Source organism: Diadema setosum, chromosome 15 (assembly GCF_964275005.1).
Source record: "Diadema setosum chromosome 15, eeDiaSeto1, whole genome shotgun sequence".
NCBI lineage: Eukaryota > Metazoa > Echinodermata > Echinoidea > Diadematoida > Diadematidae > Diadema > Diadema setosum.
The window spans coordinates 12,517,700-12,636,100 of NC_092699.1; the positions used below are offsets into that span (position 1 = coordinate 12,517,700).

At 38.7% G+C, this 118,401-nt stretch overlaps 5 protein-coding genes across 5 annotated transcripts; 4 read left to right on the forward strand and 1 right to left on the reverse strand.

Annotated features, from left to right (window-relative positions):
* Window positions 1-485: 485 nt before the first annotated feature.
* Window positions 486-2,948, forward strand: LOC140239355 (uncharacterized). Its single transcript, XM_072319230.1, has 2 exons — window positions 486-2,037; window positions 2,846-2,948. The coding sequence occupies exons 1-2, from the start codon at window positions 486-488 to the stop codon at window positions 2,917-2,919; spliced, it is 1,626 nt and encodes a 541-aa protein (XP_072175331.1). The 3' UTR covers window positions 2,920-2,948.
* A 51-nt stretch (window positions 2,949-2,999) lies between these two features.
* LOC140239356 (TELO2-interacting protein 1 homolog) lies at window positions 3,000-33,101 on the forward strand. The gene is made up of 27 exons (XM_072319231.1): window positions 3,000-3,135; window positions 3,718-3,938; window positions 4,147-4,286; window positions 5,321-5,396; window positions 6,599-6,738; window positions 8,534-8,652; window positions 9,240-9,251; window positions 10,294-10,577; window positions 10,981-11,189; window positions 15,270-15,326; window positions 16,197-16,322; window positions 17,373-17,504; window positions 18,724-18,973; window positions 19,256-19,472; window positions 20,159-20,244; window positions 21,105-21,155; window positions 22,762-22,884; window positions 23,571-23,613; window positions 24,252-24,385; window positions 24,811-25,015; window positions 25,611-25,716; window positions 27,485-27,567; window positions 28,450-28,565; window positions 29,345-29,432; window positions 29,991-30,077; window positions 30,681-30,803; window positions 32,401-33,101. The coding sequence occupies exons 2-27, from the start codon at window positions 3,751-3,753 to the stop codon at window positions 32,461-32,463; spliced, it is 3,258 nt and encodes a 1,085-aa protein (XP_072175332.1). The 5' UTR covers window positions 3,000-3,135; window positions 3,718-3,750; the 3' UTR covers window positions 32,464-33,101.
* Window positions 33,102-36,022: 2,921 nt separating this feature from the next.
* Window positions 36,023-48,274, reverse strand: LOC140238477 (protein RER1-like). The gene is made up of 7 exons (XM_072318379.1): window positions 48,124-48,274; window positions 45,810-45,905; window positions 44,901-45,005; window positions 43,745-43,844; window positions 42,448-42,529; window positions 41,338-41,473; window positions 36,023-39,693 (listed from the first exon to the last, which is right to left on the reverse strand). Exons 2-7 carry the CDS (start codon window positions 45,891-45,893, stop codon window positions 39,601-39,603), a joined length of 600 nt encoding a protein of 199 aa, XP_072174480.1. The 5' UTR covers window positions 45,894-45,905; window positions 48,124-48,274; the 3' UTR covers window positions 36,023-39,600.
* A 2,451-nt stretch (window positions 48,275-50,725) lies between these two features.
* LOC140239275 (alpha-enolase-like) lies at window positions 50,726-71,020 on the forward strand. The gene is made up of 14 exons (XM_072319147.1): window positions 50,726-50,841; window positions 52,651-52,756; window positions 56,457-56,552; window positions 57,529-57,587; window positions 57,945-58,014; window positions 58,430-58,563; window positions 59,062-59,137; window positions 59,679-59,768; window positions 60,548-60,604; window positions 62,145-62,290; window positions 62,878-62,932; window positions 66,556-66,757; window positions 67,607-67,774; window positions 69,843-71,020. The coding sequence occupies exons 2-14, from the start codon at window positions 52,669-52,671 to the stop codon at window positions 69,910-69,912; spliced, it is 1,311 nt and encodes a 436-aa protein (XP_072175248.1). The 5' UTR covers window positions 50,726-50,841; window positions 52,651-52,668; the 3' UTR covers window positions 69,913-71,020.
* Window positions 71,021-88,949: 17,929 nt separating this feature from the next.
* On the forward strand, window positions 88,950-108,737 carry LOC140238535 (mesenchyme-specific cell surface glycoprotein-like). Its single transcript, XM_072318438.1, has 13 exons — window positions 88,950-89,151; window positions 95,129-95,347; window positions 95,873-96,013; window positions 96,603-96,830; window positions 97,583-97,754; window positions 98,822-98,966; window positions 100,232-100,346; window positions 101,279-101,479; window positions 102,270-102,332; window positions 102,998-103,263; window positions 105,433-105,650; window positions 107,876-108,000; window positions 108,631-108,737. Exons 1-13 carry the CDS (start codon window positions 88,950-88,952, stop codon window positions 108,735-108,737), a joined length of 2,202 nt encoding a protein of 733 aa, XP_072174539.1.
* Window positions 108,738-118,401: the final 9,664 nt, after the last annotated feature.

A 118,401-nucleotide genomic window follows, 5' to 3' on the forward strand; every position in this document is an offset into this window, starting at 1 on the left:
TACATGGTTAACTGTTTGAATCTAGACTTAATATCACTTAACAGCAGGCAACAAGGGCTAGGCCAAGCGAGGGCATAATTGATGGTTAATAACTTTGAAAGAAAAGAAAAAAAAAGGATTAGAAATACCTTCTGAGTGCAGTACGGTACTAATTTAGTACTGGTTGTAAATGGTCAATACAAGAATAAGACGTTTGCTTCATGCAGTCAGCCAGTAACTTGTAGCCTTTTCGTGACTTACACTTTGCAAACTGTTGATCATGCCATGCTCATAAAACATACATGTATGTCATCAAACAAGACTACATTTTCTTTTCCCTTTTGTTTAATCAAATTTAGCAGGAGCTTGTACACAAGTTGTACTTAACTAGTACAAACTACTTCGTACCTGATGAGAATCAAAAGTTCTTGCACTCGCAGATGTTTGCTGGAAAGTTCCCATAACGCTGGCACTCAAGTAGCAGAGTGAACATCAACCGATCAAGTATGGAGGATAGTGACGAAGAAGTAGCTATATATGATGTTGTTGATGTGGACAACATTGGACCTTGTGTTACGAGTGCAGTAAGAGCTTTCCGACAATATTGCGGAGCAATCGGCGCAGACTTCATATCGGCCGAGACGGATATGACAGAGGAAGATCTTTGCAACATTCTGGTGGTATTTTACCGCGATGTGCGCAGGAAGAATGGAGAACTCTATGCAAAGGGCTCGTTATTGACTCTGCGTCAGAGCTTGAAGAGACATTTTGAAAGAGTCCGTGGCATGAATATCATCGCAGATGAACAGTTTAGAAGGGCAAATGAATCTTTTCAAGCAGCAGTGCAGGATCTTGAGGCTGCAAGTAGCGGCACTCCAGTTCTGAAGCGTCCCATACCTCTGGAGGATGTTGAAAAGCTTCAGAAGTTCTTGACCCAAGATATGGACAACCCTAAGGGCTTACAGAGTAAGGTGTTTTTTGATGTACTGCTCCACCTGTCTTTGGGTGCGCAAGGGAGGGAAAACCTGCGATTCATCACCAAGACAGACTTTGCTGTTGGTGTACATCCAGTGAGTGGCCGGATATTTGTCTATTACGTGAATTCTCGTCGCGAAATTCTTCGTGCAGGCAAGACAAAGATGTATCAGACACACCGCCCTGATTGTCCAGTAGCCTCGTACCTTGCGTACACATCACATTTGCACCCAGGCACCGATGCGTTCTTCCAGCGTCCAAAGGCGGTCATCTCCAGCGATGAAATGGTGTGGTACGAAACTGCCACCGTGGGCCGGACTGCTCTAGCGATGAAAATGCAAACCATTTCCAGCGCGGCTGGGATCTCGAGGACCTACTCCAATCACAACCTGCGCGCCACGTGCATCAGTGACTACCAAGAGCCTGACTGTGACGGAGAAGACACTGGCGTTGTTGGACAGAAAGCTGAGCATGCATTCAGAAGTACAATACGTCCTGCTGACAATAGCAACACTTCCAGGCAGATGGCTGGAGGAAAGAGAAGGAAAAGTGCCTCTCTGCACCAAGTCTCACTGTGTGACACGCAAAATCCTACACTTTGCCATGATGAGCTATCTCCACCGCAAACAGTGTCAGAATCCAGTGAAGAATACGTAAAAGGTACTTCTGGACGTGGCGCTAGTGAGAGCCCTGCCAGTAGCAGAGGAGGGCATGCGTGTGAAACCAGCTTGTGCTCTCCTAGTCCTAGTGGAGCGATCAGCACTGTGATCCCCGCGGATATATCCAGCAGGCAGAGGATATCGGATGCAGTGGCCATGAATGAAGCTTCTAGTTCGGTTTGTACAACCAATAGCTCCATAGTGTGGCAATCGGCCGACATCTCTGTTCAGAGTGGTGCAACTGACTTCAAAGCAAGAATGGCCAATCCTGTACCTCAAACCAGCTCGGGCATCACAAAAGGCTGTACCAATCAGTTTGTTTGCCCGTCCATTCACCTCGTAGATGATGTATTGCCCGTTGCACCCGGTGCTGCGGGGGTGAAGGACCCGGCCCATGCAACTCCAGAAAATGCAAACAACATCAGTGAGCCTGCTGCTGCCACATACAGAATGCCACAGAACAATGCTCATGATTCCACAACAGACCCAAACAAATCATTTTATGTTGTTTCTAACAAGCATGGAGCTCGAGGAACTGTTATAAATGAGTTCCACTTCCACAATTGCACTGTTCACATTTACAATAATTCAAAGTCAGAGCAAGTGTAATTTAGCTAAAGTACAAGGTATTAACTGTCTTGGGGAGGTACACATGTATCAATGCATTCATTCTGATTTTAAGGGGTATAACTGTAATGCTATAAATGTTAGTCTTCAACTACGAATTAGCTCATCTTACGAGATGCATACACGCTCATACACACACATACACACACAAAAGACTCAGCAATTAAACTCTGCATGAAGCTTGTGTGCTAATGTCCCATATAATACTAAGTAGTGTTGAGGACTGTTTTCACTGAAGTGACTCCAAAAGAAAACTTCCTATCTCCATTTATTTATACACCTAATACTTTTTTTTCTTTAGTAATGCAGATTCCAAAAGTATCTACAAGTAATTCCACCCACTGTACCATATACCATATTCTTGTGCTAAAGGTGAATGGCATGGCAGATGTACATAGACTGTTGTTTCATGATTTAAAGCAATTTTCTATGATTGTATTGATGAGATAAAGATAAAGCTTGTTCGACTGTACAGGGGCTTAAGAGGGTGCAAGGGTGTTGGCAGTGTGTACACATAACTTTTTTTTTTTTCCCCTGGAGTGCAAGAAAGTTCATGGTTGTTTGCACTATAGCTGGATATCAATAGCTGGAAATCATGTGTACAGGTTTTTCTTCTTGGTCAGAGTACTTTACATGTACAATGTACCTGTGGAGTGTAGCATGGCAGTTTGTAAAGTGAGCGACATGTTCAGGCGTCTTTAAATCGCGTTTGGAGTTCTCTCGCTTGTCTGCAACTTTTCTGCATCTGACTGTAAATGACGAAAGGCGCAATGGCCGGTTAAAATACAAAGACACTCGTATGTGAAGAATTTGCTCGGAGTGCCGATGGTCAAATGTTGTCTCTGCTTGACGTTTCCTGTTATTCACAGATCCACACAGATTCTAGGAGGTACAGGTGAGCTTCCTTTACCCTTGCAGTTTCGTGCTTTTTTCTCTGCATTTTTGTTTTATATTCTATGTCTGTGTCACTGATTGCATGGTGGCAGAATGGGATACAGTTTTTTTAAAGTTATCTACATGTTATACAGTATCGTCAATTTAAGCATTAGGTGTGAATGATATTATACATGGTATTTTCATGTTTTTACAGTGATTTTGCATGTTTGCTGTGTGAACTATGTTTCCCTTGTTTGATAACTTCTTCTTTTGTTCAAGCTTGTAATGATTGACTATATAATTAATTCGTATTAAATCTATGGTTTACCCAACATTTCCCTGAAAAAAAAAAGAAAAAGAAAATTAACAGCCTCACAGATGTAGAGTTACAGCTGAAAATGTAAGCTTTCCTGATTTGAGGTGTTTATTTTGCCTGTTGAATTCTGTATTTAATGCATGTACAATGTATATCTCCCAGATTGCTCTTTGGAGTCTTGATGTGTGAATATTTGCAACCCTGCAATTGAGTTTATCTTGTGATGACCATGTTGAAATGAAATGCTGTATTTTTGTATGCCGAAACAATTCTTGTTAAAGGCAGGTCGTTTGATTGGCAGTCTGCCCCCGTTCCACCATGGACCGGAACAAGGAGGCCTTCGAGGCTATGAAGCCCCTGTGTGTCGTGTTGTTGAAGGAGCATACCTTGGAACGAGTTATGGCAGTAGCAAGGACTGTGGCAGACCTGGACCCGGACGCACTGCAGTCGCTGCAGCAGTACATCCTGTTCCCCCTGAGGGTGATGCTGAAGGACCCGACCAAGCTGTGAGATCCCTTTCCCGTTCTTTTCAGCCATTTCAAAACCGATGTTCATCAAATAAACTTTTAATTCGTCCTAGAATTGCATCCTCTTTGATATTTCATTAAAATAGTTTCTATTTATTGCAAAAAGTTAAGAGTCTGGATCCCCATCTCAACCAAAATTATACCATCCCTTTAATCGGACAGAGATTTGTGCCCTTTTGCTCCAAAGTGCTGCAGGGGTGGGCGAGGCCGGTGTAAGGTGCATGCAGCTGGTCCTGAGCAGAACGACGGTTGGCAACTGGGAGATGTTCTCTGACCTCTTCACCGCATTGTGTGTCATGATCAGCTCCAAGGAGATGTGTGGAAGAGGTTCGTATGCCGTTATCATTTATTCATCAACCAAGTGTTAGTGGTATCTCTCCCCACCCCTCCCACAAACACACCCTAGTAATAAAAAGAATAAAAACAAAGGAAAAGAAAATTAGAATGGAAGACTTCACATAACTTTTGCAGAAATGGAGCTCTACAGAAGAGTAAAATGAACCAAATACCAAAAAAGCTATTGAAGCATTCCAGCATTATATCCAGATAAAAAAAAAAAAATTCAATACCATGGTCTCTTTCCTCTCACCCCCAAAAAAGATAATGAATAAGAAAGACACCCCCCCCCCCCAAATAAAAGAAATATGATGAAAAAATAAAACGGTGAAAATCAAAGACAAGTACAAATTTTCTTGTCAGAAATTTGTACTTGATCCAGTGTCATGTAAGATGTGAGTTGTACTTTCCTTTGTCTTATTTTGTTGTAATGAGAAGGGAATGTGAACTGCCGCTTTTAGGAGGATATCATATTTGTTTGCATTGCAGGTGCAAGTATATAGTAAGTGTAAATATGATGTGCATATGTTTGTAAGTTACCTCAGATTTGAAGAGTCATAACTCCTTGGAATAAGAGCACTGTGAAGTCTTGCCCTTGGCTTGTACAATACTTGTGCCCGTGTGTTGCTAATTCAAATGTATATATATATTTTTTTTTTCTTTATTATTTCTAATGGGCAAGCATTAAAATTTACCCAAGTAAGCATCAGAATGTATTTTTTTAAATCTATCACTGTACACTGTAGATACTTTGATGTTTTGTGAACAGTGCATTCCAATCATAGCAAACATGGTTAATACCAGTTTTCGTATACAATGAAATAAAAATTCAGACTCCAACATTATCCACTGTATGTTTTTTTATTGTTTATTTGTTCGGTTAAAACAAAATTTTGATATAACGAAAGAAAACTGCTGTTCCCCGAGGACTTGGCCATAACAGGAGTCGACTGCAATTTCATAAACTGAGGTTTGCAGTTTGTAGATGACATGCTGTCTTCTGTCTGAATTAATACCCAACACAGCATCTGATGCATCGGAAGAGCTGAAATTGGCCGTTGTACAGACACTGACAGCCCTGCTAATTTCTGCGGATGCAGAGTGAGTATATAACTCCCTCAGCTCCTGTGTTCTCCCTCTAGCAAATGAAAAAGTATCTGAAGACATTCTGACTCTAGTTTTATTTCTCTCTCTGTTTGAATAATAGTTTTATGCAGTGGTTCTCTGGGACTGTGCTGTTTCCAGAGGTTTTTTAGATGACAGTGTAAATGTGTGTAAGGGAGTTATTCTGTTCAAGTTTTGCAGTTTATACAGAAATTCCTTGGAATATTAAAGCACTATTCAAGTCTGTTTTCTCGTCAAGATCATATGATTATGAAACAGACAGATGCAATTTACCAGGGATGGATGATCAATGTACATTTACCCTGCGTTCACGCTGGGTCCCGCATTGCAGCAGGACTTTCCCCTCCAAAACCATAGTAACAGGACCATAAACAGGACTTAAAGGGATCATCTTTGGTTGAGACCTAATTTCAGGTTTCTAGCATTTTTGGTGAGATAATAAGAAACCTCTTATGAAATATGAAAGAGCATGTAATTCCATGAGGAATTCAACAATTATTTGATGAAAATTGGTTTTGAAATGGCTGAGATATCCAAAACAGAGGGATTCTAATAAAGTGGGGACCCACCTTTTATTACGATTGCTTTGTTTTACTTTGTTTTTGGATGTTTCGGTCATTCCAAACCCAATTTTCATCAAATAAACTTTGAATTCCTCTTAAAATGGTATTCTCTGTACTATTTCATAAGCCTTTGTTTGGTATCTCGCAAAAAGTTAAAGCCCAATTCTCATCTCCACCAGTACTAAACTATCCCTTTAAAGCCCCATTCCCATAAAGCAAGTTGTGTCTGGGGACAAAGTTTGAAGGAGAGTGTGACCTTGGGTTGTAATTGATAGCAGCCAGCTGTGTAACATCAAGCATGTGCATGACTGTGCTCAACCTGGCGTCAAATGGCAGGGCTCACCTCAAACCCCCATTGCCCCTGAGTCAAGATAGTATTGTGGACGATCAGTTGTAAAAATGTTCATATGTCTTCTGATTGTCCCCGCGAGGCAGGACTTCATGTGTAAGAGCATTACAGAGTCTGCAAATTTAACCCATTCCGTACGATTTTCTAAAATTTGCGTGGATTTTCCATGTTTATGTGGGCAGGTTTCCATGATCAATGCATTAACCAGTGATGCAAGTGCTTTGTAATGCTGATGTTTTGTTTTGCCTTCTCTTTGTTCCCCATAGCCTGTTGATTCAGCTGTACTCACCCAAGTCCATCGCCATGCTTGGACACTGTGTGTCGCTCCTCTTGAGCCTGGCAGAACATGAAAGAATGAGGGCACTTCAGGTTACTTCCATTGAATGCCTGAACAGATTTGTACCTGGTAAGCTAGGTTTCATTTACGTAAGACTGGTTGAGTTGTCTGGTAATATTGTGATAAAATTTGTGCAGATAGAAATACAGGGCATTCAGACGCAAAAAAATTATACTAGAACGGTATAGCTATACCAAAACGGTATAATTATATGATGAATTTATGCATCTGAACGCTGATTAACGATACGACGTATAATGAAACGACGTATAGCGAAACGACGGTCAGAGCATCGTTTCGAACTAGAACTCGATAACGAATCAGCATTTCATGTGCGACTGAACGTATGGCGACCATAGAACGGTATAACTGGGCGGGGCTTAATGGGAGCATGCACGAAAGGTGACCCCACACCTGTCACTCAGGACTATAACAGCATGCGCAGTGGGAAACTGCACATCTATACGACGTTTCCCAGAATGGTCGAAATTAGTGTCTGAACGGTGTGTCGGCTATACGATAATTCTTTATACGTCGTTTCGTCATCAAGTTTTGGTATAAAATGGCATGTGTCTGAATAGGGGTATGTGAAGTGGATGGTACCATTCTGTATGTACTTGCCATTGCTACTCAAAGCTATTATGTAGTATCGTAGATCGTGACAGGTGTGCCAGTCTCTTTTGAAACAAAAGTTGAAATCCAAGTTCAATTTTTTGGAGGTTATTCAGGCATCTTCTCCCATCATTCTGTGAAGTTTGCTCATCAAGACTCAAATCAGTACTTCATTGTTTTGTTAATTTTGCAAGTAACTTCAACATTCAAATCATTGAAATAAATACTCTTTGTTTTGTTGTTGTTTTTTGCTGTTTTTACTGATATTACTGTATTTCAGTGTTCTGCATGATGAAGCAGGTTTCAAGTGCACAAATAGTTGCTAAAGTAGTGTTGAGTTTCTACTTAAGCTCGCTGCACAGCGTCTACATTGCACAGAGTTCAAGTGCTGTGCACCTCTGGGTATTTATAAGTGCATTAATTTCATCCTGGGTGTGTTGCCTTTAGTCTGTGTGTTACGGCATGCATCATGCATCGCACACACCGTCAAAGACTCCCAGTGGTGACTGCTACGTTTTTGTTTGTTTGTTTTTTCCCCGAATGTCTTCATAGATATTTTATGATTGTTGTGGTAATGGCTTGATATGAAATTTGATTTGGCACTGTGAGAGGCACCTACTTAATCCTGCCTTTGGGGCACATCCTGTGAGGATTTCCTCTGGAAAATAATCCCTTGTGCAATATTCTGCTTCAGAAACCTGTCACATGTTAAGGATTTGCTATTTTTAGTTAAAAGAGAGCTGAATGATTAAATGCAAAGTTTGATGGTGTTCAAACTGCACTACCTATTAAAAAAAAACATGAAAAAACAAACAATAAACCAATAAGTTTGTACTTGTTGGACTCTTTCCATAACGCTTAGTTCATCTAATGTTATCTGACTGTAAATATGTACAATATGTACACCACGGAGTACTACGGATCCGGCCAAAAATGAAATAACTTACCATTCCAAGACTTATACCTCTAAAATTCAGAGCATATCGTTTGAGTTACCACTTTACATGCTCCAGAGAATGGGTACTTCAGTTTACACAGTTTACACCTCTGCTACCAGAATATGCATTATAATGATCCCCTTGCCGGCCAGAATGTTTTTAAGGACACAAATATTGATGTTATTGTATCAACCACTCCAAAAATTTTAAGGGTCTTTCTACATTGTGCCATTGTACCGGAAAAAAAAAAAAAAATTGCTAGTGTTACATGGGTAAGTTCAGTGTAAATGGTGTTTTTGTCCTCTTTATTTCAGCTGATGAACAGTCACACGCTGTGGTCTACCGAGCTGCGTCCCGGGCCTTTGCCTCGTTTCTTCCCGGTCTGTCCGTAGCCCTCAGCCGAGTCATTACAGGGGACCAAAAGCAAGGACAGGTACCCAAAGACAAAAACTGAAAACCATGGTTTCATTTGTGTGGCAGCCCACTGTAGCTCTCTTCACATACTGAACATAAACTCAATAGAAGCTCTATGAATGAAACAACCATTTCTGCTCCTAAGAATTTAAATGAGTTTTAGTACTCAATTTACTTTCAGTGCATTCACTTGAAGCAGAATGCTGTGATATTATTTTTCTGTATATTTTATTCTATTATACCATTTTCTTCCCTCATTTCACAGTCAACCAGTGTGTGCTCAAGATCATGTGTACAAGTGTTAATTCTCTTATTTTATGTTTTGTGGAAGAAAAAAATTGAAATGAAAGTGAACTGAATTGGATTGAATTGAATTTTGTATTCTATTTGTAGTGTGTGTTTTTTTTTATTAACTCTAAATATTTGATTCTTAGAGTGCATAACATGTATATTCAATAACTCATCATTTTCAGTAGCTTCCCTGTCAATCTAGATTGTTCTTTGATTTTCTATTTTTCCTTGTAACTTTGAATTTAAAACCTTGCCTAATCTTTTGTTGTTGTTTTTTTTCTCTGTATCATTGTCTCTCCCTCTCTCAAATTTTAGGCAGTTACTGTGGTGAGTATGCTTTTCCACTGCAATAGATGAATATAAAGATGTATTACAGAGGAAAATGGAAACTAGGTATACATGACGAATTGTAAACAATAGAATCTTTACCAAGTATATTCCACCTTATATTCTTTGTGTGTCATTGCAAATGAAGCTGAAAAACCTCTTTACTTCACATGGCTATGTGGTTTGTCTTTGATTACTGAAAGTGTCCGACGTATCTGTATATACATATCTGATAAAATTTCAAATTTCTTCGCACAAGTTTCTGATAGTCTACGTTTGAAAGCTCATTGAGAGGCGTGAGAAGATTATTTAATGTAGCAGTACATAGTTTAGCCTTGCTAATTACAATGCGTCCTCTTTAAAATGGTTTTTGTGATGGACAAGTCTCTTGCAAAAGGGCAGTGATTTGGCTTAGTTGGTAGCATGTCTCTTTTCAGATCCAAAGGGCCTGGGTTGGATTCACAAGTCTAACTAAGCAGTGTTGTGTCTAATTGTAATGTCCCCTCTAGTTTAAAGAGATAAAACACTCTGTCCCTCGGATAGAACATAAAATTTAGGTCCCGTGTGTTAGAGAGTCACAACTTGTGCATGTAAAAGATCCCGCCTCATTCATTCATCGCAAAGAGCAGGTTGTTAACCTGGGAAGTTGCCCACCCACCCACCTACCCACACAATAACTGTGTAATCTTCAAACATGAGGCTGCACTCGCGGAAGCAAAAGAAGAAGAAGTAGATGACTTGCTTTTAATACAAGTAGAAAATTGCACACTGGTATTTTGCTAGACCCATTGTGGTATTAGTAATAGCTTTGTGCATTTAACACTTTCTCCGTTGAGCTGTGATTACTGCCTTCCTTCACTCAGAAGCAGCTTATTATATTACAGATTTATTTAGCTGAATCTTGATGCAGGTACTATGAAAGTAGTCCAAAGATTTTCCCTCTATCTGTCATGAAAAATTTCTTTTCCTGTGATGCCTTGTATGGCTTTTCAAAATAAGATTATGGGAGTGGTTATCTATGATTATCCATCCTGTATGCCAGAGTGCCATTGAGTGTTGGGCGAGGCATGTCGCCATGGTGATGGATGATGGGCTCCTTGCTCCCACCAAGGAGGCTGCCCAGCAGAGAGATGCTGCTACCAAGCCAGCATCTGACAAGGGCCCCCAGTCCCTCCTAGCGGAGAAGACGGAAACGTGGGTGAGAGACAGCGCGGCGAAACTAGACATGCTCATCGGCAAAATTGTCGCCATGGTTACCAGCCGGAGCTGGAAAGTGAGGATGGCACTGGTCTCTTTTGCCAATCGACTCATCACGACAACAAAAAGGTATTAAAAAAAGAAAGTTTATTAGCCTTCATTTTCAGTACAAGGAAAACATCTCTTTGTGTGTGTGTGTGTGATGTGAGGCAAGAGGGTTGCCTAGATGTGACTTCCTAAATCTGAAATGAAACTCATTGCCATGATTTGTTTCAGGACAAAAATCAAACAAGTTATTTGCTTCCACATACTGGTCATGTAATGCAAATGTAGAAATGTTTCATGTTCTCTTGATAATGAAAGGTGGTTATGTTTTGACTACAAATGTCAAATTACATAGTACATAATGTCAACATTTTTTTGTTTGTGCATGATAAATTAACACGGTGTAAACTCTTCCTACAAGTTTGACATCATCAGTACGGCTATGCTTCTTGTATTGCATGATCCCTGCTTTGATTTCTCACTCTAGCTCCATGGCTTGCAGCATGAGCAAGCTCCTGGAAGTACTGGTAAGCCTCTCTCAGGACAGCTATGACCAGATTGCGAGCAAGAGTCTGACCGTCCTGAGATCGCTGGCCAAGCAGCCGCTGACCGCTGAGAGCCGTCTGTTGAGCGAGCTCCTGGAGGACGGCATGCACAGACTGGTCACCACCCTACCTCGGATCATCAGGACGGCAGGTGCTGTGTAGCTTGTTCACTGATGTCACATTCTTGTCGGTCCTTGTTTTCAAACGAGGCAATCAAATGTTCAAAAAGGTTTAGAGCGAGCACTTTAATAATTCTTTGTGTGCCACATTATACTGAGATGGCAACATACGAGCACTTTTGGAAAACATACCATTTTTTCAAAGCCATGTAACTTTTCATGAAAGCATTTTATGCTATAGATGCAAGTACAGCAAAGTTGTAACAAAGTTGCAAGCTTTGCCGTGGTATGAATTTTGTGACAAAGCTGTACTGTGGCATGATCACGATTTACCAGTTGGTTTGTTCGTTGGTCGAGCGTTTGAGCATACTATGTGAAACTGGCAAGCCATCTACTGAGTGGGATGTGGGAACATGGCAAGCAAAAAGATGATAGGTCAGGAGTGTCATTTTACTTTAGCACCAACTCTCTGTTTGAGAAGAGTACCTACCCAGGTGGCAAAACAATGATGTCGCAACATTCATTGACTTCATGGGGGGGGGGGGCAATTTTATTGGCAATTGAAGATGCTGGTAGCATTTCTGAGCATTCAAGCTTCTCTTTTTTTCTTTTTTTCTTTTTTTTCTCAAAGGCACTTTGGAGGACTGTGGACAGAATTGGGTGTCTGTTCCAAAGAACTAATAACAATTGAGTGGGATGTGGGAACATGGCAAGCAAAATGATGATAGGTCAGGAGTGCCATTTTGCTGTAGCACCAACTCTGTGTTTGAGAAGAGGACCTACCCAGGTGGCAAAACAATGATGTTACAACATTCATTGACTTCATGGAGGGGAGGGGCAATTTTACTGGCACTTGAAGATGCTGGTAGCATTTCTGAGCATTCAAGCTTCTCTTCTTTTTTTCTTCTTTTTTCTTTTTTTCTCAAGAGCACTTTGTGAAAACTGTGGACAGAATTAGGTGTCTGTTCCAAAGAACTAATGACAATTGAGCCAAAGTACTCTTTACAGACAGTAGTTCATATGAATACTATCTCCTTTTAGGACCATTTATGAACCTTACTGAATGTACTGTGGCATGATTATGATTTACCAGTTGGTTTGTTCATGGTCGAGCGTTTGAGCATGCTATGTGAAACTGGCAAGCCATCTACTGAGAGGGATGTAGGAACATGGCAAGCAAAATGATGATAGGTCAGGAGTGCCATTTTGTTTTAGCACCAACGCTGTTTGAGAAGAGGACCTACCCAGGTGGCAAAACAATGATGTTACAACATTCATTGACTTCATGGAGGGGAGGGGCAATTTTACTGGCAATTGAAGATGCTGGTAGCATTTCTGAGCATTCAAGCTTCTCTTCTTTTTTTCTTCTTTTTTCTTTTTTTCTCAAGAGCACTTTGTGAAAACTGTGGACAGAATTAGGTGTCTGTTCCAAAGAACTAATGACAATTGAGCCAAAGTACTCTTTACAGACAGTAGTTTATATGAATACTATCTCCTTTTAGGACCATTTAGGTGCTTAAAGGGACTGTACAGTACTGGTTGAGGTGGGGATTCATGTTTTGAACAATCCTAAGTGAGATAATGAGAAACCTCTTATAAAATATGAAAGAACATGTAATTTTAAGAAGGATTCAATGTTTATTTGATGAAAATTGGTTTTCAAATGGCTGAGATATCAAAAAAAAGTGATAATAATAACAGGCGACAGGCCAAGCCTTTTATTAGGATCTCTGTTTCTCCTTGTTTTTGGATATCTCAGCTATTTCAAAACCGATTTTCATCAAATAAACTTTTGATACCCCTTAGAATTGCATGCTCTTTGACATCTCATAGAGTGGTTTCTGAATATCTCGCAAAACGTTAAAAGATAAATCCTCACCTCAACCAGAACTGTACACACCCTTTAACCAGTGAACCTTACTGAATTTACTGTGGCATGATAACAATTTACCAGTTGGTTTGTTCGTGGTCGAGCGTTTGAGCATACTATGTGAAACTGGCAAGCCGTCTACTGAGTGGGATGTGGGAACATGGCAAGCCAAAAAATGATAGCTCAGGAGTGCCATCTTGCTGTAGCACCAACTCTCTGTTTGAGAAGAGTACCTACCCAGGTGGCAAAACAATGATGTCGCAACATTCATTGACTTCATGGGGGGAGGGGCAATTTTACTGGCACTTGAAGATGCTGGTAGCATTTCTGAGCATTCAAGCTTCTCTTCTTTTTCCTCTTTTTTTTTTTCCCTCAAAAGCACTTTGGGGGACTGTGGACAGAATTGGGTGTCTGTTCCACAGAACTAATAACAATTGAGTGGGATGTGGGAACATGGCAAGCAAAAAGATGATAGGTCAGGAGTGCCATTTTGCTTTAGCACCAACTCTCTGTTTGAGAAGAGGACCTACCCAGGTGGCAAAACAATGATGTTACAACATTCATTGACTTCATGGGGGGAGGGGCAATTTTACTGGCAATTGAAGATGCAGGTAGCATTTCTGAGCATTCAAGCTTCTCTTCTTTTTTTTTTTCTTTTTTTCTTTTTTTCTCAAAGGCACTTTGGAGGACTGTGGACAAATTGGGTGTCTGTTCCAAAGAACTACCAAATTGAGTGGGATGTGGGACTGTGGCATGCAAAAAGATGATAGCTCAGGAGTGCCATTTTGCTTTAGCACCAACTCTCTGTTTGAGAAGAGGACCTACCCAGGTGGCAAAACAATGATGTTACAACATTCATTGACTTCATGGGGGGGGGGGGGGGGGGCAATTTTATTGGCAATTGAAGATGCTGGTAGCATTTCTGAGCATTCAAGCTTCTCTTCTTTTTTTTTTCTTTTTTTCTCAAAGGCACTTTGGAGGACTGTGGACAGAATTAGGTGTCTGTTCCATAGAACCTATAACAATTGAGCGAAAGTACAATGTACTCTTTACAGACAGTAGTTTATATGAATACTATCTCCTTTTAGGACCATTTAGGTGCTTAAAGGGACTGTACAGTACAGGTTGAGGTGGGGATTCATGTTTTGAACAATCCTAAGTGAGATAATGAGAAACCTCTATAAAATATGAAAGAACATGTAATTTTAAGAAGGATTCAATGTTTATTTGATGAAAATTGGTTTTCAAATGGCTGAGATATCAAAAAAAGTGATAATAATAACAAGCGACAGGCCAAGCCTTTTATTAGGATCTCTGTTTCTCCTTGTTTTTGGATATCTCAGCTATTTCAAAACCGATTTTCATCAAATAACTTTTGATACCCCTTAGAATTGCATGCTCTTTGACATCTCATAGAGTGGTTTCTGAATATCTCGCAAAACGTTAAAAGCTAAATCCTCACCTCAAACAGAACTGTACACACCCTTTAACCAGTGAACCTTACTGAATGTACTGTGGCATGATTACAATTTACCAGTTGGTTTGTTCGTGGTCGAGCGTTTTAGCATACTATGTGAAACTGGCAAGCCGTCTACTGAGTGGGATGTGGGAACATGGCAAGCCAAAAAATGATAGCTCAGGAGTGCCATTTTGCTTTAGCACCAACTCTCTGTTTGAGAAGAGGACCTACCCAGGTGGCAAAACAATGATGTTGCAACATTCTGAGCATTCAAGCTTCTCTTCTTTTTTTTTTTTTCTTTTTTTTCCCTCTAAAGCACTTTGGAGGACTCTGGACAAAATTGGGTGTCTGTTCCACAGAACTAATGACAATTGAGCAAAAGTACTCTTTACAGACAGTAGTTTATATGAATAGTATCTCCTTTTAGGACCATTTAGGTGCTTAACCAGTGGGCCGCAATAATGGCCTACAAATAAATAAGAAATATTTGTTCTCTGTCTACGGACCTCAAAAAAAAAGTGAAACAAATAAAAAACTGATAGGAGCCAAAGTGGGCCTTGGGTTTCAGTTGAAGAAAAAAAAAAAGGTTGCATTTATTTACGTCACTTTATACTTAATTAAAGTAGGGAATAGTGTGAGAGCTCTGTTGTGTTGGTATATTATGTATGCAGCAATGGCACATGGCGTGTGGCAAGCTACATGTGATGTTATGTTGTTTTCTGTTTTTTACTCTAATAGCGAAGCATTTTACATGTTGTCATTTTTTTTTTTTTTTTGTCACAGATGATGAGACGAAATTTTCAACCATAAACGTGATGACTGGATACATCAAACTGCTTGGTAAGAATTTTTTTCTCATTGCAGCGTACTTTCATTTTTTCTTTCTTTTTCACATTAAAAAAACAAAACAAAACAAACAACGCCCCCTTTTCTTGTCTGTGATATGCTCTGTGGCCTGTGATTATTCAGTTTTTCTTTGTGTCTCTGTAAGAGAAAAGAGTGATCCATTCCGTGGTATTCTAGAAAACATGTATTCCCCATCGGAATAGCACAGATTAATGTAGAATCTCATGTTGTTCTGAATACTTAGATGGGTATATCAGTAAATATATATCTAATTTGTGTAAAACATGACATATTTGCGGCATGAAATTTTAGCGAATTGGAGCCGATGGCCTTTTTTGCGGCGTTAAATTTTCGTGAATTACCACTGCCATTTAATGCTTGTAGTGTAGACAAGAACTTCCTTGTGCATTGTAATTTCATGAATCTTGGCTCTCGTGAAATTCACAAAATTAAAATGCATGCGAACATTCCTCGTTTTACAATAGAATATGGCTTTATGAACAGATGTAAGTTCATTGCAGAAGGCAAACATGGCTAAGTCATGTCTGCTTGTGTCATGGTAGTTGTAAAAAGAAAAAAAAAATATCTCTGAAGCAAAGGAACAGTTCCGATAAATTATTCAAACATTGGACAACACTCTAGGATTATTGCAACTGATTGACAAATCGCCCTACATCGACGTAGGATTACCAAGAAAAATGCATGTGAAACCGAATGTAAAACGAATGCCAAACGGTTATTGTGAATGAAAAGACAACAATAATAATAATTTGATATTTCTGTACAAATGTTTACAATTTGAAACAGACAAATTCTTCATCCTGCCATCAAAAGGAAGACTTTTTTTATTTCTTAAATTTCCAGGTCACAGACTGAACTGCCTGTTGTACTCTGCACCGCACCTGAAGAGATTGTCAGTAGCCTTGATACAAGTCTTAGAGCTTGATATACGGGATGTCTCTATTCTGGAAACTAGATCTTTGCCAGCAGGTAATAGGGACTGTTGTGATATGCATTGACTATGATTGATACTTCAGAGAACATTTTCACAATTCTTTATTTTCTGATAATACTTTATAAAATATTTTCACAATTCTTTCTTTTCTGATAATACTTCACAGAATATTTTCACAATTCTTTTTTTTTTTGTGACAATTTATTTATACTTTAAGTTTTTTGAAGTTAAAGCTTTGATCATGTTTTCTTCATTATTACAACATGTCATGTATTTTGTTTTCCTCTATTCCCAGTGTGTATCATATATATTGTAGCATATGTTTTTGAATATTTTGCTTTGATGGTGTTACAGCTTTAGCTGTGTGTCATCATGATCCCATTGCTCCTGTAGTGTACATATTGATGGACTTTATATGAATTGAATACTCCTGATAGGTTGAGATTATTATGACATGAAAAGAATTATAATATTGATGTGATAATAGGGAGCTTTAGATTTTAGACGTGCGGACGTTCAGAGGGAAAAAAAAAACATGTTCTGAGCGTGCGCAGAAGTGCGCGTCAAGTCAATCTATTTTTAGCTTGCGTCGCCTGAGTTTTTCACACGCGCACTGGGCTATTTTTACATCCGCACAATTTGCAACGTAGAGAACTACTTCATGCAGTGATCATATGGGGGCGCGATTTTATTTTTTATGTGTCTCAGCTTAATTTAAAGCTATTTTTCAACACGACGCAGGGGAGAGGAGAACGTCCAGCGCACTCGTCTCAAACGTCCGCGCGTCAAAATCTAAAGCTCCCTATTATGATCCCTTTATAGGGCATTGACGTCAGATTGACCTGAAGTTATATTTGTCATTGCATAGTGCATTGTACACTGATGAGTGTTTTGTTTATTATCTGATTGAAATCTATTCTATATTGTGCATATTCAAGCAAGGATGTGTGTTACATATTTCTGTCTGATTATTGCCTTGAATGTCAAATTCATTGTGTGAAAATTGTGATGATGTGAGATTTGTTTGCTGATACTTCACCCTGATACCACATATTGTTTATTGTTTCATATTTTCATTCCTGCAGTGTCAGACAGTGCTGATTTGTCAATTCCTGATGGAGGATTTAACAATCACTTGCTAAGAACATTCAAACATTTCTCCGACTTCAGAATCTACCAGCAAATAACCCATCTGTGCCAGCTAATGGGACAGTATGGTGAGTGGAATTGTAGCTCTCATTTCATCCAATGTGTCAAACTGTTCCATATCCCAGCTGTTAATGCTCTAAAAATGTTACAAAGAAGTTCATATCTTTGCTCTATGCTACGTTTACAGCATGTTCCTGGCAGCCACGACAGTCACGTTTCAGGTGACTGTGGACAAATTATGATTTCTTGTCATGTGTGAGGAGGACTAGTCTGCATTCAGTAGCTATGGACTCAAGTGTAAACTCATGAGGTGAAGCCAAGTGGGTTTAACATTCCATAGTTACCATATGCACGGAATTCCTGCTGTTGCACTCAGACCTGTGCATCATACGGAAAATGCCTGTAGATCGAGGGGCCTGTGTACAGTATAACTGTTATTAAAGTAGGGCATGTTCTATTGATGCACCAGTACTGGACTATAGAACTCCAAATACTAAATTATCCCTCGTGCAGTTCTATTCACCTCGGCCGACAGTCTCGAGGAAACAAAACAGCACTCGGGATAATTTAGTATTTGTCGTTGTACAATCCAGCATAGTGCATCATAGAGCATGCACTATTTGTATAATATTGTATTGTCATTTCCTGTAATTTCCTGTAATCGGAGTTTACTATCATGCTTCTTATCATCATACTTTCTCTAAAGGGCATTGTTGTTAAAGGGATGGTATAGTATTGGTTGGGATGAGGATTCAGCTTTTAATTTTTTACAAGAGACTCAGAAACCACTTTATGAAATGTGAAAGAGCCTACAATCTTATGAGGAATTCAAATTTTATTTGATGATAATTGGTTTTGAAATTACTGGGATATCCAAAAACAAAGTAAAACAAGGCAATCCTAATAAAAGGTGGTTCTCACATTTTATTAGGACCCGTGCATTTTGCATACTTTCTATGAGGATCCCTTCATTTTGGATGTTTCAGCCATTTCAAAACCAGTTTTCATCAAATAAACTTTGAATTCCTCGTGGAACTGTGTGTTCTTTCATATTCCATGTTAAAGAGTTATCTCATTATCTAAAAAAATGAGAATAAAAAAAAACATCAAAAACCTGAAGTCCCATCCCGTCCAAAACAATACCATCCTTTTAACCCTTACTGTGCTTTGTTCACTTATTGGCACAGATTTGTAGAAAGTAATTGTCAATGAAGGGAGATTACCCAATCTTCCTAATCCGTGTTGCACTACCATGACTTTGTTTGGATGTCCCCTTCCTGCATGCAGGCAATGTCTCCCTTCTGGTGGACAACTTCCTGTCCTACTTCCAGGAGTCCCCCTCTCACGCCCACCAGGCTGTCATGATCATCAGCGAGATCATGCGGGGCACGCTGCTGAGTGCCGCAGAGGATCATGGGAATATCTCCATCTGGGATGGGGACAAGGGAGCGACAGAAGAGGAGGAGGTGAAGGAGGAGAAAGAGAAGGAGGAGGTAGACATTGGGAGGAACGTGGCAGAATTGCAGTGCATATGCAGGCAAGTACTGTCTTCTTTTGACTTTCAGTTTTTCATTTGCAAAACTAAAACCATCAGCAATGTTGATATCCAAAACTCATAGAAACTGTCTACAACTACACATGAAGAGGAATGGCTTAACTTTTTCATTTGTTTCTTTTTGTCGTAATGCATGGAATGTCTTTGCTTCATATTCTTTGTGAGGTTTGCATATTTTGATTACTGTGGAATGTCTGGCTCTAGACAAATTGTCCAATTATCTGAAGAGATATGTGTCTGTGTTTCCTTATGCCTTACCCCCAGGATGCTTCTTGATGAGTATCAGTCACCGTCATACTGGGATCTGCCTACAAGTGTCGGCCTATCACATCCGCAGACATCATTGCCAAGGCAATGTTTTGATCCCACCCACCTGATGATGATGCCTTTGACTTCCTCGGATTCGCTGACGGTGGCCGAGATGAACAGGAACACAGTGCTCAAGTGCCTGCTACTAGAAGGGATTGCTGTGCTAGCACAGGTATGCATCTTTTTTCTTCTGCTTAACAGCAGATGCTACCATATGCCATATGTAAGGCTGTAAGTCACACAGTAAGTGCAGTGAGTTGGCTCAGGGAGTGGTATGTCTCCAAAGTCAATGTCTGCAAAGGCAAAGTCCATGTGTTCCTATGATAGGACCTGAACTTGAGATACCAAATGTGAGAGAATGATAACTAAACTTAGTACTGGGTGAGTCAAATATGCAAAAAGTACTTGTGTGATTTTCTTACTTCAAGTGCAGTCAAAATTTCTTAACATAGACACATATGGTGAAAAATAGGATATGTCCTTTTGTAAATAATCTTGATTCTTAGTGTTTGGAAAGGGCATCACAGTAAATCTTCTTTATTGACAGGACTATTGCCTTTTAGAGTACATGAAAATGATCATGATGGATACATAGGTTGTTAAACTTTTCAGTTTGTTTTTCTTTTATTTTTAGTTTAACAGGCATGATATTCTGTAGATTTAAATCTGATTTCAGTTTTTTTTTCCTCAAGTCTATACACATTTTGCTTTTTCCATGTATCAAAATCACCTGAAAATTTTGATTTCCAATTTTTTCAACAAACCTCAGTATCATCCCTGGTTTAAGCCTTGAATAATTTATGACAGTGCTTATTTCATGCTTATTTATGATCATATACACATGTTCTCCCATAATAGGTGCTTGGTCCACAATTCAACTTAATGCTTATGCATTGTCTTTATCCGGTGCTGGAGAGATTGGCCGATGACAGAAGCGTGATCTGGTAAACCCCTTTCACATACAAAATTTCAACCCTCTAACTGATAGACAGGTTGTCAAGTACAGACGAGGTTCCAATAACATCATCAAACCATAGCTCAACTTGTTGAGGGGCAAAAACTGCTAATGAGAGGCAAGCATGTATGTGTGTTGCATCCCTCGGCCAGCCAGACAGGCAGGTGTGCGGAACGTGTACTGTGCGCTAGAACTACTAGTATGCGCTTAATACACACATGATTTGTTTTTGCCCCTCCGGCAACACGTTTTTACGTCAAGGAACCTCGTCTGTAGCAGTGATCTTTGGGTGAAAATCAAGTCATCTTTACAGAGTAATTGATCTTTCACTTGAACATGATAAGCCTCACAATGTTGACGATATTTGACATCACAAATATTGATACAAGTAATTGATTATTTGTCCACCAGTTTCATTGTTTGAATGAACTTGAAAAATATTATTCTTTTGTTTATGAGCTTGTTTATTTATGATAATCATATTTTACTTTGATTTCTGAGAGTCACACAGAAAATTGTTCTCACATGCATTGCGAGGGTTGGATTTTTCTTTTTCTTTATTGGGGATGGGGGCTTTATTTAGGCAATGTTTTCCTTGACATTGTGTCCTACGAAATCAGTTTATTTAAAAGAAAATGCAACGTCACCACACAAGTATACATCTGAACCATCTGAAATCATTGAAATGGAGTTCTTTCTTCTCATGTGATATCAGACTCATATAATTATTCTTTCATTTGCTGATTGTACACTGTAGTTGCAGGCAAGAATGTATCTAATAGCCTATTACTGTTGAATATTGATTGGTTTTTTTCCCCTATCTCTTTGCTTTTTGTTTCCACCATACAGTCAGTCTGCCCACAGTACTCTCTTGAGTCTCTCCCAGTCATGTGGCTACAGGTATCACAAGTCCTGTTTGTTTTCTTGTTTTAGCTCTTTATTTTTTTCTTTTCATCACCACATTTAGTACTGTAGTCTAAAGTTGCGTACACAAGTGTTTTTTAAAAAGAGAGAAGCAAAGTAACAACTTGATTCATGTGTGCTCACCAGGCTGGTGTTTTGTTACACAAATTACTTTTAATGCCGATGAGATGAAGTGGTATACTCGGGCAGGGGTCTATGGGAAATGCGTGTTGTAGCAAAATCAGTCCGTCCTCAATGGGTTAAAAGAGTGATATGACAGTGGTAGGTGGAACAGCATGGAGTGAAGCTACAAGGTGAAGAACTATGTAAGGGCCAGAGTTTTATTTGATCTTTAACTATAGTAGAATCTTTGTCAGGCAAAACGATAAACAGGCCGGGAAAGCAAACACATACATGTTAAAGGACTACACACAAAAGCCACTGTTAGAGGAGGGCTAGGGATATAGAACAAAGAAAACAAAAGGGATGGGTTAGAAGTCAAGGGCAGGGAGCTCAAGGAGTAAGGGAGGGGGATTAAAGCAAGAGGGTGGACAGACAAAAGGCAGACAGAGGTAGGTCAGTAATGATCCCAAGGATCATAGGGGGCAACCTGTAAACAGCCCCCTCCCCCTTCACTCATGCTGTTGCTATTTTCTCAATGTTGTTCCTTGTTTGATGTTGCCTCCCCATTTATCTTTTATCCTTCACAGGTTGCCCCTAATATCCGTTGGGATCATCACTGACCCACCTCTACCTTTTGTCTGCCCACCCTCTTGCTTTAATCCCCCTCCCTTTCCCTGTTGGGCTCCCTGCCCTTCTCGCCCATCCCTTTTGTTTTCTTTGTTCTTTGTCCCTTGCCCTCCCCTGACTGTGCCTATTACGTGTATATAATTATGTGATTGCTTTCACTGCCCGTTTGTCATTTTGTCATGAAGATTTTGCTTGGATTGAAAGCTCAAGCCCCTTTTGTCGGTTTTATTTTACTCCACTGGCTCACCACTATTGGATGAGCAGTTTTCAGCAGCTTTCTTTGCTACACTCGGTAGATGTAGAACTAACAAGTCAGTTATAGTTGGTTTAGAAAAATAAAGGTGTTAATGCCATATGATTAGTGGCACCTTAACGCCCATATCTTTCTCAACTGACAATTTAGTAATGTTGCTGCTGTTCATCCAAAGAGTTAAATGACCAAAGTGGAGGACATTCAAATGTTAAGTGGAGGAATTATAAACTAAAAGCAGTTATACTATGTTGCATTAGCATTTTGACACTGCTGTTCTGAATTAAGCCACTGCTCGGTGGACGCGGGACTGGTGTGGGATATATGAATTCAATGAGGAATTACGTTATGGATGTCAGTGGGCTGATGACACATGATCAAGAGCTGATTTCATGTACATGTACATTACTATGAGAGAGAAAGACACATGTACACACAAGTTGGCATTGTCAGGTATAAAAGTGAGGAATAGATAATACACATCCTTAGATATTCCAGCATAATTTTATCACATATTGGACATGTTTTCACATTGTTAATCATCATAATTATGCTATGTATTTTGTACTGTGAATGATGTGTTTTCTTTCTCTCGCTTGATAGATGTATAGCAGAGCTCCTGTATGAAAATGTGGACTACCTAACAGACTCGGTGTCCTCTCGGCTCAGACACTACGAGTGGAATCTTAAAGCTCCTCTGGTTCTCAAGGTCACTCTACGTTACAGGTAAATTCAGAGTGGAATACAGGAAGAAATGAAATCGAGATACACTCTGTGTTCCATCATACATAATTTTGTTGGTTCCAGATTAAACTCTGATAACGTCACATCATACATGCACTAATCTAAACGTCTTTGATGTTGATAATGGTTTTGGTAATTATTGTGTGGTATACTACCATAGAAACTACGTGATTTATCTTCTGTATCTATTAATCATCCATCCACCTATCTATTTGTCTATCCATTGATCTCTCTATCTAATAATGTATCTGTCTATTCATCCATCTATCTCTATACTATCTATTCTCTGTATCTTAATGATTCTTCCTATCAGTCTGTCTGTCTGTCTGTCTCTTTCTATCTGTCTGTTGTATCTATCTGTCCCTTTATCTTTCCATGCATCTATCCACCCACCTAACCATGCATCCATCCATCTATCTGTGATGCACTATTCAATAGTATTGATAGTGATATATTTGTGGAAAAATTTATGTTCACTTTCTCATATTCGCTTCCATAATGTTATGTGTATAGATTTAAGAGCAGTCACTGTTTGTGGATAGGTTCGATGTAACAGGCTATTCCATTGAAGATTATTTCTGAAACACTGAATAACTTATGTTTTTATCAGATTAGTTATTGATGATTAACTTCCTCCTTTTTGGATCCCCTTTTTTTCTTCTGACCAGCAATCCAGACATACTGCCACTTCTTCAAGACACAATAGATGAGGTAAGTTTTCATGTTTGCATATTTTAACTTACATTCTGCCTGTAGCTGCAGCCACACTGGCAAAACTTCACAAAGTTTCAGTTCTTCAAGTTAAGCTCTCAAAGTCTTGCTAGGGTGACCGCGAACTTCTCCAAAACTTTTTGCCAAGCTTCCCTCTAAAACTAGGGAAATTTCCCGAACCCCCACAAATCTTCTCGATGAAGTTTATGTAGTGTGAACGCTTGCAGATGAAACTTTGCAAAGTTTGTCACATGGCCAATCTTCTTCCTGTTTGCAGTGCAATGCCTCTGAAGTGTGAGCTCATTGGGATGCACGTGTGTGTGCATTGTTAACATTACAGTCATTAGCCGTTAGACAGCATGCACTTTCTTCTTACTGACCCAAACTTTTAAGATGTTTAATATTGAGAACTGAAACCTCAAGAAGTTTGGCCACCAGCATGAGCAAAGCTCACAAAGAGTTCTCAAAGTTAAACTTTGAGAAGTTTTGCCTGTATGACAGTGGCTTCTGTATCTTTCTGCCCCTGAATTATCTTCATCCGAAAATAAAGACGTGTTGCAGATGCACAGTACCTAATATGTGAGCTGTGCTTTGATTGAGAATGTTTTCCTGTTGTGATGTCTCTGATTGTGATGCAGGTGTTACACATCCTGGATAGTTACCATGGCGACCATGCTTCATCCCTGATGAGTGTCCTCCAGGCTTTGGTTCAAGCCATCAGGAGATGGTTCCCAGTAGAGAATAGCATCGAGGAACTGCAGACCGTGGAGAGGTAAATGTTCACTCAAGAGATAGCCCCTGTGAACGTCATCATGAATCATAGATGTCTTGATATTTGTGCATTTTAATCATGGTGAATGCTAGAAATGTATCTTTTTTTTTTCTTTTTTTTTAAATCTCCATAAGAAAATTTCTGAGCATTCACACACTCCCAAAGTGCATGCTATGAGATATCTGACAAAGTTTTTCTGTAAGAACCTCTCTGTCCAATGTTCATACACGATTACAAGGTATTGCATGGTAATGCTCATACTTTGTAGCAATGAAGCATGTGTACGCACAGCTTTTGTATCGAAATAAAACTTATCTACCCAGCATCGATAGCGGTAATGCCAATGTAGCTGTGTTCTTTGAGTACATTGGTATGTGAGCAGTTATGTCGCTCTTCCCTTTCTCCGCTTTCCTCGTGTTGTCTAGCTCTCATGCAGACCCTGTGGATGACATCAGGGCTTTTTTGCAAGATTACGTGGAGAAGCTGAACATCGCTGATGGTGAGGTGACGGACTGCGACGTTGACCTGGACCAGTGGGACGTGGAAGGGGATGGGGAGAGGCAAGAAACCAGTCCAGATAACTTTGAGGAACCAAAGGAACTACCACTGCATATCAGTAACACCAAGAAGGTAACTTGGAAGATATACCTTAGTTATGGGTAAATTCTGCCTCGCAGGTAAACTCGGCCACTTGTAATGAGGCCGCTAGTGGCCGAGTTTACCTGCTAAGCCGAGTTTACCCATAAATATGGTATTGTGTATTTGTGAAAAATAAAAAGAATAAAAAAATGATATGAATAAAGGATAAATCCATAAAAAATGTAAGAATGCAAACAGACCTATTTGACCATATCCCAAGTCCTTCCAATTTCCATCAAATTTTGTGTGAAGAAAGCATTGTGCCAAATAATGATATGTGATGTATGATGCTATGGAATATGTATTTATTGTGCTAACCGTAGTTTTATTGATTTACATGATTTTTCTCATATACCGGTATATATTTTTCTCTGGAACTCTTAGTGGTTGTAATTGTGTATTTATGGGGGAAAAATTCAGAGACACGCCAAAGGAATATGAAATGTTCTGCAGTAGAGCAATGTGTGGGGCTTCTGATGGCAAAATAAAACTCCTACCATCTAAAAACACAGTAACAGTAATATATTCCCAGGATGGCTTTATGATAACCGACAATCTTTACATCATGGATCTCCTCCTGTGGCAGGTTTTGGAGCGCTGCGTGCACCTTCTCTCGTCATCCAACCCTCGCCTGAGACTCTCTGTTCTCTCTACTGTCAGGTCTGCAGTGGAGGTGCTGGCAGCTAACCAAGGTACAGTGTGACATTACTTTACTGAGCTCCATCATTGAGGAGCAAAGATAAGTGTGTACAACATGTCAGATGAACCCACAAGAAACACTGTTTTAGACTGCATGTACAGGCAAAACCCATTCCATTCTAACAAAGATGGATACAATGCGATTTCTTTAGTGTAATACTAGAGAGGACTTTATTTGTAGAATTGTCATTATTTTCCTTTATCTTAATTGTGTCCTTTTAACCCTAACTAGGCCGGGCTATTCAGGTAGATGATAGAGCCGGGGGGGGGCCTCCCAGGCCCCCCCTCCGGATCTCGGCCGTCGACCGCGCGATCGCGACGAAAATTGGCACACGCATTGCCTATGATGTAATCTAAAGTACCATGAAGTTAATTTTTTCAAAAATTATCATTTACACTAAATTATGCTAATATATGCATAATGATGCATGAAATCAGACAATTTGGTATAAATCACTAAATAAAGCTCAAAACAGGCACATTTCTTGTGTAAATATTCTTTTTAGTGTCCTTAGCAAATGTAAGAGAAAAAAATTGCGCAATCAGAAAAAATTTCTTAAGTATTTTATTGTTTTTTGAATTTCTTATGTATTTCCTTGTTTTTTCGACTTTATGTTTTTCACTGTTTTTTCGATGAAATTTGTCCGCGACATTGTTCCGAACAAGAAAATGCGTTATTTATTGATTTTAATCCGTAAAACCCCAAAATAATCAGGCTTTTATGAAATTTGCCTGTTAAACACAGTTTGCATTGAAATTGTACACAAATTCACGTTTTTGAGCAATTTTTGGTCTGACATGTACATGCATATTTATGCGCAACTTCGGAACTGCACACCCGGGCACCGCAAATTTGGTGTCAAAAGATGCGGGAGACTCGAAAGAAAAAAGTCATGAAACGTTGCGGCGATAGCTTCTCGCGATAGCGATACATCGCGCGAAACGTCGAGGGGGGGGGGCCTCGGAGGCCCCCCCCCGGCCTAGTTAGGGTTAAATGTTCATGATGTTATGTTTATGATGTTATGAGTTTATGATAATGAGAAATTCTTGCTGTGCTAACCATCTCATTATAGCAGGGTTCGCCTGTACATGCTTTTGCTTTTCATGGTTTGGTATGGTATTCTTGATGTGATATGCGGTGATACCCAGTAGAGACACGTGCATGATGGTAGGGGTAAATGGCTGTCATAACTAGAAGACCCAGGAAATCTTTAGTTGGCACTTTGTAAATACAAGTAATTGTTGCTGTTTCACTACTGAAACTCTTTTGGTACAGTAATCCAGTACTCTGTGTGATTGTTAAAGATAAGAGGTAAAAGCTGGTTTGTAAAACTGACTATAAACTTAATTAACTCGTTGAGGATGGGCTGATTTTGCCACAGCACACATCTCCCATAGACACTTGCCTGTGTATACTGTGGACTCTTCCTCAACAGGTTAAAAAGGTGGTTTTAAAGACATGCTGGCATACATTTGCATGTGTTAAAGTTGTTTACTCTGTTAATAAGTGAAGATCTGGCTGCAAGATAGATGTCATTTTCTACAGCAAGGTGAGAAAAAGCAGCATTCATGCTTGCAGTCACATAAAAAATAGTCATGAAACCATACCGTGGCATCTGCCTACAGTGATATTTCAGAAGGTGGTTGTCTTCCCCAAACGTGATCAGATTGTATTCTTAGCTTTTACTCTTAGCTGTTATAACATGTGAAGACTGTGACCCTATGCCTATGTTTGTCTTTCTTGTTGATTTCCTCACTCAGACGTGTTGCTGCCACTTGTGCACAAGTTATGGCCGGCCTTCGTGAGGAGGTTCTCCGATCCTGAAGTCCTAGTTATCAATAAGGTAGGCCTTTAGCTTGGAAAATAGACTGCCACTCCTGGGCCCTGTTTTATGGAGAGTTATAATTGATTAAATAGTTGATTTCTATGGTAAGTCTATGGCAGCCTGTGTGGTAAGGAAATTTGTAATCAATCATATCTTTTGATAAAACGGGGCCTAGATGCCTTTTTGGGTACTGTCTTTATTACAGTGCTGCATTGAATTATCACACAGAATTGAATGTGTCATATGCACAGCTATTCATATATCCACCACAAAGTCAGGAATACAATTGTAATATCAATACTTCTGTGAATTACATTTGTTCTAGTTGTAATTTCATGAGATTTTGCAAAACCTTATATAAATCATATGTGTTCCTGTGAAGTAGATGCATATTATGCTGTCCCGCTGAATTCGTATTTTCAGAAGAAAAAGATGCTGTAACATGCATCTTATTTCTGAATGCTCTGAAAGAAGTTTGAAAAAAAAAAAATGATAGCATGAGGACCAAAAGGTTACAAATCAGCGAACAGATGCAGATATCTGAGCCTGTGGAAAATATTGTACGTTGCAAATTGTTGACACTTCCGTAGTGATTGTTCGTGAATGTTGCAGAAGAATGCTGATACCTCATATTATGATATTTTTAACAAATATATGTGGTATCCTACAAATCAAAACACGGACATTTTGTATTTGTACTGCTTCATTCCAAAACCATGCAAAATTGAGATTTTAGGACATTAAACTGTAAGGACCTGCAGATTTTGCAGCACCAATAGGTAAGCTCGGCCGGCCAATTCCAAATTCTCTTCGGGGTCATTTTGCTACTGTAACAGTAACTTTATGGACACATACAGCCTATAAGATTGATGGTCTGGCTTGATCTGGTCCATCCTTCAGGCTTTTGAGACACTGCTGACCCTGGCAGAGACATCCAGGGATTTCATCAGGCGGAGGACAGTCAAAGATGTCTGGCCCAAACTCATCAAACTCCTGGAGGCACATGCTGAAACCAGGTACGGCACTAACACACTGACATCATACAACACCCGAAAAGGTTCTAGCTACCCAATTGATCAACTGCTCATCATGTGACATGCAGTTAAAAGACAGTGTTATTGCACGCTGTTGTTTTGGTGCTAGAAATTTTTGTTGATCAATTTTGGACATTTTCTTCTTTCACAATCACGAAAATTATTTTGTAACTTTTGAGTACTTTCGCCTCCTACTGGTGGCTTCTTCAGACTGCGTCATAGATAGTGATATGACACTGGACATGAGAGAATGGGATCATGATTATACAGTGGGAGAATATATTGGCCCGAGTCTCTGTTCATTGTGTTGGCTGTTTTCCTGATGTGAATTGCCTCCCTTATCCATCTTGATGGGCGATGATCTTGTCTGGCAAGAATGCGGCTCTCGTTCCATTGGATGGAATGGATGTTGATGATCCATTGATGATGTTGTCTGCCGATTGTTTTCTAGATCGAGTGAAAGGGATTTGGCTGATGTTTCTAACTTCTTCCCTATGCTCTCGTCTCTTCTTATGCCAAATTGTCTGCCTGTCTCCCTAATGTATGTATGAACAAACAGACTAGAACACAGAGGGGAAAAAAGAGGAAAATATACCACCTACCCACAGTGCACTATGTTTTGGGCAAACAGGGATGCTGTGACCACCGGGAACATTGGTGTTAACGTAGCATTAGCCTTCAAATCCTTCTCTGGGACCATCCTTTCTGACATTGTTTGAATATTACTATTTTTTTAATCCCATAAATGATTTCATATCTAGTTCTAAAGCTGGGTCCAGCTACCACCATACAGCTTACTACAAGTTGCAGCATTCCATACTGAGTGGCATCGGTCAGCTCTGCATACAGGTAAACCTTGTGCTTACTCTCTTTTGTATGCATAACTTGCCCCAACATTTAATGAAATAAAACATGGAATATTAAACCACAGATAAGTGTTTTTGATTTAATTCTTTTTTCTTTTTTTAACACACACGAATGCAAACTCGTGCCATCTTTATAACGGCACTATTATTCAAATGTCACGTTTGAAAAAATGTGCAGTGCATGTAAGATATGGAAAACATTGATCAGCAAAAAACAAAACAAAACAACAACTACAAAGAAGAAAAAAAAGGCAGTAGAAATCTGATGATGACTGGAGTTTTTATACTCCACTTTACGTCATAGATAATATTGTTGCATGAACCATTCAGAAACAGTTTCCTAGCATAGCAGTAATTATTTGTCCGGATCTTGATAGTAAAAGTATAATATTCACAAGTGTTGTTTGCTGGAGTGTATTTCCATTCAGGCTAACATCATTATCATGCTCAATTTAAACTGACCAGCCACAATTTTTTTTTACTATTGAAACTTGTAGTTGCATCAGAGCTATGTTTGCTGATGGTTTTGCTTTTCCTACAGGTTGATATTGCAGAGAATGAGCTGCTGTCCATGGTCCAAGCCTGTGTCCCGTACCTCCACACCGGTCAGCCTCAGGGATTACAGGAGGTCAGTTTGGGCTTTTATCAATGAGAATGATGGTCACTTATGGGAAAAGAAAGTGAAGAATGTATCCCTTCTAATCAGTACCTCGTCATCATGTAGGAAGGGATTTAACCCTATTAAAACAAGGCTGGGCTATTTAGGAAAATGATAGAGCCTTAGGGGCCTTGGAGGCCCCTGCCCTCCAGATCTTGGCTGTCGACTCTGCAATCACAACAACGATTGGCGCACACATTGCCTGCGACGTAATCTGCAATACTGTGGGGCAAATATTTTGAAATATTATTGTTAATGCTAATTTGTGTTAATTTACATGTATGCATGATGTATGCATAAAATCATACTTTTGATATAAATCACTGTCAAAGCTCCAAAAGATGCGGGAGACTGGAAAGAAAAAAAAAATCGTAAAACATCGCAGCATTAACAATTTGCTATGGCGACCTATCATATGTAGTGTCGAGGGGTTCCTCCTAAGCCAGATCATATCGAGTAGACTTTTATTACCTATAAAGTTGGCTTTGATTTTCTACAGTAGGGTGCTTGAGTAGCATTTAGGTTGCTGTAATGATTTTCTGGCATGTGGACGTCCTGTTCTTAATCCTGCAGGCATGCCTGGCATCATTTGAATGCTTCATCCAGGCTGATCCAGACGCTGTGTGGTTCACCCTACAAGAGATTTACTGTCCATCACCATTGCAGCCTCCCCACGCTTGCTTCCCTGAAATTAAGGTAAGGCATTCTTAGTTCCAACACAATTTTTGTGTGTCTTTCATGTCAACCAGTTTTTCAGCTCTTCATCAATCACAGTTATGACTTATACCAGTTACGAAGCATACTATGTAGTTGACAATGCAAATACTGTCAGAAGTGATATGATAAGGTGTAACGGGAATATATAGCGAATATCTGAGAATAGTTTTTCTGACAACTTTGTGTGTCAAACTTGCAAACAAGGCACAACAGCAAGAATTAGAAAGGCATTGTTTTATGGTGTTTCTAGTGTGAAAATCTTGAGTTGCATGATCCTACCAACATATTTCCAATGGTCTCTGATATGATGTGGAAATGAAATTGGGGGGGGGGGGGATGCTGTTGAAAATGACTGCTTAGTTTTCCCCAAACAGCAGAAAGCTATTTAGTGACCATGTAACATTGTGAAGTTTTCCCCTAGTCAGTGATATTTCAGTGATGTTTACCTGGTCATAGGTTTTTATCATGGTAATGTCATGGTCATAGATGCATCAATAGTGACAGTATTATTTTCAAACACACTGTCTGCATGAGTGTTTTTCCAAGAATATGAACATAACTTTACTGCTCAGTCATCAGAGGTCAATTATTATTTTAGTGTAGGCACTATAATGTTGAACAGTGTCTTTAAGAGGCACAGAGGGTCATCCATGCTGGACCAGACAGATGGGTGATTGGTACACCACGACAGTACTTGAGCACAGCAGTACATACATTACTGACCCTGCCCTTTTCCTAGAGGTGGTAGCACATTGCGATCTGCATGAAGGACACAGTGCTAAAGTGAGATTGAATGAAGTTACTGTAAAAGTGGAATTTTGCTAATCGTAGTCCTCCACCAAGCAGCTCATTACCACCCACAAATGTATGCTGAAAATTGCCCAATTTCCCAATATAGAAGCCTTTTGTTACGACACACGCTTCTAGCTCTTTGGCTCCTAGCCTGAGCAGATGACGCGCTTTGGAGCATGTATGCAAACCTCTAATATGCGCAGCTTGAACTCCCAAGTTCATTGATCCTATCTGCCAAAAGATCAAAAATCCTTTAAAAATCCGTAAAAATTCCTGTATCACTACCAACAGTTAATCATCTGTTCCTTGTGTCATTTTCAACTTTTCTTGCGAGTTTCATCCAAAAACGTTTAAAACTTTTTGAGTTATTTTGCAAACAGACAAAGTAATACCGATGATAATTTAACCTCCTCCTTCCATGGTGGAGGAAAAATGTGCACATTTTTTTTTTCTCTTCTGATAAGTTCTTATCATTTTATTTACAGTTTTCTTCACATTAACAAGTCCAACATGTGTACTGTTTGTATACTTGCTGTCATAATGTGGATCAGCTTTATGTACCTTTCCCCATGTATGTGCTACCAAAGCACTTTGATAATCTCCATGGCAGTGGTTAGCTGCTCAGAGTGTGCACCCAATTGTTGTGACCATCCTGAAATTTAAAAACATGAAATTCATCTTACCCGGTTGATCTTGAAGAATTTCTTTAGCAAAAAATGTCTATACTTTTACTGTATTTGACCTTTAACCTTTTATACTAAATTGTGTCTGTGCTTCACTGCAGTTTGCTGGTGAATCCGTGCAAAAGAAAGAAGAGTGGGTCAATGTCCAGAAGCTTCTCAGGTGACAGTGACCACAGGACCCCAGCAACATCCAGTCCAGCCAAGTCGACCGGTCAGCAGACCAGAAGAGAGACAGACGTGCAGCCAGTTGCAACAATCGTCTTGATACAGAACGATGCAACCCGGCAGAAAATTTGCCGTTACTGTCGATGTCCCAAGCATGCACATGTGCTGAATGTATAATATATATTGCAGCGGGCACGAGTTGGTCGCAGTTTAGGCCCTACTGTAAAACCAGAAATGTTAATGTGTATTTTAATTTTACAAATTTTGCGAGTGCAAGATTCTCGAAATTGAAGTGCAAGCCAAAGTTCTCATCTACATTACATGCATTATACTGTTAGCCAGTGACAATTTGCAAAAATTTCATGCAGCAAAAATATCGTGCCTTACAGCATGCTGGGATGCATTCCCGTATGTGTGCATAAATAGGACACCAGAGTAATGACGGATTTTGCTGCCGGGTTGGATCGGTCTATAAGATGCTGGAGCATGATGAAGAATAGATATTTGATAACACATTCAAATTTTATGTGTGCCTGAAAGGTATGCATAGTATTGGTTGAGATGAGGATTCAGCTCTTAACTTTTTTGTGAGATACTTAGAAACCCCTATATGAAATATTACATAGCATACAATTCTAGAAGGAATTCAAAGTTTACTTGTTGAAAATCGGTTTGAAATGGCTAAGATATCCAAAAATAAAGTAAAATAGAGCAATCCTAATAAAAGGCGGGTCCAACCCTTTTATTGGAATTGCTTTGTTTTGGATATCTCAGCCATTTTCAAAACCAATTTTCATCAAATAAACTTTGAATTCTTCTTGGAATGATATGCTCTTTATTGTATCATGAGATGTTTCTCATTATCTCCAAAAAACAAAAAAAACAACAACTCATTGTCAAAAAATGTTAAAAACCTGAAGCCCCGTCCAACCGACACTATGCCAACTTAGCAGCGCTTACAACTAAAAAGCTTACAGGGTTTTACTTGATCTGATAATGACTGATGTATGCAAATCAGATGCTACATGTAAGTACAGGGTACTGAAATGCAGCATGTACTGGTATCTCATTTACTGGTAGATGAAACAGCCCTTTGCTACAATGTAGGTCATCAAAGGAAAAGTTGAGATACACAGTATAAGTACACTGGCCTATTTGATTGCATTTTGAGAATACTGCCTGAAATGTAAAGGAAACCAAAACTCACATATAAACTTGGATTTAGTTCAAGCAGCAATGTTAATAGGATACATCAGAGAAAATTTGAGGAAAAACGATCATCTTCTGAAAAGAATTCAGAAGAATTCCACAAAATTTGATTCTTCATGAAAAGTACACATTCTATTGACTTGTTACTGACATATGTGGGGTCATTATTATTCTCCGTGCTTTCTAAAAGTTGTTATTAGTCAAGTGCTCTTTCATAATGCTTGAAAATGTGTTGTATTTTCTTTATATTTTCTTCTTGTCCATACAAATGTACATGATGTCATGAACCGTAGTAGTCTTCTTATCCAGCGATGATGGTACTGAGAGTCTAAATATTCATGACATTTCAATCAATTTTCATATTTTCCTTAAACTTTCACTGATATATTCTACTGATATTGCTGCTTTCACTCAATACACATTTATATTTGAATTTTGGTTTCCTTTATTAAACATGGATATAGATTCCCTAGTAACTGGAAGCGTACCAGTACCTAGGTTACAATGTGTGCATGCGTTTATTGTAATGTTCTTTCACCTTTGAAAGTGTAAATTTTCGTTCGAGTAATTTTTGTTTTTTAAATTTCTTTACTCGACTGGGTAAGAGGAATTCAGTGATTGTTATTCTGCGAAGTCAAAGATATGAAATAATATTACATGTACTTATGACAAGGAAAAAATTTGCATGCTCTTATTTTTGTGCTGGTTTTGTGTTGTGCCATATGCAAGAAAATGTCTGCTTTTAACAGTATATTCGTTGTGGGGTAGCCACTGCTCCTCACAACAATAGACCGTCTCTGTGATTTATGGAAATTCTATACATTCTTTGTTCACTGAAGATTGCCATGACAACCACAAAGATTGCCAGAGGCTTGCCCTACCTAGCAACAACTGATGAATGCCGAGTGCTGAATTCCTGTATAATAAACATAATTGGAGGAAATGGGTGAATAAAATGTTCCTTTACTGTGCATTACAAGGCTGTAGAAAAAGAAACAATATGAATTTTAATACATTACAGAAACGGTCTAATGTACAGATCTCATACAGTTCAATTTTCTCTTGCCTCTTCCGATTTTTACCCGATACATTTGTATGTTTATATGTGTTTGAGCCTCCTACTCCTTTGCTAAGGCACAAAGTTCAATTAAACTACGAATTTGATCAGTTATGTTTAATGCTGCATTTGTGTCCATGATGGGGAATCATTGTGTGTCCCGTGAATCATTTTTTTTTTTCAGTACTTGATAGATTATGATCTGTGTGAGGTTACTACAGTGGACTCTAATTACAGAATACATATGTAGATTACAGACAGAACAAAATGGCAAGCTTTTAAAGGGGATGGCTAGTAACCGAACAGTGGGAATGCTGAGGGATGATTGTTCCAATCCTTGTGGGATTCATTTAAGAGTACATTATATATCTACTGTTGTGTGAAAATTATTTGCTTCAGAACGGTCTCATATTCAAGTAATGTGCAGATTAATGGCCCGTCACTGACCAGGCATACTAACTTGAAAACATTAAACTGCACATTACTTGAATACTAGACCGTTCTGAAGCAAATAATTTTCTAACAACAATAGATATATAATGTACTCTTAAATGAATCCCACAAGGATTGGAACAATCATCCTCCAGCATTCCCACCGATTCCCACTGATCAGTTACAAGCCATCCCCTTTAAGCTGATTTTTTTTTTTCTTTCCCCCAAAGTTCCAGATTCTTTTTTTTTTAATAATTATTTTGGAGACCCTGATATAACCCAAATTGAGATGAAGGAAAATCTGCTTGTGACTACAGTTTGTAGCTCACTTTACATGCGGTACCAATTTTGACGAGGTGAATTCAGCAGTCGTGATTTTCCACACCTTTATCTAAGCTAATCAATTTTTAGTACATTTACAAAGAGGTACTGGTTATTAAAAGGTACACGTACATCGGCAGTCCTGGCAACCTCATCATAAGAGGTTTTTCTGTGAAGCGAGTTAACTTTACTGATTTTTTCATGTTACAGCATTTTGAGATTGTGAAAGACAAAGATTGCTGGAAAGATCTTGTGCATGGATCTCGGGAGTTCTACTTGACTTGATTTGATTGATGGATGGATGGCTGGATGGATGGATGGATGGATGGATGGATGGACAATTGGATTGATTGACATCAGTGTAACTTCACTGGAAATGTTCACTGTGTGTTACGATGTACCCACGTACTTCAAATTGAAGTCCATGCACCAGGTTAATGCTTGTGACAGCAAAGTATAAACGGAGACAAACCATGAAGAACAAAAAAAAAAAAAAATAATAATAATAATAATAATGGACTACAGTGTCAACTGCAAACTTTAGAAGAACTGGTAAACTTTTAATACACATGTTTCTATCCATGGAATTTTCATTAACATTATGGTACAAATTATCATACACTTTCCTAATCTAAGAAATCTTGTGAGCAACTTGTTGCAGATGTCTCCTTCCCCCAGCCATGCAAAAGAACAAAACAAAACAAAGCGAGAAACAAAGTGGATTTGTCAACACATTAGTAGAATCAGTGATCAAAATTTCACAACATTTTTTGGACACTCGAAATAATTATGGTTACTGATGGTGTACATCAAGGCCACATTACATTTATATTCTGAGCTATGTGCTTATAAACTCTACAAATTGTGGCCACGAATGCTGATCGTAATGTCTTCCAATTTCTCAATCACAAACTGATTTAACAGGTGAGCATAAATATGTTCTTTCTGGCAAACAAGCAGGTTACACGTAATATATTGTACACCTCTTGAAAACATCTCAATAAATATGGTACATGTATGCAGATACTCCTTCACTAATACTAAAATCACTGAGCTTTTCATGAGAAACATACATGTACTTTCAATCTGATGTGACAGAGACTTGAATACTCGGAGACATCCTATAAAAATGCGAGGGGAAAAAATACAAATAAAAATACCTTAAGATCTACCTGATGGAAATATCAATTGTAGTTATGATACAAATATACTTCATTTCAGTGTTGCAGCAGTGTAACTTGTACACAACAATTCATGGAACATATGAAATTCATAAATTATGGTTGATTTGATATGATAGGGTTCAAGTTGCGCGAGCATGCCCAAATGAGAATGGGTCCATGATAAGAATTCAAAATTTGAGTCCAGGGGAACCTTGTTATAACGGGACATAAAAACCAACCATGTCAAATACTTTGATATAAATGTGTATCAAGTTTTGTAACTACCAGGGTACATCAGGGTAGAAAAAAACAATGAAATATATAAAGAGTTGGGACCTGTAAAAATCACCTAGTTACATAATACTGTACATGTACAAGAGGGTTTTGTTACACCCAACTTCTCTTTAAGATACCCCTGTATAACAACATCCTTTCCCTACTACTATTTCCCATTTTCAAGGGGTGTGTGTGTGAGTGTGTGTAAGGGGGATCTCACTGTAAAGTGTAGAGTAATTTTGCGATTGAAATGAATATATATGTAGTACGACTGTATGACTTGCAGCATGGCACACATTAATGTACAAATCAACAACCCAAATCATGGCTAAACTGGATTTATTTTAATAGCTTTACGGCCACAAAACAATCTGCTACATGTTAACTGTGTCTCGCAATGAATACACCTTTCGTGGCTGAATTTGAATTTTCACAGGACAAAATTTATTATCATACTTGATTTCTTGCCGTAGTACCCTAGAAATGTAAATTATGTCTTGTACGAAGTATGGTCTGTTGTATACAAATGGTATAAAAAAAATATATCAGTACCCTACTAAAGCGAATGCTTGTATTAACTACAATGAAAAGAAATTCTGTACAACTATGAAGGTAACTTGCTCAATTCCTCCCAGGAAAAAGAATAATAAGTCTTGCATGTTCAACTCAAATATGCAAACATCTCATGGTAATGTATTTCTGTCTCTGCCGACTGCAAATTTAATATTCACATGCTTGTGGTATCCTTGATCTCGAGTCTCTTTCTGCATTTCTTTGGAGACATTTTGTGCTTATGATTCAACAAAAGTTCCTTATGTCCAGTGCAGGCCTTGGCACCTAAATGTGAATCATATCTAATTTGTTGTCCTGCTGAGAAAGGTGCTAAAATAGGGACTGCATTGATAAGACTGCTTAACCCTAAAAAGACTGGGCTATTTTGATGCCTCGCAGGACTGGGGGGCCTCATTGACGGCATGATCGCGAGGGCGTCACAAATTTGGTATCAAAAGTTGCGCAAGACTTGGAAGAAAAAAGTCATGAGATGTCGCAGCGCGAGATTTTTACGATACAGATTTATTGTGAAAAATGTCGGGGGGGGGGGGGGGGGCAAAAAGCGCTAAAAGATCTGGGTATGCACACAATTATTGAATCTGTCAGGAATTATTCTATTGCGGAGGGACCAAGCAAATCCCAGTCTTGTGTCAGAAAAAAAAAAAATAGTTGTGGGACGCATTTTGGTCAATTCTCCCTAGACTCGTCTTTTGAACAACACATTTCGATGCAATGCATGGATACCAACATTTTTACATTAAAATCATGAAGCCTCCAGAGAGCGGGGAGGGAGACACATGGTTTCTGTGCACTACATGCAATTGATCTGAACACCCTAATCAGAATGACTTCAGTATTCTATTGTCTGGAATTGAACAGAAAAATTTCAGTCAACATTGAGTCCCAGCAGAGTCAGGGAAATTCTGCAGCTTTGTTAATGCTGGAAAAAATACAGACATAATTCCATTCTCGTTACTAGTCAAAGACACCACGGCTCCTACAAATCCTGAGCAATGCCACAGTTAAAGTGCATTTGAAAAGATAGTTGTTGTTGTTTTTTTTTATCATCAAAGACACAATAGGGGAAGAAAAGTATCAGCAGCTATACCTAAAAAAGAAAAAAAAAATATGCTTCAATTTGTGGCAGGCAGCTGAAATAAGTCACTGCAACTACAAAAGTACATACAAAATTAATGGCAAACTAGCCAGTTCCTTCCACTTATTTAAACGTACATATAAGATTACACTACATATTGAAAAATACATAAAATAATATTCAAAGGAATATGTCCTCCCAATAGTAGCCATGAGATAATTCATCTCTTTCCCCCCTTTGGACTGGCATTGGGCCAGAGTTACAAAGCTAACCTGTCAACCAATCAGTCTGCAGGCAGGGAGAGGAAATTTACAGACACATCACTATCAAATGTGTGCAACATATACAAAATGATACAGTATATGTTTCAGGTCATGGTAAGCTGTACAACCAGTTGACCAACAAGAAGCCCAATTTTCTTATCGCCAGTGAGCGGGAACACTTCCTGCACTTTTCCTCTGAACTACAATCATTGACCAAATTCATGAATTCGCACTGGGTAATCATTTCACACTATCTACAGAAATGCCATCTATGTACTTAAACACAGGCACAAGTTATGTTTTTTAAGTCAACTTTTAAGTTAACTTTAGTCACACAAAGACATTTCCTTTGATGACAACCAAATGATTCTAGATAGCATTGCATTTGCTTATTACATGCAGCTACATGTGATGAATAATAGACCAGCTCAGTGTAAAACTTAAAAAGAGGGGTAAGGACATTCTTCCCTGCTATTTCCTGCACGCTTTCCAGTATTGTCTCTGACCCTGAACCAAGACTAACCCATTGCACACTAACAACATAGTGCCTCAACAGCAATTTCATCATTCTTTACCACGCCCCTCTCTCAGTTTTCGTCTCGAACTACAGCTATAATCCTGCAAGAAATATAATGTGGCACAATTTTGGAAAGATCACAACGTGTGGGTGCGGCTTCCTGTTGGTCAAGCAAAGTGGACAAATGCCCAACCCCCTAGATCTGCGTGGGCGGATTAGGCGTTGTCACGGTTGCACTGCTTGCATCCTGTCATTGCCCACCAATCACATCTCCTGTGTCCTCCTTCCCCTTGTACTTTGTCTTCCCACGAGTCCACGGCAGATACCTATACTTTATCATGTGCTGCAAGCAGGAAGGGGGGGGGGGGGAATAAAAAAAAAAAAGACATAGAATTCATACCTAGGACCAATTGTGACCCTGCACCACAAAACCAACAAAAAGTCGCCAGACATGAATTTCAGTTAAGGGCAGATTCTGAAAGAGCAGACTCTAAGTTTTAAAATGATGTATAACTCAATTCAAATGGACTTCCCTAACCTACCTAAATATTGGAAAGAAAGCACAAACTCTGGAAAAGTGTGAACGAAGAAAAGAGGCTCTGAAGTACACAGTCTATTCAAGCACTTGATCTTTACCAAGCTGTGCTAGCTGTGCCATGAAAGGGACAAAACACAGGATGTAAACCACAGGAGCAACAAAAAGCAGTAGCGTCATCCTTTCAAAAGTTATTAGACTTGAAAGTGAAGAGTGTTTAAAGGATTTCAAGACATGAAAAGTGGCCTGTAAGACATACATGATCATTCTAATCTTCCCCCAAAAAAGGGTTGTAGAAAAACTGTTAAAAACACACTTTCCCATTCATGTTAAGATCCCAAACTGAAGAAAAATGTAGAAGGACAGCTCTTTCAGAAAATATGAAAAACTCAAGATTGACTTGGTTGAACCATTTCACTTTTGAGTCCTCACGTAATATCAAGGGGTGCGACTTTTTGTTTGTTTTGTGATGCACAGTCACAATTAGTAAAGACAGCATCTACAAGTCAACCTTGCCTACAATGTACATGCTATGTAGGTTGAATCTAAAGGGACCAGAGAAAACTGTTTGCAAATTTTTCTCTACACGATAAGATGAACACTTGCTTATATCCATCGGGTAGAATTGTTCTGCAACTTTAATAGCCAATTTTTCAACTTTCGAGGTCGACTTGTATGTGAGGTTGAATGTATAACCACGTCAAATAGACTTGTAGGCACTGGCAAAGCTACTACATAAACTGCAAATACCAGTTAACTTTGGTTGATTCATGAAACCCTAAACATCACATATATGTAGCCAAATGAATATCTAAATACTACATGCCGTATATGTTATCTTAATTTTTCCACTACTTTTCTTCAGATTACTTAGATATGCCCCCCCCCCAAAAAAAAAACAAACAAACAAACAAACAAAAAAAAAACCCTTCCAAATCAAGATTCGGCCAGTGACATCATCCATCAATCATTGCTAAAGTGCTTATATTATTACCAAAAGACATTGGAAGGTACCTTTTCCTAGACTGAGCACAACTTGCAATTACTAAAAAGATTATAACAAAAGATATTAAAGGGAAACATGAAAATAAAATACTCTCCAGGGATGCATTAAAGTGCACGGCAACTTTGGGTTTGATTCAAATGACCAAGACAATGAATATGCACAAGGCCTCCCAAAGTACCCAAGTGAGGTGGAAAGGCACTACTGTACACACCAACCACTTTCGTAATCATCATTATTGGGGAACCTCATTATAATGTGGGCCTAGAAGCTATGATAATTACCTTGTTATCAGGTTTCTTACCATATCAATGTACAAAAATGAAGAAATACTAATTGGTTTAAAGAGTTGAGTACTGTAAATTAACCATGTTATGAGAGAGTTTTGATATATCCGACCTTTTTAAAACCCAGGTTCAAATGTATTATCATCATCATTATCCTCTTACCTGTATTTGTCTCCTCATCGTTAAAAAGAAGAGCAGGAAGAAGTACATGACTAGGATTGGCCAGAAGACGGGCACATTGAAGACTTCAAAGAATGTACACGTCATGGCTATTACAACTGCCTTGGTTGCCGAGTGCCTGCATCAAGAAAAGCAGCCATCACTTACAATCAAACACCTTCCCATTTATCATCTACCGTACTCAGCACATCATTGGTGAGGGTAGTTTTTGAAAAGTATGCTCCACAGACACAGCAATATAAAGTTCTGGAGCACGAATACTAATTAAACATGCTATTTTTATGTGTTGTTTGAAGGTTTGCATGGCGAAGTAAATGAAGGAGAAAGGTTTGCGGTGACACTACACACACACGGTGTCACTTGAACCTCTCTCCTTCATGCTATTTTTACAACATTTTTACACCCTACAACATAAAACAGGATTAAATTGATGCTTTTAGCTGATGACAAAAAGGAAAAGAAGACATAATAAGTCCACAGGAAAGGGAGAATCCATAAAGGCAGGTAGTGATGTAAAGCTATCAGGTAGAGTGCACCAAATTTGTTATCTGCTTTGAGCAAACACAAACACTATACAATTCTGTCATTTATGGCATGTTCTGCTGACAAACTGCACAGAGTTCAGAATGATACATACATGAAGAACTGATAACCATAGTTTAATCCATACTTGTGGCAGTGTTGCGTAATGAACAACACTGTGATTAATATCAAGAGATTGTGGCAAGCATCCAAGTATCCACGGCATGAAAACACACAAACAGTGAAAAGTAAAAACCATTACAGTGGACTCCCGTTATAGCGAAGTCCTCAAGACCAGCAAATTTCTTTCGTTATATCGAAATTTCGATAAAACCGAATGACTAAACAATAAAAATATATACAGTGTAGAGTCGATACTGTTGCAGCCCTAAATTTTACTTTGTTGTAAGCAGAATTTCGTTAAGACTGTGTTCGTTATAATGGGAGTGCACTGTACAAACATATCATACATATCAGTCAAACCAGCATCAGATGCAACATTTCAAACTTTTCATTGCTTTTTTTTAATCCCTTGCACATTGAAGTTAATAATCTCATGGTAATGCTCACCAAAATTTAAACTCCGGTAACCTCCTGATAAATGGCTTGAATTCTTGGCCCGATTTTGTCGGCAATGCAGGACCATCTTCTTCTGCAAAACAGAGCACAATGTAAATTTGACAAATTAGGACAAATGTCATTTTTGCCACTACATATGCCAGAGGGAAGAGTTCAATGACATTTATACTGATGGGCAATGTATAGACCTGTGACAATCTAAAAGAGGCCATTCAATCTAGTAAGAGGCCATTAAGTTCGCCAAAATATCACTTACAATGCCAGTAGGGAGAGTGTAGCATGAATTAACTTGAACAACAGCACAGAAATATTCTAATCCTGAACTCATCTCGACTTTTTCACTGTGATACCACTTAATTGGGACAACTTCACTTTTGAAAATACATAGCATACTAATAAATGTTGTCATGATGAGTTCTTTCCATCCATGACTGTTGGGAGTTCTAACCCATTTAGGTGATAGATAGACATACTATTGACAGTGCGATTAGCAAAGAAACATTGGTCAACAAAGCCGAGTATGGTAAGTAGCAGACATTCCCTTCATTAAAAGAAAATTTAAAGTAACAGCAGGATTAAGAAATATCTTTAATCAATGATTAAGAAGTTCTTGAATGGAGTTGTTCTTATTGCAACTGATTGACGAATTGCACAACAGCAAAATAAATAAGCACCAAATAAATCAATGTTCTAGAAGAAACCATGATTTTAAAAAAAATCATGGGCATACACACTCTGGCTGGATTCAAACCTACAACCTCCCGATCTCTGGACAGGCATCTTATCCACTAGACCACTGAGCTCCTGCCCAACAGCCAGTGCTGGTTCTAATCCTTGTAGCATGCAGTGGGTACTGCATGTTTACTCAAATTAACAAAATTCTTGCATCAAGCACTTTTTATTGTAACTGATTCATTGACAAATTGCCCTCCACTGAGGTCCAGTGATCAGCGGGTCATTGCTTTGAATCCAGCCCCAGTATGTATTCCCATGTTTGTTTGTTTGTTTTTTTTTTTGTCATGGCTACTATCAAAACACTGATTAGTCTACGTGCATGTAGGGTAATTTGTCAATCAGTTGCAAAAAATAAATATCTTTCCACCATCTTGCACATGCAGCTAGAGGTAAAATGCTAAGATATGGCACTTGGAATTTAACAGGCCTGCCATAGAGGGCATCTATCTATAAAAGTGTTTTCATTCCAGGCAACATAAGCAATATGCTACAAAGAGGAAAATAACTTGTACAGAATGCACATTATATGGCAACGATGTACACAAAACTCTACCTTGATCATCTGTGACAGATGGGTCTATTTTTGGAGACAGGAAGGCTATGAACAAGTTGAGGTGATAGATACCCAAGGCATAGGTCACAATGTACCATCCCTGCAAGAGAAACAAAAATACCATGAAAACGTGTTCTACAACACTCCCTACTACATTGATAAGAGGATATGAAGGATACGGTATAAGCTCTTATTTTCGCAAGGGTTTAATTTTTGCACATTTCGCAAATCGCTGTTGGACCGCAAATTTAACAACATGCAAAATTGTTGCCCATGAGTGGTGTAATAGTGCACTTATGACAGCTTCCGTGTCGATTCGCATAACCAGCATCTCGTGAAAATGTCTATGACCTCCTCATTCGCAAAAATATCTGTACGCAAAAATAACAGCTTATTCAGTACATTAAAGAGAAGCAGCAGTCATCACAACTATTTCAGTATCTACATGTAGGAACTATCTACAAAGTACTTACAAGTTTACCCACCTCATCTCATCATTGCCTTGCACAGAATAATGATAATCATAATGCTGTGGCTGTTTGGGAAAAAAAAAACCCACAAAAAACAAAAAACCTAAGAAAACCCCCCAAATATGTATGTACCAATTTGCCTGCAGAAACACTTGGCAATTAGAGGGTAAAATTGACAAGAATTACACCAGCTGAATGGGTAAAGTAGAGATCGCTATGTTCTGTAAGAAACAATGGCCCAAGTATCGCTACAAAGTGAATATGGACATCATATCACCTGTGCCAACATTACGAAGAAAGCATCCAAGTTCATATACACTCATAACATTCTTCGCTTTGCTTATAATAGGCCAGACATCTTGTTAACTTTCCTTTGCCATTCTTTTCTCTCTTCTGTTTTTAACTGATAATTAAGACATACAATCAAACAGATGAGATCAGCATTACTGTGAAGCACATTGTACCCAACAATGTCAATTCATTCCTTTTCTATTTTTTTTCAATCTTCATTATTATCATTATTATTATTACTATAATAATAATAACAATAATAATAATAATTATTATTATTATTATTATTTCTATTTATTTATTTATTTATTTATTTATTTATTTATTTATCTTTTTTTTTTTTTTTTGGGGGGGGGGGGGGGTTACTGCAATCTAAAACAAGAGAACACTCTCACCTTGAGAAGGAATATTCTAAGTAGATATAAGATGCACAGGACAACAAAACCAACCCATCTTGGCACTGCATAAGGGACAGACCGGTCCAGCAGGGTTTGGTATCTCTGCAATACATAAAATGGGGATAGAAAGAAAGAAAGAAAAAAAAGAAAAAAATAAGACATCATAATCATTTCTTGTATAAAAAGTATGTGCCCTGCAAGTGTAAGCCATAGGAAGGAAAATATGATAACTGTGACTTTGTACAAAGGCACTAAAAGACAATATTATAAAGAAGGCATCACAGCAGTTATGACCTTTGCCTCAGATTACTTTCACATGGAAACACATAAATGGATTATTTACTGTAAATTTGATAGTGATATCATTTAATCCATGATGATCAAAGGATTTGCATTTATTTTCTGCACAACACCAGCAGTAAGAAGATGCTGCAGTAGAGTTGAGTTGAGTCAGCTCAGCTAGCTTGAGAAACATGGCCTGAAAATTTAATGTTACATGGCGATATCATTCATACCACAATAGGTGGAAAAACCCAACAAAATTAGAACAGCCCTATGTCTGCCATCATGCACTACAGTACATCCTTGAGCCTTGAACTAATTGTACTGCACAGCAATGCACTGCAACGCAATGCACTGCACCGTCCCTTATATGACCTTACTACCTAAATTTACTTGACAAGTACTGACATTGTATTATCACTAGAAGTAGAACCCACTCTATGGCTGATTTTCTGCACCTCGCAAAATTCACATCTTTATGAACTGGTGAGAAAATAATCTTCAATAGCAGAATTCATGTTATATCCATATGACCATTCACTGCTCACTACATGTGCACATCAAAACTCTGTGGAGTTCATTTAGTCTACCGTGGGTATATTGAGTATGGAATTCTCATCAAACCTGTGATACATTTGTGCAGAATCTTGAGATAAAACCAGGTTGTGAAAGATTTTCACTGGTGCTGTTTGTACTTGTGTCATTCATGGCGGCACAGCTCTGGAGAAGGAGATGGAGAGAAGGGCATAAAGAATTCAATTTCTGCACAAAACTTGGTCAACATTTTCTTGAAAATCAGATGAAATACTGGTATGGTGCACTGTCTAGTTTATTCCGACAATCCCAGACCAGTGCAGCCGAACATCTGGTGCAGCCCAGCAGGGCAATCAATCCATCATAGAACAGCGCTAACTGAACTTAAACCCACTACCTGTTGGCTTTTTATCAGGGCAATTGTGCTATAAATCAAGACAAGAAGTTATACTGAATACGAATACCTATATCTTTTTAGTCTAACATTGATGAAAAATTGTTCTAAAAGGGCTGCAAAATGGGTCACACGGCATCTAGTCGGACTAGCACTGGTCTAGCATCAGTCAAGGCTAAAAAGGCTTCACACTGCGCTTAATGTCTCGCACAAGTCGCGCACCATCAGCGTGTTTTATGTGTTCACATTGAAGCAGATTAACACTGCACAAAAGCATATCGTCGCTGGGGCGACAAGACCTCGTATCTCAAAAATGTCAAATGTTCAGGAGAGCCAAAAAACATGGCGGCCAAAGCACTACACTGAATGGGATAGCCGTTCCTTTGACATGCCGTGGTGGCTTCATTTTTGGGGTAAGACAGCTGGGATTTGGACAGGAAATCACTTAACCGATTATTTGACCACTAATGCAAAAAAGTCATTTTCACCAAAATTTGAGATACAAGGTCTTGTCACCCCAGCGACGATATGTGAGGGCAGCATTAAAGCAGATAGTTCTGTTTATTTACTTTGCGTGTGTGTGCACAGCTGCTGTGTTGATGTGAATATTTTACCTAGAATAAATAAATCGTCTTTTATGAAAATATAATTTAACTTTAAATCAAAGAGAATACATACGATTAAAAGTATGGATAACATCAATAAACATATAAAAGAAATCATTTTCATCTTTTTTAATTCAGAACTCTGCTTTGATTTTCATTTATAAATTGGCAGTTTTCGCAATTTGACCTCTCCAAGACTGGAGTCCTTTCTTGTGCACCTCTGGTGCGTGCAGACACGTTCACAGTGCGTGGCAGCCGTCTTGTATCAGCACTGCACCGAGTCAAGCCTCATCAGCTAGAGGATTAAATTCTACTAGTTTTACTTTAGACAATGCTGATGCAGTGCGGTGTGCGAGTCTTCACAATCTTGAATCAAAGTCATCTGATTGCCACTGTATTGACATTGGTGCCGCACCAGTCGCACGGCCAAGATACACTGGCACTGCATTCAGAGACTCCAACCCAAAGCACCTTCTGATCTGGAGATTCTCCCACCTGAAACCCCTAGCAAACGGGAGACTCCAACTTGATGTGTGCGAAGCGCGAAGTTCCTAGGGTTCTAGATGCTCTCTTGTGCTATCTAAGGCTTATTTTTTCAGCACACGATAGAAATAAGTAAGAAATCCTTTCCAACGGGAGACAAAGAGCCAGGGCGGGAGAAATTAAATCTCAAACGGGAGAACGGGAGATTTTGCAAAAATGGGTTTTCGGCGGGAGATCTCCCGTCGAAAACTGGAGAGTTGGAGTCTCTGCTGCATTGCAGAGTTGCATGGCCAATTAACCCGGGAGGGGGCCTTGTGCTGTAGGCGCCCTACACAGTTTACAGCGACCAGCCCCAACCAACGCTACGCTTTCGGGCTGGTCGCATCTAAATTTAATGGCCAAGCAACATCAACAATGGCCAATGAGCAATATGAGAATGCAGCCTGCGGTAGACTCTATACACACACATCCATCCCACACAACACACTACATCAGTACATGGTCATGGTACAGCCTTCTGGAGTTTGGGCTACGTAATCTTCATGAACCATACAGATTGATAAACCACTTGATCATCATCACAAGCAACAATGACCCTGTGAGTGTGACAGTGTTTATTGAAATTTTTACTGGCTTAAAATTAATTTCAAATTGTCGAAGACTACCGACGCCTCTTATCATGCTTATCATGCTTATAGTCCCGTTTTGAACGTATTTTTATTTATTTATTTTTTTTTTTACACGGAACTTTGAACCCAGAGAATGTCACCTGGCACTAGACGACAGTCGGTTCCTTTCTTAATACAAGTGGTTGGGAAAGAATTCAAAGATAAACTGCCGTCCTTGCTTAACCTCTCCTGTAAAGTGTTAACGTCGTTACGCTGATCGTATGAACTTGCAAGTTGAAGATGAGACTACTTACCGCTCAAAAAGCTTTCTTCGATATCTCACAAATCTGGTACATTGGTTTCTGTGTCTTACAAAGTATGTGATGACTACTGAAAAAATCTAAATCACCAATAAAGTCATACTAAGTAGTAAATTGACTCGGCTCAGTCAATCCAAATGCAAGGTCTTGACGACTCAACTAGGCCCCATGTACAGTGTGTACACGTATAATACTGCAGGGGGGCATGGGGGTACGCGCGCTAGTTCTATAACACAGTATGTACCTAGTCGAGTCATACGAGAGCGTGACAAATGGAGGCGGAACAAGTTCGACTACAAAAACTCGGCCATTAGTGTTTCATGAGGACTCCACGTTTATTAAGGAAACAGCGATCTAGGCTAAAAGTATTTTTTTCTCATGGGACTCAGCTAAAAAAAAAAATCCAAATAATTTTTCATGTTGCCTTATTATATTCATTTCTGTTTGCTTTATTTTGTGAATAAATGCCAATAACAATTATATCAGTAGTAATAGTAAAAGCAGCGGGTAGTAGTAATAGTAGTAGTAGTAGGCCTAGTAGTAGTACAAAGTAGTAGCAGTAGTAGTAGTAGTAGTAGTAGTAGCAGTAGCAGTAGTAGTAGTAGTAGTAGTAGTAGTAGTAGTAGCAGTAGTAGTAGTAGCAGTAGTAGCAGTAGTAGTAGTAGCAGTAGTAGTAGTAGCAGTAGTAGTAGTAGCAGTAGTAGCAGTAGTAGTAGTAGTAGTAGTAGTAGTAGTAGTAGTAGTAGAAGCAGTAGTAGTAATAGCCGTTATACACTTGTAGTTGTAGTAGAAGTAATGACAATAATCAGTGGCGGATCCAGGTGGGGCGCATCGGGCGCATCGGGACCAGAAGTACCACCAGAAATATTTTATGTGCCCCGCCCCCCCCCCCCCCTTTACAGAATAAGCCAGTTCACAGTTCCAATCAGAGCATGTGCAGATAAATTTAGGTCATTGCAGACCTTTTCTTGAAATGGTTTACAACTGAGGTATTCAAAACCTAGATAGGGCTTCGTGAAAACTGTTATTAATGAACCAGGTGAAGATTGGTATTTACAGGTGATGCATTCTATTCAGCAACATTAACAAAAGCCATTCATGCAGCACTGACATAGTAAATCACCACTTCCTGCATGGCTGTTTTCAACTGCTCTTCTTGAAGACTATTCCATGTTTTGCAAAGTCTGTGGTTGGAGAGGTCATTGCAGACTAGTGCTAACTGTGAACTGGCTTATTCCTGGATCCGCCCCTGTTTCTAGCTTTGGGAAGAAGTGAAACCTCTTTCTGTTTTTATTTATTTATTTTTTTGCCATTAATTTACCATTTGCAGATGAAACAAAAACCCAGCATTAGTGCTTTAAAATAGACGGTTCTAAAATGTTAGGGATAGAAACAACCACTGTAAAAACTTTTAATCTGCATTATCAATATCTAATACATGAGTTATAATAGAAATGTTTCCAGACTAAACCTTCTACAGTCATGGTTTATTAAGAAATGTACTGATATCTCCTAATGATTTTAGGCTTTATCTCAAAAATTTTATATGGTGTAGGATATTTTGTGATACAACAAACATGACAAACCTACACAATATAAACATCAAATGTGATGCTACGTAAAATTTTTAAATCACTGCTCCCAATTAAAGGTAAACTGGACCTTCAATATTGTTCTTTCTTTCGAGTGTTCAGGCATTGCCTGTCTATGCGTTTGCTGAGAGGGGGTGGGGCATTTGAACTCCTTAGTTATTGGCCCCAGGCATAGGCCCAACAAACATGTATTACAGGCCTATAGGTAACGGGCATTGGCTTTTGCATTTTGTTTTGGAGTCATTTGATTGTTTCTCAATTGCCAGCATTTTGATGAATCTTATTTGCAATTAATCGCCATGTAATGACTGATTTGGGCTGTTTGGGAAGGTATCTAAATATAGGTTCTGATAATTTAGCGAAACACAACGGGGGGGGGGGATCATAATTATATAGGGAATTCATCAATTATTATCCAATTTTATTTTGGACCTATTCATGTATGCACCAGGAATTATGTCCATCTTGTAGAGGTGTAACTGAAATTTACGAAACCAGGAATGAGAAGGATGTCACTAAAATAATACAAAAAGATAATGAATTACAAATAAACAATATTGAATCATCAAAATAATGTCCGCACGAGAGTTGTTGACAAGTTATTCATTGTTGTTGTTGGCAAAAGGCGAATTGCCTTAGGGCGAATTGCTTTTCTCGTACACCCAACGTATAACGCAACTCTCTCACCGGTAACGCAGTTCCACGTTGAATAGGCTCACTCTGTATATTTTCAGACTACACGTAAATTAGTTGTATTGAAAATTATTCATAAGTATCATTTCCATATAAATAATCATAAAATAGTAGATTTGCACTATTAAGATAAAATTTGTAATAGAAATATTTCCTTTTACTATACTAAAAGAAAAATCAAAACGAGACCGAAATGTCTAATAGGATGAACTTTCAACCTCATAATTTGCATAAGCCCCTGATTTGCATGGGTTCAGCAGCCGCTGAGGTGATCGTGTGAAGAGTGTGGGTGCACAAGTAAATCGCGATCGTGAAGCGTTCGTGGACTGGACGCAAGACCAGCGCGCTAGCAGACACGGACACCACACTGCAACACTGGCACTGGTAAAGGTTCGCTCTATTTCACCAGAATTTCTGCTATCTTGCTGTAAGTAGAGAAATTGGTTATTTTCTCAGGTTCAGTAGCAATAACCGAAGACCAGTATTTCATTACAAGCGCTTATAGGATTTCTTAGTAATGGCTTTCTATGACTTGAAATAACTGATGAGCAGCGAATATTCCGGAAATAATATACCGGTATGCATAAAGGTCTACGTGCATGAATGCAGCAGACGCTTGTGTCATCACCAGCGAGGTTGTGCGTGCGGCCACATAACCTCATCCAGGGTTGAGGTACGGATGCCGAGCCGAGTCCAGCAGCTTTTTGCCATGCATCGTGTGCGTGCATCCTGACACGGATTCGCAGGGCAGGGCAGGCATGGACGTAGGGCCTAGGGCAGCCGAGATGGCTACTGCTGCATGCTGCACGTACAAGATGGGGTCCATCGCGATCAACTCAAATTTAATGAATACATTATTGATCCCAGATAGAATGCGTGAACAAGCTGTACCGTCATCACAACTTCTTCGTTGCAACAAGTAATGACCACCCCTTCCCATTCCACACTTCAGCAAGAAGCACAATCAGGGTACTGTAGATTAGCAAGAAAATGACATCACATCATGCATTCATGAGCATCAATCATGGACATGGTGCCACCGGTACTGCACTTGCCCTTGCCTTGGCCTTGCTGGCACTGGCCACTGCCGGTGATCTTTGACCATCTTAGGTCAAACAGTCTTTACACAGCTACAGTAAAGCATTAGCAATGATGTAGAGTGTAGACAGAAAAATCCATCTGTCTGGAGAAGTTTTTATTTTTGGTCATTTTTTGACATTTACAGTTCTCCATAATAAAGAGGGGATTCCGTGAAGCCACACGTGGAACATACAGAACCTTGCGGCCTTGTATGACCTAAAACTAAAAAGTGGATAAAAAGAAGAGCTTCGCATGTTTTAATTCCACAGAAACAAGACATCAATTACTGGAATAGATCCTATGGCATGCAAAAATATCTGCGTGCTTTTATTTCCGTGCTAGCTTCTGGTTGTGCGAAAATGTGCAAAAATTTCAACACCGCGAAAATTTCCACTTTTTAAAGGTGGAAAACGAATGCTCGTGTTCATTTTAACTTTGCGAGAGCCAAGATTTGCGAAATTAAAATGCATGCGGAAGTTCGTGTTTACACTAGATCTACATTTGTAGATATGCATTGAATGTTATATTGTTAGAGGCAACTCGGGAAAATTTTATGCCACGAAAATATTGTGTTTTACTTTTATTACAGTAATTCAGTATCCCTGATGACCAGATACAGATCGATCTTTCGGTCAAGGTAGAGTGTAGACACATCATGTACATGGATATGATTCACACTATAAATCATTACGGTAGATATTTATTGTGTTTCTTTTAGTCTTTGACTACAACGCCAAGCCTTGAACTGTCATCAAAAGACATGATTATGATGACACCAACACCACTTCATACAGACTGTACTTGTTTGTTTGTTCATTTTCCATCTGACAAGATGGCTGGATAGCCCATATTCAGCTACGTTAAGCTGGTCTTCCATGGGGTCCAGTTGGATGTGAGGTGGGACCACTTCACCGGGTTAAACACCCTGCTCTTTGCGATGAATGAATGAAGCGGGATCTTTTACGTGCATGAGTTGTTGCTCTCTCATACACGGGACCTCCATTTTATGTCCTATCCGAGGGACAGCACTGACTTCTTTGTCAGTTCATGTTGTGTGTACTTACTTGCACAAATAGAGCAAAGTATTGTGCAGGGCAGTGTATGAAAAGTGTAGTAGAACTCATAAAATTTCACCTTTTTTATATTTTGCCGGCAGTCTTGAACACATATCACCATGTCGGGGATCTCCAAGATTGTAGCCCGTGAAATCTTTGACAGCCGTGGCAACCCAACTGTTGAGGTAGACCTCACTACTGCACAGGGTATGTTTCCATTGCACTGACATTTTTGATTGACTTTGTTTTCTTCTTTTTACTTTTCATTTTGTGGATTATGTTATAAATGCATGCAGAAAATACAGTATGCATAACATTTGTGTACAAGTGACTATGTAGGCTATATATGCATTTGATGAGTTTGTTTGACGCTTGTGCATTTGTCACCAATTGCCTTATTGATAGAGTTCTGTACTGCTTTGACCTGATGTTTGACAATCCATTTGAAGACTTTGCTTGTTGGCAGGTGTGTCCATTTGGGGATGAATGTTAAGTTGCCCCCCCCCCCCCCATGATTTTGTTTTATACATTCAAATTTATTTGTTTATGAATTTATTATTATTATTTGTTTGTTTTTTTATTTATTATTATTATTTTTTTTGGGGGGGTGGGGAAGGAAATCATTTTCAACTGATTCATTATCAACTGAACCCCCTGTAGCTGCTGGCTAGTGGCTAAACTGTATCCTGCTATGATACCCAGGCTTTACAGGCTATATTCTTTTCACGCTAACTCTTTCGTCTCCCGATTTCCACTTCCATTCATATCATATGTACTCTAGATAGTACTCACAAACTTGCAGCGAGTCACTGCCATCCATTTGGATTTATGACCTTTCTATATTGACTCCAATGCTGCAAAGACTATTAGTAACAATTCTTAAACTGTCCAATCATTTCCATGATCACCAAATGATAGTGTGTGACTTGCTCCCCTCATCAAACTGATGTTCAAATTGTACATGGTAGTAATTCGGGGTACAAGAAGTAGAACAAAATAGAAAAGGATGGAATAGTAGGTTGAAAAAATTGTATGCCTCCTCCGGGTCATATTTCCTCCCCTCTTTCTTGGCTCTGTCTTGTCTCCCCTTTCATACGTACTACCAGTATACTAGTACAGTATGTGTTTCTATATTGGACCACAAGGTGACGCTATTCACAATACATCTGCAGTATTAAAAACACCCCATGATTTTTTTTTTTTTTTGGGGGGGGGGGGGCCAAGCATATTGCCCCCCCCCCCCCCAATTCTCAAGATGAGGACAATTTTATAAGCACTTTTTTTAATGGGAATGGTCCAATATTGCATCCAAAATGTGCACCAAATTGTTGAATTTTAATTCTGAAAATGCAAAATATCCCTTGCATAGGTGGGGGATACCCTCTCCTACGTCCTCCCCTCTTCGGTCCTTTTCCATGGACTTCATACACTTTGAAATAAGATTGACAGATTTCCAAATATTTCATCAAAAGTGTGCACAAGATCTGCAACTTCAGTTCAAAAAATGCTGAAGTTCCCTTGTGTGGGAGGGGATTTCTCCTTTCAATTAATGTTAACCCTTATTTTCCAGCTTGGTTCCTCTCCATAGATTCAGTCCACTTTTTGGATTGACAATCTCCCAAATTCCATCAAAAATGTGTTCACAAGATGTTTTCATTTGAATTCTAAAATGCAATTAAGGTTCCTCTAGTGGGAGGGGAACATCCTCCTCTGTTAGGTCCTTCCATACAATATGAATCAGTACCCTTTTGAGGAATTCTGTAAGCATATTTCATCAAAAAGTGTGCACCAGATATATAAGTTCTTCCATTCCAACAAATTCAAAAGTTCCCCTATGTGGGAGTGTCATACTTGTATCCTCTTTCACTCTTCTCCCCACTTGGTTCCTATCCATAGATTTAATACACCTCATTGATTTACAATTTTCCAGATGTTCCATCATAAATGTGTATCATGCAAGATATTTTCATTTCAACTCTGAGCCTGTTGAGGACAGGCTGATGACAGGCTTTTGCTACAATAGCATTTCCCATAGACACTTGCCTGAGTATACTCGGGATTCATTCAAAATGCAAAATCTCTCTCATGTGGGAGGGGTGGGGACTCCCCTGCCACACCTGACCTCCTTCCTGCTATGTAAGCCTATAGTATTGTTTCAGTTAATAGGCGGCACAAGTGCCATGTCTACACTTCAATAAGTTCTTGAATGCATGCATGAATGGATAAAGGATCTTGGAGACACAGGAAACTAAATCTACATTGTATAATTCAATGTGACCCTTCAAGTTTGACAGAATAGCTTCTGCATGTCACTGCCATTGTATTTAAAAGGTGATCCATAAGGAAGGGGAAAATAATTTGATAAAAAGAAAAGATTTGTATCTATTTTTCATACATAATGTGATGTATGGCCACACCCTCAGTGCTTTCATCATGCAGTGTACTTGTAGCTCTTCTAGAATATGAAGCAACATTAAAGGCTTCATGGTGCAAAGAGGACAGTGTAGGGACTTGATGAAGAGTGTACTGGCCGTGTTATGAACCTGTCTGTAAATTCCATTCATGTCAAAGAGGCATGTCTTGGGTCTCTCAGCACACTCTTATATTGATCCATTTATACAGTATTGAATAGGAGCCTGAATGCCAGGCTTTTTATTTATAAACAATTTCAGGAATATTCTTGCTCCCAAAAGAGCCTATTCTACTTCCAGGGCCCTTTCAGGTCTTTGTGCAGAAAAAAAAAAAAAAAAAAAAAACACTCGCTGATTGCATAATAATCTTTTGAAATGGAAGATGCACTGGTGACTCTAGTTATGCAATCTGAGGACCCTTGAGTCTAGAATCTTGTACCCCCTTTTCTTCACACATACCTCTGCAAGTTATAATAGCCACTGTGCGTGCAGTTTCCCTGTCCTTTGCTAGCTTTATTATAAAACGCTCACCCTTTTGTTTTTTAAAGGGAGGAATTTAGTAAGGAGGAGTGGGCGGGATTGGGCAGAGGCATAATGTGAAGGATTTCCTGCACAGTAGTACATGTAACTTCCTTGCTAAGTCCACTTAGCTTCCTCCAAGATTTATGGTTAAATTCTAGAATGACATGTACAACATATTTTCATAATATCACATATTTCCGTCTACTTTAGAACTGACTTTAGCTGTGGCTCTTATAACAAATGAATGTAAATATGGCATGACCCTGCAACATTTTCTCTAGGGCATGTTCACATGACATACCATGTACACATGCAGAGGAGGAGGTTGTCCAGTGTTTATGTGATGGCACACTGCCCCAAAGTGCGCAACCGCAAAACAAATTTTGCACATTTGTCCTGTCAAATTGATCCACAGTTTATGGCTGCATTCAAGCCCTCAAGAGAAAATCCAAAGTGGGTCTGAACTCAAAATGACATACATTGAAGGGCATCACTCAATTGTAATACTGATAATATGATTCATCTAGAAATGAATTCCAAACTTGATGCATTGGGAAGAGGCGATAATCACATAAAGATGGGTAAAAAAGATTTGCCCTCTTGTCTTGCTTTTCCAGTTGGTGTAAGCTCATACGTGTGGTATATTTTCCTGATTAGGAGTAACATATCAAAGTAGCATACACACTGTTACAATCTATAATTCTCTAATATACACAATACAATATTTAGATGGCATTTCGTGAAATAAGGAAAGCTGAGAATGACAAACTTGAGGGAAAATTCTTCTTTTATTATTATTTTTTTTTTTAGCACTCAATCACCATTTGATGGGGTTGCAGATTCTTTAGAGATTATGTTTGCATTCGTACTAGAAACATTCATTGTCAAAACTGCTTCTTTCTATGCCTCTGCCATGAAGTGGTGCCGGAGGCATTGTTTTATGTCAAGTTGTTGTTGCTTGTTACTATGACCAGGAACCTTCAGAGCTGCTGTGCCCAGCGGTGCTTCCACAGGAATCTATGAGGCCCTGGAACTGAGAGACAAGGACAAGAGCAGGTTCCTTGGCAAGGGTAAGGATCCTCCACTTTCACTCTTTCAGGGTGTATCCGGGCAATTACCCCCAGAGGGCAATTACCCCCCCCCCCCCCCATCCCCTGCTAAATACTGGTTAGTGGTAAGGTTAGAGTAAAGATTAGGGATTAGAGTTAGGTTTAGAGTAGGAGTTTGGGTTAGGGTTAGGATTAGGTTCAGGATTAGGATTAGGGCCAGGTGAAGGTCTGAGGAAATTGCCCAGGGGGTAATTGCCCTAGACCCCTCTCAGGGGGTTGTCAGAAGTGGGTAGCTGTGTTTGCATCTGACTTCCATTCTGTTGAGTAGGCTGGTGTGACTGTCACTTCATTCATTGTCTGACAATAAAATGTGTTCAAAAAAAAAAAAAAAAAAAGAAGAGTGGAAATTTTTGTGCATTTGTGCGACCAGAAACCAGCGCAGGAAAATGAAAACACAGGAATATTTTTGCATGTCACATGGTCCATTAATTAATGTCTTCATTCTGTGGAATTGAAAATAATGCAAAATTCATCTTACCCCAGCCGAGTGTGAAAAATTACTCTCGCAAAAATAACCTTTTTACAGTACAAGAGATTAGGCAGTGACTGTGTTTTGTGATATTGTACATATATTTCAAATGATAGGCAGTTACAATGTAATGCACAGAGGTTTGTATGTCTGCTTTATGAGATATTTGGTAATTGCCTACTGTACAACCACCTCTTATTCGAATCATCAGTTATAGGAGTCTAGTGTTATGTGTTAGGAGATTGGGAGTGTGCATTTGCATTGTCTAGATATCGGGTTTTATTGAAAAGAACAATAAGCTAATATGTAGAAACAAAATTTTAGTATTCTGTAAGGTACAAACTGTATGTCCATCAGGAAGGACAGTGTCTGTGGGCACATATTCATATGATCGTTGATTGCGCATGCATACATCTTCACACACAACACACAATCCTTTGACTGGTCCTCCCTTTCAATATTTTGCAGGTGTCTTGAAGGCCATCGGTAACATCAATGATGTCATCGCTCCTGCTCTCATCTCCAAGGTTAGTTTATGGTAGACATCTTCTTTTTTTTCTACTCTCACCACACTGTGCATGTGATACGATACCATATTCCTGTTTGTCAAGCTGCCAGTTCAATTCCTTGCAGTATTGAAAGCAGTTCAAACCATAGAATGATATTCTGAAAGTACACACTTTTGCCTATTTTCAGAGAAATGTTGATGCATTAATTATATTTGTCATTTTGCAGGTCCTGTGGAAGATGTGTCTCTTTTCAAATATATGTCTGTTTGTTTGGTTGCTTGTGTGTATGTTTGTGTGTGTGTGTGTGTGTGTGTAGATTTTAAGAAACAAGGAAAGTTTAGGGAATCATTGCTGTATGGTGTTTTTTCTTTTCAGGGAGTGGATGTCACAAAGCAGGAGGAGATTGATAAAGTAATGCTTGAACTTGATGGCACAGACAACAAAAGTGAGTTTTATGAAACCCCTAGTAAACCCAGAATATGACTATGATTTATGATGTAAAAGAACAAAGATTATACTTACAATATACTTTCATAGTCACATGTCATGTGCACCTGAAGTGCACTGGTGAACTTTTGTTTTTCATTTGCTTCTGAAAGATATGTGGGTGAGAAGATACTTTTTTTTTTTTTAAACACAGATTTATGTATTATGTATTGTTTTTTAGCCATGAAGGTGAAGAAGTTTATGAGTTTCTGTAATGAAGTAGTGGCTTTAGCCATTGAAAAGGATTTTACAGCGGGGTATGAAACATTCCAGAAGAAAATTGTCCAGAATAAGTTGATGAGATTCTCTTTTCTTAAATGAGTTATGAATTATGAGCCTGTGATAAGTTATGTGTTTGGTATGTCTCTTTCCAGCTAAGCTTGGGGCCAATGCCATCCTAGGAGTGTCACTGGCTGTCTGCAAGGCCGGGGCTGCTCACAAGGGAGTTCCCCTCTACCGCCACATCGCTGACCTGGCTGGAAACAGCACCGTCATCCTGCCATGCCCGGTAATGACATGCTCGTAGAGTACTAAAACTGTGTGAAATATTGGAGAAAGAACTATGTGTATTCCTAAAGTGGTTTGTGGAAAGAGCTTGATGGAGCAGCTTGGGCTGAGTAGATGAGCTTGTATGTATATCATTCAAAACTTACCCTAATATGCAAGAGAACTTCCTCAGTCCTGTGCAAAGCCCATGGAAATGTCAGAACTGTGTAGGAAAGGATTAACTGTGTGTAACATTACAGTTGAAGACATTTATACAATCAGGCACAGTTCAAATCAGTTTACATACCCATGACTTTTCATGTATTTCATACGTTAACATAAATTGTGTATAACTAATAGAAAATAAACCAAGTAATATGGATTAAACAATGACAACAAATTGAGTATGTTGGGATTGCAAGGTTATTTGTTTCAAAGGTAATTGCACAATGACAGTGCTCTGTCCTTACAGTACCTTGTGATGTCAAGGTTGTTAGTTTGTTATGTCTCTTTGTTCCAGGCATTCAATGTCATCAATGGAGGTAGCCATGCTGGCAACAAACTCGCCATGCAGGAATTCATGCTGCTTCCAACAGGTAAGAACATTTGTATGTTACCCTTTTTCAGATTAATTGTTTCCATGCACCAAGCTGAGGAGTTGCTCAAGCTAGTTAATGCTGTTTATGTAAATGATATATAAATTCAAGCATTCTCATATGACTATCTCAGAGAATAGAGTCCTGTCTTTATTGCAACCCCTGTGAACTCCTGTTGTGGTTTACAGTACAAGAAAGTACGAGAGGACGGCTAGAAAGCAGTTCAAAAACAGAACTGGTAGCAACTTGAGTGAGCATACCAAAGTACTGAATTCGTTGTGATGATACAAGCAGCTTTCCTCAGTCATCAGCATGGAATGGATTAAATATCCTTGTGATCTTGCATGTTTATGTTTTAACATAGATTCAAATGTATTGCTGGTGTACAGTGTATGTCGCTGTGCTGACATGCATCACTGTGCTACATACTCCCACTACATCCATTGCCATAGTAGCCTTCATGCATGCTTGCTTGTGGTTGTCTTTATTTTGTGATGCATGATTTTATTTATTGAATTTCTGGCTCTCTTTCCTTTGACAGGAGCAAGCTCCTTCCGTGAAGCTATGCGCATGGGAGCGGAGATTTATCAGAACCTCAAGGCAGTCATCAAGAAGAAGTATGGTCAAGATGGTAGGTGCTCATATGTCATACACTGTACCCAAATATATTGTGCAGTATGTTGTTGATGTGGTCACATCAATTTTCATGGTCGAGAAATCAACTGCCTTTTCTGTTCATCATTTGCTTATAGTTTCACATACTGTAGAACCAGAAATTTTTGTGTGCATTTTGATTTCAGAAATAGCGAATTTCACAGAGCCAAGATACATGAAATTTAGATTGCATGTAAAAGTTCTTGTGTACACTCTATGTATTGAATGATAAGTAGCAATTTGCGAAAATTTCATGGCGCAAAAAAGGCTGCCAGCTCCCATTCGCAAAAATTTCATGCAAGGAAAATTTGCTTACTGCAGAGATTTTACATTTTATGCTTACATGAAAATATGAGTAATATGTTTATGTTCCACGATAGTTGTTACATGTTGTGGTTTTATATCTGATTCTATTTCATAATGAATTCAAAGTAGTACTTTGGAATTTTGTAATTAATTTAAAGTGTTACTTTGGAATTTTGTAATTAATTAAAAGTTTTACATGGGAATTTTGTAATTAATTAAAAGCTTTACTTTGGAATTTTGTAAGTAATTAAAAGTTTACTTTTGAATTTTTTTTTTTTTTTTTTTTTGTGATGTAGTCGTAAGAATGAAATGTACCTAGTACTGAAAAATAACTGGTATCAAGTCAACATTTTCTAGCATGAAATCTTAATGTAACCTGTGCTCCAAGCTAATGTGAGATTTGTGTATTGTATGTCACAATGTGTCTGCAATATATCTTCTGCCATGTAGCCACAAATGTTGGAGATGAGGGAGGCTTCGCTCCAAACATCCTGGAAAACAAAGAAGGTGAGAAGCAAACAGTATTATTTTCTGCAACATCATGTGAACTCAACAGTGGTATTACAATGAAGAATGTACCGTTAACACTATATTTCAATTTTATTTCAATTTCAATTTTATTTTTGTATTTCTCGATGGAAAATACATAAAATTAACAAAATATGATAATACAGAATGTCCAGCTTGGATATACCCAAAAAGAAATACAAACATAGTACACAGTGGTCGACGTGTCATTTTCATTCAAAGTAAGAGAATGCTAAAAAGAAATATGATATATATCGAGGGAGTCTAATTTTTCACGGATCAGGACTTATTGACAATTTTGGAGAGATTATATTCGCTATCTGTAAAGAAGGGAAAGTGTACTCATGCACATTGCATTCATGTCAAGGTCAGAATTCTCGAATGGCACCCAACTCCCGAAATTAGCAAAAATAAAAAACTAAACTAAAAGCAAAATATACATCATAGGCCTACACTGTGGTATATTGGAAAGGGGCAAATATATCTTACAGTTCTGAAGTAAGCAGGAGTGATAAAAGACATGTATCAAGAAGGATGCATTCATGTGTTTGTAACAAAACTAAAAAAATCTGGAAGAATATCATAATGAGGAATTTGTTGGCAATATAGTGTGTTAACCCTAATCCCATCAGGTTTTTTGAGGGACTTGAAACCACCAGGGGGAGGGGAGGTGGGGGGGCCTTTTTGGCCTCCCCTTCAAATCTCGGTCGTGAATCGCGCGATCCTTGCAAAAATTTGCACTAAGGTAGAGGCCAATGTAATATACAAGACTGTATAGTTAGATTTTTCACATTTTAATTTATATATTTTATATTAATTTATGCAAAAATATTTTTTTTGCCTATAAATAAAAAAAAAATATAAAGCTCCAAAACATCTAATTTTGGTGAACATATTCTTTTCAATATCCTCAACAATAATATTGAAGCAAAAATTCGGCTTCATAATTCTTTCTCATGTATTTCATTGGTTATTGAATTTCTTGTGTATTTCTTTGTTTTTTACTTTTTGTTTTTGTTGGGGGTTTTTAGTCAAAATTTGTCACAGAAACTTTTTAAAGCATAATCAGGCTAAAATAAATCATCAGCCATTGAAAGTAAATACTTTCATTTTTATGTGAATTAATTGCAAAAACACAATTTACGTTGGATTTGTACACAAAATCATGTTTTTGAGCAATTTTTGGGATGACAAATTTTTTTCAAAGGGGCATGGCTTCAAAATGGTATGCCCGGGAGCGACAAATTTGGTCTCAAAAGTTGCGCGATACTTGAAAGAAAAAAGTCATACAACGTCGCGACAAGAGCATCACGCGTTGCGGAATAATCACACGAAACGTCTTCGAAATCCATGATAAGCAGGGAATTTTTATCAAGTTTTTCGCTAGAGCAGATAATGTTAAATGCTGTTCACAGCCTGTCATATGCATCTTGTTTTTGGAGGTATTTGTTATTTAAGAATTAATAGTTTTATCCTGCTTTTTGCTTTATTTTTCATATTTTCTCTTCTTTCTCTATAGCTCTGAATTTGATCATGGTAGCCATTGAAGCAGCTGGCTACACAGGAAAAATCAAGATTGGCATGGATGTGGCCGCATCAGAATTCCACCGCGATGGCAAGTATGACCTCGACTTCAAGAACCCCAACAGCGACCCCAGTAAATTTGTGAGTATTTGTTCTTGTTGTTGTTGACTCTTTTTCTTCTTTCTTCTTCTTTTTCTTCTAAGCCTATCCATGTGTGTGGTGATATGTTGTGTGTAACCACACAATTAGACCATACCTTAAAAAAAAAAAATCAACATTATTTTGTGGGAGGCTAATAGTCTTATTGCAAGGGGGGGGGGATGTCTTTGAGATAAGATGAGGAATGCAAAATCACAAAGTAAGAGTTAAACAGTATTGTTAAATACAAGGATATAATTTTATTTTTGTATTTTTTTTTTGAAGAGTGATTTTCAGTTGAAATACATCCTCTTGGAGAACAGATGAGTTTTGTTAGCTTTACCAGTCATTGTATAGACCATATTTTGTTGTCACTTGTAGATCGGTGCTGTTCATATTTCATGAGTAAGTATTTTTCCCCTGTTGTGCATGCACACGCTTTCTTTTTTGTACCTTGGTTATGAATTACAAATTATTACAAATCAAAATGCTGATTTTATGTAGAATACTACTCATATTAAGATGGGATGCATGCTTTTGAGTTTGTATGTGACCATGGAGTGCCTATATTGCTTTTGTATATTTCACAGATCAGCTCAGATCAGCTGGCCGATGTCTACCAAGGTTTCATCAAGGACTACCCAGGTATTGTGACGATTCTTTTCTGTTGGACCCAAATAGATCACAATGCAAGTCACAAGTATTTTGCCACCCTGGGTGACAAAACTTCAAAGGGCATCAATCTTGACTGCAATACAGAAATTAAGACTCATAAAGCAAGAGCAAAACTAGAGGGAATCAAGCTGTAAGATAAAGCACAAACCTGGTGTATGCTGGACATTGGAAAAGAAACAGTCGTGATTATGTTTCTTTGGAATAACTGATTGAACCTTATCTTTCCTCGATGGCAAAGACTATGTATGAAAACATTTGATTGTGTAAAAGAGATTAAATGTGAGTGATGTAGGTGACAGTGACTGTAATGAACTTCAGAATGCCTGAGTACCGTGATGGCAGCGGATTTGTCAATTTCGGCACTGAATTTAGATCATCCCTAGACATGTCAATGTAGTGAAGCCCATGGTTGGTATAAGAGGTTTTTGGTGTGCAACCAGTCCCAGGTTTCTTTCATGCTAAATGTACTGCTGTGACCAAATACATATCATCTTCTCTTGGACTTCATAATGGTCAAAGTAGTGGTCTTGCAGAGCACAATGATGGCTCTTACTGTGGGCTCATCACAACATCAAAGGATATCTGATGCATCCATCGTTATATATGTGACCCTGCATCACAAAATCAACAAAAAGTCGCCAGAATGGATTTTTAGTTAATGGCAGATTCTGAAAGAGCAGACTCGAAGCTGTAAAATGATGTATAACTCAATTCAAACGGACTCTCCTCACCTATCTAAATGCTGGAAAGAAAGCACACACTCTGGAAAAGTGTGAACTGAGAAAAGAGGCTTTGAAGTATAGGGTCTATTCAAGTGCTTAATCTTTACTAAACCGTGCTAGCTGTGCGATGAACGGGACAAAAAAATACAATGTATACCACTGGAGCAACAACAATGAAGGGATTATCAGATTAAGCTGAAATTAGGCATGCCCTATTAACATATTCTGTTCATGATTAATACCAACTTTCAGAGCAGTAGCATTATCCTCTCAAAAGTTATTAGAATTGAAAGTGAAGAGTGTGCAACAGATTTTCAAGAAATGAAATGGGGCCTCTAAGACATACTTGATCTCACTACTTTACAAAAAAAAAGGGTTGTAGAAAAACTGCTGAAAACACACTTTCCCATTCATTTTGTGATCCCATACTTAGGAATAACATAGAAGAAGGATAGCTCTTTCGGAAAATATGAAAAACTCAAGATTGTCCTGGTTGACCCATTTCACCTTTTTTGAGTCCTCACCTAATACCAAGGGGTGCGACTTTTTGTTGGTTTTGTGATGCACGGTCACATATAACCACTACATAGCATACAGTATGTCAACAATACAAATTACACAATCAGATTTTTTGCAATGATAACTTTTAAAATAGCGAATCAATCAAAATGCAATTTCAAGGTATGAAACTCTGACTTATTACCTACATCTTACAGAAAACCCCAGTCAGTTTGCTTCAGTGGTCACTGAGAAACTTGGATCTTTCTAGAGCATGTCGGGAATCCCATCCCTCCAAGTTTTGTCCATTGTGTTCACACCTTACAAATACGTAGTTATTCATTATGTTCTCACACAAAACTATATCTTTAGCAAGATTGATTGCTTGTATCTGTTCATTTTTAACTAACAAAGTGAATAATTAGTGACAATAAAAATAAATAAGATTTTCGTTGAGTTTGCAAGCATTGGTAAAGTGTGAAAAAGTGAATGATTAAAGGAAAGATACTAAAATATTACCTCATGTAATATTTACATATCACTGTATATCATGCACAGAATTTGAATTCATTATACTCCCGCCAAACGAAGTTTGAAGGGGGTATATAGGAATCAGCGGGTGGTCGGGCGGTCGGTCGGGCGGTCGGTCCGTTGCAAATCTTGCGTCGCGAACTACTTCCTCAGTTTTCAACCGATTCCCATAAAACTTGGCACAGATGTGTGCCTTGGGTTGTAGATGTGCAAGACGTATTTTTTGACAGTACCCAAAAGTACGTTGCCATGGTAACGGCATATTATGGGCAAAAATGGGTACAAATCTTGCGTCGCGAACTCCTCCCACAGTTTTTGATCAATTTTTATGAAATTAGGTACAGATGTTCATCTGAATATGTTTATGTGCAAGACACATATTTCCGCAGTGGCAAAAGGTGCATTGCCATGGTAACGGCATGTTATTGGTAAAATATAGAGCAAAATGCTTCATGGCAAAACTGCTTCATCAGTGTTCTTCCAATTCTCATGGAATTCATATTGAATGTTTGTCTTAGGATATAGGTCAGCATGACACATTTCTTGACAGTGACAAAAAGTATGTTGCCATGGTAACAGCTCACATATTATGAGCCAAAATGATGGAAAATTTTGTGTTGCACAACTACTTCCTCAGTTTTTGCCCAATTTCCATGAAACTTGGTACAGATGTGTGCCTTTGGTTGTAGATGTGCAAGACGCATTTTTTGACAGTACCCGAAAGTACGTTGCCATGGTAACGGCATATTAATGGCAGAAGATCAAGGAAAGATCTTGCGGATTTAACTACTTCCTCAGTTTTTTGACCAAAGCTTATGAAATGTGGCACACACCTTGATCTTGGTGGGAAGATGTGGAAGACATATTTTTCGGACGTGTCGGAAGCTGTGTTGCCATGGTAACGGCATATAAATGGCAGAAGATCAAGGAAAGATCTTGCGGATTGAACTACTTCCTCTGTATTCGACTGAAGCTCATGAAATATGGCACACACATTGGTCTTGGTGGGAAGATGTGCAGACATATTTTTTGGACGTGTCGGAAGCTGCGTTGCCATGGTAACGGCATATTAATTGCTGAAGATCAAGGAAAGATCTTGTGGATTGAACTACTTCCTCAGTTTTTGACAAAAGCTTATGAAATGTGGCACACACAATAGTCTTGGTGGGAAGATGTGCAAGACATATTTTTCGGACGTGTCGGAAGCTGCGTTGCCATGGTAACGGCATTTAAATGGCAGAAGATCAAGGAAAGATTATTCCTTGGGTAAGACTGTCGTCACGGGGCGGGGGTATTAATCACCTTCAGTGATATTTCTAGTTTTTTTAGTTGTCCTGTCAGCTGTGAGCAAACAATGTTTTCATTCATTTGGGTACCAAGAGCATCCAAGTGCTAAACATGGAAGAACAGACCCATGACATGCTTTACCATAATCCACATTTCTCTGTGACCACTTAACCAAATTGAGTGGGGTTTTCTGCAAGATGTAGGTAAGAAGTTATAGTTTCGTACCCTGAAATATCATTCAGATTGTTTAAGACATTTTGAAAGTTATCAATGTGGAGATCTGATTGTATTTTTTTTTTTTTGGGGGGGGGGGGGGGTACTGTATAGATGAGACAAGACCACCAGACAATTTTTTCAACAATTCAAATATTTCAGAAGAACATTTGTACATATGCTGGAAAGTCAAGGAATAAGTTTACTTCTTCCTCCTACATTCTGCCTTAAATCTCCCAACATGTCAAACTACATCATGAAATGCAGTCTTGAGAGACATCTTGGTGCCAGGAGATCCCTGTTTTATTGAGTAAGGAGTCCTGTGATTATTGTGTTCTATAGTGGTCTCCATTGAGGATTGCTTTGACCAGGACGACTGGGACGCGTGGTCAAAGTTCTGTGCCGCAACAAGCATCCAGATTGTGGGTGATGACTTGACCGTCACCAACCCGAAGCGCATCAAGCGGGCCGTGGATGTTGGAGCCTGTAACTGCCTACTGCTGAAGGTCAACCAGATTGGATCCGTCACCGAGTCCATCGAAGCGTAAGTCTCATTCAGTTCGATTCAATTTATTCAGCACAAAAAATAATAAGTACCTTCAGTACACAATAACAACAAAACAATATACATGTACATTTATGTTTAACAAATCAACGCCAGGACCCTTTGAGGCAACTAGAGCTTGTTAGTAGGACGCAAAATAAGATTTATACGAGGTAAATTTGCTGATAATAGTACATATTGTGGGGAAAAAAAAAAAACAAACTTGGCATTGATCAAATGGACGAGAAAGAGATTTTTACACCTGCCCTTTACTATAAGCACACCATGTTCTTATCACACACAAAACATACACACAAACACACACTTTCAGATGTGATGCAAGGATCCAAGAAGTGGAAGGAAGAAAAAAATTTAGTATCAAACATGTCGAGAGTCTTCACAGTTTTTCCTTTCAATGGAGATTTCTGACTGAACATTTTGATGGCCCAGCCATAGACTTGGAGGTAGATCTCCCTGTCTGCTTCTCAGTAACTTTTACTCTAACCTGTTGGGCCCTCTGCATTGCACAATCTTGCTTAGCAAGCTTTACATTGTATCATCAGCAATTAGTATTCAAGTAACCCCCAACCTTGACCGACAGCAATGGAAGTTAGACAAGGTAGTCAGATAACACAATACAAAGGTCATTTTGATACAGCTGTAATTAAGTGGATTATGCAATGACCAATTTTTGAGAGTTCATTTCAGAACATCGGCACCAATTTGCAAAGAAATTAAGACAATGGGCTTGTCATTTGATGAACTGTGTGTTCTCTCATTGACACAAGTACTACCACAGCAGAAATCAACATGTCTTTCTGAAGTCATCTGTGTGTCATTTCTCAACAGGTGCAAGCTGGCCCAGTCCAATGGATGGGGAGTGATGGTCAGCCATCGCAGCGGAGAGACGGAGGACACCTTCATTGCTGACCTGGTTGTGGGCCTCTGCACCGGTCAGATCAAGACCGGTGCCCCGTGCAGGTCAGAGAGGCTGGCTAAGTACAACCAGATCCTCAGGTGAGAAGCCAATTGTCTTTATGCCAGAATTACATTTATCTGACTCTTGATCTAACTTTGATCTAATCTTTGAACTTTCATGCGTGTGCTAATAGAAATAGAGCAAGACTTGATCCATTCTGTAAAAATTTCACTGCAGGCAGCACACAAATATGGTGTACTTTGAATTTTCATTTTGACTATAAATCTCCTTTATTTCTTTCCACATTTACAGTATATACAGTTAAAAAAGACGAAATATAACATAGTTCACAATACAATTCACAAAGGGATAACATAGGTCATCATACAATAAACTATAGTACCAAGTCAGACTTTTGAAAAAGTCAGACTTAAAAAAAAAGAAGAACAAGAACAAGAGGGGAGAAGTGAAGTAAAGTGAAAGAAAAAGGTGTCTCGTAAAAGCCTCAAGGGCTTGCAGTGATGGGATCACCTGACTATAAGGAGTTGGAAAACACAAAAATAACAGAAAATGCAACGCAGTGTTGGGTAAATTAGACAAATGGGGGATCAAGTGTGAAGAAATGTGAAACTACACGTAGTATTTAGCGAGGAGAAATATTTTGAGTTGTTTTTTAAAAGACCTGTTAAATTGTGAATTTTGAATACTGGACGGTAGTGAATTCCAAATGACCGTTATCTCAGATGATAACTGATTTTTATATGTAGAAATTGAAGTGGAGTCAAAAGGGGCCTGAGCTTTCGATCCCAGCAGAATCTTCGTCAGACGCAAAATGACAAACAGGGCAGGGAAAGCAATCACAAGGACTTCACACAACAAGAAAAGTCAGGGACAGGCCGAGTACACAGAACAAAGAAAACAAAAGGATCTCATGGATCGCATAGGAGATCATGGGCAAGAAGCCCATAATAATAATAATAATAATAATGTTAATAACATTGTTATTAACATTATTATCATTTCTATCATTATTATCATAACTGTGTATATATACTTTGACATGTTTGATTATTTGCATTTATTGGTTGACTCTCACTATCATTTAGTTGCCTCCTCTTGGTACACCTAATTAGGGCTCACTGTTTGGCCATTGCTCAGCCCCCCCCCCCCCCCCCCTTCCCCTTGCTGTTGCTCTTTCACTCTTTTCCTTCTTTATCCCACTGTTGTTCCTTATCTTGTTTGATGTTGCCTCCCTATTCATCATTTTCCTCAAGTGGTTGCCCCCATGGTCCTCGGGATCATCACTGACCCTCCTCTGCCTTTTGTCTGTCCGCCCTCCTGCTGTAATCCCCCTCCCTTTACCTGTTGGGCTCCTTTGCCCATGACCTCCCACCCTCTCCTTTTGTTTTGTTTGTTCTGTGTACCCAGTCTGTCCCTGATTTTTCAAGTTATGTGAAGTCCTTGTTATTTGTGATTGCTTTCCCTGCCTGTTTGTCATATTGCCTCTGACGAAGATTCTGCTAGGATCGAAAGCTCAGGCTCCTTTTGACTCCATTTTACTTCTTTGGCTCACCACTTTTGGATAAGCAGTTTTCAGCAGTTTTTTTTTTTTTTTTTTGGCTACATGTAGAAATTGAGACACCTTTATCCTGCTGGCTGCAGTTGTCCTCAGATTTGATCTCTGATTCATTCTAGTCTGTAGAGATTTAGTAATAGAAGAAATGATGGTCTGTAGTTCTTTGTCAAGTTTTTTTTGTTTGTTTGTTTTTTTGTTTTGTTCTTGTACATATTTGTCAAATTTGAGAAATATGATTTATGAGTTCGCTCAAATAACATCTCCATTACTCCACATCAAAACACTTTTGTTTTGAAGATGCCTGCAGCTGTAGCTGCTGCACTGAACAAGATACAGATAAGTTAAACCAGCAACTACAATAATGTGTCATAACACTGCTGAAGCAAGGCCTAGAGTGTGTAATTTCTCATACACATGGGCAATTTATTTAAATTTTGTCTACTGAGCTGATAATGTCCACATGTCCTTTAATCTTAGACACATTATCATGAAGTTTTTTACTCCTGATGGCAATGCATTGAAATAAGAATGTTATTCCTCTGTTTAATGTCTGTCTCCTTCCTTTTCATTGATTTTCTCTGTCACCATAGAATTGAAGAGGAGCTAGGTGACAAGGCAGTGTTTGCTGGAGAGAAATTCCGCCACCCACTCAAGCAGTAAACAGTGCTAAACTTGTGATGCGCCTGGTCAGAGACGGGCAGGAGCTGAGTGCTGGATGTCTGAAAACAATACCTTCTCATCTTCATTGTTTTGTTTTGTTTTTGAGGACAGTATGCTTTACACTAGATAGAAATTAGCCCCTTTAGGCCCATTTTGTGTATTGCCAAAATGGTGTGTAACAAGGGAGGTGACATGAAATTCTAAAAGTACATTTTGGCATGCCAATGCCCATTTTTATTATTTATACAAGTACTTAAAGTACTCCACCAAGAGATTTATTTGTGTCGCTCAGAGTATAACCCCACGATATAATATGTATAGATTGAGAAATTGCATGAGGAAATCATATTTAGGAAGTCTGGCTCCCTCTATTGGGAACCTGAGGTGGAAGTGCTTTTAATGTTGTCAGTATTGCATGCATTGGGTAGATACTGTCTATCTGCAGTGAACAGCCCCCTCTAGCGTGATCCAGTGATACTGTGCAGTTATCCCTGGCAATTAGCTGTCTTGGAGGGCCAGAATCATTTTTATGTACCGGGTATATTGAATAGCTCCCCTCTGTATGGCTTTGGAGGTAAATGATGTGCTTGTGTCAGTTTGATAGATGGAAGAATTCAGTGCATTGCTTGTGTGCAGCATGTTAAGGAAGCTGCCTTGCAGAGAAATATTCTTCATTTAGCCACAAAGTCAGTTTTATAGGTAAATGCAGTAAATTGAAATAAGTGATTGCATTCCTATACAATCTATTCACTCACTCTGTATATCTTCAGGTGATATCACTGATATTTCTGTAATAGTGTTGTGATAGTTTAAACATTGTGAATCGTTACCCCTTCCAAGCCTTGTACTCATTCAGCCTATGTAATCCAACCATTGCCAAAACAGAGAGATATTACCTTTCATAACGAGATGTCTTGGTATATGATATATTTATAGGGAGGTGTTTCTTTGTAGAGTTATGATAAGTGATTGATGTGGGAAATCAGAGTATTTGATTGTACGAGAAATCTTGAAGGAGGATCTTGGATCCAGGTGTTTTTAGAATGTTGCTACATTTGTTTGATGTGCAAACAAATAAAGTCTTGATCGATTGGTGACAGAAAACAAAGACTGTTTTGTCTGTTGTGTGGGATTTAGCGTCCTTATTGATCCTTCTCCATAGCCGTATTGAAAGGGTATTCGGGGGAACCGTATTAAAACATGGACCTAAATAATCATGACAGTTACATTGTTACACATATACAGGTTTCTCACTATATCAAGGTACAAAAACAAAGGAGATATTAGGAGTTGAGACCTGCAAAATTACCTTGTTAGAAGAGGGTTTTGTTTTATCTGTCCTCTTTATAACAAGGTTCCACGGTAGTGAAGTTTTTGCTAATCCATCCCACTGATTAACCAGTATGGCTTCTAGCTGTGTTGTTCCGTTAGTTAAAGTCTTGATGTTTGAATATTCTAGAAGCCAGTTCACAGTTACAATCTGAGCATGTGCAGATTACATTCATTGCAGACTTGCTCTTAAAGGGTGTGTACAGTTCTGGTTGAGATGAGGATTTAGCTTTTAACGTTTTGCGAGATATTCAGAAACCACTCTATGAGATGTCAAAGACCATGCAATTCTAAGGGGTATCAAAAGTTTACTTGATGAAAATCGGTTTTGAAATGGCTGAGATATCCAAAAACAGCATGAAACAAAGAGATCCTAATAAAAGGCGTGGCCTGTCGCCTTTTATTATTATCACTTAAAACCAATTTTCATCAAATAAATGTTGAATCCTTCTTAAATTTACATGCTCTTTCATATTTTATAAGAGGTTTTTCATTATCTCACTTTGGAATGTTCAAAACATTAATCCCCACCTCAACCAGTTTTGTACAGTCCCTTTAAAGCTGACTTGCACCTGAGGTGTTTTAGAAATGGGATAGGTCTTCATGAAAGCTATATGATACATGCATATATATATATATATGTATATATTCGTGCCTGAGGAATATATACTTACATGTACTTGAGTATATGAAAATACCACTTTCTGCTTGGTTGTTTACATCTGTTCTAATTAATGATTAATCTCAGTATGGCAAGGTTTTGTTCTATAAGTCATTACAAACCATTGCTAACTGTGAGCTACAAAGTAGCTCATAACTATTTCCCCCTTCCCCATATAGTTACACATCTTCCCAACAAAAAGAAACAGATTCACAATCAAATATGTACAACTACTGCAGCTGCTACTACATGTCATGTACTATCCTATCCTCACACTCGTTCTACTACAACTATCACTATCACTACCCGTTCCATGACATTTGCTCCTGCGACAATTGCTCCCATGAAAATATCTGCATGTAAAGCCAAACATACAACCTACCCACGAACATGACCCTAACTCATCCTAATCGTCGTATCAAACTAAACCCAACACCCGATAACAACCCTAATCCTAATCGTAATTCCTTGGAGAAAATGAGACCTGAACAGGAGCAAATGTATCACCATTACTACCACTACTACTGTTCTTTCTTTCTTTTCTTTCTCCTTTTTCTTGTCCTCTTCCTCCTCCTCCAGCTCCCCTTCGTTCTTTTCTTCGTCACCCTCTTGAAACCAATATAGTGTTAAAAGTTGCAAAACTTGGACATCTTTAAATGTTACATTTTCTAATTCATCTCATCCCGGTACTTGTTGCAACATGTGTTACGGGATGGCACTGGTCCTAGTGGTCCTTCCCTTGACTAAAATGTACAAACTCATAATTGTTGCACAGGTGTTGTAAACTAACACCTCAGATTGTATGATAGTAGATATGTAGTAAAATGCTTTGTGGAAAATGTTTTATTATTGAGTGTTTTGCAAGAAAAAGGCCTGAAATTGTTAATTGTATGAAACTTTTCTTGAATAATATAAGTGTTAAAAGAAACAAACTAAGAAGACGTTATTATTATTTTCAATCGTTTATTCATTTATTTATTTATTTATTTATCTATTTATTTATTTATTTATTTATTTATTTATTTATTTATTTATTATTATGTTGTTGTTTTTTAACAAATGCTTGCTGGAAAGAGACATGGGAGACTCAAAGTTCTCTTAGTGTATGTAGATGATGTGCAGTGAGAGTGTGGAAAAAATAATCACCAAGCCGCACATTTACTCATCACTCCGCATGTGTCACCCAGTGGTTTTTATGCCATTGTTGAAGCACTGGGGTAAATGGAGCTCTTTTACAATGGCCAGGTCATACAACCAAAGACAAAGAAACTACAACAATTGCGTTTTAGTGGCGCGTTAAAGGAGAGGACGCACACAATTTCCACATTAAGGTGAGATGTAGGAAACTGTTAATGGCCAAACAAAAGGTTGATGTTGCTGCTCTCGGCTCGAGACGAGTACAGGAAAGGGGGTTGGTGGTGATGGGGGATTTTGGAGAGAGGGGAAGGGGGGGGGGTGATTCGGGGGCAGGGACTCAAACTGTATAATGACTCGTAACCTCGCTAATACCATGGTGTCTCTGAGTCACCCAACACGCAATTCCTGTGTAATTCCCCCACCGCTGATGCACCACAGAAGTCGTGCCTTTACATTGATGCTTGATCGTCTCTACACTGCTGTTGCTCTCGTAGACCTAACGTTTCACATTGAACCAGACTCTCTGGCCCGTATTCTGCTAAAAACTTACACCGAGTTTAAACCCAAGTCTGGGTCTAAAATGGGTTTAAACCTTGGTCTACAGTAGAATACGGGCCTCTGTGTCTCCAAACCTCCTATGCTGGTTGACATGTTGTTATGAGAAATCATTGCACGTACTTTTTTATTTTTATTTTTTAGGGACCTGTCGTTCTTAATTTGTCAAAATATGTTCACGTATGCATCAAGGCCTAGAGGGATTTTGATAGAGATTGCCAAAATCCCAAACGCACGTGATGTGTGATACAGTCTTTTGATAGATGTCAAATATTTGATAAAGGCAGTAAGGCACTCCTGGTTTATCCCAGCGCCTGTCGGTGCGTTGTGATGCACACAATAATCCACTAATTCTGACTAGACCGGTAACCCATTATGTGAGCCATCTTAAACACGAGAAATGAAACCGTCCTCATATATACTGTTTTACCCATTAGGGCCTAATGATAATGGTGATGACGATGATGGTGATGATTCTAACGCTGCTACTGCTATACTGCTGGTAATAATAATGATAGTAGTACAATGATGATAACGATGATAATAATAGGCATAATAATAGCAGTACTGTAGTAGTAGTAGTAGTAATAGTAGTAGTAGTAGTAGTAGTAGTAGTAGTAGTAGTAGTAGTAGTAGTAGTAGTAATAATATTAATAATAATAATAATGATAATAATGACAATAATGATATTAAATGATAATAATAATAATAATAATAATAATAATAATAATGACAATAATAATAATAATAATAATAATAATAATAATAACAACAATAATAACAATAATAACAACAACAAGCAGCATTGCTCTAATTATCATAAGTGCAGTAAAAGTGATGATGTAAACAGTGTTAAAATGAGAGGGTAGCGAAGGGCGGTCCGAGGGTTGTGTGGAAGCCTGCCATCGACTATACAGGACACAACCATAACATCTAAGAATCGACGTCTGGATTGTTAATCACGCTCCCTTTATTCAGTCATGTAAAACGGATAGAATAAGATTACTTTAATGAGTATTACGAAAACAAGTTATGAGGTGTTGCATCAATATAGTTATGGTTCGAGAAAACGTGTCGACTGAGAACCAACACACCAAAGATTCTTTTTTGGCAAATGCGATAAACATGAAAACAAAGGATGATTGCATTAGATAGGGTGAGATGCTGATGCTGTAAAAGAGTCATTATAATGTGAAGTAGGGTAAGAGAGTAACACATTTCTTTTTTTTTTATAAGAAGTTTATGAAACGATATCGGTTCACATATAGGCTGTACTTACGAGGAGTAGTGAGTATGAGGACATATACCTCCTAAGTTAGCAATGCAACTGTGTATCGTAAATACCAGTATGCATGTATATTCTGTGTACATCTTATATAGATAGATAGATAGATAGATAGATAGATAGATAGATAGATAGATAGATAGATAGATAGATAGATAGATAGATAGATATATTGATTGATTGATGGATACAGCTAGATATAGATTATAATATGCAATTTTATACGGTTTATATAATGGTCTGTTTAGAGAGACAGACAGATAGATAGACGGAGAAATGGAGAAGGTGGAAGAGAAATATGAAATCTTGAAATTAAGAATGACTTCTATCCTTCGTGTGAAAACTATATTTTTTTTTATAGTATATGATGCGTTATGTTAAGTTATTTCATTTAACCATTGGAAAAGCTTTTTAAAACAACAACAACAACAACAACAACAACAACAACAACTGTGCATATCAATGGCATTATTACACTAACTATTGGCAATGTCTTTGTAACACAACTTCCAGCGTGGAAATCGTTGGGCGTCTATCTTTAAACGGCCTACTTCATTGCACGTGAAAGGCGAACTCCGTTCTATAATTGTCAGTTTCCACGCGTGCGCACAGTGCTATCTCTATGCCGACGATCACTGTAGTATTCCCCTAACTTATTCACCCCTCACCCTTACCTCTTCTCCCCGAGCGTTTCAAACGGAAACCAGTTGTTAATTTGCTGTACATTAACAAAAAGCAAACTGCTCACCCGGCACACATGTTCATGATTAAGGCCCCCAGACGACATGACTGACTAATTGCTTGACGAAGCAGAAATATGCCAGTTGACTGTGGAACTGAAAATATAAAATTATGCACCAACAACATGATATTCATGAATGTTCTCCTTGCATGAGCGTATAGGAATGAACAAGATTAAATTGTGCTGCACTATAACGTGTGTCAGGGGTTGATGTGAAAACAAAACTTTTGATAGCAGTTTTCATAATGCCATAGGGACAAGACAGTGATCCGACTATAGTAGTGAAGATAATAGTAACATTGGCAGGCATATATTGCATAGATGGGTGGTAGCTATACACTCTAAAAATGAAATAGTAAATCCTACATCTTAAATGCCATTCGCTAAACCTTTTTTAAATGATAAATTTAATACTCAAAATGTGGGGTTAACCATTGTGAAATTGCAAGTTCCACTTTGAGTGTTATATCTAACATTTATAATAAGGGCTCGAGAAGCGACAACATTTAAAATGTTGGATTTACCATTTCCTCTTTTTTTTTTAGTGTATATAGAATGATGGACAGGTTTTTGAATCGCACACGCAATACCATTGATTTGTATATGATGCACTAAATGACTGTCACAAGCAGTAATGTTGCCCATTATGCAGGGCATGATTATAAATTTATTAACCCAAGGAGTAAAGGCACGTTTCGTTACTAGTTTTCTTTTCTACCATAGCAATATTCTTTTTTGGTTGAGTGTGTGTGATTATATATATATATATATATATATATATATATATATATATATATATATATATATATCTGGTCAAAAGTCTAATAATATGATAACAGTAATAGAATTTGTGAGGTAATGGGATCAACGTTATTTGAGCCTGCGGAATAATTCACCCTTGGTACATTTCGGACAGTTCGATGAACACTACTGTCATGACTATCCCAGACTTTCCAAAGTTATGTCATGTTGATAATTTGACTCCCACACAAAATGTAGGCCTACGTGACGCTAATGTTTTAGTTAGACCAGTCTATGAGTGTATAGGGGGTGGCCTATAGACTTGTTTCAACCCGTGGTGATGTGTGTTTTTATGCCTCCGGCACGAAGTTTCTGGCGACACTTCATGGCTGAGGCATTGTCTTTGGGGGGTTGTACGTTCGTTCGTCCGTCCATGCGTAATCGATTTAGTGGACAGCGTACCTTAAGTACCGTTTGAGGTATCCAAATGAAACTTGACATAATTATCATGTATGTATGAGTGGATGAGACTGTGCCTATCTATCAGCTTTCGGGGGCACACATTCAAGGTCAAAGGTCATAGGTGAAGGTCAAATACTTGAATCTCACCATCCCCTCCCCCACCCCATATCTCGACAATGCCTGAAGGTATATTCATGAAACTTAGTGTATGTATTGCCAGGTAAAGATTCTTTACATCAAGTTTTAGGGGTCATTGGTCAATGATGGTCAAAGGCCATGTAAAAATGCCAAAATGTCACTTTTTTAAAATCCAGACATATCTTGGAAATTGTTCAAGGAATCTTCAAGAAACTTAATGAGCACATACATGTACTGCCTAACAATGATTCTCTTTAGCGGTTTTGGGTCATGAGGTCGAAGGTCAAGGGTGAAAGGTAAGGTGAAAATGCAAAAATTATACTAAATGGTCAAATTACACTATTTTCTCTATGCAGAGATCTATCTTATCAGGAATGACTTAAGGTAAACACTTAATTAAACTTCTTTACACTGGACAGTAATTATGTAAGGAAATATTTCTGCCATGGGGTGAAATGTCAAGAGAAAATGCTAAACTTCGAATATGTTAGTTTATATTTTGAAAATAACTCAAAATGTTTTCATGAAAATTAGTGTATACAGATAATGATTATTTGCCATTCATAATGAAACCATTGTCTTACATTTGGAAGATGTTCTGTAGACCTATCGGGGGAATAATGCGAAATATAGAAGCGGAGGCATACCGGTTGGCATAGCGACATTTCTGGGGGGGGGGGGGGAGGTCCTCAGTATGACCAATCTTCTGTTTCTTTGTTTGCTTGTCAGATGTGTCACGACGAATTGTTACCCATCTTTTCTTTCTTTCTTTTTTTCTTTCTTTCTTTGGTTAATTCAGCGAAAATTCCCAAGAAGCCTAAGTTTTGATCAGAAAATAGTAGAAAGGTACGAATCACCAGCGATACACGAACGTAATTTCCGTGATGGAATGGCGTCTGAATGCATATTTGTGACTTATCAAACCGTGTGACTCAGTGTTGATTGATTGAACACTACCCTTTCACCACGGCAGTACGAATAAAGTCGTTTGCAATCGAAAAAGGTTCATAGGCCTAGCGATTATTCAAGAGATTACCCCTGAAGGATTATGTGGATAAGCTTATGCTTAAAACCTCAATTTAGCGTTTAATGTCACTGTGATTACGGGTTGTATGAATCTGAGCGGAGTGCGTGAACGCAGCGCTCCGTAGGCCTAAGCATGTTAAGTCATCATTTCGACATAGTGTTGCAATGCCTCTTGCTTTTGGCATCAAACGGCTTTGGAAGTAGGTAACGATCCTACGGTGTCAAATCGAGCAGGCCCTTTCGTCATCCCTAGGGATATAGTTTACACAGAAAGTGAAAGTGTCGCTTATATTGACAGAATTTCACAAATCATTTAGTGTGTGGTACTTCAGGCCGGGTTTAAAGCCTCGACTGATGCGTGACCCTTTTGTTATATTTTTCCGATGCTGAGCTGAGACCTTAGTTGAAAGTGCTCAACTAATCTGAACATGAATTTTGGCGACTCACTGCCACTCTTGTTGATGGGAGAATTGAATATGAATTAAAGAGGAACCTGTTAGAGTTAACACAAGCTTTGCAATCTTTTCTTTTTTGATGATTAGCGTAATCACGGTTTTCAGCTCGGGAAATTTGTGTGTAAGATGCTACCGTTCTATTTTTCTGTTGTGACTGGTCGTATCAGTGTCTGCTTAGATTTTTGGAGTATAACCATCCTTAAAAGTTCAATTCTGAACAGATTTTGTGTCACAAAACTTTAGCTTCTGAATCTCTCTCTCTCTCTCTCTTTGTAGTGTCTTTCGTAAGAACTGAAATAAGTATAGGGATCGCTAGCATAATTCTTGTGTGAAGTACTACATGAGCATAAAACAAAAAGATGACGCGTAAATCAGAGACTCTTATAGTTATATTTGTGTATATTTGTGTGTGAGAGAGAAATTTCATTTCATTAATGAAGTCAGCTATTACATTTCCGTGTGGGAGGAGAGACTCCATTATCTTTGTTGTATTAGATTAATTTGGGATTTCTGGTGGCCTTTCGTTGGTTGGAAAGTCTTCCAGTGGGCGGATTGCATCGGACGACGAGATCATTGTACAAGATGCTATATAGGAGTCTATTTTTTTTTATCTCCTTTGTGATAGTCAATCTCTCTTTGAATCTCATTCCATCAGCTCAATCTCCTTGGTTATTGTCCTTAAACCTCCTCATTAACAGATGACTTGAGAGCTGGCGTCTTCCTGTCATACTCAAGGCACAGGTTTCATCCTTGGGGTATTGTACGGCGCGTTGTTCCTTGTGAGAGAGCGCATCTATGGAGTCCGTTTTCTCCCTTTAAAGAGTGGCTCATATACCTCTCATGCAGGCACTGTACAATCACAACAGCTGTATCCGCAACCTGCTTCCAGTGGTCTTTCTATGAACTTGCCAGAGAGACAGTGGGGTTAATCCGCGAATGATGGTATCACATCATGGTCCAAGAATAGAGAGAAAAATTTAGAACAAGGAGTCCGTTTTCTCCTGGAGAGTTTCTATCTCTCAATGCCTGTGTACAATCATCGCGATATTGTCCAAACCCACATGTCTCCGAGCTTCCATGCCCGTCACGCTTTCCTGCAATCCGTTCAGAGGTTAATGGTAGGCTTGCGTTAGTTTGGAAGTCTTCCAATGGGCGTGTCACTCACGGAGGTTTATCCAAGGGGGATTGCATCGGATGTTGAGATCATTTCGCGAGATGCTATAAAGGAGTCCGTATCTCCTGTGTGATAGTCAATCTCTCCGTTGAATCTCATTCCATCATCCTGATCTCCTTGGTTATTGTCCCTAAACGTCCTCAACAGATGGCTTGAGAGGCGTCTTCCTGTCACAGTCAAGGCACTGGTTTCATCCACGGAATATTGTACAGCAAGTTGTTCTTAGTGAGAGAACACACCTTTGGAGTCCGTTTTCTCCCTTTAAAGAGTGGCTCATGTACCTCTCATACAGCCACTGTACAATCCCCACAGCTGTATCCGCAACCTGCTTCCAATGGTCTTTCTATGAATTTGCCAGAGACAGTGGGGTTAATCCGCGAATGATTGTATCACATTACGGTCCGAATAGTGAGATGCACGTAAAACTAAGGAGTCCGTTTTCTCCTGGAGTGTGCCAATCTCTCAATACCAATGTATTACAATCATCACGATAATGTCCTAACCGCACTTGTCTCTGAGCCTCTCCATACTGTCAAGCAGGGACGCTTCTAGCACATGCCTCTGAAGGGAAGGATCACGTCTGGTTTGTCCCACACGTAGACGGTGGGCATCCACGGGGAGATGTAGCGTGTAGACTTGCTGAAGGTAAGCCTGTCGTTGGGGTCGTGGGCGGGGTTGTAGGGGCACTTCTCGAGGAAGAATCGAGGGTCCCGGAAACGGGTTACTGTGGTGATGAACGGGTAGTAAGGCACCACCTTAATGAAATATGACGGGAAAGAGAGAAGATGAGAAAGGGTACCGTTGCGTCTGTGATCGTCAAACTTGAAACATTTTAACCCCCCCCCCAAAAAAAAAAAAAACAACAACCAAAAAAAAAAAAAAATATGAAGACCTTTTGCGTCTCTTCAGACTCACACTAACAGTTTTTAAATATACAAACAAAACGTTCTTTCCTCTGTAGGATTTTGGACTATAACATTATATCTGCCTTTCAGTTTCGTTTAACTGAAAAGTTAAGTCCAAATGAACTATCAACTCTCTTTGTTAGGTTTTTTTTTCTTCACTGAATTGATTTCTCTTGACATGTTTGATGAAAGGAAGGACATGGCATCAAAGGAGTTATAAAGACTCTGCTTTGGAAGCACTGTAGTTATAAATAAGAGCAATGGAAGGGGTATCTGTGACCCACCATAGGAGGGTCTTCTTCGACTGGCTGCACCTCCTCCGTGACAGCATCACCAGACGTCTCAGTCGTCCTCACTTCCTGCACCCCTTCGTCTGGCATATCTGGCACCAGGCCCTGGCTAACCCGCAGCTTTCTCAGCCTCTTGGCCAGGTCGTCCATGTCAGCCAATTCTCGGGTTGTCAAGGCAAGCACCGGGTCGCCAGCGGCTTTCAGCTCCAGCCATTGTTCCATGTAAAGGGGCAGGGAGAACTTAGGGGTGGTACTTGGCCTCTTCTTGAGTTCTTCCTTGTAACTTCGGAGGTCATCGTCGCTGTCATTATTTGCCACGGATTCGCCATCGAATCGAACGACCTGTGAATTAGTTCAATTTGATATCTAGAATGCAGCCTTAACGTATACGAATAGTCAGGATATGAGTTTAATGCTTTAAGAATCAATTCGACATCATTTTGTTCATAACATTGTCCAGCTTTTCTCGTGAATTGATGTAGATGAAAATCAGATGTTGCTACACTTGAACCTCCAATATATCTCCTTGGGAAGTGGTATGTCGATAGGAGTTTTTAATGTTATCATGACCAAATTTCATATTTTTCACAGTTACGCTAATTAGGACCAAAACGAGAGAATTTCTGACCTATGCACGAAAGCAAAATACACGCGTATCAAATAGTCTCCTCTATAAACATTAAGAATAACACACCTTGTTTGCTCTTCTGCGCATATTTTCACGCATCCATTCCATATGTTGAGCAATTGACAGGCGTGGTCTCTTGTGCCAGTCGTCTGCAGTTTTCTCTTCCTTGAGATACTGCTTTGGCCGTCGTGATGTGATACGTCTCAGAAGCCCCTTCCCTTTAGAAACGGCTGAGGTCACATCTGAGTGTGGTGATTGGTCCTTCACACAAGGACCGCCAAACTTTTCTTTTGTTGATTTTCCTTTCCCCTTTTCTGGAGGTGTATGTAGACATGTGTTAAAAAAAAAAAAATAAGCAACACGTTATAAATGAAGTGGCATACTTCATATTTGACAGCAAGTGCTGAAAATTAGGCAACTTCATAATTCTCGGCTCAGTTGTCTAAGTTTCGCGTTGCAGCAGAATCAAACGAATCACTGGATGTTATGACTTTATTGTAATCCAAGAGAAAGAACAGCTATCATAAATGCTTAACAAAGAAAGGGTGTCATTACCAACAAAGAAGAGAAGAAGAGAACAAGGCGAAGAAGAATAAAGAGCAAACTGATACTGATGAAGAAGAAACACGTATAGGTGGAAAGAGAAGGAGTAGGAGGAGAGAAAAATTGTATAGAGGCCAGAATATACATGCAGACAATGTTTAGATCTATCATTTTAGGTAATACCTTTTGAGACTCTTTCGAATGCATCCACCGAAACAGATTTCCTATTTGGCGGACATCGTCGATCAGTCTTTGCATTCTTTCCCACCGGCTTAGTTCCACCGACATCTTTCTTCCTGCCATTCTTTGTCGCTCGAGATCGAACCTGGGATGCAGTTCGAGCCCATGGCCAGAAGAAGGTAATGGAAACCCTATGGAAAACGGATAGGAACAAAACAAATCCATGTAAAGTTCACCTGGAAAAAATTCTCACCGCCAAAATCACAAAATATGAGGTTGAATGATATTACGCAATAGAAAGTATGGTTCAGCACCAATATACATAACCTACGCCACTCAATATTCTGTAAGCCCACGAAAATAACATTATCTCTCATACAGCGTTATAATGTCCTTTAATCTAATACAACATGCTAGTATGAATGATCTTACATGACTATAATATCATTGTGATTGATGTGTTAGATACTGAAAGTCGTGATTAATGTAGAGGTCTGTAGGCAAGATAAGATTATTACACTGGGAGGATGGGAAAGAGGAGGTCAAGGAATCAAATTGAAGAATGAAAGTTAGAAAGTGCTCCTTTTCTACATACAGCGATACTAAATTAAGAGATAGGGCTAATTATACTTAGAAACCTTGTGAATTAGTCAAGACATATGCAACGGTACTACTGCTCTTACCGTGATTGCTTTCTCTCAAACATGATTCCGAATTCGAGTAGCAGCGAATTGCAAATGCTTGCGAGAATGACTTCAATCACGCAATTCGAATTGTCGCGAAATATATCGATTTTTAGACAACAAATGAAGAGCACAGTGGACTCATCAAGAGCTTGTCACGATCTGTTGCATGCTTGGGTATGAGGTTACCATGACGGTTGTTGCGTATGACGACATAAACGCGCTTACCACAGATGCGCGTAGTTTAGCGCGCAATGACTAATGCGTCACAATAAGCATTTTGTACAGTTTAAAGAGATTTCCTTTCGAGAGATTCAACTTTGCGCATGAGCAGATAAAAGGTAAATTGTGATAAACAGGCAAGTTGGTTATTGAATTTATTAAGGTATGCATCTGTGACTTAGGCCTTATGATTGTTCATGTAATCCTTGCCAGCACCTCCGCCTGAGAGCAACAAGCTGCTTATTAAATGTTCTGTGTACCTTTGGGAACAGTGGTTTAAAAAATGTTCAAGATATCACATGTTGAGTTGATGCATATGAGTAGGTCTGCTGTATCACAAAACATCCTACCATATAAGATTTTCGCAATAAAACCTAAAATATAAGGAGATATTACTATTTTTCTCAATAAACCGTAACTGTGGACGGTTTAGACTGGTATCATTTTTATTAAAACTATTGTTCACATTTTGTGTATTTAACAATACTTAACAATGATTATACCGATTCAACTTTTTACAGTGGTTGTTTCTAACCCAAATTCACATTTTGTAATGATTTTTAGACACTAATGCTGGGTTTTTTTGTTTCATCTGCAAATGGTAAATTATGCCTTTAAAGCCTAAAATTGGCAATATCAATAGATAGGCTTTGTTCATTCAAAACAATGCACAAAGCTGCTTCCCTATAGGGTAAATCGACGGGCCATTCTAAGTTTAACCTGACCTACGCAGGTTATTTCTTTGTTTGAACATGAAGTCAATAAAATTATTGTTATGTCTGGCAAAGTAATGCATCACTTCGTTTTGCTTTGGTGAAATGTCAAGCCAACTAAGAAAAAAACAAAGGTCGTTTGTCCAAATGTGCACATGAGCTAATTACGAACTAGCTTACTCTATAGGGTTGGAGAAAAGTGAGAGAGAGAGAGAGAGAGAGAGAGAGAAAGATTATTGACTCTGTATTTCTTGATGTGTGAAAAGCTACCAAGATTAGCTAAGGAGAGCAAGAAACAAGCATACACCAGCAATCTTGTTGCGTAGAACTTTTTACCTGAATAAAACTCAATTTGATTTTTGACAGAATTTTTCCTGTGAGAATTCAAAGGCAGAATCTTGCTAGCCTGAGTTTTCTGTTCGTGTCAGAAATTTTCACAGGTTAATTTTCTTAAGTAATAACCTCCAGAGAACTAAATCATTACTGAAATAGTTCAAAGAAGTTGAAGACTTCATCGCAGGATGTGTGCTAACGTAACACCCTGACTCCTCTTGAAAGACCGGATTTGGTCGTGATTTGGTAGAACTACGTATCTCGATTTTTTTTTTGAATAAAATCCTCAAATATCAAGGTTTTGGGGTAAAAATGACGTCACTGAGCTGGCAGAACTACGTAACTGATATAGTTACGCAGTTTTGCCTGATCGTACATACTCCTTCATTGAGGCAGCTTTAGCGGCTGGCGCAGAATTACGTATCCCAAGTTCCGATCCGTATGCGCGTATCGTATTTGTACACAATCTATGTGGGATTCTCATGATCAGGCAGAACTACGTATCTTTTGATAATCTTGAATATTTGGCAATGAACATGTATTTTGAGTTAGATAAGACATAAAAGTTTTGATTTTGTTATGGAACACAATCCTAAGTTATGTAAATCACTTTGTGTTAAACGGCAGGCGTTTAAACTTTAAACGTGAATATCTCGAAATCGCTTCAAACGAGATACGCCGTTTTGCCAGATCACGGCCGAGTAGCTCGAACAATTTTCCTTCTCAGAACCACCTGCTTTAAATCTGTAGCTTTCCAGTTTTCTGTAACATCAAAGAGAAACAGGATGCTCCAATTAATCAGTTTTGCATATTGTTTATGCAAGCGCAGACACAAAGAAAATACAGGTAATAGACAAATACAGACGTCTTCGGGACATTGAAACCGCAATCGGGAAAATTTTTGACATCATTGTTACTGTAACAGTCATAAAGATCTGAGAGTTCTAGTTTTGTAGCAAAATTCCAATAATGGTAACATTATAGCTACAGTATATAACGATTATCCCTTCTATAAGAGGCCTTACAAGAACGAAGAAATGACGATCTCCTGTTATGAAAGGGGTTAATATGGGGCATCCGTTTCCTTCGATAATTGCTTCTGGTGATACTTCCAGGTTCAGGGACAAGAAGATTTGAGTTTCCCCTCACACGGTCTGTGCAGGTTGTTGTTATGTTACGCAAGACCTTCTATACATTTATCATACCGCTCCCCCTTCCCACCCCCCCCCCCCCCCATTGGACATTGCAGTACCTCTCCATATTAATCATAATGGTCGTCTCAAAAATGTCTCTCTCCTTCCCACTCTTCCAGTTTACTATACTTTGATTAATGCATTACCAAAAGCCAATACGGATTCTGTGCTTTATTTTCTTTTAGTAGTTATGATTATGCAATATACTTTCTGCAAGGAAGGGGATTTTTTTTAACAATACCATTATACGAAGGGAAATTTCACATGAGTCAATTTGACGTCCAACATCAATTACAAATTGAACAAACCCAAAGATTTTACATGAACACAGCGAGCCAATATGTTATATATATAGGGGAGAGCGGGGAGAAGTGGGACATTATTTCAAGTTCGCCGATTTTCTTCTTATATCTTTTTATAGAAGAGATGATTACATTTCCTTTCGGGCTTGCATGAAGGTTCATATGGTAGGTTACATAAAGAGCCATAAGCTGGGGTGGCATTGTTCTCAATTTTCTGCCGTTAATTAAAAGAAAAAACCTTATTTTGGGGAAGAAGTTGACCCACCCGTGGGTAAAGTGGGACATCCTATACCATCAAAGTTGGAAGGCGTAATGAAACATTGGTAATGAAAACAGTCAAACATGCTTTAAAATGATCTTTATTTCAACAAAACAAGTTTGAACAACATGTTTGAAAATTTGAACTGCTTTTGTTTCCTGAACAAATTATGCCCAGTAGTTAATAAATAAAAACTTATGCCTGCTGTATCTCCAGTATCTTTATTGGTCTTTGCATTTTATTTTCAGAGTACGTCAACTGTGAATTTGGGTAATAAATATTGTTTGATTCAACTTTTAACTTAATATGTCTGTTTTGTATGAATTCCAAATACATGTAATGGTATTATGAGGGACAAATGGGACACGTTGTCCCAACTGTCCCTCACATGACATATACATAAACATGTAGGACTACTCAGTAACCATGCAGGCATTTGTCAAAAACAAGTTATATTAGTTGCATATTTATAAGGCTCACCACCAGCTTAAACTGTGCCCTTGAAATCATGAATACAAAGACAACAGGTTAATTAACCTGATTTCAAAAAAATATTAGATTTTGGGGACAATTTTCAATAGCAATTTATACATACTTAGAATTTGCCGAACTGCGTGGCTTTCTTAGTGTGATGTATGGTTGCTAGGGGCTTATTGTAGATATAAGCCAATCGCTGATTGGTTGAACAGTTTTTGATTCAGAGAACGTGTCCCACTTGACCCACGTCCCAACTCACCCCGCTCTCCCCTACAGGTATATACATACATATCGTTGTTGATTTATCTTATTTCTGACGTTATTTTAGCATTTATTTGATAAGTATAAAGTCACTCACGACCAGTTATTATACATGTTATATACGAATGCCGAAAATTTTCCGGGCCAAAGTTAGATTTGCAGCATGGAGGAACTACGTAAAATGAAATGGAGGAAGAAAGAACACCAACTAGGACAACAACATAAGTGCCGGATGCGCAGTTATGTTTTGACCGATACATCGAGAGGGCAGTATACTTACAAAAAGAAAGAAAGAAAACAACAACAACAACAACAACAACAACAAGGCTATAGACACTTTGAATCCTGTGTTGAAATCTGGCGTTAATCTAGCGTTATATCAAACCATAATTATGACACTACTTAATCCAGATACTGCTACACACCAAACCCCATCCCCAAAGAATAGCTGAAACTGAACGCATCTTGCTACCTTCCCTGTCATAATGTTGTATGTGTTTATAAATCAGACGTTCCCGCAGACGGTCTGTGCAGGTTGTTGGTTACAATACCGTATGTAAAACTGTCTACGGATCATCCCGCTCCCCCGATTAGATAATGTCTCTCCCTTTTCAATCATCATGGTCGTCTCCAAAATATGAAGTCAAGTCAGCGTCTGCTTCACTGTGAGCAAAATTGATATGTATAGGCCTGTTTTGTCGATAGGTATTTGGATATTTGTGTCATCGGTGTACTCTGTTCACGTACTTATAAACGACCACAGCATCTTTCAGTCTTAGTCATACAGCGTACAGCCCTTTTTAGTCATCATATCGGAACGAATCAGGTCAAGAGTTCAATTCAAGGTGTCCCAGGAAAAAAACAACAACCGCGTTTTTAAAGAGAAGAGGGCCTATTTAGTGCCAAGATGAGGAATAGTATTCAAAAAGCCTGCAAATTCTGCTCGCATGCCATTCATAAGCAGCCTCACTTCTTCCATATTATGTCTACATGAGTGGGATTAGTGAGTTTGCTACTTGGTGAGTGGATAAGCCACATTCAGATCATGACATGAAAGAAGAAAAAAAAAAACTCAGCATCTACACATGCAAATACACGTAGACAAAATAATTACACTATAATGAAAAAAAATATCGGTGATTCACAATCAGGTTTGCAATAGTTTTGATCCCACTTTGAAAGATTTTTTGTACAGTCATTGAAATGATATTTGAGCTGTCTTTGGGGAGGATTTTGCTCGAGTGTGACTCCGACATCTCTGTGACCTGGGCGCACATAATCTTGGGTTTCCCTTCTCTCTCATTAAGGAGATTTGATTCGTATCATCCTGTGTCTTATTGGAAGCTCTGCTTCGCAGATCCGATTGGTTATGTGTGATGCTACGTCACGCTTCTTGCAAACTAGAGTAGTCTAATTCCGGAGACCTCGTTTGCTACTTGTACTTTTTCTCATTTCATTCTGATAAGATAGAAAACGTGTGTATAATATCATATCTAAAAAGTCTTATGAAAGTGGGATACATTATGTTATCCAAGACTAGAATGAGTGGTAATTGTTCCCTCCCCTCTCTTTTATTTGATTAGAATGTAAATTTTTCATAACGTTATTGTAATTGTATGTTGTTATCAAAGTCTATCATTCATTTTTATCATATTTTTGAACAATTAGAATGGAGTCATTCCCTGAACAAAGTGAAAACATATCTGTTCCTTCAATCTAATGCAATTCTTGTGTCAATAAATTGCCCCTACACTGACGTAAATAACACTAGTTAATTCGATGCTCATTTACGTCAATATGGGAATATTCGTCAATCAGTTGCAATTTTTGTTCATTTCTACATTAAATTCTCCATTACGTAAATATCAGGATACTTGCTATTGAAACTAATCAAAACTGAGAATCATTAATGGGGCTAAATTTTATAGACTACTTCTTCAGTTCTCCTGAGCTGTTCAAGTTCCTGTTTATCATGAATCTGACACATTTTCATACCATCATCTGGTGCTAAATCGTCTCAGGCCACTAATACTGTTGTACACGCGGTCCGCACAAAGTGTGAGAAGCTGTGCACGGATCCAGTGCAGTGTTATCAACAATCAGTGGGCCGATCTTCATCATTACGGTGTTATCTCGTGGCGGGAACAGGACATGCCGCATGATCGTCTGCTGGAAACCGCGACTAAGAGAAGAAGGGAGTAGACGGAACAATAAGCGGCCATCCAAACTTCGTCTACTTAAAAGTCAGGACCAATTCTGGGTGGCTGGATCTGAAGAGTATCACCTTATCATAAGGGGAACTAAAAAGACTTTAAAATTCTCGGGGAAAACAGAGTCAGTACCATGGCGTTAATGTCTTCAATTCTGGCTCTATGCCTGGTCCTGGGCGTGAGCGATGCCACGATTTCTCTGAAGCCTATATCGAGAGTGTACCTGCCCTCCGACTACGGCGGTCAAGGAGGAACGAAGTCGCTCTATCAGCTCAACAGCGGCTCCGCCCTGAAGACCGCGTACGATGTGGACAAGAAGCTGGCCTACGTTGGAGGTAAGACGAAAAATAAAGAATCAAGCAGTCTGGCCAAAGGGGACAGTTTTGCACCTTTGGCGTACGCAATAGATCCTGTATCTCGTCTGGGATTCACGGACTTAAAGTTTGAGACCCGTGGTGCTCCCCCAAAGAGCAAGCTTATGAATCGGTCTACATTTTTTTTTTTATTCATGGAATCAGCAAGCTTGTGAATGTCGAATTAATTTTCATTTTAAGATTTACCGTCTATGCCTCGAGCAGAAAGACATTTGAGATAATTATAAAGTAAAATAATCGTCCATGAAACCAAGAGAAAGACTTGAATCTTTAGTTTACAAAATCTCTTTGGTGGTTTTATGAGTTTTTGTTACTTTTGTATGATTTAAATGAATCTTAGAACCAAAGAGAAACACACTTGATTCTGTTCGATAGAGGTTGTATGTATTCTTCTCTTAATAATGTTTGTTCATTTATGTTACCACAATGTTTTTTCCAATAAAAGCGATAGGGAATGAAATAATGATAATGATAAATGATTCCAAAGTAATCACTTATGTGTCAGTGGCTTATATAATTTGATCGGTAGATATTTCGGAGTAATAATAGGACAGCAGCATTGATATCAAACAAAAATATTTAGCAGAATTTGGAGCAGAAATCAAAGATTACCAAAAACATGCATTCTGTTGGATTTGAAAATACCAGCTGGAGTTGGCGTCAATTGACTCGTGATCTGTGTCTTATCAAACTTTATTTTGCTGAAAATATATTCATTCAAAATTGAAATAATGGAAAACGGGGTTAGAACAAAACCGAGCCGATAAAATCCTCTCGTACCAGACCATCCATTCACATTTTAATACACTAAACACCGCTAAAACGTTAGCAAAGGCATTGGTAGAAATATGTTTTTATCTGTTGTTGTTGTTAGGTAGGTTTTTTTTTGTGGGGCGGTTGCATGTTTTTAACACTCTTCTAAAATGTTGACTTTCTAATCTTGCTAAAGTAATGACAGAACATAATAGATCGGATAAATGGGTTCATTGGATAGTGTACGGGCGTTTCCTCTTTTGACTATACATCCCTGCTCTCTCTATCCTAAAGACGGAAGTCCAATTGCGTTTTCCTCTAAGATGACTATTATAGTCCACCCTTCCTCCGTCACAAACTGCTGAGTAATACACCCACCTCCCAAGGTTGCCGGAGTCGTATAATGCATGGGAGACAACTACTTGAACAAGAACACCCACATAAGACAGTCTCTCTCTCTGTCGTCACACGTCCGGAATAGTTAATGTAGCCATGTCATGATCGTGCTATATAATTTCATTGGTCCCACCCCACTCCTTCTTTAAAGTTACGTGATCAAAACCATCTAGGCATTTACACAATTGGGTTCGAAGTTTGTAAGTTTTGCAGTCGAAAAATGTTGTGTTATCTGTTAATTTGTGGATTCAAACGTGGTACCAATAATTAATCACATTACTGCATTTTATGGAATGAGAGTAGACCACATGTGATAATGCGAAGCATATCTGAGGCTAATATCAAATAAGATAACAAAAAAAAAAGGGGGGGGGGAGGGTTCTCAATACAGGGTAAGTCACATTCAACCATCTCCAGCCGCAACAGTATGCGTCAGCTGTCAATGAATCTGCTGTAGTACACAAAGGATGGACCATTGTCATTTGACTGGTTAAATACATACATCCCGACCCAGATTCCCATACATGATTCATAACGAAGGAAACCACAACAACTTTCCGCACCTTTCAGTCTTCAACTCGTTTAGCTCCATTCCCAGCTCATTTGTGTGCAATGTCAATAGCACGTTCAGGTGATGGTTCTGAAAAGGTTACTTAACCATCCCTTCCTACGTGAGGGTTTACCTGCTGATTTATCATTTTAGATGAAACAGGTGTAATAGATACCTTGAATACCTTTTTCAGAACACCAGCGCCATGGCAGAGGGTCGAATCGAGGACCCGCATTATTCTCAATGGAGTAAAACGGATAGACCTCGACTCTCCCTCCAGTCTCTAGCGTGCGTATTGTTACTTGGACATAATCGGTATAATACTTCCTCTCTCTCGCCCCCTCTCTCTATCTTTATCACTACGTATGTATGTACATGTATATATCATCTATGTATGTATGTATGTATATATGTATGTATGTATGTATGTATGTATGTATGTATGTATGTATGTATCTCTCTCTCTATCCATCCATCTATCTATCAATCCATTTATCTATCTATCTATTATGTCTATCTATTAATCTATTTTCTATCTATCCATCCATCTACCTATCTATTTATCTATCTACCTACCTATCTATCTATCTATTTGTCTATCTATTTTGTATATATATATATCTATCAGTTCATCCATCTCTCTATGATCTATCTATCTATCTATCTATCTTTCCATCCATCTTCCTATCTATCTATCTATCTATCTATCTATCTATCTATATATCTATGTATTTATCTATCTATCCGTTTATCTAGCTATACTTCTCTTTTTTTTTCTTTCTCTCTCTCTCTCTTTCATTGTGCCTATCCCTCTCTGTCCCTCGTGACTGCATCACAAAGGTATCGTCTAGTATGAAAGTTCCACAGGAATAAACCTTATCAGACTTAATAGGGTGTCCAATTTGCGACTGTCTCGCTTAGACTTAGCGAGTGAGTACAAAATAGGAAAACTATGTTGACGTGTATTTTCGACTTTTATTTTAAGAGATAGATAGAGAGGTTTAAAGAGGGAGAGGTCCCTTTACAGTGGCCAGAAACAGCACGGGACATTCATTTTGCCGAGAGCAGTGACTGTCAGACGATTAATCGTCAGTGATGATAATCGGGGTGGATTATAGACTGGGTGGGATCTGCCTCTAATACGAAGAGAGCAAGGGAAGAGCGGATGTGTGTCATGCGGAGTTACGAGTCCTAGGACACCTTAAAGAGGGTATGGGGGAGGTGGATGGGGAGAGTTGGATTTTGGTCGTAGAAAATGTTACGGCTGTGCATGACAAGATTGAGCGCGAAAATATGTTTCTAAGATACGTCAAAATATTGTGAACCGTCATAAATATGAAGAACAATACCGGAAGAATCAATTTCGAAAGGTATGTGACCCACCAGGCTCCCTATGAGATGCTGAAATTCCGGTAAACTTTAAACACGGCTTATCAGGCTTCCCCTAGGCCAATAGATTTCAGTGGTTGTCTTGCGAGTTACTCCTATCATTTCTCTAAGCCATAGGTATCACGTGTAATAACACTAGGACTTTGTGAGAGCGATGTAGAGATGGGGTGAAAAGGTGGGACAATGTGGACTGACCTTGTTACAAGGAATAACGCTTAATTAAGAGGAATCCGCAGTCTCATGTGCATTCCTTCACCTGCGTGTTTTTATCAAGTTTTTGAACGTCTTTTTATCATTCATATTTCCATTGCATTGAAAAAAAAGTTTGCACGATACTTTCTTCAGAGGTCTACGGTTTCAGTCCTTGAGAGGAAAGTACTTATCCATTCATATTAATGAATGAATTCAGTTGGCGATGTAGGTATTATGTGCGCGCGTGATGTAAACACTGAAGCGGATGACCCATTCCAAATAGGCCACGATGGCTGATCAATGGCTCTACTTTCGCGGACATGTCATAGCTCTTTGTAGTTCACGTAGGAGTCACTAGACTGTGACCGAGGTTGGCGATTAAGAAACAATAATTACTCATTTCCAGGAGATTATTCGCTAAGAGCTGCTTCATGACGATACACGACAATGACACAACAGAGCGTCTCGAAAGCTTTGGGTTGAATTCGTATAGTTCATTCATTTTTTTTTTTTTTACTTTCATAGATTATTACGTATTATTGTTTTATGCTGTTCAAGTTTCAAATTGATTATTCTGCCGACATGGCGCACACACACTCTCTCTCTCCTTCATTTCCATCTACATCTAAGAACTAAGTATTTTACTGTTTCCTTTTGTGGTGTTTTTCTTGTTGTTTTAACCCACTTTCTTCATATTCTTATGATCTCGAGAGAAATCCCTCCCCCCCCCCCCCCTTAAAACGCTGGAATGATGCTCTCACGGAGTGTACAACCCGGTCAGGTTGAGCGATGTTGAGAATGGTATGAAGAAATTGCCACTGCTCTGTTATGTCCTGAATGTGCAGACGTTGAACGCATGAGGGTTTTTATTAAGCACTTATCCACTCTTTGAATGCCGTCTACAAACGGGATCTTTAAAACAGTGGGAGATGTGAGCTGGTGACATCATCAACTCAAAGTATTTGCAGAATCATGCGGTTGTCACTAAAGTCATCATTGTCGCAAAGAATAAAAAAAGAATGGATTCCAGAATTTCAGACTGCACTCTTTCATGTCATATTTCACAAGAACTTTTCACATTTCGTTCGTATAATTTCACTCTAGTTAGCTATTTCGCTGGAGAAGGGTGTGGCATTGAGGGGTGCAAGGGAGAACCTCCCAGACCTAGGTAGAAGCGCGTCTTTATTTTACTCCTCGCCCCTTTTTTCTTCTTGCTTATTCTCATTAACAAAAGGAACACTTTTACCCTTTTAATGACAAAACAGTGAGGATCTTGTAAGGTGATAAAATCATCAAGGTTATAGAAGTTCTATAACTCTCTATCGTATTTGGGCGATCTTGGTTGAGTTTTGGTCAAGTCTATTAATTTGACTGACTTCTCATCCATGTCATCAAAGGCGATTAAAGAACGGAGTGACATTGTACTTTAAGGTTAGAATAATGCGCGTGGATAAAGGAGGGGTACAGCAGTAGTGCCTTATTCTATAGTAGCAGACGTCTTTTTATTCACGTGGAGCCAGACTTAGCCGACCCATCCTATTTACGGCTCTGCATTGATGAACAATTTCCCGTTCGCTTCTTGGTCTCGTGCAGTTTGTACGTCACCATTTCCTTCGTCTTTCTTCATCTTCCTATATAGCAAAGATCAGCTGGTGCCAGCTTTGGAGGGAAGGGTAAACGTGACCGAATTTCACCTAGGCCTTCTGTTTTTTAGGGACATATTGACTTTAGTTTAGCATTTATGATGATATGTGAAGGCATGTGTAAAAAGTAAATGTACTCTGAAGTTTATTATTGAGGAAAGACAAATGTCATACCGGGTATCAATAATATTCGTCATCAAGTCCTTCGTCCGAAGCTCAGAACGTTTCCTGTATTCGTCACCTTTCTTTAAGGGTAGCATTTTTGTGATGAGATTCGAATACATAATGGGATGCGCTGGAAGAGAGGTGTAGCTATTCTAAAGTTTGGCTGTAACTGAACGACTTTCGGGCGAGTCGAAATCCGCATGAGATCATAGCCACGTGCTGACAGATCTCGACTATAACTAATACTGGCCAACGTTTCACATACCATTATGGCAATAGTCGTAAGTTACCATAATAGCCATTGCCATGGGGGCGGCTGTCATGTTCGCAGCTGTCAGTGTATTGCCTTGTCACTGCTGTGGTAACTACAAGCGCTGCAGGTCTCTATGGTTGCAATGTATTTCATGAAACAAGGTTTCCAACTGAAAATAGAAAAGGAGGATTGTTATTGACAGCGCGCACAAATAGATTGTCCTTGGCAATGACTGAGTTAAATTTGTGGCGAGCTGGCATGTACTCACATAGTCACTAAGCACCAAAGGAGTAGTGTTGATTCGGTCTGAAGAAAAAAAAAAGTCGTGTTATATGAAGCTCGTAGTGTAAACGTTGAAACAAACAAACAAACAAACAAAAACCAGCCAAAGAAACCAACCTACCAAACAAACAAACAAGTTTAACAGCTGTGTAATAACGTTAATTGTTCGGATTTATTAGATTATAAAGTTTTTAATCAACGTGCTGATGGACGTGCCAAAAAATAAAAAAACGGAACTGATAAGTGTGATGTATTGAGTTTCTTCGAGGTTACTGACGGTGTGCTATATTTTCATATATTTCCATATGATTTCAGGCAGGAAGTTTCTTCATCTTGTCGACTTTTCCGATGTTGTCGAGCCGAAAATCGTCGACAAGGTTGCCGCAGAGAGACCGGTAGCTGATATCGCCGAATGTGGCGATTTGGTGGCTTATCTCCAGCCCGGCACCCAGAAGACGGAGCCGGGCATGCTCAAGATCTTCGAGAAGTACAACCCTGCAACCAAAGTCTTCAAAGAACTATGCAGCGTTCAAGGTTAGTACGAGACGAAATACAAAAAACTAGAACAACCAAGAAGAGCCCGTAGTAATATATTCACTGTGCATCGATCGAAGAGTTTAGGTTGAACATGCAACACAAACCGGGTGACTATTATTACACTACATACTTCGCAGTGTAATTAAATGCTTAATTTGTATCAAAGCAACAAAGGTTTTCACTGTGTACGTCACTTTTTACCCAGTCAAGGTATGAATCGTCATGTAAACTGAGGTGCAATGAGTTCCTTTCCTTTCTTCTTCTGTTCTTGAAATAATGTATGCAGTATACAACACGAAAATACGCACACGCAAAAAAAAAAATATATAAAGTAATGCTAATCCACACATAGGGACACAGGCAAACCATTATTCAAAAGTCTTCTACGCCACACCTATAGATATATCATATCAACAAATCAATAAACCAACTTATTGCTGATGTTTTTAAACAATGAAGCAATGTTTGATGACTTTTCTCGTTGTTGACCTAAAATGCATGGATCTCCTTTCGTCCCGACAGTCGGCGCCATGCCGATCGCCGTCCGATTCGCACAGGGCTGCAGCCTCATCATCGTGGCCAACAAGGGTTCGATGGGCGCGAACTCGAACACGCAGGCGTGGGAGAACCCGGAGGGAACGGTGACTACCGTACGACTGGCTGGTGAGTTATCAGGGCGCGGGTATCGTGTTGGAAGAGAAGGAGCTCACCTGTACACTAGGGCTGCTATATAGCGTGTGCCAGAACTTAAATATTTATTTGGAAATCATGATTCTTGACAAGTTTTACCAACGCCCATGAAATCGACTATTTGAAAAGAAGGTAATACCTTTGCTTTATCTGTTTCGATGACATAGGATCCTTATTTAGCTGAATGGTATAGCTATAATGAAAGACCTATTGTAATCCGCTAAACTTTCGTTGAAATTATACGTTCAATACCAGGGTTGGATCCAGGATTTCCGTAAAGATGAGGCGCCTTTACAAAATTAAAGGGGGTGCAAGAGCCCCCTTTTTTCTTTGTGTTTCTTTTGTTTCTGTTTCTTTGTGTTTCTTTTGTTTCTGTTTTCTCGACGAAAACTTTGTGTCCTGTTTCATAACAGGAATGGTTGAAAAGATGATAGTATCAGTAAAGTGGAAGGCAAGTTGAAAAGCAACATTTGGGATTACCCCTAGAGACACCACTCATTCTGCGATTATCTTAATTATTATTCAAGTCTACGCACTTTTTATTCCCTCTCTTTGGACGCAGGCTCTGTGTCTAATGCCCCGAATCAGCAGATCGTTAACACCACATTCGGCGTGCAGACCACTCCCGGGTTCCCGCCCTTCCCGCCGCAGGACCCCACTCCGAGCACTGGAGCAGGTGGGGCAGGTGGGGCAGGTGGAGCCGGCGGAGCCGGTGGAGCTGGTGGAGCCGGCGGAGCCGGTGGCGCCGGCGGCGCTGGAGGTGCGGGTGGTGCAGGTGGCGCCGGAACCGGTAAGTTATCAACACAAAATCGAAAGAGCACGTGATGTGTACCTCGACGAAAACTTTGTGGCCCTTTCAACAATATTAATTAATTTGGCTATAACGTGTGGTGCAACACTATGATGAAGTACATAAGTAGCGATGTGATACAATGTTGATTTGTCTTCGTCTTCCTCTTTTATGCCATCTGTCCATGTATTCGATCGCTGTGAAATTGCCTGATCGTATATCATTCTATTGCAATACCACGTTGAAGATTCGTCTTTATATTCAAACACAGCTAATAATTGCATAGCAGTGGAGTGAGGTATGTGTTACCTGACTTCTCAGTGGTCACCATAGTGAATAATGTTACGGATACAACTACTCCTGTAATAAATCTGGTTATGTCCGCATTCTCACATTTTCTTGCCAGAGTGCCTGGAGAAAGTTATTGGAGAAATAAACTGAAGTAAACCATTTTCCTTAAATTTCAGTAGGCCTTTTTGCGATGCTAACCATCATGTTTTAATCTGAGTTGGTGTAATCTTTCATTATGTTGTTATTCATGATTGTATCCCCAATGTTTATGAAAAATAATTAATTGCAAGAAGAAAACATAATCATTATAACATACATAATGATACATATTTTAGTGTATTTTGAATGACTTAAAGCGTTACCTTATTTGAGACATTATCCCTGTCAAATCTAATCATTGTGATTAAAAAATAACAACAACAAAAAAAAACGTGTTTTTTTTTCTCACATTTGGCGTTAAGGTGGACAGGGAGGATTTGGTGGTACTGGTGGATTCGGCGGCACCGGTGGATTCGGAAACAACCCTGAGTACCCCATGCTCCCGACCACTCCTCTTCCCGGCACGGTCTGCACCGGCACAAACACACTGAGCTTCGTCGTCAATGAGGTCAACTTCACACAATTCAACGCAGTGTACGTTGGCTTCGCTATTATCATTTGCAAATAATTTGCACATGCAAACGATGGCTTCACTCTTAAAACATCCGGGTCAGAACTGACCCAGAAAGGGTCCGTTGAGGTCACACCCCGTTCCGGGTCAGAAATGACAAGGAATGGGTTTAGATATGACCCCATTCAGAGTCATGAATTGGGTCAGGGTGACCCCATACCGGGTCTTCATGACCAAATTCCAAGTCATTTTTGACCAGGAACGGGGTGTGACCCCAACGGACCCGGTTCCGGGTCAGTTCAGTTCTGACCCGGATTTTTTTTAGAGCTATTTTCGAGGTGGGGTGGGGTGGTGGGGGTGGAGGTGGGGGTGGATGGATTTTGAAGACACACTGACATAGTATTACGACCTGTCCTCTTTGTCGTGTGTGTTGGTTTACCAGGGGCGGATCCAGGGAGGACCGCAACCGGCGCACGCCCCCCCCCCTTATTTTTTGTTGAAACAAAAGAAATAAAAAGAAAAAAAATGGGGGGAGGGGTGCGTGCGCCCCCCCCCCTTTAATTTTGTAAACACGCCCCCTCTTTACGGAATTCCTGGATCCGCCCCTGTTTACGGCTATTCAAACAGTAAGGAACATTAAGTCATGGAGCTTTTACCATGGTGCTTTGATCCTATTTTCAGTATCCATCTGAACACTAATTCATTGGTACATTGTATCAACATTATAGCGAGAAAGAAATGCTTACTAATAACCTCTTTCTCCGCTTTCGACCCCCGAAAAAATAATAGATTAGTGAATTATATTTTTTACAGTATATGCGATCAAGTCGTATGTTGTATGTATGAACGTAGACTGTAAAGGAAAAACAAATAGAACCTACTGATTCAGCAAATTCATATAACTTACTGGAGCACGAGACTAAGATTGATATTTCATGGGAGTTGCTGGTTTGTTTAACCTAACTCTAGCAATGTTCTTCATGATAGGGCTCTCTTGTCCAAGTATGTGTATGCAACATGAACATGTAACACACGTGTGCTTCCCCTAACACTTTTTTATTTGTTTTGTTTTGTTTTTTCTAATTTACAGAGCCCAGAGGTATATTTCACGCCATGTTCGCCAGCCTTACACGGGCCAGATGGGCGACCCCGGACCACACACCTTCTCACGCAGTATCGAGCCCCGACACATCACCCTCGACCAACAGGAGCAGACAGCATTCATCAGTTTGCAGGTAGATACCCTCTCACTGGCCTTTTGGAAAAAAAAGTAACAAACAATATCTCATTTACAGCGCAGCTGGCTTTGAATCAGGCTTGTTATAAAGATGGTTAGAACCATCATCATCAAAAACATTTCAACAAGATGCAGTGGTGTAAAGCATAGATGATTCTGCTTGACAGTGTTATCTTTGTATTATCGTGGCAAAGTGCTGTAGTTTTCAAATAATCGTTTGCCTGCATCAGCTGTTAGACTCAAATATTAATCAATAACTATGTTCAATTTTACTTTGTGTTACTTTTATGCCTGAAAAAAAAAATGCAGAAATAAAATCAATAAAATCCATAAAATCAAAGCCATCTTCTCAGTACTTCCACATCTTATGAAGATAGCCCTTATATTCATAACTGCAATGTAATGATCATACACCTCAATACATTCACGTCTTTTAAAAGAAAGGAAATGAAACTAACAATTCGCAAAACAGTTTCAATGTTCTAATTTGCAAAGCCCATTGAACAAAAAAGATGACGTCATAGCCACAGAAATTTCCCATTGGCTTATAGCTGAAGTGTTCTAGAATCGCTGATAACGTCTTTGCTTTAGCACGTGTTATGATCCTATAGACTCAATCAATGGACTGTGATCAAAATGAAATATATGCAAAGTATTGGCATGAACCAAATGCGAATTAAATAATTACAATGCTCTCCCTTAGCTAAAGTAAGAAAGGGGGGGGGGGGGTTCAGAGAAGATAATGTTTGTACACGCTGAGAAATCTTGAGAAACAACGACATCAACAACTCATCTGTCTTGCATAAAATGATTGCCATGGGTATTGCTATCGGGTAAACACATATTCATGAACATTGAAGGTTTCACAATATTCTTGATGCAATCGCATTTGGAAAAGAATCGCTGTATTGTCTGTTTACTGTGTAAAGGATAGAAACAACCCATGTAAACATTTGAATCAGTAGAATTAATGTTAAGTATTGTTAAATATACAAAATGTGAACAATAGTTATAATAAAAATGCATCTAGACTAAACCGTTTACAGTTATGGTATAATGAGAAAATTTGTGATATCTCCTTATATTTTAAGCTTTATTGCAAATATATATATATGTGTGTGTGTGTGTGTGTGTGTGTGTATGGTAGGATGTTTTGTGATACAACTGACCTACACATATGGATCAAAAATGATATCTTAAAATTTGTTAAAATCACTGCTCCCAAAGGTAAACAGGATCTTTAACGATGTCATTGTTTTCTAGGAAAACAACGCCGTCGCCGCCATCGACCTCACAACGAACCAGGTCATCGACATCTACCCAATGGGGGTCAAGAGGTGGAAGAACCTGCAGATGGACGCCAGCCCCGGAGACGGAGGTACGTTGGTTTGTCTTTGAATAGCTTTTAGTCAATATAATCCTCCTTTTTTCGTGTGATGTACGTTATTCGGAAGATTTTGAAAGTCCGAAACTGAGATCAGGTTTATAAACAAACAATTGAATTGAATTGAAATAATTCGAAGAAGGGAAAAGAAAAAGCTGAGTATTTACGACCCTTCGGAGCTATTAGAACCTTGAAATAATGTTCGGAAACACTAACCTCGGGAATAACAAGCCTTCGGAATAATTTTCCTAGCGAAATTTCCTTTTCCGCTTGTTTAAGCTAATATCTAAACTGGTGATTTTGATAAATATGGTAATGATAATATGCTAAATGGAAACAAAACAGGAAAAAAGCAAGCAAACAAATAAGTACGAACTACAGCGACAGTAGATCTCAGAAAAGCAATATGCTCAATGGCAATGTTTAATACAAACTTCCATTCTGGAAAAAAACAAACAAACAAATAAACACTGAAAACAGACTAGACCCACTAGTAGTTATTTCATAGGCAGATTGTTCGCCAATAATTCAGCTTTAATGGCAGAGGTAAAATCATACCCATTCGTGATATCAGTCGGTACTGAACGTGGATGCAGTTGTAATGTATAAAAAATTTGAACGAAAAAAAAAAGATAAACGCCATTTACGAAGTTCCTATTAAGAAGGAAAAAATGCAATGATGCTACATTCGTTTCATAACAAGAATCACTTTTAACATCTTTCCCGATACTGTTTGAACTTTCACATGATTTAATTCTAATTCTTTTGTTGTTGTTTTCTGCGCATTCACTCTCAATTTGTCTCAAGTTGATAAAGAAGACATATTATTTCTTGCATTTATTCATTTGTTATTATCAGTATGTATAATCTGTAGCTCACACTGTTTATCATTATTACCTCCTATGTCGTTACACCCCGTCGTGCAGGCGCCAAACTTGACACCTACGACGTCAACAGTTTCCCCATGCCCGACGCCATCGAGACTTACACCGACGCCAATGGAGACATGTACGTCGTGACGGCAAATGAGGGCGCTGTACCCATGATGATTGAGTGCCCACCTAGCGCTTGCCCCGGCGGTGCCGATTTTGAGGAAACGGAACTCGGGGAGGAATTCGCTGTCGATGGTAAGACATACAAGCAGGCACGCACACATGCATATAAATTTTCCCCTCCCGACTTCCCTATCAAAAAAAAAAAAAAAAAACCCTTCATTCTGCATGGTATCGATAGAAATTTTGTAACATCAATGATTTAAGGAAAAACTATTGAAGCGCACCGCGATCAAGTAACTGCATGCACTAGTGATAGAACATAGTAATGTACAATGGTATGTAGATGAATTTGATATGAATATATTTTATTGGTATATTGGTACTGTTGTTGTTTTCATTCCATTGTCCCACGTCCTACAAGGTTGGCTTTTTTAGTAGAACACTCTTTTCCCTTGTTATGATTACTTACTTTTTTTGCTACCATGACAAAGTGTGCATTGTTTCTTGTTTTTGTGTTTTGTGCAAATAATTTACATTGCATTCGACGAACTGTCTTTATCAGATAAATGAAAGTCAAATTGACAACTTGTACCACTTTGAATCATTTTTTTCCTTTTCTTTTTTGATGAAATCAATAAACTATTGGACTGAATTGAATTGAGTTGAATTAGAATAATCGTTACGTCATTCACAAGACTCTTATACTTAGCGCAAGTTGAACAAAATCCATTGTAGTTGTTTATGTCACGTGACATTATGTTATCGTATTATGCATATACACACACACACATACAATCAATACATACATAAACACAAAATTTAATGATTATGCACAAAAATAATAACATATGGACAATATGCAATATGATTCAAGGATATCTGATCGATACCGCAACATTCATGTCTTCTTTTGCCACTACAGAACTAATGACCCAGAACGTCCCTCAAGAGACTCGTGCAGACATGCTGCTGGAAGAGAGGCTAGGTGAGTATGATTACGTGATAGTAACGTGATTTACACTTCTGTCTTTTTTACTGCCACTTAATGGGCACATTGTCCTATCATTATCATCATTGTTAATCTACGATTGTTTGTTTGTTTGTCCATCTGAGAAGATGGCTTACGTTAAGCTGGTCTTCCAATTGTGTCACTCTCCAATTTTGTCGTGACAGCGACGCACGGATGACGGGATGTTAGTTTCACCTAACGAATTTTGATTATTCTGTTAAATTTTACCTCTTTACTGTGAATCTTGGAATACGTCACTGTGAATCTTGCAACAAAAGATACACATCATGGGAAGGAGCGAGAAGAACATAGGCTGCAGCAAAATGCTCTGACCTTACTATTCCCCTGAATTAGTTTCATTCTCACACACCGAAAACCATATCCAATAACTTTCGAATGACAAAGTCGGTTGGTTAATGAACATGCCCTTGCAACATTAGCTCTTCACTTTTATGAATTTCAAAAAGACGTTAGTCTATAAGTTGATGTACCAATGAACTTCCCCTAAATCTTCCCGAGACATGACATGCGGTACTGTTATAATAATGCTCATTCCTTCGTGCAATGTGTTTGCGTAGATGAGATTACACCTGTTTATCCAGCCCATGGTGCTAAATAATTATGTCTGACTTCCTTTTCAGCTATGTCGCGTTTCAGTTTGGTCGACGGTAACACCCCTAATGACCCGGAAATGTTCGACCAGGTGTTTATGTTCGGCGGCCGTGGCATTTCCGCTTACAGGGTTGACCCCATGAACAACACCATGACCCTGGCATGGGACAGCGCAGACATCATCGAGAAAGAGATCCTGAAATTTTTCCCCAAGGTCTTCAATGGCAAAGCCATGGCTGGCAACCCGAGGAGAGCAGGGCCCAAGAGCACCATGGACAAGCTATCTGGAGAAAGGGTAGGCCGCTGGTACCTTGCAGAGACGCAAGGGGGGGGGGGGGGGAACTAGATGATGGAGATGATGCGAGTTTGCAATTATGGTGGTGGTGATGATGGTGACCATGATGATAATGATGATGATGGAGATGATGATGATGATGATGATGATGATGATGATGATGATGATTATGGTGGTGGTGGTGGTGGTGGTGGCGGTGATTATGATGACGATGACGATGATGATGATAACGATGATGATGATGCTCATAATACTGCTGCTCCTTATAGTGATAATGGCGATGATGATGATGTTGATGATGATGGTGGTGTTGATGATGATGAACATGATGATGATGATGCTCATAATGCTGCTGCTGCTGATGGTGATGATGGTGATAATGATGATGGTGATGGTGATGGTGATGGTGATGAAGGTGATGATGATGGTGGTAGTGATGATGGTGATGATGACCATGATGATTATGATGATCATAATGATTCTGTTGCTGATGGTGATGGTGGTGACGATAGATGATGATGCTGCTGATGATGGTGATGATGATGCTGATAATTATGATTGTTGTCCTATTTGCTACTTTTGCTTAGATCACCATCATTTTATATTCTCATATAAAACACCGACAAAAACATTATTTTGGTCATGAAAATTAGAGATTATAATGTAGTTTTGACATTATCATAATCTTCGCTATTGCTACTAATAAGTATTCTACTTATCCGTATTCTCCTTGCATTGTGTCTGTTATATATATATATATATATATATATATATATATATATATATATATATATATATATACACACACACACACACACACACACATATACATATATATATATATATATATATATATATATATATATATATATATATATACACACACACACACACACACATATACATATATATATATATATATATATATATATATATATATATATATACACACACACACACACATATACATATATATATATATATATACATATATATATATATATATATATATATTTATATATATATATATGAAGGGTTTGTTTACAAAAACCGATAAGTCCATTTTTGAAGATTTTGAAGTGCGATCTCTGTCATAAAGTTCAGTTCAAAATAATACCTTTTAAATGATATATTGGTCACTACATATAATGGTGTATTTTTTAAGTTACGGTCAAAAGAAGCAAAAATTTTCTTATTATTCTCTTTATTTTTCTTAACCTTTAATCGCAAATATCTCCATTTGACAAATATGGACTTATCGGTTTTTGCAAACAAACTCTTCATATATATGAAGACCTGAATATAAGAACGACCCAAGTCCAATTTTTGGCCAAATTCAGTTTGACATGGGAAATTGTAGCTTATGCATGGACTCATCTTGTGTATAAATGATAAAACCTAATTACCCCCGGAAGTGCCTGAAATAAATGAGTTAAATCTTATATGAATGTAAGAATGAAGGACTTGGGTCATTCTTACATTCATATTATAGCGCCCTCTCTCGTCCTTCTCTCATCTCTATAGCAAAACATCATGACGAATCAAAGAACGACCCAAGTCCATATGATTCAAAGAACGACCCAAGTCCATATGATTCAAAGAACGACCCAAGTCCATCACACAAAATGGTCTCTCCACAATTAATGTAAATGTTAATTGTCATAATAATACATGTATATGTTCTAATTTGTATATACAATGTTGCCTTCCCATCACAGTTAAATAGAATATAATTGGACAAATAAAAAAAGATATGAAGTTTTTTTGAGTTTACTCGAAATGGTCTTCCATGGACTTGGGGCGTCCTTATATTCAGATACTCATATATATATATACATATATATATATATATATATATATATATATATATATATATATATATATATATATATATTACAGGTAGTATTGTTGTTGCTGAGATAACGATGGTAACAATCAAGGCTAGAAGGAACGTTGAAAGAGGAGAAGGTGGAGGAAATAGTGGAGGAAAAGTTTTGAAATGTAATTCGTGATAAACAACAGCTAACAGACTGCGTTGTTATACCCACCTAGCTACAGTGTTGTTATCGACATATTCTAATGACGTGCTTTGAGTACTTGAACATGTTTTGGATACTAGAAGTACAACGGGAGAACTTTTATCATTTTTCCTCGTGTGCTTCTAACCAGGGACCCGAATGCGAGTCTCTCGCCATTGGTGACGTGCAAGGAAGAAAACTCATTTTCGTCGGCATCGATGGCGTCAGCGCCCTCGCCATATTCTCCGTCGCCCCTGGCAACAGCACGCCCGTCTACGAGTCCATTTACCGCGACGGCTACATCGACGGCACATTCCAAGCCCTTTATAACCGGAGGGAGACCGGCGACCTCTCGCCCGAGTCCCTTACGTAAGTTTGCGGCAGTTCCTTTTGATGCACGTTAATCAGTGTTACAAATTAACGACTAATATTGCCAATGATATGAGTAATTTACTCTAGGCCGTTTAGGTTTCCGCGTGCCAATATGTTATTGTTATTCATTGACTACACAGTGGCATAGAGCATATCACAAGTCATTGTGCAAATTCATTTGCCTCAATTGCCCTTGGGTGTGAAAGATATGTTGTAATCAACTACGACAGGAGTAGAGCATTTTAATCGACTTGTCTTGCTTACACTCCAATATCATGAACCTGCTGTAAGCTGTCTATAAGCTTCGGAATAAATGGTATTTTCATTGTTTTGTATAAAAGTCAAAGGCCATCAATCAACATTTTCCAAGAATGTACATAATCTTGATCAAGGGCCATTGCACGCACAGGGTGATTGTTATTTTTTTTCACTTTTTTTTTTAACGATAATCTGTGAATTTTTGCGGTTCATGTGATGTCATAATATGGTCGCTGTTAATTGGACCCAATATCCTGTTACAGGCGTTGTTTTGCAAATCCTGACTCATGCTTTGCCTCGATCTCAGTGCGGTGGCCATTTTGGACCAGCTGAGAGTGTTATTTTCGTGCAATGATCTCTGGCTGACTTCCATGACTTGAATGTCAGAAATAACCAACTAACACCACCAAATATCCTCGTCTGTCAAACCGAGCCAGAGTTATCAAGCTCTTCCTGTTTGTTGCTAATGTCCAACAGCCTATTATGGTTATCGGTCAAACCAACATGGGCCCTGTTTCATAAAGCTGTTCGTAAAGTTACGCACGACTTTACGAACGACTTAAATTTGGCAAGCCCAGTGGGTTCCCTAATCATTGTTATTTTCAATAGCTAAACTCGAAATTTGCAGATGATAATGGTTATTCTTACATTTTATCGCACGTTTTTAGTTGAAAGTGTATTTTTGCCCCCATGTAGATGAAATATTGACATACAGTACTGTTGTACTTCGTTAAAACGTAAGGGGTAGAAAATGGGCACACATATTGGCACTTCATATTTCATTCGTTTGTTGAGTCAACTTTGCAAACATGCTATCGGCTGATATTTATTAAGTCTTGATGCATTTGAGTATCTGAATATAAGAACGACCCAAGTCCATGGAAGACCATTTCGAGTAAACTTAAAATAAAACTTCATATCTTTTTTTATTTATCCAATAATATTCTATTTAACTGTGATGGGAAGGCAACATTGCATATACAAATTAAAATATATGTTATTATGACAATTCACATTTACATTAATTGTGGAGATGCCATTTTGTGTGATGGACTTGGGTCGTTCTTTGAATCATATACATGATATTCTGCCATAGAGATGAGAGAAGGATGAGAGAGGGCGCTATAATATGACTGTAAGAATGACCCAAGTCCTTCATTCTTACATTAATATAAGATTTAACTTATTCAGTTCAGGCACTTCCGGGGGTAATTAGGATTTATCATTTATACACAAGATGAGTCCATGCATAAGCTACAATTTCCCATGTCAAACTGAATTTGGCCAAAAATTGGACTTGGGTCGTTCTTATATTCAGGTCTTCATTTTCATTGATTGCTCGATACATCCATAAATGAAATGTGTGGTATTAAAGCCATGGCCGTAAATGACATGAAATACATTATTCTAATATAACTTTCTTCTCAACTGATAATTACGGTAAGCAAACTATCATCAAATAAGTCAGACAGACAGACAGGCATTTAATGTGGTCTTTAGATATATTGTTCACGTTCTTATGAAAGAAAAAAATGTGGCTGTTGAAAGAGACTATTTGTCTGGTTATATTGTTTCATTATTTCGTTATTATTGTTGGAAGTGCAAAAAGACGTTAACATTATGTTAAGTACTGTCATCACAACAACGTATACGTTGCGCGAAAGAACAATTCCATCTTTGGTAGTCAGTAGCCGTAGCAATGCGCTTTGCGCGAGGTCACAATGAAAATCACTCCTTGTCATGCTCGTCGTTAACCCCCCCCCCCCCATTTTTTTTTTTTTTTCAAAATGACATTGGAACGGCGCGAAAAAGAAAAAAAAACTAATGACCGAAATAAAATATGCTATCTGACCAGCTTCGATATTGTCATTCAAATTGCATCGAACGGTTTCAATTGAAAAAAAAAACAGCTTTCATTGAACTTATTCATATTATCCAACCCACTTTTTTTATCATTATTTCAGTTTCATCCCACCTGAAAAGTCGTCTAGCCGGAAGCCGATGCTTCTCGTTACGGGACGCACCAGCGGGACGGTCGCCATGTACGAGGTCATCGACGTGCCATACTGGATGTTGCTCAAAACTCTTGGTAAGGATTGGTCGACAAGTATCTCGTAGCATCGAATCCATGGAAGTGATAGGGGAGATGACGAACGCTCATTGATAATCCAAGTGGCCACAAAGTTGATTGTTCTCAGTTTGAATAATAATATAGCATAAAAGTCAAGCCATGAGATTTGGAGAACAAAACAAAATATAAGACATTTCTTGTTCTCTTGTTTTATTTTGCTTTGTTTTGGTTTAGGTTTTTAGACGGGGGCATTTTTGTAAGACGTACGTTCTAAATTTTAATGATGTTATTGTTGTTTATTTCTATATATATTATGATGAATAGATACGTGTATCTGGAGTGTGGGAGAGAGATAGAGACAGAGACAGAGACAGAGACAGAGACAGACAGACAGACAGACAGACAGACAGACTGACAGACAGAGAGATTTGTTGAAATGAAATGTAAATGACAACGAACTAAATACTTTTTGATAAAAGCTGAAAACAAGCAAGCAAGCAAACAAACAAACTCGAGCGCCTTTTATATAAAGAGAACAGAATCAGCAAGAATACTCATGAGTCCTAGCAGCAGATTCTGTCTTCCATTCAAGATGTAAAGATTCAAGATGTAATTGATTACGCAATTTCATTTTATTCCCGCCTTCAGGAACCAAGGAAGGTCACGGTGCCGCCACATCGATTTCGTCATCCTCCTTCAGTGTTCTTTCCGCCTTACTCATCAGTCTTCTTGCCGTGTTCTACAACAGGTCATAGGTCATATGATGACGTCACGAACAGTCACGCTTAACCAACAGTCTTCCTATTCGTTTATTCGCTACCATCGTTCATTAGCGATTCTGTACATTGATTTTTTTTTCTTTAGTTTGTACTTGTTTCCCTTCCTCAATTTGAGACTGTGTCTGAAAAAAAAAAAAAAAAAAAAAACTATAGCAGGTTAATTCTCAGTATCATGAGAGTGATCGAAGTATCTATGATGGCACAGACAATTACTAATGATATAATTTTTTTTCTCTAATATTCTAGTGTTTATATGTTTCAAATTTTACATCTATCACAAGAAAAGTTAGACATAGACCCTACGATGATTGCTTGTACTTCACGTTAAAACACGTATGCTCATATACCCCAAAATTAGATATGATTTCATCTCATCCAAAAAGGCATTCCTTTGACTTCCGGCCAAGTTATACAGTATTCTGTAAGAATTCTGTAAGAATGAACAAGTCAGAAACCCAGAATTTTGAACGAACAAGAGATCTACAGCACCTGCCGATGTAATCCTACACTTTATATTACTGAATGAAGTGCGACTATTATACTTACTGTATAAATTAAAAAAGAATGAAAAAGAGATGTGCAATGTATTAGGTACCCTTGTGTATAGACAATGGAGAATTAAAACAATTGTTTACTTAACGGTGCCGGATTCTTCGCAACTGTTATATCACTAGTGTGTAAAGAGTTCGTCAGGAGTTGATGGAATGAAAAAAAAAAGAAGAAGAATGAATTGGTGTGTTTGTGAAGTGTTTTTCACTGGCGCTTATTATACTCAGGTGTGCGTTCAGTCGAGATTTGTTCTCCGCAGCAATAAACTATCGATGATACATCTGTTTTTACTGCAAACCGCTTAATGGTCACTTTCTATGATTGTCATGAAAAAAGAAAATAAACAGTCAAAGTTCCGACCAGAGAAAAACTACAATTTCAAAACAATAGTAACCATAGTAACGGTGACAACAGCTGCGATGTCTGCGTAATTATAATCATGCGATTACTACTTCAAGACATCCCCGCTGTCACGAGATGGGACTGGCCAGCTTTGTCACATGATTTGCAAAGTCCTCCCAGTAAAGAATTGAGGGTGGGTCTGACATGGAAGGACATCTTAATCCAAAGGCATATTCAATTAGGTTACTAATCCCCTCGGCAACTTTAACTCTGTATGGGGTTACCCCTGGTAACGAAACTGCATTAAAGGTCAATATATATATATATATATATATATATATTTTTTTTTTTTTCAACGAGTGCTCCTGTGAGGGTTAAAAAGTACAGCGGCAACGCCGACCACAAGATTTCGAACGGATATACAGGGTAGCTGTTGGGTTAAAGTTAGCCACTGCTCTTGTCTGCTGGCTTATTTGTTGAGAACACGCTGGAGAAGCTTCACATTCAGTTGGAGAAATTGTGTGCTTCTCGTTTGAAAAAAAAGGACAAATACATGAATGCGTAATAAGTAGAGCGACAATAATAATGGTTGGATTGAATTAGCATTTATTTCCACTTTCTCTCTGAAAAAAAAAACCGACGTAATACGAACACAGTGAAGTTTGGAACACAAAGATTTACACATAATTCTGTTATAAACAAGACATGTAAAGACTCCTAGTTTTGAAATAAAGCTTTTAACACCTAAGAGATGACGTTGAATCTAACATGACATGAGTCGAGGAAAAGAAGCAGAAAATAAAAATTCTATGCAATTAACTAAATCTGACTAGATTTAGTGGGAGAAACCTACTGAAAAGCTAACAAACTTGTTCAGAAAAGTTTCCTCGGAAGAGAGAGAGAGAGAGAAAATGAAAGTAAACTAAGTAAACTAAGAAAACATGAAAGTAGAACACATGGATATGCAAATGCATGTACATTCTAGGAGTACATGCCATACATGAATATAATACACACATAGACGATACGGCGCAGATATACATACATTCAGATGAAATGTGATGTATGCAAAAGACTCTAAGAAACAACAACAATAGAAACAAAACTCCCACCTACCAACATGATCGTGTGCATACGCTCATTTGATGGGTCACTTTTGTCCGCATACTGATGGGAATGGGAAGAAGTGATGACACCCATGTCGAAAACGATGAGGATGACAGCTATAGCAATGATGATGGTGATAGTGGTGATGATAATAACGAGGAGGATGGTGATGATGATGATGATGTTTATGACTATGAAATTATGAAAATGTGCTGGTATCGGTGCATGATCGTGGCGTCGGCACTGATGTTAACTTGATTTAGTTAGTGTTATTTTATAATGGATTTTTTATGAATTTGCTGATGATGGGTGATGAAGATGATTTAAGATGCTAGCAATGATGATGATAATGATGATGATGATGATGATGATAATGATGTAAAGGTAACTGTGGTTATTTTGACATTGGTAGTGATGGTAACTGTTTTGTGAGATTTTTTTTCGATAAAAGAGGCAGTTGCTAATGGTAAAGGTGCATAGTAGTAGATGTTGGGCAATGATGATGGTGATGATGATGGTGGTGGAGATGATGATGATGATGATGATGATGATGATGATGATGATGATGATGATGATGATGAAAATGAAGATCGTGTAAGTTGACGGACGTGAATGATGAAGTCGAGTGGAGAAAACAGTAATAATCATGGTTGTGGTAGTCGGTGGTAGTAGAAATGATGAAAATATAACAGTCATAACAATGCGCAGTGTCGATTTGCCTTGCCAAAGCCACACAACGTGTTAAACATTGACCACACCAATGCACACAATCATCGACCTTCTTTTTCTTTCTTCTTCTTCTTTTTTTCATCGGCGACACTGAATACTATCCCCACCACACACTGTTTATCGTACAGACTATTTTTTTGGGAGGACATTTTCCTGTAGTGAGTGAGTTGAGTGATTGCTAATAATTCATCCTCCGCGATTCCCCCTTGCTCTGTTCAGATCAGTTCGATGCGCAATCGTGCAATCCGTGCAATTCTTGAAGAGATACATATTCATGATGGTCACGGCTTCTACGTCACACTGCCACTGATCTGGGAAATGTCCAAATAAGGCATCACAAACCTTGAATCCCTGTATGTACTGTAGAAATACCAACAAGAACGAACAAACAAGAATACAATTGCTTACGTGTACGATTCCTCCACGGAACGAAAACGACAATGCTATGGAAACTTGTTGTTTAATAGTAAAAAATGAAATGCCCTCAAAGAAAATATCATAATTCATTCGTTCATATCCGGTAGGCAGTAAATGTATTTTCGTAGGTACACGGATAGAATTGTTTATATTCAAAATAATAGTAATATTATCCAGGTTGGGAAACGGTCTTTAAAATGAGACTCGAACCGATAGCGAGCTGGTAAGATTGCCAGCGGGAGAGGGTTAGTCATATCCCCGAGGTAATTAGCTCTTCCCCTTCTCCGCGAGAGGGGCTGGGGTGGGCTTGACGTCAAAGATGCTCCTCGTAGCCAGGGGAAGATCGAGGGAGGGACCGCGTCTTCCTTTTCAAGATTAATCTCACACTGCTACTTGACATCCAGAAGTGAGATAGAGAGAGGAAGGGAGGAAATACGGAAGGGGGGGGGGGGGGGACTGAAGGGAGGGAGTAGAGCCTGCGACACGACGTGACTAAAGTCCGATTCGCAATCTCTTCCCTATATACGCTTCAGGTGGGGGCAAAACTCTCTATCGGTCGAGACAGGTCATTGGGCAACTTGAGAAGTGCCTGCGCACTGATCGAATCCGGTCGGAAGCCAATCGCAAGGCGCTGAACGGGTGGCATTCATCGGGATGATTCTCTTCCTCTAATCGACTTACCCGATGCGTTGATCGGAATTTGATGTGACACCTCCCTCTCCCTATTAAGCCCCCGTTTCACCCATACTTGACATTGACACCCTTTTCTTAAACCGCATCAACGAATATCCAAGTCTTTAAGCTTTCATGTAATATTATCCCAACACCTCTCTTAACCCGTTCCTTACGGGAACCTGGTGCACCATGTCCCCATGGCGTCAACTCATATACGGGAACCTGGTAAACTATAATTATGTTCCCAAACTGCAGACAAGAGCGTCTGCATTCATGACCTCAGTTCATGTTTATTTGTGTTATGCTGACCAGAAAAATGGATTTGATCGAAAGATTAGACTTTCTTCTATGAATATCTGTCTATTGTCTGTATCAGAACAACGTGTTTTTTTTTTCTAGTTTCCCTGTTTCCAATTTTACAGTAGAAGTGTGCTTGTTTTGCTGTAAAACTCGTGTGAAGACCTACGTAGCCATTAAGGCTAATCTCAACATATTTTGACTTCAATCGCTGACTCAAGTAGGATGTCCGTGTAGTGTGTAACACATAAGTTTGCGAGCCCATCAGCGCACGCTTCATTCACATCTCACGTACGATTGATATTTTTTTTTTCTGATGGCATATTTTGCAGTTGACCACGGAAATAAGAATCATGTACTGCTCGCACAAGCGGATTTTAATACAAACCTGTCCGTCTATTGGCAAAAACGAATCTCTTTTGGAGGCCTTTGAAGGCTCTCGGAGAATTACGGGAGGAAAGGGTAAAGAAAGCTGAGTTATCAAACCATCACAAACATCTTTGTCAGTTGTCTCTGACGTTCGTGCAATCCATCGCTTCGAGCAACACGTATTACCTTTGTTATTTTGTATATAACCGTGACATAAGGGTCTGAATAAGACGTTATCTAAGCCAACTAAAAAGAAAAGAAAACAATAACAACAAAAACTACAACAACAGCAGCAGAAGCAACATCAACAACAACATTAAACAAACAAACAACACGAAACACCTGGCGTGCCTGGGGCCTGCTTCATCAAACATTTTTACCTGAGAAAAAAACAAAACAAAAACCCAAACCTCAGGTTAGCATGATTCTGCCGTCGACTTCCACACGGGGAAAAACTCTGAGAAAAATACCCCGACTTTTCTCAGGTAACAAATTTTATGCAACAGGTCTCTGATGCTCGATGTAAATGATGAGTAACCCTGTTCAAATCGTCATCGGCATCCCGTCGTATATATCTATGGTTATAATTTATGTGTGCATAATTATACTGATCGGCTTTTCTTAGAAAACAATATTCTTAAACTAGGTGATTTGTATTTGATAAACATAAGAGTTTTGATTGATAAATTGAATAATCTATAAAATTGAATAATTGTGAATAATTGTGGAAAAACACTTCCCGTCAATGTATAAGTGGCCATCACAAAACAGGCTATTTGTAAAGACGCATTTTCATCCATAATAATATTCTGTTGAAGGATTATATTACCAGTACACTTGGTGACTTTCTTGAGAGCGATGTTAGCTTTCATTAACAACAAGAAAAGAAAACGAGAATGGAGCACGACAGATCATCATCTAATCTTATCGCCGCACATTACAGGGCATTGAACAAGTCACCCTTAAGTCAGCATCACTGCTGCTGCAGCCCCCCGGGGACGGCCCGTGTAATGGTGGTTTCCTGCCCCTCTCCGCCCGAGGCGGTAAGTGGGTCAGGAGTAAGGCTAGGACCGCAGCTAGATACAAGAACGTATAAAACCGGTAGAAAAGTTCGATGAAAGACATTCGCATCACCTTGTTGACTGTTCGCTAAGGTGCTTTGATTAACGCAGGTGCAATAAGCTCTTATGTACTGTTTACGTTTGACAAAGAAAGAAAGAAAATGAAATGACGGTTAGATTACAGGAGACACCTATTTTTAATGGCATCACTCAATTAACTCTGTTCAGCCAGCATAAAATTGATGATTTGTGATTAATACAAATGCCCAACTGATTGGCTGTTCCAACACTATTTAAATCCATCAGATAGTAAAGAACGTGAGTCAATCAAGTTGTTCTGCATTTTCTGAAGAAAATTCATCCCACAATGTAACAGGTCTTCGACATCAAAGGCTACATTGAAAATGAAGCTTTATTAAGTATTTTTTGGTTCAAAAAGATGAAATAAACATTTCTATGGGCTCGATTAGTTTGTTTACTTGCCAAGGACTAGACCATCTACAAGAAGGCCGCTTTATTTTTTTTTCCCAAAAGTTAATAACTCACTGTACTTGTTTATTTTCTTGTGAATAAGCATAAGCAACTTGAAACTACATATCTACTTTAATCTCACTGAACTAGTTTTAGTGGGATTTTCGAATTTCGAGCTTAAGTTTGGCAGAAAGAATGACGTTTTTTTTTTATCTACGGAAAATGCCTGAAAATAATTTCCGTTTTTCTAAATGTCGATCTTGAAAAATTTTGCCTTCGCAGGTGATGTTTTCTTTTAAATGATCGTAAGAGAATCGCAAGGAATTTGCATCATTTCGTGAAGCTGGAAATTTCCGAAAACTTCATTCCTTCATCCATTCATTCATTCATTGGGGTGGCCTACTTTAACAATAAAATTGACGTTTATGATTTAGAGCGGTATACAAGCGGATATCATCACTTTAGAAAGAGCGTGCTCTGTATGACTTTAATTCAATTCGATTACTATGGCTGAAACATCTTTTCTCGCAACCTCCTTGTCGCCTGCTATTGTTTTCTCACGGAAAACTAGCCTTCCCTTCCATGTCATCAACAGTCCAAACAAACCTCGTCGCTAGGCAACGGATCCTTCCGGTGACATTTGCAGGAGCAAGGATGCATGCCGGGAGAGGACATGAAAAACCTCACCCGGGCGGCACGATCGGCAGAATTGGTTAAAGGCTATGCTAGTTTGTGTATAGGGAACTGCCATGTCAGTAAGTTGTGTCTTAAAAGATAGAGATTGCGTGAGAGACTTATCAATGCATGTTGATCGACTTATCGTACTTATTTTGCTTCCTTATTTCAGAGGGGACTTTATTTCTTAGCTTTCAGTAAATAAAACTATATTATTACAAGATGAGGTTCATCAACTGCAGAAGAAGACAGAATGTAGAAGGTACAGAGATGACAAGCAATAACCCAAAACAAAAATGAATATAGACTTAAGTTGATCTTGCATTATAAGGGAACATAGATATCGGTAATGATATCTATAGAAAGTTTCAGTTGTGATTTTAAGCATGCACGGCTTGAAGGAAGAGCAGTCCTTACTAAGTACAAGAGGGCTGTGTGGTTCATTCATAAAGTTTTATATTGTATAGTAAGGTGCGTTTGATGATATGAGGGCGCCCATATAGTTAGGATGCACTCGTGCATATGCAATGTTTACACTGGTATAATATGCATACTTACTTAATTTCCATTGAATGAATAAATCGATAGTAAGAACATGCAGTGATAGTAATTTGTTGAAGAAAACTACAATCACTGACAATGACGATTGTCATGATAAGCACTAAGATGTTTTAGTAGGCTTGCTGTGTCAGCAGCCCCCAAAGAGAATAATTACAGCAGCGATAAAATAGTATGTAAGAATAACAATAAATAGAATGATAATAAGTGCCATCTTCCTAAAGTAGAATAACCTGAAACGGTAGCCAGGATTACATCTAGTCATTTCATAGTATCTCAACACGTTCTAATCTAAGCCTAGAAATCACTTAACATCTTCACGTTATGTAACGACCATCATGGCGAATCTACGTAAGATATTAAATACAATTTATGTATATTTCATGCAAGGAACCTCGAAAACGAGACCCAAGTAAGCAAGAATGAATGTATATTCTCAACATAAATATGAAATTCGCCATTTAGAATATTCAAAATCGACGATAATCATGTAATAGCATCATTAGAATTTTAAACAAACACAAAACAAGACAAAACAACAGAGAATACGACCTAGTTTGGTGATGAAAAACATCAACAAAGAAAAAAAAAACGAAGCGGAAGGTCCTGCGAATTTGACACTTTTTTTTTCAATTACTAGTACATACACACATTACATACAATACCAGAACACATTCATTATTACTTCTTCTTACCCGGTTGACCTTTGACACATTGCCTACGGGATCTGAGTGAGTCCTTAGTCCTTAGAAATTAGTATTCTGAATTATTATAGTCTTTCGTAAGAAGCAGGTTTAACAGAGTAAAAAAAAAAGTAATAAGAATTATAGATCGTATCAAGATAATAATGATTATGCCATTAGAACAGGAATAAATTTCTCCATGTCTAAGGCGAAATTAATAAGTTATGAATGGATCTGAATTTCGGCGTTCTCCTAGACTCGATAACCAGTCGCAAGTAACCTAGTTCACAGAAACTCTTGATCACACGCCCCAAAAGTTCGGGGCCTTCTGGGGAAGACAGACATCATTAACCGCAACCTTTCGTCTCACTGTCTTCATTAATTTTTCACTAGTACTGGTACGACCTTTATCAACCAGCAACACCCCTCTCGAGTGTATTATTGCTTCTAGCAGATCACCGCGGTACACGTTCTGCTCTGATTATGCAGTTATGGCATCCCCAACTTCTAAATTGGTTTTTCCAACAAGGGCTGCGGTGCGCGAATGCTATAACGCTATCCTTTAGATTTGTGTGTCTGTGTGTGTGTATGTGTGTGCGTGTGTGTGTGCATCTGCATTGAAACTCCTTTCCTTGAAAAAAAAAAAAAAAAAAAAAACCTCTCTGGATTCATTTACTAAGTTAAGTCAAATAATTCAAAGGTAATAGAATTCTAAACATTTTACCATGCTCAAAAATATGAAAGTCAGAAATATGTATAAAAACATTGAATACAACTCACGAGAACAAAATTGTATAATTATGGTGTTACAGTTCATCCTCCTGCCCCCTTTATTTCTATTGTGTTTTAAAGAAATTCATTCGGAATGGCATGGAAATTTGATACACTTTTTTGAGTGTCCAAAACACACACGCATTATACACACACATACACATACAATTCTCAATGAAAATCCATAACTTCAATTGGTAAATTTGAGCATACCTTTAGTCATGTTAGTTGAATAGTGAAGAAAAATAACATAAAATATCGTTGTCACTCATAATTCAGTTTAGCCAAGAACCATCAAGATAGTATTCAAAGTATCTTCATCTGTCCACTATAAATTTCAACACAAAAGTATAATTAATATATATATATATATATATATATATATATATATATATATATATGTATAATAGAGATGATTGTTACATGTTATGTTATTGTCGAAAAACGGAAATGAATTTGAACTGGAAATTGAATAATAGGGCACTTGAAGCCCATTATCGAACGTAGAAATGACTCAGGAGAGGTTTTGCATATGTTATCATGTTACACTGACAACGATATAGTTGTAATAATGATATGTTGTTAGCAGTAACAATAAGGATGACACCAATGATGACGATGATGATGATGATAATAATAATGATGATAATAATGTTAACAATGACAACGGTAACGATAATAACAATACTTAAACCCATATTGAAACGTCAATCTTCTTGCATAATACCCATGACTATCATAACTCCTGTTAACAAATATTATAGACATCAATAACTTATTGAACACAATTTGTATGCCATTTCGCAAGCCTTACTTCAAATTCTCAATTATTATCAAGATGATAATTTTGGGAAATTATTCCTGATTTCCACAGACGCTCCTGTGACATCATCTTTTGCTGCATTCCCTTGCTCTCGGTCGTCTGGAAAAGTTCGA

Bases quoted from the DNA above. Each gene is read 5' to 3' on its own strand.
- LOC140238535 (XM_072318438.1), top strand. From the start codon at position 88,950: ATGGCGTTAATGTCTTCAATTCTGGCTCTATGCCTGGTCCTGGGCGTG. The intron at 89,152-95,128 runs GTAAGACGAAAA...ATATGATTTCAG, and splicing joins GAAGCTGGCCTACGTTGGAG to GCAGGAAGTTTCTTCATCTT. The intron at 101,480-102,269 runs GTAAGACATACA...TTGCCACTACAG, and splicing joins GGAGGAATTCGCTGTCGATG to AACTAATGACCCAGAACGTC.
- LOC140238477 (XM_072318379.1), bottom strand. From the start codon at position 45,893: ATGAATGACACAAGTACAAACAGCACCAGTGAAAATCTTTCACAACCT. The intron at 45,006-45,809 runs GTTTGATGAGAA...TATGTATTGCAG, and splicing joins TCTGCACAAATGTATCACAG to AGATACCAAACCCTGCTGGA. The intron at 43,845-44,900 runs GTGAGAGTGTTC...TTTCTCTTGCAG, and splicing joins TTAGAATATTCCTTCTCAAG to GGATGGTACATTGTGACCTA.
- LOC140239275 (XM_072319147.1), top strand. From the start codon at position 52,669: ATGTCGGGGATCTCCAAGATTGTAGCCCGTGAAATCTTTGACAGCCGT. The intron at 56,553-57,528 runs GTAAGGATCCTC...AATATTTTGCAG, and splicing joins GAGCAGGTTCCTTGGCAAGG to GTGTCTTGAAGGCCATCGGT. The intron at 62,933-66,555 runs GTATTGTGACGA...TGTGTTCTATAG, and splicing joins TTTCATCAAGGACTACCCAG to TGGTCTCCATTGAGGATTGC.
- LOC140239355 (XM_072319230.1), top strand. From the start codon at position 486: ATGGAGGATAGTGACGAAGAAGTAGCTATATATGATGTTGTTGATGTG. The intron at 2,038-2,845 runs GTGAGCCTGCTG...TCATGTGTACAG, and splicing joins AGAAAATGCAAACAACATCA to GTTTTTCTTCTTGGTCAGAG.
- LOC140239356 (XM_072319231.1), top strand. From the start codon at position 3,751: ATGGACCGGAACAAGGAGGCCTTCGAGGCTATGAAGCCCCTGTGTGTC. The intron at 4,287-5,320 runs GTTCGTATGCCG...TACCCAACACAG, and splicing joins CAAGGAGATGTGTGGAAGAG to CATCTGATGCATCGGAAGAG. The intron at 17,505-18,723 runs GTGAGTGGAATT...TCCTGCATGCAG, and splicing joins CCAGCTAATGGGACAGTATG to GCAATGTCTCCCTTCTGGTG.